General features: G+C 35.1%; 1 protein-coding gene and 1 pseudogene across 1 annotated transcript; both read right to left on the bottom strand.

The window, feature by feature from the left end:
- Positions 1 to 917: 917 nt before the first annotated feature.
- On the bottom strand, positions 918 to 117,339 carry Arhgap12 (Rho GTPase activating protein 12). The gene is made up of 19 exons (XM_026402334.2): positions 117,253 to 117,339; positions 101,302 to 101,340; positions 98,195 to 98,956; positions 50,248 to 50,508; positions 43,870 to 44,010; positions 42,628 to 42,708; positions 33,587 to 33,712; positions 30,071 to 30,145; positions 23,520 to 23,581; positions 19,183 to 19,264; positions 13,580 to 13,681; positions 13,150 to 13,248; positions 10,476 to 10,578; positions 8,591 to 8,707; positions 7,044 to 7,142; positions 4,641 to 4,718; positions 4,402 to 4,536; positions 4,050 to 4,152; positions 918 to 3,112 (listed from the first exon to the last, which is right to left on the bottom strand). The coding sequence occupies exons 3-19, from the start codon at positions 98,870 to 98,872 to the stop codon at positions 2,938 to 2,940; spliced, it is 2,517 nt and encodes an 838-aa protein (XP_026258119.1). The 5' UTR covers positions 98,873 to 98,956; positions 101,302 to 101,340; positions 117,253 to 117,339; the 3' UTR covers positions 918 to 2,937.
- Positions 89,645 to 89,991, bottom strand: LOC113192247 (non-histone chromosomal protein HMG-14 pseudogene; annotated as a pseudogene).
- Positions 117,340 to 144,179: the final 26,840 nt, after the last annotated feature.

Genomic DNA, 144,179 nt, shown 5'->3' on the forward strand with positions numbered 1-144,179 from the left:
AAAGCCTAAGGATTTAATGAGGGCCTCAGCAACTTAGTGAGATCCTGTCTCAAAATAAAAAAATATGAAGGGCTGGAGATGTAGCTTAGTGGTAAAGAGCCGCTGGGTTCAATCCCCAGTATCACCACCAAAAAACAAGAAAGCCTTAGACGTTTGAAGTAATGGTGGTGTCATAAGAAATGACCTATTTACATATTTAATTAGAAGCCTCTCCCAAAATTGGGAAAAATTTCTTGGTACAGTTATGGGATAGCTTTTCCTTCTTACTACTATCTTAATATCCAATATTATGGGCTTGCAAAGAAGAGTGGGCTCAAGCTAATATAGTACAAAGGTCTTCAGGCATCTGTCATTACTGTTGTTGCTGAGCTGTCACTTGTATGTAAACAATGGTATAAATATACACACATTACATACATATGTAAATGTGGGTGTGGGTGTAAATACTTTAAACACACATATAGCCCATATTCCTCTAACCTTGAAGTTTGGCTGAATTATTCCATCTGTCTTTTTCATACAAGAACAGATTGTTTATAGACCTGCCTCTATCTAAAACATAACATTATTTTTCAGAAACACTGCATAATTAATTTATATTCTCCAGAATAAAAAGTAAAATTTTATTGCTATAAAATTTAAATAACTATTTTTCTCCCAACTGGAAATATAAAAGTGCATTTCAATATGCTTTTTATTTCCAAATACTATTTTTATAACATTCTGAAGAAAGTCCTATTAGTAAATGAAATCCCACTGGTAATTTTATTTTTAGCTTTTAATATATTTTCTACTAAAAAAAAATCAAGCTGTCAAGACAAAATATTACTAGATTTGTTATTACAAATACAACTGAGAATTTTTAATTCACAAAGGATGAAAACATAAGACACTGATCTCATTGTACATATAATATCACAATAAAATGATTAGCTATAGACTATTAAAACATTTAAGACTTCACATACACATACATACTCTGAAACAAGAAACAGGACATTTTAACCTTTGATATGTTCATGACCACTGAAGAGAAAGAATATCACAGATCACAGATTTGTATCTAATTGTTTTCCTGATATACAAACAAGATATAAGCCAGTCCTAAAGCACACTGTGTTGTTAATAACATCTGTAAGCAAATATAAACATTCTGACTTGGGAGTTTTTCCTTCCCACCCCAAACGATCTGCCTTGTTACCCATTTAACAAGATCACAAAAACAAATACAATATTTTATCACATGACTCGGGAGAGGTTTTTAGATAGATCATACAAACAATTTTTTTTTTGTTCCTAAGGAAGGCAATCTGTAAATTGTAAATGCAATCCTAGGAAAAAGAATCTTGGTCACAAATCATCCACTTTCAAATAATGGCGACGAAAAATAAAAAGCGTATGTTGGGAAAGGGGATGTGCTGGTATGGTAAGGAATAGAAAGGTATGAAATGAAAAAAATATATTTGCCACAGGAAATATTGGATTCAGTTGATTTTTTAAAAATGAGGTATAGAAGTATGTCAGCAAAAGAAAAAATCCAAAAAATTAAGAACCAAAATGCACACTTCCAATGGAAAAATCTCTAAACCTCTTATAGTTTTCTTTATTAGACATTTCATATACAGCAGTTAATCTAGAAAAATACATTTAAAAAAATTTTCAACAGACCATGCTCCCTGTAACAAAACCTTCCAAACCCTGTTTTATTATACAAATCAATTACATTAGTAATGTAAAAAGAAATTCTCAAATTTAGCAATGTTATTTTCCAACCAAGATACACCTAATTTACACATGAGTTTCCACTATTCAAACTGGAGAGTTAGAATTCTGTAATAAATTTTTATAATGTAGTCTGTACATATTAAATAACCTAAAAGGTTCCTCTTGTAGTGCATTTACCATTTAGCAAGTCTTTTCAGTATTTTTCCAGTACCATTCGCATTACAGTGATCTGCCTGTAAATGTTATTAAAATCTAAAAGTGCACACAGTTATCGTTCCCAAATAATGGTCTACTTATGGAGGAAACCTAATATTCACAGAAAGATTATCTATATCATGATTACAAATGTAGGGTTAGCATGTATTCTGAGACTATACAACACAATTATATACATAAGCTAAAGGACATTAAATCTTTAGCCCATATTTACATCAAATAATGTCTGTTTCCACAGGGTCATACCAAGAATTCAATATGGCACTAGATATAATTAGGATTGTTAGCTACAATTCAGTATGGTGAGGAAGTCCAAAATACCCTGAACTGACTTATGCTAAATGAAACTCCAGTATATCACAGTGTTTTAAGCAATATTAGTGTGCTGCCAAACAAGTAACTAAGATATCCAGTAAGGATGCTGTGCAACACAGGAAAAGACAGCAAGCCTTCATTGAGGGACTATATCTGAGTTAAAATTAATTTTAATATTTAGACTGCCACTGCATGCAGAAACCCTGAAAAAGAAATACACAGGTTTCAAAATGGATATACTTCATTTTGTTTTAAATGCCCAAGAGTGTCTTTAAAATAACTCCCTAGTAAGTATTATTCTACCAAGTGAAGAACTTAAGGTTATGAGAAGAAATTCTACATTATCCAGTTTGAGGGGGAAAAAAAGTAGTTTTTCTTACCAAATTATCCAGTGTATTTGACTGGTTATTTACGTTTTCATTTTTACTAAAATTCAGAGTATTAAATGCAATCAATCAAGATAAAATGAATCCAAAATTACACACAGTTATATCACCTTGCAACAAAGCAGCAAACATGAGGGTCTAACAGGCATCTTCGCTCTGCCACTTCCCTTCTGATCCCTCAAAAAAGTGCAAAATCAAAGAGTCACTGCTTGGTCCAAAAATAAAATACATTGTGTATAAAGATGTGAAATTTGATGGAATCCAGCTTCTATTCCACAGGTTGTCTTCCACAAAATCAACGTCCAAAGATGGAGTTTAATTCTAGAAGAATTAATTCTACAATCTGATTTTGGTAAACAGTATGAACTGCTATATTACCAGTCTCTTTCTCTGGCTTTAACAGAGTGGGACCAAAAACAATTGCTATACTTTGATAGGTCATCCGGTTTTTTTCTCCATTTTCTATAACTCTAAGGGGGAAAAGAAAAGTTGTTAAAATAAAATATGAGGGGAAAATTTCAAACTGTATTACAAACCTAACACTCTGCATTTTAAAAAAGAGAAATAATGCTCACTTTCCTAGGTTGACACACAAACTATTTCACCAAGTAGAATTCAGTGTGAATGTCACATGAAGCTTGTTTTTGGATAACACAGCTGAACTGGATTACATACTGTAACAAACTTCAAGTGTTTGTTCAAATACGATATTTTAATTTTTTTTTTGTTTGCTTTTTGGGTACTAGAGATTTAACCCAGGGGTGCTTTAACCCAGTGAACCATTATCCCAGCCCTTTAAAATTTTTTTTTTTTTTTAAATTTCGAAACAGGGTCTCACTAAGTTGGTCAGTGCCTCACTAAATTGCTGAAGCTGTCCTCAGACTTGCAATCTTCCTGCCTCAGCCTCTCGAGTTGCTAGATTGCAGGTGTGTATGTCACTGTGCCTAGAGCTTTAATTTTGAAATAGGACACAGATGTAAATATGTTATAGTTCAGGCAATAATTTATCTCCTAGGTTGATGGGGAAAAACTTTCACGAGGGCACAGATTAAAACTCAGTTTTATGTTATTTAAAAAAAAATCTGAGATAATTTTAGTATTCTAAAGTTCTTTTTATAAGATGATGATGGCTTTCTTTTAGGGTAATAATAATATACCTCACTTAATAATCAATCTCACCTTCATATTTATTAACTTTAAAATACCTACCATGCACAAAGCATTATATAAATGCTTTAAATGCAGTATCTATTTTAATATAGTCTTCACACCAAATCATTTTACCTATGAGGAGTTACACTAAAAGAATTATCTTTTTCCCAGTTACAAAGAAAGTTATGGCATAGGTATAATCCAATTCTGGGTCGGACCCTGTGTGTGACCCTCCTAACTGTGCAGTTCTCTTACCTTTTGAGGTGTCTAAAAAGAATCTGCATTGTATCTTGATTTGGCTTTGGCAACTGTCTGATCAGGTCCTTAACAGCAGCAACACGATGTCTTGGTTCTTGTTCTGAAAAAGAGATAACATCTAGATATTTTGCAGCAAATTCTTATGAAACTGAAAGCAAGAACCTATTTTGGAAGCTCATATTTGGTAATACACAGTGACATCTGGTGGTCACATTTAAAATTTTTTGAGCAAAACAATAATCCATTAAAAAAAACTCGTTTAAAATATTGTACAAACAGAATGTGGTAGTTTAATCTGTGCAAAAGACTTTCAGAATCTAGAAAGAAACAGTTGAAATTATATACTTACTAATTGCATTAACAAAATCATTAAAATGATTAAATGTAAAAAGAGGTTCTGGTAATTCTCGAAAAAACATTTTGAGTGCTCCAGTGATGACATGAATGTCTTCCCATTTACTATCATTCAAGTCCAATTTCTCATCTAAAAAACAGTAGGAAGAAGACATTTAAAAAAAAATTACTTTAAACCAATTCTAAACATTATGAGTGATGCTTTGGAATATAATATGGAGTATAATCTTTTACCATGATTGACTGCAAATCTCAGCTTCTGGACCACTGCAAGGTTGCCACTCACTCTGTAGATTCCGTCAACATCCAAACCTACGGAATAATACTAATTACTTATGTTTAAAGTACTTACTTGCTGCCAAGAATAAAGATACATGCCTGTAATTCCAACAATTCAGGAGGCTAAGGCAAGAGGATCACAGTTTGAGGACAGCCTCAGCAACTTAGTGAGGCCCGAAGCAACTTAGCAAGACCCTGTCTCAAAAAATAAAAAGGGCTGGGGATGTAGCTCAATGGTAAAGCACCTCTGGGTTCAATCTTCAAATAAATAAAGAATTTGCCTCTTCTAAAGATGCTTGCGTGTCTTTTTTTTTTTTTTTCCCTTTCCCCTCAGATGGGGTCTCACAATGTTGCACAGGCTGCTCTTGAACCTGTGAACTCAAGTGATCCTCCTGTTTCTGCTTCTGGAGTAGGTGGGACTACAGAATACCACCATGGTTGGCTTAAAAATTCTTATTCATTAGCATCAGCTTAAAATCAAATGGACAAATACTCTCTTCCTCTAAATGACTTTTTATAGACTCTGGCAGAGGGAGAAAGATGGTGATTCATTCTGAATTCTGTTTAATAAGCAGCAATAATTCTACTTTGTTTATCATGTAGAATGTGGCTTAGCTCAAAGAAGCATCTCACTAAGCTTCAAATACTAACAAATTAAGATAAAATTTTGCAAACACCTGGGGATAGTTCAAAAAGTAAAGGAAGCCAAATAAAATTAACTCATTCACTTTTTTGCACATGATTATAATGTAAATGCACATACTACAGACCACTCTTCAAAGTGTATGTCATATTAAATGCTTACAATAAACTTAATACAAGCTAATAATGAAACCAATGATTCTACAGAAATAGGTCATTTTGTATAGTTTATTATTTTCTTTAATTTTTTTTGTTTTAATTAGTTATACATTATACATGACAGTAGAATGCATTTATGTACTTTGATATACATGCATATTGCATACTACAGTCCTTCTGTCCTCTCATCCACCATTTGAAATTGTAAATTGTTTTAGCAAATATTCTGTTTGTACTATAGATAGTTACTGAATTTTCATTTTGGTTTAATACGAGAAAGCAGTAGACGCTCTAGTGGGAGCTATTAGGTTTAAGGCTGTATATTGTGTACACTGGGTGCTGATGGTCTCACCAGTAAAGGCAAAGCGCTGGAAACCTTCAGGGTCATCACAGGACTACAAGGTAGAATTTATTCTGCCTTAGATCCACAGTTTTAGATGGGAAAACACACTAACAATATGAAAAAACAAGAGAATAAAGTGTCCCAAACAAACCAAGATGCTGCAACAACAGAAGCCACTGATAACATAGTAGAAGAAATGTCCAAGGAGGAGTTCAGATTGTATATAGTTAAGTTGATATTATTTTTTTATATATGAACAGAATCATTTGAAATTCACAAAATTAACTTGTAGGTATTCATTAAACAATAATGCTATATAACATGTTTAACAAAGCATATTAGCCAATGTGCTACATTCACTTAGTTTAAAATAAAGGCAAGTATGGATTTCACTAAGTAACTTAGGGTCTTGCTAGGTTGCTAAGGATGACCTGTCAAGGCCACTTCTTTACTGGTAAGCTTTCACTACAAAAACTAACTATAATTCAGGGGCTTGTTAAGGATGAGCTGCTTTCAAGTACACCAGTTATTTGATTTATTATAAAGTAATGTGGGGTCTCCCTTGTCATGTTGACAAGAACAGTCAATGAGACAAGGACAAGACAACCAGCAAAAGCTACAAATCAAATTATACAAAGTGTTTTAACTGTACAAAATGTTTCTGATCATATACAGATAAAGTTAATGTGATTATACTATCAACATACTGCAGATTCACATAAAACCAGCATAAATACTATAAATGTTAAAACAAATCAGTTTGTCTTATTTTCAGGAAATGACACAATGTCATTTAGTTACTTCATAGTTGATTTAACAGTTTTTAAATGTCATCTTATTATTATAAAACAGAAGAAACAGTAAATATAATCTCCTCAGATCTTTAACACTGCCACATCATTACTTAGTTTCACAATCACAACCTTCTTCATTTTTAGCAAATGGCAACTCCAAAGAGGCTTCAAAGAATGCCATATACTTAATTAATCTCAACATATTAAACATTCAATAGATGCCTGCAGAGGTCCTAATCTGAAACAGGTGCCAGCATGTAAGTGCTTTGTAAACAAAATGCTTTTCTTAACATCTTAGGACCATAAGGAAAACTTTTGGTTACCTCACTCAAAATCATAAACATCCTAGGGATTTTGATGATGAAACAATGAGTTCATTTGCTTTGTGTGGAAAAAAAAAAAAGAAACTCATTCTCTTACCGTGTTCTTCAACATGTTCAATGCATAACTTCACAAACTTTGGCACTGTGCCATTCTCTCTCTGACACAGATTAGCAAGATTGGATCCAAACACCTGATCTGAAAGAGATTTATTTTTAAGATAAACTCTTGATAAAATTTAGTCCAGGAGATCGCTAAACCATTCAGAGTGCAATGGAACATACCCAGTGTACCCCAAACATCACTTACCAAGACCTGGGCCTTATTTGATATAGACAGGTACCCTGCCTACTTCCTTAATTTCACTTCAAATAATGCTTCTTCACTAAAATTCCATTAACACCACAACCCATTTTTGCCTGAAAGCCTTTATATTTTCTACTCCTTTTGCAGAGAACCAGTCCCCCTACCTCCGCCACCTCCTCCTACTGCAGCTTCCCTATTTATTTGGTTCCTTCTCTTTACTCTTGATCTCAAGCTAAAATATCACCCCTTTATCTAAGATAAATCAATTTCACTCACTTTCTTTTATTATTATGTTAATTTCACAGTATTCATCACCAAATAATTCAAATAATCCTGTCTACCTCACATTTGAGTGTAAGTTCTCTGAGGGTAAGAACTTGTAGTTCTTAAACACCAATAGGTATTCAAAGCACCCAGTCTCATGCCTTTTTAAAATATTCAAATATTTATTAACTATCAAAACATGCATATGCATATCTAACATGTGATTCCAAAAAATACATTTCAAAAGCTGTTTATCTTTTACCCTAATAGCTTAGAAATTCCACATTAGTGCTAAACATTCGGGAAAACAAACAAAATATCTTAAGGGATGAATAACAACCATAAAGTGACAATGGTTTATATTTCTCAATGAAAAGGGCCTGATAAACAAATTAACAGCTCTTTCTATTAACTTACTTGTCAGGCTTTGTTTTTTAAAGGTGTTATGAGAATGGAAGACAAACAACAAAGAAGAGAAGTACTTGTTGTTTTTTTTTTCCCCTCCTACTTTGTTAGTGACTATTTACTCAAAATTTCTAATTTCTGGTCTTCACATTTCAAAACTAAAGCTCTTCAATGTTATGACTTCTAAGTAGGGGCCATGCATTGCAACTGCATTGCTCCTAATAAAAGGTTTCTAAAAATTTAATTTCTCATTTGTGTCTGTTCAATGTTTTAAGGTAAACTTTACATGTATGTTTAAAAAATTAACTTTAATTACTCAAATATTTTTTAATTGTTGCACTTGAAAACTATAAATTAAAGAATGAAAACATTTTTCCTGCTTGGAAATTTTAGTTTTTAATTTGAAATGTCTCATTTTCGAATTTTTTTTTTCCATTTTGGTACTTGGGATTGAACCCAGGGGTGCTTAACCACTGAGTCACACCCCCAGCTCCTTTTTTGTATGTTGTATAGAGACAGGATCCCAATGAGTTGCTGAAACGGCTTTGAACTTGTGACCCTCCTGCCTCGGTCTCCAGAGCTGCTGGGATTACAGGTGTGTGACACCATGCATGGCTCACTTCTGATTTTTACCAACATTCATTATTATAAATATTACTTCCCATACCTACCTTTAATATAACCTTTTTCACGAACAGCTTGCAAAGTGGGGCGTCGTGTAAGAAACTTCTTTAAGTTTTTCTTGGTTTTTTTCTGTTCTGAAGAATCTATGCTAGATACTTTCATGGCTTAAGACAAACAGATATTAAACATTTCATAAGATAACAAATTTCTGAAAATATTTCCACAGAGCATTCAAAACATAACTTCACATGTCAAAAACACAGTACAAATTCAATTATTCTATCTTTTACATAGTTTAAGTAAGTGAAGAATCAAATTAACATAGACCCAATTTTAAGAAAAACTTCTCCTTTTTATCACTAAAAACTGATCTCAAGTGTACTTTCTTTAGTATATGTGCTATAACATCTCTGTTATTCTAATTTATACTTGTTAATTCATAAATAATTCTACTGATCTTTTTTGACTCACTAATAGGTTTGGAAGATGAAATATCTACACACACAAATCCATAAAATATAAGACAAACAAAAATTAGGAATCTGGATAATATACTTTAAGCTAACTCTCATCATGATTATTTGTACTCAAAGAACAAGAGTCCCCAGAAAATGTTCTTCATTACCTTTGGTGCTAATGTATCAGGACAACAAAAATTTGAAAATAATTACATTTGGAGAAAGCTCCCTTTGATTTTCATGAGACACCTCCTTCCCTGCCCCCTCCCCCACCTTTCTTTCCCCTTTTCCTCTCTAGCTTCTATATATACTACCCTTCTTGACCTTTTGGGTTTGGCTTATTTCACCCACTTAACATAATATTCTCAAGTTCCATCTATTTTTCTGCAAATGACATGATTTCATTCTTCTTTATAGCTTCTTTACACAAAACACCATTGTGCATATGCATATGTATGTCACATTTTCTTTACCCCTTCATCTGCTGATGGACACCTAGGCTGATTCCATAGTTTGGCTACTGTGAACCGTGCTGCTATAAGCATGGGTATGCACTGTAGTAGGATGACCTTAATTCTTTAGGATAAATGCTGAGGAGAGGTATAGGTGGGGGTTTTATGGTGACTCCATTCCTAGTCCCTTGAGGAATCTCCATACTGATTTCCATAGTGGTCATGCCAATTTACAATCCCACAAACAGTATAACAGTGTTCTCTTTTCTCCACATCCTCTCCAGTATTTATTATTGTTTATATTCTTGATGACTGTCATTCTGACCTGTGTTGAGATGAAATCTCCATGTAGTTTTGATTTTTAATGACATATTTAATAACATACTTCTCAAGGGTCAGCATTAGAAAGTGCTTTTCTTAAAATTCTGGCTCAAGTTTTGTTCTTTCTGTATGATCTGGAGAAATGAGTGTGTGCACCTGTGTACCAGCACAGACATATCCTAGTCCAGAGATGGCTTCCTGTGTCTAATGGGAATGGAATATGGCATATATCCCATGACTTTGAATTTCCTAAAGTAGAAGATTCTATATGGAATTTTAAAGAGTATACATGTATTTTAAACATGAACGCAGTATCTTTATTTTGTTTACTTTTATGTGGTACTGAGGATCGAACCCAGTGCCTCACACATGGGAGACAAGTACTTTCCTGCTGAGCCACACCCCAGCCACCAAGTAACTACATATTTTTAAGTTAGTAAAGTTCAGCTTCTTAGAAGATTCAACAGAAGCGTACTATAATAAAGTATAACAATATCTTAAATTAATATGATACCATTGAGAGACATACGATGGCAATGAATGAATTAACAAGAAGAAAAAGCATACAGTATCGGAGCTGCCACTACTTAATCTTGAAATGTTTTCTAAATACAAGGTTGCACTCAGCGTTATATAGACATTTATTTAAATAGAATAAGTTCACTCAAACCATTAACAAAATAAGAAAAAGAAAAACTTACAACGAAGTTTTTTAAGATCCTTCTGGTCTTTTTCTTTATCCTGCTTTTCTATTCCTGGTGAATCTGGTACCTCCTCTTCAATTCCTTCATCAGTTTCTACCGCCTATTGGTTAGATGTTTTCCAAACACTTATTACCTCTGATATGACTTAAGTGTAATAACAAATTCTCAGAATGACAAGTAATTGACTTTACTAGTGATTTCAGGAAACCAATTAGTACAGTATGAATAACTTAAGATAGATATTTGATAAATCCTTTAAAGTATCTCCCCCACCCCGAAGTGGCATTAATTTTGATTTCCAAAAGAAAGGGTGGGGGGGACACCAAGAAAATATTGCTGATAACTCACAGGATAAATAGGTATATACTAAAGATGAGGCTATTTGCATATGAATGTCAATAATAGCAGTTAGGAGGAGGACAGGCTAGAATACATGGTGATAAAATATAATGCAGCTATATTCTCTTGACAACAGGTAAGACTTACATTTAGGGATATGATAACCTTATTATCTAAAACACTATGAGACGATAGTATTGTAGCAATGTAAGACTTACACTAATAAACACATAGATATTAGGAAATGAAAGAAAATCTAGAACTGATTTACAGCCTAACCAAGGTAACTTTTACAGGTTAAAAAACTAAATTATCAAAGCTAAAAACTTTCTTTTGCCTCTCATATTGAGGTCTTTATTCCATTGATGTTTACTTTTGTGCACAGGGTAAGAAAGGGTTCCTGCTTCTTCTTAGATATCCATTTGTATCAACACATTTACTAAAAAGCTTATTCTTTCTCACTGTTCTACAGTGCTGGATCTGGCAGGAAGTGTCCATAGGTATGTAGGTCTGTGTCTCGGCTCTTTATTTGTTTTCATAGGTCTGTTTGTTTATCCCTGCCTGGATATGACGGTCTATTAGTTAATATAATTCAATAAAATCTTGATATATGATACAGTGAGTCCTTTTACTTTTTTTCAAGAGTGTCTTGGATGTTTCTTAGCCCTTTGTCTCTTTATGTAAATTTGAGAACAATTTTGTCAAGACCTACCAGAGAAACAACTGGATTTGAATAAGATTCAAACATCTAAAATCTATGAATAAATAAATCATTTGAAAAAATGTTATATGTTGACGTGACTGAATCTTTTAGTCTATGAACTTGATATATTTTTCATTTAATTGGGGTTTTCATCAATGTCTCTCAGTGATAATTCTTCCTGCAGAGTTCTTCCACATCTTTTGCTACATGTAGTTATCAATATCTTTTGACACTTTGGAAACAATATGTATTTTTAAATATTACAGTAAAAAATATTCCTTTCTCTTTACTTGGTGCATTTCTTGATCCCGCAGGCCTCAATGAAGAAATAAACAAAACACCAAGGGCTACAAGGCCTTCAAGGCCGTGCCTACTACACTAGGTTGGCCCCTAATTACATTTTTAAAATATATTGTATACCTTTACTATCACAATATTTATCACATTTTATTATATTAACTTCAGTTACCTGTCTTTAGTATTTTTGTCTTTGACAGTAACCCCCCCCCCAGAAAGGTATGGTATCTGCCTGCATGCTGGTATATTCCCAGTATACAAGGCACTCATACATTTGTTAAATGAATGCATGCACATGCTTTCAAGGGACAGTGAACAGATTACTATGATTACAGCTGAAAATTCACATTGTGTCGTGTAGAAGGCACAACAGAACAGACAAGACTGAGCTTATACTGGTGAATTTTAACGGGATTCACAGGTTTCTGACCAGTAGAGGATTATAAAAATGATACCAGACAGTTTCATTGTTATATGGCACTAAGAATAAAAGATGATATTAAATGTAAAAATTATTTAGAAGGCTATTCTTTTTGTGGTATAAAGATATTAAAACTTGTTTGTCCATGGTTTCAGGAATAAATGGAAAGGAAGGGACAGGATTCAGAAATATCATATAACATTACAAATTGCAAAGGAAGTATTTATATCTAGCTTCATGACTAAAGTGCTAGAAGAGGTAAAAGTTCTATTCTACTTCCCATAAGTATAACTTTTCATTTCTGTCACTAATATATGAACCTTCATGAGGAGCTATGTCTCCATATGATGCAAGGTAAGAATAATTTGAAGATGTACAGCTCCTTTCTTTTCTTACCTAGCATATAGGTTCAAGAGTACAAATTTGAAATTTTTTTGGTTATTATAAAAATAAGAAAACCTGAGAGTACTGAACATCTTCAGAAGGGAAAGGGCTGAAAAACGAAAGAGGTGTTAATAGACAAAAGAGCTAATAAAGAAACGAGTCGTATTCATTTCACAATTTTGTCTTGGATCTCTTTCCATCAAAATTTCCAATTTGTGCAGTCATTGAATAAATACTAATAGTAGGCACTATTTGTTCCTTTTTAAACCCTTTCTTTCTGGATCAATGCCTAAGATAAACATTATTTCAAATACACTGGCAGCAAACATTATATAAATGACAATTTTAAATCACTGACATCACCAGTACCTGGGATTGCTAAAGTGACCATTGTCTTTCCCACCTCTGTCAACATAAACAAAATGTTTTTTCATATATAAACTAGAATCTGGATATGCAATAAGCAATTGTAAAACCAAAAGAAAAACAGTTCTGCAATAAAAATTTTACATAAGTCAATCACATACCTGGTTACTGATAGTACTACTAAGAACTTTAAACCAATCATTAATAACAGCATCATTATCAGACTGAATTAGCAGTTCTGTTCCTTGACGAGTTTTCAGCTTTAGAGAAAAGTGGGGAGAGAAAATTATGGTCAATGCTTTCAACAAATTAAATAAATACATTTAATTCAAAGTTCACAAAACCACCAGTATATCAGTGATAAAAGATAAAAGTACTGGAAAAGACTTGTAATATATAGTCCAAGTCCCAGTAAGTTATATAAGTGAAGCTGAGTTTTGCACCACTTTCCCCCCCTTTAGATTATGGTACAAATTGACTGAACTATGTTTTAACTAGTCATAATGTATGATTATTTCCTCAAATAAGTCAAAAGCAGAATGTCCAATTATTATGGGTGAAATATGACTTATACTAAGAAAAAAATATTACCTCAAATACATTCTTTTTGCTGGATTTATCCTTTGATGCCATCTCAATGGTTGCCCCTCTGAGATCCACCGTGAACTCTGGTTTGGACTGATTACTCCCAAACTTAATTTTAGAAAAAAGGAAAAACCTTTATGTGATACTTATGCATATGTGTGTATTCAAAAAGAATTAAGAGCAACTTTGTTATTAATAAATCAAATAGGAGATTATCATGAATTCTTCTCTTTCTGTATTATAAAATAACAATTCCTGCTTTGAAAAATGTCTAGAAGTATGAACTGGCTCAATTTCCATAATAAAAATGTATATTATAAATAAATAAATAAAATAAAGCCACACTGAAATAGTCATTCATTATAGTGGGAAAATAATATGTTGGTGAGGCTATAAACTAATATACACTTATATGCTAGAGTGATATGAATTGTAACAGCTTCTAAAGAAGAATAATAGATAATACTATTATTTGTGAAATGACAAATAAGTATATACTGGCTCAGCAGTTTAAAATTTATCCTAGACTATATATGGTTATATAAAATAACATGTTGAAAAAGGCAAAAAAATATTCTTATACATGTACAAGAAATACCAGACAGATATCAAGTGCATTTTCCATCTAATAAAAATTTCGATTCTAATTTTTTGCTTTCTAGAGTTATTTCCTTATTGACTATTTATTCTGTCAAAAACTAACAATAATTTATGAAAACTGAAAATCCTAAGCTCCATTTTCTTTTATTCAGTTTTTTGTCAGAAATTATAAACTAAAGCCAGAAGCAATTTAATGAAAACTGTGAAAAGAATGGGAAGATAGCTAATGTGTGTCTGAGAAGAAAAAGAGCTTAGCTATTTATTATATTTGCTAGCTAGATAAGGAAAAGATTAGCAAATAGAAAATGTGTTTTATACTTATTCTGTATCTTGCCATTGTTAACTTACAATTTTGTTTAGTCTGCTAATTAAGAATAAGAATAGAAAATAGCATTCCTGTAATACTGAAAGGTTGGATGTTTTATTCTAATGGCTATTTAATGATAATTTAAAGGTCATGAAGAGTTACTGCAAATATTTCCTATATTTGATATAAGAAATTTCATTTGCTAAAATGTTTCCAAGTCAAATCATAATTGTCGTTGGAATTAGATTTGACCCACCAACCTTGTGATAACTTAATTCACTATGTGAAATACCAATAACTATTTAGTTGCTCCACATTTAAGAAGAGGTAAGGCTTCAACTGTTCCCTTTTGCTTCTTTTCAGCTAGCAGTATGGACTTAAATAATGTATTTGTTTTAATAAAATGTAACAAAATTCAGAATTTAAATGAAATTATTAGTGGAACCATGATAAAAATCAAAATTTTAACTGTTTTCTACAAAGTCATTGCTTTCAAAATCATTTGAAAAACATTTTGCGGATGAGTATATAACTCAGTGGGCAGAGTGCCTGCCTTGCATGTGAGAGGCCCGTGTTTAATCCTCAGTTTTGTAAAAAAACAAAAAAATTTAACCATAAAGTTGTGTAATGAGCACAGAGAACTTCCTGAATAGAAATGACACATCTCAAAAGTTATGAAAATTGAAAATACACTTAAAAATGGCAAATCAATTATTTATTGTCATCATACGCTCTGCAGATGTTCAGCTATAACCTACAATACAAATAACCAACCCACTAAACATAAACACAACGAAAGGACATGGAATGCCAGAAAAATGTGACTGATATGGTTGGCAATATGTTTTGTTTATTATTCTTTTCCAGAATTTAGTCCCATTTTACTATAACCACCTCCCACCTATGTACTCATGGCCAAAAAACAAAAAAAAGAAAGAAAGAAAGGGAGGGGAAAAGAATTATTGTGGCAAGGGGTATGTATGCAACAAGAACACATACAGTGACAGCTGAAACAGGATCTGACTTTACATATGCAACAGCAGGCCGACGCTTGACAGAGTTTTTCCAAGAAGAAAGCAGCGAAAACAAGAACTCAGAAACTGAGCCCTGTTGGCAGAATGACTTGATGGGGAAAGGGAAGAAAATGATGTCATAACAGTGCATAATGGCAAATGGCACACAAGAGAAAAAAGCATAATGGAATCAGAGGGGACAAGAACACAATTCTATAAGCAGACACAGCACAAGCAAAGCTAAAACTTACAAATATTTTTGCAGAAGCACTAGAATTTATCCCAAAGTATTTTCTGACTTTGTTATTGCACAAATTCCTGCTTTATAGGATTTATCTTCAACAGGCATGTCTTAGCCTATATTCACAACAGAATACTTGAGGGGTAACAGAAAAGACTCACATCTGGCCCACCTACCATCTTGCTCAGCAGCCTGCTCAGAAACCCCTGAGCTTCCTCCTCATGACAGGATGAGCAATTTCCCTTGGTCCCCTTCCAAATCATCTCTTGGGAATAAGTAGTCTTACCATCTAGCCTGCCTAATCCTTCCTCTAGGTCAGAGGTGATTTTATCCTTTGTGTGACATGTGGCAAAGTCAAGAGACAGTTTCAGTTCTCACAAGTAAAGGTGAGGTTGTTAGGCATCTATTAAATACCCTATAATACAAAGGACTGCCCCTCAATAACAAAGAATTATCTGGCCCCAAAAGGGAACTATTTTTAGAAATTTGAAAGTGTGTATAAATGAATGTACGAGTGACTACTGATATTTGTGGGATTATTTTTAATTTTTAAGAGATATAATAAGCCATAACTGAAAGGGAGAATATATTCTGTGTTATAACTATTTACTTGCCAGTTTTCCCCACTGCAATATAAGCACTGAAGACAGAGAACATGTTATTTACTTATAAACCCCCAAGTTTAATACAGCACTGAAGACTTTTACGCTTGCTGTCTGAAAAAAAAAAAAAAACCTACATTTCTAAAGTGAAATGACATGAGAAAAAACACATCTATAAACTTATGTTACTGATAAAATGACTAGAGGAGTAACTTCCTATTTTTCAGAAAACTATTCCGAAGGAGAAGGAAAGGTTCTTGGGTAATACAGCATCTGAATAAAATTTATCTTATAAAGTAGAATTGGAGAAAAGAGTTGTGTGTTTCATTTACTCAATTCTAACTATCCATTCTCTGAAAAAAAGCACTGTGTTAAAACATAGAATTTTGAACAATGTGGCTGATTTTACTCAGCATTTCATTATTGAACATGTGTCCCAGAGTGAGCAGAAGATTTGAACCTGCTATTTCTTGAAGTGGATCTCCTAGGCTTGCTTTTTTTTCGGGGTGGGTGGGGGTGGGGAGGGTGGTGGTGTTACCAGGGATTGACTTGACCCCAGGGGCACTTAGCCACTGAGCCACATCCCCAGCTCATTTTATATTTTATTTAGAGACAGGGTCTCACTAAATTGCTTATGGTTTTGCTAAGTTGCTAAGGCTGGCTTTGAACTTGTGATCCTACCCTGAATTGCCGGGATTACAGGAGTGTGCTACCAATGCTTGACTACACTCATATAGTTTTTATTCAAATAATATTACTTGGCTTTTATAGAACATTTGGTTTTCATTCCCTTAATATGTGAGAATGGGTAAAGCAAGGCAGTCTATGAGTTTTAAAAATAATCCAAAAAAAAGAATTGACTATAGAACCTAGTGTTTTACCATATCCTAAGTCTGTTTTGTCTTTATTGAGGCTATAAAAAACAGTGTAGCTGTGTTTTATTTAATTATGTCTACCTGAAATTATATTTTAAATAATATAACAATATTAATAAAATTTCATAAAATATTCTACAATTTCAAAATTGTGTACCTTAGTGAATTTTAAACTTTGTTTCACTATTGCCACATGGTAAAACAGTAACACAACTTTCGAAGATAGATCTTGCAACTTAATCAACATTAATGCTGTTTAGGAGGTCTGAATTATGTAAGGAGTTCTAGAATGAAAACTTAAAATATTTTATTTATGCAAGTGTTCAGAATAAATGATTATGTGCTAGATATTAACTCTGCATCTTTATATTTAAAAAGAAGTTTTCATTATTTAAATCACAACAAACCTGCCTATCTAAAATGATAGGCCTCATTTACCACACTGATCTACACACCATAACTTGCTTTATCTTACACACCATAACTTTCAATCTTTAAATATTAGTAATTATCAAATAAGTGACAATTACACAGTTTTAGGTATTTTGTTTTTACTTATTAATCTCTAATTCTTCATTCCTTTTCTTTCATCCATTTTCTCCACTCAATTTCAAATAAAATTTGAGCCACAGGTAAGAAGAAATAATTACACATTCCTCTAGAAGTGCATTAACAAACAAAAAAGCACCATATGCTTTACTTCAGAAGAAAAAGGAAAAAAGATATAATTATTCATCTACTTTAAGATAAATCAAACCAAAATTTCAATCTTTTAATATGGAAGTATAATGTAGTTCATTTCTACTGTACTGGTCAAATTGAGAGTTAGTAAAGCAAAACAGAAGAAATATTCTAGAATATTCACACTCATGATCAATGTGTATTTTTAGGTTGCCATGTCAGAGTAGCTGAGAACTAGCATGCTCTATGGCATTCATAGTTCAGAACAATGCTATATGGTTGCATTAAAAATGCAAGTGAATTTTACAAATGGATTTCTCTTTTATCACCTTCTGATCTATTGGTCATGTGTCAATTTTAAAGATACTCAGTAATTATATGAAAGTGTTGGTAAGGTAGGATATGAAGCAAACCAAATACATTTAGAATACTTTCATTTTAAATTTTATTTTAACATTTCAAACTCAATTACTAAAAATTTTTAGAAATATTCAGAACATGGACTCTGGAGACAAAATAGCAAAGTTCTAAACCCAAATTGCCCACTAGTTTAAAACCTTAAGCAAGTTACTTATCTTTTGATACCTCATTTTCTCTTCTATGGAGGGACTTAAGAAAAACAAAGCAAAACCAAAACAAAAACAGAGCTGTCCCAGAGTTAAGAGGATAAAATACACAAAATCTTTTCAGGACATGATACACATCAAGCATTCAAAAAATTTTTGCAATTATATGTCACAAATTATTATTTTTAGTATTTGTATTAACAATGAACTAAGTATAACAATAGTAAACACTCAAATATACAAAAAAGTCAAATCCCAAAAGTAAAGGTGACATTTCTTTTTCTTCTAAAAGCTAGCTGACTTTATACACAGACACTAACGCCCAAGTCAATGACTGATGTACAAGGGTCAAGTCACAACAGAAGGTGGGACTTGCCACATTACTGCTTATTTTCTGACTAAACATCTCAAATAGAGACATAAACACAGAAAAGTTTAACATTCTTACAAAGGTTCAAAAAACATCTTTGTTCTATCACCACCATCTTTCTGCTGGATAAATGGATAAAGATAATGGATAAAACTGAATCCATTGATTTAAATAATATAACTAATTAGACTTTTCTAATTAGTCCTCTTCTTTCTCTTACAAGTCAAAATGCAACTTCTAGAAAACTTAATTTAGTTTTATACGCATATTAACTGTAACTAGAAGAACTCTGGAAGTAACTTACTGAAATTCAGGCATAACACTATTCACACAAATTTAGAGAGAAAAACTTACCCAACTTGTGCTACTTCCTTGAGTTTTGGTAAAAAGTAAAGATGAACCCTGCAATACTGCCCAAGAAGACAACCAGTTCTTTCTGCAATTACAAAAATGACCAGTTAAAGCACCAATGTCTGGTTCTTCTAACCAAATTCATTATTGACATTCTAATATTGAGGATATAATGCTAACAGAATTTACAGTCATTTATGGTCTCAACCTGATCACAAAGGCCTCTAAGCAAATGAATTTGATCAGAAATTTAAATCATCAAAATAACTATGACCAAAATATCTAATTAACGGCACAGTGTATTCAAGGACATTATGTTTTTTTTTTAAGTCACAAACTTAGAACATCATACCTAATAAGAACTTTTTAAATATAATTATAAAAATCAGACATGTTTAGTAACTCATTCACCTAATTCTTTACAGATACAGACTATTTTATGTTTCTTGGTTATCTCCCTTTTCCTAAAAGGGGCAGTAGATACTAGTAGATTATAAACACAATAAGTACTAGTACATTATAAACAATAAATTATGCCTTGATTAGTCACTGAAATTTTATTTTTGAGATTTTTAAAAAATATCCTAAACTACAAAGATAACACAGCTATGCAAAAACTCTGAATCCAGACATATATAAAGGAAAAGACCTCTGTTTCTTCAATACACATTCCTAAGGTAACCAACATTAAGAGTTTGGTATATATGAAGCTTTTCTAGAAATAGACCTATATCTAGTACTCAAATAAGACTCATACTGAATAGGCTATTACCATTGTTCTTATCTAGAACTTTAAAGCTGATCAATGTTATACCACTCAACTTCCACCTTCAATATCTTTAATTCTGTATTAGAGATTTTTACTTAAATATCTCACCCACTGGAATTGTAAATAGTGTTTCACTTATTTTATCTATTGTAAGCCTAGCAAACTACTTTTCAAACAGTATGTATGTTTGTAAATGGAAAAATAATTTAAAATTAGCTTATAAAGAAATTCAGTTGCTGGATGGGTAAAAAAAAAAGTGTGAAATTCATCAACATTAAGAATTTATTAGTGCTTCCTTATAGAGAAACATGGTCAGTTTTGTAAAAATTTCATATGCACTCAAAAGGGTTTATTTTCATTTTCAGAATGTAGAATTTAATACTGTCAATTAGACCTACTTCATTATTTTACTACTTTTGTATCTATTTGAACATCATGGGTTAAGAGGAGTGAAATAAAATTAATTACTCCTCTATTTTTCCATTATTTTCCATAGTTTGTGCTGATGATTGTTGATGCTACTTTAGTTGGTAAATGATTATTCCTTATGATTAGATCTTGATTGTCAATTTAGTATGATGCTCTTTCATTTCAAAGTGCTCACCTCTGTGATATTTAATGCTTTTCTTTCTAGATCTTAGAACTTTGTCTGCAATTAAGATCCTTATTCCTCCTTTACTTTCTATACCTTGACATGTCCTTATTTTTTTTTTAACTTTTCTGAATAGTTTCAGGTGTTTCTTTTATATATACTATTTAATTGGGCTTTTCTTTATGTTTCAATCTGAGTATTTTTTCATTTTGACAGATTAGTATTATTCATTTGCACTTATTGATATTGACATACTAGATCTATTTGGTGCTTACTAAGGCACAATTTTGTTACATTCTTATTTTATATTTTACTTTATGTGGAAATCTTGAGATACTTTAAAATGACTTGTTTTTATTTGTAAATTTATTTTACAGTCTTAGGATATCATCTACTGACATGCTACCATGAAAAATGCTTCAATTACTGTATTTCCACTATGAAGTGAGCCTGTAACCTCAAAGAGAACAAATCCTAATATTTGTTGACAATAAAAACTTAAAAACTTTCAACAACATAGATGAATCCCAAGACCATGAGGCTAAGTGAAATAAACAAGTTCCAAAACATACAAATATGATATATATCTACTCATATGATGTATCTAAAATATTCAAAATCATGGAAACAGTAGAAAAGTGCTCACAAAGGAATGAAGAAGAGGGTAAAGGGGTTAGAATTTAGTGGGAAGAGAATCAATGCTATAAAATGAAAAAGTCCTAGAGATCCATTACATAACCACATGCACTACTAAAATATACACTTAAATGGTTAAGGTGGCAAACATAACATTATGTGGGTTTCTTTCTTTCTTTGTTATACACACACACACACACACACACAATTAAACTTTAAATATAATTCTGGAGAACATGGCACATCTGCAATTATGAGTTTGATAATTTCCCAAAACGTAATGGCTTTTGTGATTCTTTGTACAAGATAAAATGTGTATACATTAGAAAATGAGCAACTCAATGAACCAGTATTTCCAAATGCCCAACAAAATACTATAAAATTATGCACAGGTTAAAATCCACTCAAATGCAATAAAGATTAATGGTTTTTAATGTAACTGAATATAAAAGTTTGATAAGTTTTTCAGTCTTCACTGAAAACAACCTTTAAGAAATTAATATTTGTAGAGTTTTGGTGTAACAAAAAACAGTCATAATTATACTGTGTAAGGGAGGATTATTTTCTTAAACTTTAACAAAAATAATACGTCACAAAAGACTTCAAGCAGAGAAGAACTGCAGAGAATTCTACCATCTTCCATTATGTAAAATACTAAAGATTTGCAAAAATAAAAAACAATGCCTCTCTTCTCATGGAGATATTTTTCTTAGAAAATGCAGGATTTTTTTTCTTCATAAAAAGTTGTTTGTATTAATTTTTAATAGATTATTATAAAAAGAATTATTATTCAAGATTTCTCATTTTAATCTCTCATGTAAGTATCTATACACATAACCTATACAAAGGTTCTTAGAAATACTCAAAAGAGTTTAAAGGGCTCTTCTGACCAAAAAGTTTGAAAACCACTAGTATATGGAAGATTAAAATAACTGTTTTACTTAACTCCATGTAAATACATTTGAAGATGATGAAATGGATGCTGGTTTTACAAAACAGTATTTCAAAAAAAGTGGGACATCTAAAAGACTAATTATCATACGAGGAGGAGGATAAAATAAAAAGCAGAGAAAGCGGCCAAAGAGTTATGTATACTACATTCAGTCAAAATAGATAAAAAGGAAAAATTCATTTCATAAATGAATTCGACCAAGGAACAGTCTGAGGAACACATACTGCTTATAAAGCTATTTCAGAGCATTTACAACTTCCAACTGCAATCTGGCAAAAACAGTTCAATTAAACCCCCAAAATTCAACTACTTGGAAATTTAAAACTCTTTAACAGACTGATTTCATTTTGACTATAAAATCACATCATTTTAGATGATTTCAACATGGGGGAGGGGCGTGAGTGTGGTGGCACACGCCTATAAGCCCAGTAGCTCAGGAGACTGAAGCAGGAGGATCTTGAGTTCAAAGCCAGTCTCAGCAACTTAGGGAAGCCTTATGCAACTCAGCAAGACCCTGTTTCTAAATAAAATATAAAAAATAGCTAGGAATGTCGCTCAATGGTTAAGTACCCCTGGGTTCAATCCCCAATACCAAACAAACCAACCAACCCTATATGAAACTGGCAAATTGTGTGGAAAAAATACACTGCTACAGGGGGTAGGAAATGATTCAATATCTCAGAGCACAATTTTATATACACTCTATCAAAATGCCCTTGCATATGCTATTTGTAAAAGGAACTATGCAAAATGCTATGTGTAGTCTTGTTTATAATAGCAAAAATTGTAAGTATCCTAAATGTCAACCAATACACATAGTTATTACGTTCTTGCAAATAAATAAAGGTTAAATTAACACAGTCAGATAACATAACTATGCTGTAGTTAAAAATAATGTGGCAACTGTAAATGCAATGAAATTGTCTTCAAGATAAACTGTAAAAAGATTATGTTTAAGACTTAATCTATATACATATAAACATCTACATACATATCCTATTTCTAGAGAAAAGCACTAAAACTCATGGGACTCAGAACTGGTTGCCTTTGGAGAGAGGAACTGGTGGCTGGATGACTGACTTTTCACAGGATAAAGGACCTTTGTTTTTCACCATGTGAATTTATTGCTTACTGGGGGGAAGACAATATTCAAAGAAAGTGATATTTCCTCATAATTCTCTTCCCTATTATCTCTGAATTTAATTACTTAAGAAATATTTCATGACAAAGGAAATGTTTCATACATTTCACAGCAATCTTAATTACCTTCGAATATACATGCTTAGAAATTCTTCTGAACCTTTTAATTATTTCTACTATAACAGAATTATAATTTTTCATTTATTTCAATCAGATGAATCATGTAAGAACATAAAGATTTGTGTACTTACCGAACCTTTTTCCCATGTTCAGTAATTTTTGTTACATTTAACAATCCATATTTCTCTTGACCCTATGGAACAGAGTAGTATTGTTTATATACCATTCACACAGACAATGATGTCCAAGTTCTAATATGCGACTGAACCAAAATGGTCTGGTAGTCTAAAAATTAGCTTGAAAAAAAAGGTTAGTCAGTTAAGATGCTTAGTTTTAGAATACATTAATAATATGGTTATCCTAATAAGTAAAGTTATTTTCAGTAATCTTATAATTAGACATTTCCTCTTTTTTAAGTCATAGAAGCCAGCAGGTGCTTTGCTATCAAGTTGGATTTTCACATGAATAAGTCAATACTTGGAAAACGATTTACATTTTCTTATTCAAAGAAAGTGAAACAATGCAGTGATGCTAAATACCACACACACACACAAAAAAAAAGAAAATCTGAAAAATATTCAGTTATGCTAACACATTGTCAGAATGTAAAAATAATTAGGTAGAACAAAATGCAGCTACTATTAAATTACCCAAAAGTAAGTGGTACTCTGCATAGAACTGGCTTTAATGTGGCATAAAAATCTCAGTGTTTCATTAAACACACCACATGGTGAACTGAGCTTTAAAAAAACTAGATTAGCTAACTGATGCCAAAAACGGTGACACAAGCTTTATCATCAGATTCTATAAAGGCAAAAGCCATTATACCAATTAAATGTTATCTTAAAATTCTTCCAGATTAAAATAAAAAAGCACCTTCTCACTGCCTTAGCATTTTATATTCAAATGAATTTAATCTAAATGAGTACTGGTGCCTATAGTAATTATCATTAGTAAATACTTATGTGCACATGTGACAATTTTAAACTGAAACACATTCACATAGAAAACACATTCTCAATTCAGAAATTGACTGATTCTTCAGCTATATTTTTTCAATGTTATCTTTTTTTTTAATTTTAAAGAGAGAGAGAGAATTTTAATATTTATTTTTTAGTTTTTTCGGCGGACACAACATCTTTTTTTTTTTTTTTTAAATGTGGTGCTGAGGACCGAACCCCGGGCAGCACGCATGCCAGGCGAGCGTGCTACCGCTTGAGCCACATCCCCAGCCCTATTTTTTTTAATGTATCTTAATCAGAAAATATAAATCTTTTTTTAATACAGGAGACAAATGTAATATTTGAGTATTTTCTCAATATATCTAAAGATAATGTTGAAAGTTTTCAGTCTTATAAAAATTCACTATCAGTAGATAAAGCTGAAAAATGGCTATTTTTTTTTTATACTAGAACTCATAAATAACCTATAGGTAGTTTTCACTAATTTTTTCCATAAAGCATAGTTATATGCTCTCCCTAGATACTTTTCATAAGAACTCTTTGTCTATCAACAAAAACTTCAGTTATACAAATTAAGTATGTAAAAGATATTAAATAAAAGCATTCTCAATTTACTGTTCCTATTCCCTTAGAAGCATGGGGAAATCTTCAATAATATGGGAAGTAAATAACAACATTAACATGAGTGGCTAGGCACTGGTTATGTAAACTGGAACTGGAAAGAGGCATAAAAAGTGTCACTGCTGGAATTGTATAAAATAAACAAAGGCAAGAAGGATATGCAGGCATCAAAACAAGAAGAAAAATGAATGACAATCTAAGGACAAGAGAGATTATCTACTTCCGGGGCTCTCACCTGGGTCAACAGATGAATGGAAAGCAGTGCAAAATTGTTCATGTATATGAACTGTTCAAAAGGGTAAAGAGCTTTCACCAATTCTCAACAAGGATCAAGACCCAAGTACTAATGCTCTCAATTAAACACTCTAACTTAAACATCAATTAAGAATAAAATTTGCCATATCTGAATGTATTTTAAAAAAACACAAAAAAGAATGCACAATGTATTAAGTGCTATGAAAATTACATAGAGAGAGAAGGCAATCAGACACAGTTTCCTAGAAAAGCAGACCCTGGAGCTAAGGAGTAGGAGTTAGCAAGATGGAAATGACAGGAGAGGAAAATAACAAAAGGCATGGAAGCTAGATAGCCTAACATATTTGAGGGCCTTTTTAATTTCCCTCAAAACATGGGGTAAGATGGAAAAATGGCAAGAAATGAGACAGTTTTGAAACAACAGACTAAGAAAAGAGTGGCAGGATTGGGAACCAACTAGAATGATATCTAATAATTACTATAAGAAATGACAAAGACCTGAACTAGTGCGATGACAGTGAGAGAAAAATGGGGCCAAATTTATGAGAAATTTAGAAAGCAAAGATGATAGGAACCGGATGTGAGTGTTTCAAAAAGGGAGGATTCTGGGGAAAAGGGAGGAACTTGGGGAAAACACCAAGCTTGAGCAACTAAGTAGATGAAGGGACCTTTGTTGCAATGTCACTTTTCCAAGAAACTTGACCCTTCTAAAGCACAAGTTCTTTCCCTTCTCTTAACTAGTAAGTAATCTGACGTTATTTACTACTGCCCCAGTTTGATTCCCTCCTTGCACTTTACCATAGACTGTATATTTATGTCCTCCAAATTCTGTACGTTGAAACCCAAGTTCCAGTGTGATGCTACTTGGAGATGGGGCCTTTGGGTGGGGGTTGGGGGGTGGGGGGGCCTCACTGGATCATGAAGGTAGAGTCTCATGATAGGAATCAGTGTCCTTGTAAAAGTAACCCCTGCCCTTTTTGCCATGGGACAGACCAAGACGGTACAAATCTAAGAATCAAGGAGTAGGGTCTTGGCAGATACCAAATCTACCAGTGATTTGGAATTCCTAGTTTTCAGACCTGTGAAAATAAAATTTCTAATTTTAACAAGATATCTTGTTTATAACTGCTTTTGTTACAGCAGCCCAAATGGACTATGACATGCTTAATGTAAAGTTTAGTATTGTGTACTATTGTGCACATATTTTTGTCCACTGTCTATTCTACGAGGTCATAAGTTGGGACCACATCTGTTATGTTCATCAATGTATGACCAGTGCTTGGGACTGCATCTAGCATGTAGTTTGTATTCAGTATATATTCCTTGAAGTAATTTTCCAACAAGTTAATAGTGCTGTAACATGAAACAAACATAAGAGAAGGTCAGTGACACAGTAAACAAAGCCTTAACTTTTAAACACCAAAGTTTTTAAGTTTGACAAAAATGCTTAAATTTGACATATGTGGATAATATATGTTGTATATACAGGTGAGAGATTTAGGGAAAATATTTCCTAAAATTACATCAATTTTTTAAAAAAATTTCATACTACCCTGTATACATTTACTATAAAATATAATTCAAAATCAACCAATGTATTTGTTTCTTACTGAAATAACACCATAAAAACATCTTAGAGCTTGTAAAATATGCCCAAATTTATACTTTAATATGGTAGCTATTTGATACTACAAAGTGAACTTCATATTAATAAGGACTAGCCAACTACAGTTAAATTTTAACAAACAAGTTTGTAATACTGGATCCCATGGGACTGTGCACTTTAAAATGGTTGGTGGTTAATTTTATGTGATTTTCAACACAATTTAAAAAAAAGTCCAAGGGCCAGTATTATAACAAGTTAAATATTCAAATCACATTTTAAAAAAAAGTCCTTAGAATAAGTAATATTCAATGAAAGAAACAGCAAATTTGTCTGTTAATAGTCTTTTTAAAAAAGTGTTGAAATGTGCTTTTCTCCAAAATGGTTAATACATTTTAATAGTGTAACTGGAAGGCAAAATCAAAAGCTCAAGTTTCCAAATTATTCAGTAGAACAAATTATCCAATTTTATCCAGCATTCAGTAATCGGGACCTTTTTAAGTGCACTCTCTCACAGGCACACTGGGACAAATAAAGAACAGCTTCTTAGGTCAGCCCACAGAAGCCTATTTAATCCATACTGTAGAAAAATAAACTATTAATATTTTAAGAAGCTTATACACTGCCTATTTAAAAAAGATTTTAAGAGACTATGAAAATAATAATGCTTATGTAAAAACCAAAAATACAAATTTTGTTTAATTAGAGGAGATTGATGAGGTACATGGACAATTTGCTTAGATTTTTAAGGTGACATCAGGTATTTAACTGGATAACTAGATATGGTACACTTTTCTAAATTTGTAATTTCCTTTTTCTTATCACTAAGCCTTTATCCAAAACCATATTTTAACTTACAAAGAAAGAGGAGGAAAATGTCTCCTTGTAGTAATTGGATAAGAGTAGGAGGGGCAAGACTAGGTCACAAAGCAAGCAGAGAGGAGGGAACTTGAGGGTACAGGGAAGAAAGACAAATCTAAGGGGCAAAAGACTCAATGAGGGAGGCTAAGACAAAATGGGGGAAAAGAAACATCCAGGAAGGAAACAATGCCATTTGTTTATGTGAAAAAGAATGGCCTTTGGCTATATAAGAAGCATTGGTGAGGTAGTTCCCAGTGATGGCCATCAGAGGGTACCATTAATCCAGGAGAAGGTCTTTAGAAAATGGATAAAAGGGTGGGGAAATAATTTGTAAACAGTCCTAGAAATTTCATATACAAGGTTTATAACTGCCTAGAAATTCCTTTTTATCAAAACATATCTATGAAAGAGAAATTGTATATTACCTTTGTTTAAAATAAATTATAAAGTATTTTTTGATTTTTTTCCCATATGAACTGACCAATTAAAAGTATTATAGTAACAGTGTGCCTTAGATTCATAACAGTAATTCTTGGCAAAACTAAAATCATGTTTATGTACCTAACATTGTGTTAGATAACACAAAAAATATAGAGTAAAAAAAAACATACCTTCTATCTATCTCGTAGAGAGACTTGGGGTACATAAAATAACTTGTATTTATTCAATGCAATACATGACTTAGAAGTTCAGAAATAAAGAGGAGACCATTTTTATTACATGAGACTAGTTTGGCATGGCCTCCTAAAAGAGTGAGTTTTTAAAGAGGTACAGGATTTGGCTCCATGTACAGAAAAGCCAATGTCCATCCCACACAGGGAGATTGCTTAAGCCAATCCTAGAAATGTGTGTGTGTGTGTGTGTGTGTGTGTGTGTTTTAAAGTTTGAGATAGATACGCTAATTAACCTGATTTGATCATTACTCAAAGTATACTTTGAACATCACACTGTATCCAATAAATATCTAATTACTAAGTACTAATTAAAAATAAGAAAAAAAGAAAATGTGTACAATGTGGATAGGGACCACAAAAGACTGATGAATTAAAAAAGAATGTGAAAGGTTATCTGGGAAAGCTTTACCTCTAAGAAATCTAAAGTCTGATTAAAAAATAATAGTCTATCATAATTTCATAAAATGGGAAAGTAAAAATAAAAATGTCTTTTAAAAAGCTTTAGTTTCATTTATTCATTCAATGAATGTTTACTGAGAAGTTATTATATAACCCTGTAGTAGGTAACTGCAGACACTGTGTTCCGAAAGATGACACTAACAGAGAGTCAGAGGTTCCTATTGAAAAGAGTTACTCCTTTTTTATGATATTAACTAAAGTATAATTAAATTCTAAAAGATAATCATAGGAAAACCTCATCTAATCTAGAGGATTAGAATAAAATTCTATGAAAAAGCAAAGTTTGAATTGAACCCTAATAAATTGATCAGACAAAGATGTGAGAAAGAAATGGTCAGTGGGCAGAGGAAACAACAAGTTTAATAGCCTGGAGATGAAAAGTAGGCTCCCTTGAGGGACTGAAAAAAGATAGTGAAGCAAGAGGAAAATAAGCAAGAAGGGAAGATGAGGGAGGGTACGAGCTGAGGCTGAAGAAGCAGTCAAAAGCCAGAGCTTGCACAGTCTTCTTGACCTAATTAAAAAATTTACACTTAATTCTAAAAGAACAGGGAAACCAACAAAGGGCAATAGCAAGATCAGCACGACAAGGCAGACTGTGAAGGAATGAAATGAGAGTTTGAGTAAAACTCTGTTCAAGTTAGATGGATGTCAGAAGAGAATTTGAAGGAAAATTTACAATAGAGACACATTATCAACAATATTCATCCAGCACAGACTGAACAATGAAATTTACAGCACAGAAAAAGAAGAGTGTCTATGCTCATTAGAAGTGGAGGAAGATGCATCTTACCTTAGACTGCTGGTCTGAGGTAAAAAGGGAGGGTGTGTGTGTGTGTGTCTGTCTGTCTTTCCTCCTCACCCCCAGTACTGGGGTTGAACACAGGAGTGTTTTACCACTGAGCTACAACTCTTTTTTAAGATGGGTTTTGCTATGTTGCCAAGGTTGGTCTCTAACTCGATCTTCCTGCCTCAGCCTTGAATTACAGGTGTATGCCACTGTATCCAGAAGAAAAGTATAATTCAATAGTATCCTCTAGGAATTTTTATATTTATTTTTAAAAACCAAATATAAATTTGTCACGTAAAAATATATATAAATTAATCATGGTTTATTTTGTACAAAAGGGGGCTTTCCTATCAATAAAATGCCAAGATACATTTAAACATTATATTTAGAGAAAACTGATTTATTGAAACTAATTGAAATAACTGAACTATATTATACTGTATGTTTCTATCATACTAACTGGATCTTGGTGCTTTGGTGAAGAGGGAGAAGATTCATTTTCAGGAAAGCAGGGTTTTGAGGCACTTGGAGATTCCTACAAGAAATAAGTAATGAAAAAAGTTACTCTATCTTATATAAATCTATTTTTCCCTGTACTCATAATGGGAGAGCTTAATAAAGCAGTTGAGAAAATTTTTTCCTTGTCATTTTACCTTCCTAAATTCAGCTCTAAAACTCATAGGATACTGATTTGAAAACTACAGGTATTTATGAAACACAGCAAAATTTATAGCAATTAGTTTAATTAATTAAAATAATGGTCAAGGAATTACTCAAAATAAATGATGTACATTGGCTTAAAATTATGATTTTACATACCAGTTTGAATTTTTTTCCCCCAGTACTGGAGTTGAACCCAGGGACCCACACATGCTAGGCAAATGTTCTAACACTGAGCTACATTTTCAGGCTTTTTAAAGTTTATTGTGAGACAGGGTCTTGCTATGTTGCCCAGGCTATCCTCAAACTTTTGATCCTCCTGCTTTCGCCTTCCAAGTAACTGGAGTCATAAGTATGCACTACCATACCCAACTGAATTAACTATATTTAAAATAACTAAAATCTAAACTCCTATGGATAAATATATATTGGTCACCAACCAACTTGATGTTGATATGGTAGGTGTAAATATCCATAGGAATACTTGGTAACTGCCAAAATAAAATTTTACTTTAGTCACTGATAGCTATATGAGAAATTAAATTAAATTCCTATTAGTAAAGTAATTTATAGCTAGTTTCCCAATGATTAGAAATGAGCAAGATTAAAAATAGGTAAAAACAAAATCTAAGACTGAAAGATTAATAACTCAAAAGGAAAAATATTTTAATGTCCAAGCCTACAAGAATATCTCAAGAGCAAACCAGGAACTGGGCATGGTGGCACACACTGGTAATCCGAGTGATTTGGAAGGGCTGAGGCAGGAAGATTGCAGGTGTCAGTCTAGCCTTAGCAACTTAGTGAGACTCCGTCTTAAAATAAAAGATAAAAAGGACTAGGGAAGTAGTAGCTCAGTGGTAAAGCTCCCTTGAGTTTAACTCCCAGTACAAACAAACAAACCTGTAAGGACATGTTTAATAAGAAAACTTGGTCAAAATTAAAAATAGTATGCATTTCTCCTACAGATGTTTACAGGATGATTCATGGATGATAAAACTGAAAACTTTTTTGGCAGTATTTAAATTTTCTCCTTTCTCATTTAGATGCTTTGAATAATTTTAGGAAAAAAGAGAATCAGAAAAACCATTTACTAATTTGTTATCAATTTTTATATCAAGCCAAACAATGCCTTCAAATATTCATCTCCAAATTTCTATCATTCCAGTTTTCTTATGAAACTGGAAAAGGCATGGATAACATATCAGAATTTGCTTTAATTAACAATGCAAAAACCATTAATTCCACACAGCAATGAAAGTTCACAGGGAAACCTTTGAAGGGACAATTTACTAACCAAGCCCAAGGCCCACACTATCAGTGGAGAAAATATTAAGATCTACAAAAATGTCATTACAAGAAGGAATTAAACTTATTGTCCAAATCTCCTTTATACTCATTTTTTTCTGACATTCTCAGATCAATTTCTTGCCTTCTACAAGAGTGTTTATTATTAAATAAGTCTGAGAAAAAGGAAAGATTCACTAACTAGAAAATAAGTAACTGAATAAAATGAAAGCTTATTTCTAATTTGTTTTTTTAAAGCATTGTCAGTCCTATAGAAATAAAACCCACAAATGAAGTAATGATGTATGCATAACAATTATAGCTATTATAAACATAAAACAATTCTACACTTATACATTTATGTGTGTGTATAAATGTCTTAGTTATTTACAAATAACAGTTTTAGTAATAACCATACATAAGCAGAAACAAAAAAGATCCACTCACACATACACAGTCATACACACACATACCTCCTCCTCCAAGGTTATCTCCCAGATGAATATACAATATTAAGCTTCTTTGATTATATTTCAAATTACATATACTCTCATCCCTTATTACATATCAGCTAGTTTGCTCTAGTTTAGTCCCTTTTCTCATAACTTCAAAGTCTGCCCTATTTTTAAATAGAAGAATTTACTTATTGAAGCATTTAGCTACAAATTTGTTTACAAAGTTTAAGATGGGGGGCAAAGACAATTTTATTAAAAATAAGTAATCTCTGGTCTCAAGACAATCACATTCTTGAAAAAGGAAATAGAATTTCATACAAGTTGCTTTAGTAAATAGATGGAAAAGAAATCCCAAGGGAGATTTAAATAAAGAAACTTATCACCAAATAACCATCTATCTTATTTCTTCTAGTCTGAAGAGGCAGTGGAGGTAGTTTAACCATGGCTTTTGCCCTCAAGTATTATATGTGATGTTTAAGAATTTCTATATACTCTGAATAGTAATCTGATTAGTTGACTGAATTTATCTATTACAAGTCTCCAGAAATTTTACCTGCCTACGCTAATCTCAATCCTAAAAATATTTTCAAGCCTGTGTTCAATAATATAGACTCAAGAAGGACATTCTTTAAAATGCCTTCTACATTCAATTGCATAACACAGAATGTGAATAGATTATTTCTGTAGCTCCACAAGTCTACTTTGTAACATGTAAAGAATAATTTTATATAGTCACTTGTATTACCAAAATACTACACTTGTTTTGACTGAGCAATTGAAATCAATTTTTTTTTATACAAGCAATTTAAAACTAGAAGTATCCAAATAAAAAGAAATACGCCTTAAGGTTTCTTTCTTTTTTTTTTTCACCTTAAAAATGCAGGGAAAAATACAGAAAACATGCCTACTCCATCCCAAAAATGAAACCATATTGTAAAGATTTAAGTCCTTTGCGTTGTTTGCACCAAAATTCATCCCCTATGTGAAACAGAAAACACCACTTCTCAGCAACAGAGGACATCATTTCTCAGAATGATAAAAGAAGCAAGCACTTTGTGCACACAGCATTTAGGGAAACAAAATGGAGTAGGATTCCAGTCGAAAATTAATATGAAACCACCTAGAGACTGAAGACATACAAGGGTAACAGAAGTTTGACCTGAAAATGATAGGATCAAAAAAATTTGTCACCTACTGGGTTCAAATGTGTAAAACGTGTGTATATATACATATATACAACTATTAATCCACAGAGAAGTCAATTCATTGCACAAAAATGTAAAAACTCAAGTCCAAAACCTATTCCATAACAAACTGATACTAAATATATGAAAATATTCACTAAGGCAGCCAATTTAGTTAAGAAGACGATAATACATTATCGTAACATTTTATCACATGTGCAGATCAAAAACTTAAGTTAGTTCAACAGAAATCAAATGTTCTAGCAAAAATCATATTTAACAGAAATATTACATAAAATGAAATATTAGTAAAAATGGTTAAACTCACTGCACAATATAATGCACAAAGATCTTGCCAAAATTCTCAATCAGATCTCCCCCTGAAAATCCTACCTTGTCATTGGTGTCCAATACAATGGTGCTATGTCTCCACTTTGTTAATACTATTGGTTCTTGCAGCCGCCTGTCCAAGCTCCTACTTTTAATTATTTCTCTTTGCTGCTGGGCTGAAGGATTGTACTAAAAAAAAGAAAATTTACTTCATAAATAGAAACAAAAGCAAAATCTAATATGCTGGTTCCAAATAACACATGACTACTAGGTGAACTTCAACATATGACACAACCATAAATTTTTCAGCTTCAGTTTTCTTATCTTTGACTAGCACTATAACACAACTGACAAGATTATAGATTTTGGTAGTGAAGAGACTCGGTTTATTGTTATCTTTTATAAAATATCTAATCTAAATTTTTTTCAATTGCAAAAACAGATTCAACAGAAACATCATCTCATTCATAGAGTTGTTCTAAAGAGTAAACAAAGTATAAAAATGTATAAATGTTTCCCTGGCAGTATATTCTCAATAAATATTATCTGTCATAATTTATAAAAGAATGTCACTAGACAAACTTATTTTTTAAGGTTACTTATTACTTGAATTTAACTTTTGGTTTAAGTTTTAAAAATCATGCTTCAATATACACAATAGTATTCGTATATTTAAGAGTTTGCATTAAAGCACATAATTTTATAAGACAAACACACAATTTTATAAAATATAGATATGAAGGGAAAGATAGGCCCCAAGATAGAAATAATGAATAATTTCAATACCCCACTTTAACCAACAAATAGATCAACAAAACAAAAGGTCAACAGAGAAACATAACAGCTAATTTGTACTGTAAAAAATGGGCTTATTAGATATCTACAAAATATTTCATCCAACAGCTGCAAAATACACATTCTTTTCATTAGCACATGGAACTGTTTCCAAAAGAGACCACATATTAGGCCACAAAGCAAGTCTTTAAATTTTTTAAAAAAACTGAAATAATTTCTTGCTATTTACTTATTTGATCACAGCGGAATGAACAATAGCAAAAGAAACTGCAGAAATTATACAAACACATAGAAACTGAACAACACAATATTAAAAATAGCAGGTCACTATAGGTTATTAAAGAAATCAGATAGGAAATTTAAAAATTCCTTGAATCAAATGAAAATGGAAACATAACATACCAGAACCTGATGGATACAGTGAAAGCAGTACTAAAATGAGAGTTTTATAACAATGAGTGCCTACAAAAAAAAAAAAAAAAAAAGAAGAGATAGATCTCAAATATATAATGTAATAATATATCTCACGGTCTTAGGAAAATAAGAACAAACCATTCACAAATTAATAAAGAAATAATAAAGATCAAAGCAGAAATCAATGAAATAGAGATAAAATTTAAAGCATCAATGAAACAGAGCTACTTCTTTGAAGAGATAAACAAAATTGGCAAACTTTTGGCTAAACTAACCAAAAAGAGAAAAAAAATTAAATCTGAAAATAACATACTACAACAGATACCACTAAAATTCAAAGGATCATTTGGGAATATATTGAAAAACTATAACAGATCAATAGCACGGAATGTGATTAAAGAAGTAATAAAGCTGCTCAATGAAGAAGAGACCAGGACCAAATGAACTCACTACTGAATTTTACCAGACTAACACCACTGATCAAAAGATATTTAGAATTGATAAAACAAATCGAATAAAGTAGAGGGATACAAAATTTTTCAGCTTCAGTTTTCTCATCTTTGACCTAAAACCTTGAAACCACTATGAAAATACTTCAAGATATTGGCACAGACAATAATTTCTTGAACAGGACTCTAATAGCTCAGGGAACAAAAGCAAAGGGTTAATGAATAGGATTATATCAAATTAAAAAGCTTTTGTATGGCTATGGAAACAATAGAGTAAAAAGACAATGTACAGAATTGGAGGAAACCTTTGTCAGTGTTCATCTGATAGAGGTTTAATAACCAGAATATATATAGAACTCAAACAACAACAACAAAAAAGGCCAAGTAATCAACCAAAAAGTGGGCAAATAATATGAACAGACACTCAAGAGAAGTACAAATGGCCAATAAAAACATGGAAAATGCTCAACATCTGTTGTCATAACAGAGATACAAATCAAACCCATAGTGAAATTCCATCTCACCCATTAGAATGGCTATTATTATTATTATTATTTTTAAAAAGAGTGAAAGAGAGAGAGAGAGGAGAGAAGAGAGAGAGAATTTTAATATTTATTTTTTAGTTTTTGGAGGACACAACATCTTTGTTTGTATGTGGTGCTGAGGATCAAACCCGGGCCACACGCATGCCAGGCGAGCGCGCTACCGCTTGAGCCACATCCCCAGCCTAAATGGCTATTATTTAAAAAACAAAAACAATGCTGGAAAGAATGTGGAGAAAAAGCAAATCTTATACAATATTGGTGTGAGGTTCCGCAGAAAACTAAAAAGAGAACTACCCTATGATCCAGTTATTCTCCTCCTGGGTATTTATATAAAGAAAATAATGTCAGCATACAAGTGACACCTACATACACATGTTGAGTATAGTATTCTTTACTATAAGCCAAGAAATGTAATCAGCTTAGGTGTCCATCAACAAATGAATGTATATAAGAAATATGGCATATATACACAATGTGGAATGGAATGTTCAACCAAAAAGAAAAATGAAATCTTGTCATTTGCAGGCCAATGGATGGCACTAGAGGTCACCCTGCTAAGCAAACTAAATCAGGCACAGAAAGATAAGTACCACATATTTTCTCATATGTGGAAACAAACAGACAAACAAAATAACCTGAAGGTAGAAAAGGAACAATTAGGGACTTTAGAACTGGAGGGACAACAGAGTGCAGAAGAGCAGGAGGGACATCATCAATGCATGCATGCCAAATTCCATTAATTTGTAGAATTAATGCCTGCTAATAAAAAATGACATATGCAATAAAGCGCTTAGACTGTACTTTGAAAAAAATGACAAAAAAGGGGGAATTGGGGTTTTAGGTTTTGTTTTTGTTTTCATTAAGGTCAGAATACATTTGTTTTTCTAAAGTGATGATACTACTTCTAAAAGTCAATTCTGAACACACTGTTTGCCTACAAAGATAGGTAATCATTACCACATATAAAACTAAAAACATTGCTACACATAAAATTAAAAACACATGACCAGTAAGATATTAAATCATGTAAGAATTGATATTACATGTAGATCACCAAGAAAAAAAAAAACATCTGAGAGACATAAGGCCTTAAGAGTCATGCTGTCTTATGTAGGAAATTTCAATAAATTATAATAAAAATGATAAAATATGGTGGAGCACACCTGTCATCCCAAAAGCTGGGAGGCCAAGGCAGGAGGACCGCAAGTTCAAAGCCAGCCTTAGCAAGAGCAAGGGCCTAAGCATCTCAGTGAGACCCTGTCTATAAATAAAATACAAAACAGGGCTGGGGATATGGCTCAGTGGCCCCTGAGTTCAATCCCTGGTACCCTCTACCCTCCCTCACAAAAGACAAAATAATCTACTTTTAACAGATAAATTCTTCTCCTCAAACCAAAGGATACCTGATATCCACTCCTCTCACCCCTAAAACCGTCCAGCAAATCTTAACTTGTAATGACCCTCATTATAATTTTAAAATTATATGTTAGGGATGTTTTACCACTAAAAAATCTTCCAAGATCCTCCTCTCCGCAATATGTCACTTATTAACACTCCAAACTAGTCCATCCAGGCCTTCCCAAATGTCTCCCAAAGCTCTTATTTCCTTCTCGACATTAAAATTTGCCATAGCCAGTCAATCACATACAGTTTTAATTAACTGACAATCAATAGTCTTAAGACTATCAAGTTCACAAAGGATAATTCTAGACTAAACAATGATGATGTTTAAAGCACCCCCTCTCCCCCACAAAATTCTGTGTCAGATGTCTCTAGGTATAAAAAGACACAATTACTATAGAGTGCTATATCTTCCCTGCAGTAGAATCATCACTAATGATAATTAAAATGTGTAGTTGTATGTAAGCCTGTGTATAAACTTTACTGGAAGCTAACCTAGCTTTTAAGCCTATAATTACTACAATTTAGAAATCCTTTCTATATGACAACAAAAATAATGTAAAATTAAACTGAGTAATTATTACAATTTTAAATGTGTTCATAAATTTATAAGCAACAACATATTTATAAAAGCAAATAAGGCATAAAGGAAGTAAATGTTAGATGTAAAATAACAGAAGCTAGTAGTAAGGAGCACATAATTTGAGAAGAAAATCCCCATAGTTAAAACAGACACAAAGACACACCTACTTTTTTTTTTTTTACATATTTATTTTTTGGTTGTAGATGGACACAATAGCTTTATTTATTTTTATGTGGTGTTGAGGATCAAACCCAGGGTCTTGGACGTGGTAGGCAAGCACTCTACCCCTGAGCCACAACTCCAGCCCCAAGGCACACCTATTTTTTAAAAATTGTTTCCCTTAGGAACTTCTATTTTTTTCTTAAAGAATTTTAACTGAGATTTTGTTTTAAATTATTTTAAACATATCTGCAAAAATAGAGAGTACAACAGGAACCCACCATTGACCTTTGTCATATTAAGAAATGCTTCAGGTATTTTTTTCCCTAAAGAAATAAAATGTTGCCAGGCATGGTGGTGCACTCCTGTAATCCCAGCAGCTCCGGAGACTGAGGCAAGAGAATCTCGAGGTCAAAGCCAGACCCAGCAACTTAGAAAGACACTGACTGCAAATAAAATATTAAAAGGGTCTGGGGAGGCCTGGGGCTGTGGCTCAGTGGCAGAGTGCTTGTCTAGCATTTGTGAGGCACTAGGTTTGATCCTTAGCACCACGTAAAAATAAAATAAAATAAAATAAAGATTTATCAATAACTGAAAAAAAAAATGGTCTGGGGATGTGGCTCAGTGGTTTGGTGCCCCTGAGTTCAATTTTCTTACCAGTAGCAAAAAAGAAAAATAAAAGAAATAAAATATTACAGACACACTAAAGGCCCTCTGTCCACAACATCCATGTTCCATTTTCCCCCTGCCTCCCCAGCTATAAATTTGTGTGTTCACACACACAAATACAGACACATATATTCTTTTCTTAAAGATATTTTTATTAGCTGTTGATGGACCTTTATTTTATTTATTTATATGTGGTGCTGAGAATAGAACCCAGTACCTTACACATGCTCTACCACTGAGCCACAACCCCAGCCCGATGTATACACATATATTCTTTAAAATTTATCCGAAGGGTGAAATACTGTCTCATGGTAATTAACATTTTTCTGATTACTTGTAAATTTGAACAACTTTTCAGATATTTATTGAATATTTCCTCTTCTGTATCATGCTTACTCATATATTTTCCCTATTTTCAACTGTGTTTTTCACTTACTGGTGTATATAGAGAGAACTAGAAAGGTCTTTATATATTCTGGTTTCTATATCTTTCTGTGGTATATAATCTTTTTTCTGGTCTGTAGCTCATTTTCTCCATTTGTTTATGGTATTTTTTTATGTGTGGAATTTTAGCCACTGTGTTTAGTTTTATCATGGTAATATTTGGCAATCTTTCCTTTTATAAGAGAGCTTCTAGGTTCTGTTTAAGCAATCCTTCCTTCTGTGAAGTCAAAGATATTCCTTGGTATATACTTCTATTATTCAACTCAGATTGAACTTCACATGAAGTAAGATCAAGACCTACTTTTAGTTTACATTTTTCAAATGAATAACCAATAATTTTAGTGACATTTACTGGATGGTCTTTGCCTTGCCCATTGCTTTGTACTGGCACATCTGAGTTTTCTATTCTATTCCACAGGTCTGTATCTCTATCTACACATGTGCCCTTACTATCCTAAGTTAAATCACTAGCAGGAACTCAATGCCCCCTGCCCAACTTCCAATTCTTCTAATCAGGAATATTTTAGCTCTTCACAGACCTTTGTTTACAAGTATAAATTTCAAAATCAGTCCCAAAAAGTAGTGAGAGAGGAGGTATCAAATAGGACTGCAGTGAACATGAAGACTTATTTGAATATTTTTAGAAAACAAAGCTCCTAATTCAAGGGTTTTAATGTTCTATAGAACTTTAATAGGAATATTCTTAGTTATATAACACTTATTGCTGTAGCTAAAAATGTTAAGTAGGATTTTTATTCCTATCACATTTCAAGATGACTTTTTACTGGAGAAATGGGTAATTTTTATGTTGGTTTTATATTTAGCATCTTTGCAGAACCCTCATCAGTTTTAAGTTTAGATTCTCTTGGACTTTGTAATAATCAAAAGTACAATTTTATCTCGTCCTTTTAAATTCTATTATTTCCTCACTTAATTGTTGAATAGAAGCAGTGGTCAAAAAATTCTTGCTTCTAATTCCTAGCTCTATGGGGAAAGCTTCTGTAATCTCACCATAAAGCATGAGTCTTATTGTAGATTTGAGAGATTATTTTTTGTTAGAATTTAAGTGTGCCATTTTATTATCTGTTAACCATTTACCTGTTTACCATTCTTGTTTCTTTTTCTTCCTATGAGCTACTTGAGCAATTTTTACTGCTATATTTTAATAAATCTAGCTTCTTAAATCTTTCTTGTTATAGTACTTGCTCTAGGTATTATAATACACACTTTATCACAGTCTAATAGTATCAACGTTTTACTGTTTCAAGTAGAATACAGAAATCTTACCAATAATGACATTTCTTTGCTCTTCCCCCTTTATGATATAGTTGTCTTACATATCATCTCTACATGAGTTTTACACTTTAGAAATGTTATATTTTTTGTTTCAAATTTCAAACATAATTTTAAAAACTCAGGATAACAATCTCCTCAGATATTCACCCTTTCTTTTATTCCGGACTTTCCAAGTTTTCTTCAGTTATCATTGCCCTCCCATTTCAGGACCTTCCTATATCAATACTTCCTCCTTGTCTTGTAGTTCTGTGCTTACCTTCATTCTGCTGCTCTATTCTGGGTGACCAGCACAAAAGAAAGCATATTCTTCTGCATCATGAGTTAATGCAGGATGGAGGATGGAGCCCTATCAGCCATCCCTAACCAGCACTAATGAAACAGCACCCTTCTAACCCGATGTGGGTGCTATGGAGACTGTGAGGAAAGAGCCCTGCTGACTAACCAACCCCACACTGAATGCAAGCAGCATGTGAATTATCCTCACCATGCACTAAATGAACAACAGCACAGGCAGCACCTCACCCATCCCAGAGTGGGTACAGGATTACAAAAAGGAGATTTATTATATATCCTAATCAGTATTCATGGTAGATTTTTTAGTTAAAAACGCATGCCTTCTTTCAACTTTAGAAATGCCCAGGAATATTCAAATATCGTTTCTCCACCATTTCCTCTACTCTCTTCTTTTAGAATTCCTAGTACACAAATACAGGAAAATTTCAACCCATAGCTCAATTCTTTTAACTATCTTTTCATATTTGTTATTTTCCTGTCCCTCTGTCTAGAGCTTATGCTATCTACTACATTTTTATTTCAATGACCATCTTTTTCATCTTGAAGATTGCTAATTTATTTATTACCATATTCATATTTCTTTATCATAATTTCTCCATCTTTAAAAATGAAAGCCTTTAACTCTGGTCATCATGTATACTTAAGTCTTTAAGTTATTAAGAAAATTACTTTCATCTGGAGTAAAATGTTCTCATTCTTAATTTCTTGTGACGGTAGCATTATATTTCTTCACACATTTTATTTGCAATTTTAAACCACAGACTTAATTTTTAGTGGGAGATAATTTTGGTTTTCTCTCCCCTCTCTTCATTCACCCTTTTATTTCTCTTTACAAATTCTTCCTCCTTGTCTAGTAGTTTTTGTGGTTCCCTATTCCTGATACTGAACTACATTATGTATGTACACACACGCACACACACATTTTACTTAGTAGTTATATGAACACCGTTCTTTCCAAGTTCGTAACAAACTTCTTTAAAGACAATAGCACTGAACACCGAGGATGAATTCCAGAAAATAGTAGTTAAATTAAATTTCTAGTATTTGCATTGGGCATTTTAAGCATTGCTGACAGAAATTACCTCAGGCTTTATTAAGTATAAATTTCTTAAGATACAGAATTTAATCTGCAGTTGTCTTTATTATACAGCCCAAACTGCACTAAGTAAAGTTTCTATAATATTTTCCCTGTTTCCTCATATCTCCTCTCTGTAAATGATTTAATTATGAGTTCATGAAATTGCCAAGACATTCTAATACTCTATCCTAAGTGCAAATGATGGCAGAAGATGAAATAATATCATAAAACTGAGGACTACACATTGATCACAAGACACCCAGCACTTGTTGCTACAGAACCATCCTTTGAGATTCTGATGTAACTCAGCTCCTTCCTCTCTCAAAAACTGAGAATCTACTCAAAGCCCTATAAGATCATACTACATGCTGCCTCTCTCAATTATAACACTGACTCAATTATAACACGCATTTACATTAAGAGGATAATCTTAAATATTTAGTCACTTTGGTTTCTCTTAAAAATTAATAAGACTACTTTCTTTTTTTAATATTTATTTTTTAGTTGTAGTTGGACACAATACCTTTATTTTATTTATTTTTTTATGTGGTGCTGAGGATTGAACCTAGGGCCTCGCACATGCAGCGAGCACTCTACCGCTGAGCCACAATCCCAGCCCAAGACTACTTTCTTGTAGAAAACTCAGGCCAACTAGATACAAGATGGCACTACTGGTACTGAAGAAAATTCTTCAGAAATAATGAAAGACCATTTCAAGCTAAACAAAAAGAATTTCTGAATACGAACAGTCAGTATTGAAGCATTAGTAATAATATTGCAGTAATAGAATTTTGAAGATGACTGAACATCTTAGAAAAATTAAATGAGATACAAGATTCTCAAAGAAATTTCAAAAACTTAAGTCTTCCTACTTTTTAGAAAGTTAAATAATAATTTAAAAACAAGTCTGCTGAAACTGTCTTAAGATATCATTTCATCTACTACTTGAAACAGAAGTTCACTATTGAAGTTATTACCTTTGGTAATTCCCATTCTGACCGAGATCCATCCGCACTGTAGTAATACTGTCTACCTTGATCGTCAACATGCTTGAGCCACTATAAAAACATAATAGGTTTTAAAATATTTACATAAAAGTGAGTTTAAGCTGCTACTACTAAAGATACTAGACGTTATTTTTTTAATGAATTTTATTTTACTTACTCAAGAAAACTGCAAAAAAATTAACAAAGTTATACCAATAGACTTGCATTTTAAGTTTGGTAAGAATGAATATAATACTCAATATTAATGTGAATTTTCTCTTTCCTCAAACTTTAGGCTAGTGATTCAAGCACTTCTTAACAACATAACAAGAAACATATGACATAAAAACATATGATGTACATATATACAGGAACACAGATATACTCCCATCCTAAAAACAGGTTTGAGACATTAACAAAATAAATTGTTTTTCAATGTTTAAGTATGAAAGCTAACAATGTAAATCTCACTTCACACAAACTCTTAGGCCCTGCTTCCCTTAGCCAATGCATTTTACTCAATACACTTTAGATATCAGGAACAGGAGAACTTCATGCAGTGTAATACAGGGAATATGAGGGAGGAAAGACACTAATGGTTACTGATACAATCAAATACAATCATATGATCTAGATTGTGATATAAATGAAAACTGCCACTTCCAACTGTTCTGGTGTCAAATAATTGAGGTGAGGAAGAAAGATAAAGCCCTACTCTGTTTATTTCCAAGAGTCTACTCTCTCTATAAACTAGCACCACCAACCAGTTACTTTCTTAAATGGTACCAGATGTAATATACACACAAAGCTCCAATATTCACTGCCAAATCAATTAATCATAAAATACTAGATTCATGGGTTTTATACAAATCTGGTTGTAATGAGAAAAAATATATAAGCAGTGACACTGTATAAAAATGGTAGGTTGAGAAAGCAATTTCCAAAAAATTACTCCTAAAGAAATATGCTTATTGAGAAAATCTAAACAAATAACAATTGGTCTATTCTTTAAAAGCTGGTCTGTATTGAATTATCAACACCACAAAAATCCTATCATCGTAGTAGTTTAAAACCATGAATCAGTATACTGTTTTCATGTTGTCAAGTGCATGATTATAGAATTACAATGGCAAACATTTTCCTGAATTTTTAAAAAACTATTAAAATTTCAGTATACAACTCTTTATGACATACTTCTGCCAAGAAATACCAGATGAGAAAAAAAGAAAGTACCTTTTCATTAGTATAGTCACTGGTATATAAGGTATGCCCACGTTCATCCAACTCTTCTGACCAACCCCTTGGAGGAGAACCACACTGACTATCTGACTGGCTGTAACAAATGCTGTGGTAGTTTTCTTCTGATGAAAGAAGCTATAAATAGTCAGAAAAATAAGGAGTTTTCTTTTTTGAATATAAATATTCAGCAACTGAAAACTGAGAAGATTGAATTTATTTGGCTATAAGTAATACTTGGCAAATATCTTAAATGTATTTGAATATTTAATTTTCAAAACAAATTATAAAGTCTTTAAATAATACATTGTAAATGGTGAGGTAAAATTGAAAATTCTTAGTTATTTTATCACATTAACGCAATCCTCGCAGAATTTACCAATAAAACTGAAAACATTGTTTTCAGACTGACGAGTGATAAAATGCTACTTTCTATTTAATGCTGCTTTCAAATTGAAATCTCATATTAAAAACTGACAGGGGTGTGAATGGGTATAAATGTCTACATGAAAATGAAGATAGAGATGAGGGGATTTCATTAGATTGTGTTTCTTAAAAATTCTTGCTCATCTCTATATCATGAGTACTGAAACAAATGCCTGGCAAATAAATATACCTTTAACTATTTTTTTTAAAAGTATATGGGAGAAGGAGATGGAAAAAGGCATTTTGTGAAAAAGCCTTTGTGACACTGTATTTTATGTTCTCATTTAATGGCAAATTATCCTAATTCACTCAACCAAATGCTTATAAAAGAATACTGTAAACTAAACTTCAAAATAAGAAGTAATAATATTCAGAAAATTCAGATACAACGCAGAAAGATTAGAAATTCGATATGAAGTAATATAAGCATGCATGGACATGGCAGAGAAGTTAGAGGACTGAGAAAACAACAATTTTTGAAGTTTATTAACAAACAAGAGGTACCACTTTATTAAACTTAATTCCTTCAACAATTATTTATTAGTGTGATGACTCTTCCTATTAACCTTAGCTAAAATATTTTCTGCAATTAAACCTTACTCAGGCTATCTTCTACCACTATAACGTGGCCTAAAAAACCATGCTGGACAGTTTCTCAATGTTGTAAAGATATACCAGCCCTTATGTCAGTATGTTCACAAAAACTGACATAGAGAATTGTGCACAAATACTACATAAAGTAAGCTGTGTTTTGCAATGATAACACTTTTAAAAAATGGAAAACAGGGCAGGGGTTGTAGTTCAATGCTCGAGTATTTGCCAAGCATGTGTGAGGCACTGGGTTCGATTCTTAGCACCACATACAACTAAGTAAAATAAAGGTCCATTGACAACTAAAAAATGCATTAAAAAAAAAAGATTCTTCATTCCCTACCCCCTCCAGTAATTTTTTTTTTTGGGGGGAGGGACTTTTAGATGGGGCTGAGGCTATAGCTCAGTGATAAAGTGCTTGCCTGGCATGCAGGAGGCCCTGGGTTCAAATCCCAGAAACACACACACACACACACACACACAAAGTTTTAGAAACTGAAAAAAGAAAAGTGTCATTTAATTAGTAAAATTAAGAGATAATTAAAATCACAAAATCAGTTTTTTAATGAACATAACTTTTTAGTTGACAAAATGCACATCATAATTTTCCAATTTTTATAAAGTAAAATATTATCTTCAGCCATAAAAAGTAACCTCTAATATTTTGGTATGTTTTATTACACTGTAGAATCAGGAGAAGCTTTAAGATCTTGATATCTACAGCTAGAAAACAGCTGTTTGATGACAGTTTATCATTTAGGTGGGTGACTGGCACAATAACTTTGGGGTATATTCTGCAGCAAATGTGCCCTTAAGAAAGATGAGGGGGCTATCATATGCATTTCATATAAAAAAAAATGGCAGGGATGTATCTCATCTGGTAACCTGGATGAAAACAGCTGATTTTCTTAAATTTTTTAAAAAATTATTAATGAGCTGGATAGGCACGGTGATGCATGCCTGTGATCCCCAAATTAGGAAGGCTGAGGCTGAAGGATTACAAGCTTGCGGTCAGCCCCAGCAACCTACTGAGGTCCTAAGCAACCTAGTAAGACCCTGTCTCCAAAAAAATAAAAAGGGCTGGGGATATAGCACAGTGGTAAAGCATCCCTGAGCAATCCCCAATATCTATCAATCAACCAATCCATTCAATCCAATTATCAAAGAGCACGAGGTTAAGAGTTAGCCATGGGGGTACACACCAGTGATTTGGAATGCTGAGGTAGAAGGATCTCAAGTTCAAGACCAGCCTCAGCAACTTAATGAGACCCTGTCTCAAAAAATAAAGAGTTTGGCATGTGGTTCAGTGGTTAAACATCCCCCAGGTTCAATCCCTGAGAGGGAGGGAGGAAAAATGACAGACTCAGAGGTCAAAAAAGCAAGAATCCAGAGTGTTAAATAGAATAAAAAGCCTGGCTGTCTCCTTGAAGGCATTTTCTAGGCCCCACATAAGAACATTAGTTATTGGTTTTTAAGGCGATGAAGAAGTGTTGGGGAACCAAAGTCAGGACTACCAAAGTTGGGAAACTAAAAGGATACCTCATAATTCAGAGCTGGGACCACTCCCTCTGCAAAGAATTCTACCCACAGTTTATGAGTGAGCTGGAAACAAATCCTTTCCCTTTATTCTACACTAGAGAAATCACAGAATCTTCCCCAATAACTGGGAGAGAAGGCAGAGTGCTTAAACACAAGGCAGTCTTATTACAATCCAAAATTACTACCACCCAGATGGTGTGTGAAAACTATAGTTCAAGATTTAGTTTTAAATATTCATGGGATACTAGGTTCTCTGGGCATCTGGCAGAAGCAAAAGCAAATCCTCTCTGAAGAAACTAACTTTCAATTCATTAAAGACTTCCTACTTATGAATTTCCAAGAACTATAATCTCAACTAAAAGACACACACATATTAAAAAACTCTCACAATGAAAGAGTAGGCAAAAAAAAAACCAGATGTAATAATTAGGCTTTCAAAAATTTTATGTACTAGGATTAACAAAATATATATATATAAGACTAAAGAGAGAGATGACAAATAAATGCAATATATGATCCATCACTGCAAAGAAACAACTTTATAGGCTAATACTTGACAAATGAAAAACACTTGACTATAATCTTTGCATTATAATATGCCAATATTAAATTCTGAGGTTTGATAAACGTAGTTTTTGCTGGAAAATATGCTTGCCCTCAGGGAATAAAAAACATTGTCAGCTTCAAATTGTTCAGAAGAAAATTATGCACGTTTGTGTGCATGCTGGGGAAATGGAGGAAAGGAGAGAGAAAGCAAATGTGACAAAATGTTAACAACTGGTAAATCTAGATGAACGTATGGTATATTGATGCTCACTCTATTATTCTTGCAACTTTTTGTAGGTTTAAGCTTTTTAATGTAAAAAAGATGGGGAAACTCTTCCAAAGAAATAAGATAATAGTTAAAAATTTTTTAAGTATTAGTTTAACATCAAAAAAGGAACAGATAAAAAGAAAATAAGTGAACAGGAGTGAGATCTGGGAACACTGAGAATGAAGCTCAGGCAAACAGAACAAGCACAATTAAACATTCATCTAACAAAAGTTCTAGAAGAAGAAGAAGGAGGAAAAAATGTGGCTGAGGTGATATTCCTCAGCACTTGCAAGAACTGGTGAAATATGGGACTCATTCAATTCAAGAGTTCCAAACAAAGTCCTATCATGAAATAAAAAAGATACCTTCACCTAAGTCATATCATAGTGAAACTGCAGAAACAAGATCATATATATAAACTATATCTATCTATCTATCTATATATATATATGTTTAGTTGTTAATAGACTTTTTTTTGTTGTTTATTTATATGCAGTGCTGAGAATCAAACCCAGTGTCTCACACATTGCCAGGTAAGTGTGCTACTGCTGAGCCTGAGCCTGAGCCTGAGCCTGAGCCTGAGCCTGAGCCCGAGCCCGAGCCCGAGCCCGAGCCCCAGCCCCAGCCCCCAGAAACAAGATCTTAAAAGCTACCAGTAAAAGAGAAAAACTACTCTGAAAGAATAAAATGACAGTTCCATTTTCAGCTCAATAATGGAAGCCAGAAAACATGAGAATAAAATCTTCAATGAACTAGGAAAAAACAAGACTTCAATGTGGAATTATATATCCATAGAAAATAGTCTTCAAAAATAAAAGCAAAACAAATTTCCAGAAAAAAGACAAAGATGCTCATGGGAGATTTTATGAGCATGTACAACAGACAGGAAAAAGTAAGTAAAGAAAATAAAGTAATAAAATTGAGGATTAACATCAAGAATCATCATGTATGACAATAAGAGGGCTAAGAATAGAAACAAAATATATAACAGCAGCAATATAGTTTTTGCAAGGCTTTAAAGAGTCAAGAGGAAATTGAAAAATGTTTAGGCTTTGATACAGACACTTATTAAAATATCTAGGGCAGAATTTCTCTGCACATTGCTGACACTCAGGACCACATAACCCTGTGTTATGGAAAGCTGTTATTTACTGTTGGATATTTAGTTAAATCTCTGGCCTCTCTCTACACACTACACAAAATCCCCTCACCAAGAGAATCAAACAGTCCCCGACCAATGCCAAATGTCCCTGGCAGGTAAAAATCACCGCAGGTAAGAACCATTGTTTTAGGATAACCACTACAATAAAAAGCTTCTGAGTTAAGATAAAAGTGAACGCTTGCTCCCTCCCAAACATCCCTAAAACACAAAGCCACACGGACAGGTAGGACACAAAAAGAGCCAAGAGTCAGCAAATGACCAAAAAGCTTAACTCTTCATGCAGGAGAAAGCAAAATCTAAACTGGCAGGCAGAGGAAATGGGAGCAAAGGCAACTCAATAAGTTTACAGAGCAGAATCTACAAACAGCTTAGGAACTGACAGTATTAGGCATCTAGGGAACAGATGGGTGAAGGCAGTGGCACTACAAAAAGTAGGTTCAAACTGCCAGAATCCCCTTCATCATGCCCAGCAACTAGGTGTGTACTCTTCCCTACCCCAGCAGAGGGTATGGAAGTTTATCCCATCTATGAAGGAGGGGAGGGGGCAACGTTCTCAGTTGAGAGACAATAGACACAAGTGGGACATGTGTGCCACAGAGACAGAAGACCAAGAGACCACCTGAAAACTGAATGCAGACCCCAAGACTTTGGCAGTGCTTATCTTCTAGGCAGAAGAGCTAAAGACTTCTATGGAGAATGATTAATCCAAATGGAAAGACCCAAAGATTTTAACCTGGGAGGAAACTTCCAGGAAATCAACTTACTCAGAGTACCAATCAAGTGAAGTTTAAAATGCTTTATAATGGTAAAAGAGTTTCAAATATTTCTAGTCTACAATTTGAATAAAATTTTTCCTAATTTTCTTATTACAATTAAGCATGAACAATTTCTCTCATGACTTTTGCTTTCATTCTTGAACACTGAAAGTTCGCAGCAAATCAAGGCTATAAATAACCAACTAAAAAATAGGACAAGAAGGGAGTTAATAACTACAAAGAGCTTTAGATTCTGCTAAATGCAGGACGTGTTACCTCACTGCTACAGCCCCTGCCTTCCTGGAGCTACGTGTTTTTGTTCACTGTTTCCTGGAACTGCAAGTGTCCCTTGCAAGGGCAGGGCTCTGATCCATGAAAGAACAAGATTTCACTCCATTCTATCAATCTTACCAACCTTTCTCCTGCACATCTAAACAGTCCCAAGGCACCTTATCAGACCACTAAAACGAGGATTCCTCAAAATATATAACTAGCCATTCTCTACACCACCCTACAAGATATGTGGGGGAATGAGAAACAAGAGGGTGAAAACTCTATTTATTAGAGAAAATAAAGGTTTTAAAGTAAATTATACTTACAGAATGGTCTAATTGTAGCAAAGGAATTATCATTACTTCCCCACATAGAAATAAAAGATTTATTTATGACAAGAGAGTGAGCTTGATACCATACTAAACCAATAAAGGAAAGTATCAGTTTTGAATAGTTGAATAATTTGTTTCTATTTATCTGGCTAGGTACATCATTTATTTTCTTCTTTTTCTGAAAAATGTGACTGGTTTGTGCAGTAAGTTAGTATCTTCTAATGTAAAAGAAAGCATTGGCAGCAGACAACTTTGATTCAGTTCTAGAATCAGAAAGTACACTATAGTGTTATTTACTAGTTAGCGATTAGGACATTACTAGCATTAACACAATGAAGCTTGGAAAGAATTTTTAGTGTTGTTAGAGATTTAAGTTTTCTACCCTACTGATACCAAGAAACTAAACTATTCAATTATTTTGTTTCTGAATAATGAAAAGAGAAAATGTGGTGACTCACTGGTTGACTCCTTAATTACTCATACCTCTTGATCTCCTGGACTTTGGAAATCTTTGCTTATGTTTGCATCCCGAGTCCAGCGGGGTGGCTTCCAAGTTCTTTCCTGTGTTCCTCGGTTATAGTAGTAACAACGCCCTGAACTATCTTTATGAGTTTCCCATTCTCCATTAATCTGAATTGCTGGGCTCCCAGGAAGTGGGGGAACAGCAGACTGGGATATTTTCAGTTCTTGTAGATTAGCATACACAGGAGAGTCTGGCCTTCCTTGATTTGGAGGTGTAGTTGCCTGTAAAATAAAAATTTTAAATCTCATGTTTAAAATGGTATAACATTTACAAGGAGATTTATAAACAGATATATTAATTCACTTTAAAACACAGAAAGGATAAAAGTGGTAAATTAAAAAGGAAAAAGAAACAGACAAAAAAAGAAAAAACAGTTATGTGGGTATGTATATGTGTATATATCTATGTGTATAAACACATAAATTAAAAAATCTCCTAAGAAATAATGACTTCAGTTTTAATAATTATAGACTGACTGAAAATGAATAAATAAAAACTATAAGCAGAATCCAAAGTGTATTTAATATTTTCCTTTAGCCTGAAAGAACACTCGAGTAAGAACTTTGGATTCTAGTTCAATATCTGTCACTAAAAAATTATGATGTTGGGTAGATCACTTTGCCTCTCTGATAGTGATTTTTTAAATCTCTATATGTGAAAGAATTGAACTAAAACAGCAAAGTCTTCTTTGGCTCTAAAATAATTTTAGAACCAAACATTTTTGGCAAATTTTTAAAACATAAAAAAATCTAAAAAAAAAAATAAATAAAATGTCTTACACATGGGTAGCTCAGCTTTTATTTAGAAAACTCCTAAAAGAAAGATTGTATATTCTAAGTTCTAATGTTAAATTAGTAATAAAAGCAAAACATAAAAGAATAAAACCTAAGAATTTCTCAATTATAATTTCTCAGTGGCCATAAACAAATCATTTAATTTCTACTTAGTTTCCTTGTGAGTTTTATAACTGTAGAAGAAGAATTAGCAGCAATACTGATTAAGACATTTACTCTTAATGGGTTTTAATTTTTGTTTTTAAATATTTCACTAGATGTCAGTAAAGAGCAAAACACTTCTCCATACACTTTGCTTAAAGATACTGTACACAAACATCCAGTTGCTGAAAGGAAAAAAAGCTCAGATCTGAAAACCATTTATATTACACACTGGTATTTACGTATGTATCTCCCATTTACAACCTCACCACCATGGACATCTGGAGACAGATCTTTCTGTGCTGTGAGGACTATGCTGTACACTGTGATATGTTCACAGCACACCTGGCCTCTGCCCACTAGATGAGAGCGGCACATATACACTAACCTCCATGTGAAAACCAAAGTCTTTACTCACGGCCAGATGTTCTCTAGGGACAAAACTGGGGCTTGGTGAGAACTACTGCTTTACCATATAAATCCTAAAATTATATTCAAATGTTCCATTACCTTGGTCATGTATCTATAGTTTTTGAATGCTTAAAAATGCTGAATTTAAGGGTGGGATAGTTTTGTGGTAGAGTGCTTGCCCACCAGGCACAAGGCATTGGGTGAACCCCCAGTAGTGCCCCCAGCCTCCACCCCCCAAAAAAAAACACCCTGAAATTTAAAATGGAAATATGAAATTTAAATTTCACTGAAATTTAAAGTATTTCAACTTCTAAAATAGTCTTTGTGTATAAAACAGTTTTAATGAGTCTAAGTCATAGAACAAACTTTAGAAAGAAAAATAACTCAAAATACAAACACATGTAAAATGGATACTTTTGGTTTTTTTGCACATGATAGTTACGCAAGTATTACATTTGATGATGCAAATTAGACTATTTTCCTAAAAATGGTAGTTTTGAATTTACCACCAACTAGTATCTTTCTACAAAGAAAATATATTCATGAAGACACATATCCATTTATTTCTCTTACAGATTAACTTCATATTCTGGTGAAGTAGTCATAACAATGCTTTCTGACAAAAATATATTCTGCTAAAATAATAAATAACCCTATGTATAGTAATTCACCTCTCAGAACTTTTTTTTAGAGATTTTAATTCAGTAAGTGTTAAAGGAGTTCTTACTTTGCTCCTGATTCTTGATTAAAACTTGGAGGAACAACAGGCATTTTAAAAATTATGTTTATGGACAAATTCTACTAAATCTTTAGGAACAACTAATTCCTATGTGTTTTTTTTCCCTGTGTTTTAACCAGCTCAAACTGTTTTTCCAACTAAAATATTTCAGCATAGTCTATAAGACCAGCATAATTTTGAAACAAAAGAGCAGAAGAATTTAAGAACCCTATAAATGCATCTCCCTTGCAAATAAAGATGGAAATATCCTAAATAAAATACTAATAATAAACCCAACATTATATTAAATAAATTGGGGAAAAAAACGGAGATGTTAAGAAGATTGTTTTTAGGAAAGGAATCTCATACAGTAATTCTTTAGAATTACAGATTAACATGATAATCTCCACAGATGCCAAGAAAGCATGATTTAGGATAAAATTCTTAGCAAGTTAAAAATAGTGATGCTTCTTTAATTTTCCATTAAAAAAAATTAGTATTTAAAATAAGCATCATAGTTAAAAGAGAGAGGAAGCACTTTTAAGTACCGTGGAGTACACCTGTAGTCCCAGAAATTCAGGAGACTGAGTCAGAAGGCTCCCAAGTTCAAAGTCAGCCTAGAAAATGTGTGGGACACTGTCTCAAAATAAAATAAAGTAAAATAAAATAAAACAGGCTGGCGGTGTAGCCCATGGGTTAAATCTCCAGTACCAAAAATGATCATCATCATAATCAATATCTAAATTACCGAGTCCACGAAAACTACTAGAAAAGTTTAATAAATGGGCCTGATGCATACAATCCAATCAGCTTCTCATACATAACGAAAAATAAGAATACGTAACTGGGGGGAAAAAAAACCTCATTTGCAATAGGAAAAAAAAACCCAAAAAACAAACATGCTTTAAAAGAAATGTATAAAATAGAACAAGAATACTTATAAAAATTTCATCTGAGGTCTGGGGTTGTAGCTCAGAGGTACTGTGAGTGCTTAACATACACAAGGTTGAAGTGCCACCAAAACATTCCTCTGGAAACTAAAAATTAGACTTCAAGAGATAAGTTTTTCTCATTTAGAAACAGTTTAAATTTATAAACATTCTAATTCTCCAAAATTTAAACTACAGATTCTATAAATTCAATGCAAAATTCAGCTTTTGGTAGTGTTTGTATGTATTAACACAACAGTAGCAGTTTATAAAATTTGTTAATGAAAAAAGAAACAAATGTGACCAAAAGTATGCAAACACAAATGCTTCAATAAAAGCACTTGGAAGTGGTTAGCTATGATAAAAAGAAAAGAAACTAAGAAAATATCCACATTTCTAGTTTGGGAAAACCAGTAAAGGAAAGTGAAACAAACATCATTTGAATGCATAATAAACACAATGCTAGAGCTTCAATAATAAATAGGAGAAAAATGGAAGAGACCTGAAAACAAATGACTAAGCATTTGTAACAGCAAAGCTGGGGAGATAGGAGGCAGCATAAAAATTAAGGAAACAGCATGATACAGTCAGGGAGTAATGCATGTGAAAGGAGCAGCAAGAGACAGTTCTAAGTGACAAGAAAGAGTGTATATGCCATATTAAAAAGCATAGATGTTATTCTGCAGCATTTAGGGAACTACTAAGACTTTAAGCCAGAAAGTACATTATGATCGGAATTTCAGAAATTCTCTAGGTTTTAGAGGGAGACCCAACTAGAAGTAGAGATTAGTTGAGGGTTGGTACAATAAATAATACACACAGAAAATGGAAGACAGCTGCAATAGGACAAGATAATAGGAATGAAGAAGCAGGCCAGAGTAAAAAAATAATCAGAAGTTAAATTAACATGCAGGCTGGATGTTTATTTAAGTAAGTTTGTTAGGGTGGTACTTTTAACAACAGATTGATGTCAAGATAAAGAATAAACTGGCCATGTGTGTATAATGTGTCAAAATACATTCTACTGTCATATATAACTAAAAAGAATAAAGTGAATATGGTAGCACATACTTGGGAGGCTGAGGCAGGAGGATTAGAGCTAGAGGTCAGCCTCTGCAATTTAGTGAGATAAAGGACTAGAGATGTACCTCAGTGGCAAAGTGTCCCTGGGTTCAAAGTTCAAACCCCAATCCCAAAATAAATAAATAAAGATAGCTAAGTAAATATTCTCTCACTCTTTTCCCTGCATATACATGTGGAGTTTATAAAGAGAGGGATGAAGAGGGTTTTATTTAGATTCTATTAGGTTGATAAACCTTTTCAAAATCCAAGCAGAAATGCTCATAGATTGTTAGACATATAGATTTAGAACTCAGTATAGAAATAAAAAGTTAAATTACACGCAGGCTGAATAACATGAATGTAAAAGTCATGGGCTTATAGATAGAGGTCAATAACTTAAAGAATGAGAGCATACAGAATAAAAGGAAGATAAGATAACCTGGAAAATACTAAGCAATTGTTTTGTGAATTAAATAAGAAGTTTAAAGGTAGCACATGTTCTAGCATGATGATTTATATTGCTATTATAAGTATTAATGCAACCAATATAATTGAGGGTCCAGAAAAAGAAAAAGAATCCAGTGAAGGAGACAGAGAGTCAGAAGTAGAAGGTAGAAGTAGAAGTAGAAGGCAATATTTGAAAGTCAGTGAGAAGAAAAATTTCCAAAAAAGGGAGAACTGGACAATATTAAACTAAAAGACTTCAAAACAATCATTTGATTTAGCAATTAAAAAAGTCATTAAAGAATTCAGCAATCAGCCATGAGGACTGAAAAATGCCTTCCTATAATAAAAAACTAAAAAGTAAATAAAGAGTGGGAAACAAGTATTTTGAGGCACTGTATAATAAGCAGCACAGGACTGTGGTTCCTCAGAAGGGAAACAGGTGAATCCTACCTCTCCCAGGCTTTGTACCTGGAGGCAGTTTCCAGAAATTGGATCAGGAAGAGAAAATTCAGAGCCTAGCAACCTTCGCCAATGGACGGGACAGAGTACTTTATTATTTTAAAAGATATACTGGGAATAATATAACATGAAAAAAATTATGTAATCAGTGACTCCTCAAAATTGGAGGGTAATTCTTTAAAACTGATCCAGAGAGGTGATGTCTGTCTGAACTCTACACATTCATCAACAAGTCTGACAGCAATACATACAGAAGAGGTTTACTGAAAATGAAAAAAAAAGTTAGCTTTTTCATTTCTGTCCCTGTTAATAATTTTTTATAAAAAACTTTATTATTGCTAATAGTTTTTGAAATACTGTTTGTTCATTTGCTATTAGAAACAGTTTCTAGCAGAAGACTCTGTTAACTTATTAATTAAATAACTCTACACTTATAATCAGTTTACATCTAATTTTAAATGGGTACAGAAACAACAGAAGATTATTCAGTATCTGTACAATGCTATACTTTAAATTCTAACAAAAAGAAACTATACATGTTTATTATCAACTGCCCAAATCACTGGGAAGATTCAAGGCAACTGGCATTGATCACTCAACAATTTTCCTTGAGACACTTGAAAATATAAATTCTTGATATTAAAAAAAAAAACAGTGTTCACTACTTTTTAAATGTACACAAACTTAATGTAAATTACAATAGGAACAGTTATAAAATAAAGCAATATTTTCTCTAGAGAACAAAACACAACTTATTTAATGAAGATACTCAATGCTGGTAAAAAGTGGGATATAACAACTAGTTTTACTGCTGGTAACTTTAATTAGCACACTCTTTTTGAAAAAGTTGGCAGTGTATTTTAAGAACTCCTAAAAATATTTTTAGAACACTGAGAAAAAGGAAAAAAGTTATAGTTGCAAAAAATGTTTTCCTAACAAAGATGTTTATTCCAGTGTTATTTTTCAGAATCCAACTGAACATCCAACAATAGAAGAATAGTTAATACTTCCTTTTATGTAAGAATCAAAAAAAGGTATGAATGGTTTCTTAGTAACATGTTAGATAAAAACTTTTATGATGTTAAGAAATATAAAATATACAGTACAAGTCCAATTAAAATTTTAAAGTAAATGAAGAAAATCTAAAACATTATCAGTTTTGTCTAATATTAGGATTAGGTGTGATTTTTTTCCCTACATTTTTCTTCTCTTTCCAATTTTATTATAATAAGAATCAATATGTTTAGAGTTTGGTTAGGGATCAGAATCTGGGGCAAAAAAGGCACATGCCTAGCCCACTGGACTCATAAAAGTGACAATAATATTTTTTAACACCAACTAGTATTTTTAAAAGATGGTCGTTACATTATCTCTATTAGAGTCACCTGGGGTTCATATTAAAATTCTTGAGCCATATCCTAGAGTTACTTGGGGTAAGAAAGTAGTAGCATGAGGTGTCAATCTACATTTCTGAGTTTCCTATGTGATTTTTATGTATATTATTATTGAAAAGACACTGGTAAATGTAAAGTTTCTAGTGGACTGAAGGCAAACCTGTCCTAGGGACCAATAAATTTATATTATGAGAAATATAAAAGACAACTTTAAGTATTAAGTTCTCACCACAAGTTGCTCCTTACTTTGCAAATGAGTCAAAGGAAGGAGTTAAAACAAAAGAATAAGCAACAAGGAGTATTTCCAATAAATGAATAAAAAAATTTGCTTTCTAACATTTATGAAAAGAACTCTGTTCATGAATTGTCACCAACAAAAATAAATAAATTTTGCACACCAGGAAAAAAAAATGAACCTTTGAGAACAAACAAAAAAAGTTAATTTTATTCCAGTGTTATTTTTCAGAATCCAACTGAACATCCAACAACAGAAGAATGGCTAATACTTTCTTGAACTATATCTGTCATTAATTAAAATTAAATTGGGACTAGCACCTCTGCACATGTCCCAATTTTATATTTAAAAAAAGACTTGGCCTGTTCCACTTTAACTATATATAGATAGATCCAATAATCCTTCCACTATTTGCAGAAGGAAAAACTGGGGAAACTATATACATAAGAAGGTAACTGTAAATTCAGATTGCACCTGGATCCCTTCTTTTAATAATACCCCAAATATGGAAATTTGTAAACATTAAGAAACGTAAAAGCTTTGGCACTGGTTCAAGAATTGCTTCTGTAACAAACTTTAGAGAATGGCAGAATTCACATTAAAGAACTACACCTGTTGTTAATTAAACAAAATATACTACTCAATATTAATCCTTCAGATAGTCACCTTACTATAAATGCATTTGTTTATTTTTATATTATGCAATAGTATAAATCTCTACAGCCAATAAGCAGACTTTTAATTTAGATTGACGAGGAAAAAAAATCCTAAAGTGTTAGGCTTCAGTTTCTTTTGTGTGTGGGGGGAGAGGGTTGTGGTGGTGGGGGTGTGCTAAGGATTGAACCACAACCTTGTGCATGCTAGGCAAGTGCTCTGCCTCTGAGCTATGACCTTAGTCCCAAAATTAGATTCTATTTCAATTTGTGTTCTTGTAATTTAACTGCTTAGACAAGGTCTACTTCACAATCATTGTTTTTTATTATTGTAACTGGGCAAGTTAATAGCAATAATAAAGGGCAGAATGAAAAAAGCATCTCAACAAGCCAACATTGAATTAACATAGGACTAAAATTGTTTTACCTTCAAAGATACAAATTGCATAGCAAATTCAATTGGACACTTGAACTTTCCAAAGGACAGTTTTCACTTAAACCAAGTTTTTTTTTTTTTTTTTTTTTGGTGTGTGTGTGTGTGTGTGTGTGTGTGTGGAGGGGGGACATTATCCTTCCTCTGTTTAATAATTTTGAAATATTTATAAAAATTTACAAATTCTTATTATGTTCATATCTTAAAGCACTTACCCTGCTGAGGTTTCAAACCCTATAAAGTACAGTGCTATTTTCTTTGGTTTAACTAACATTGAAAATACAACAGTCCCTTTCTTTAAAGAGCCAATATCCTAGTAAAGAGGAAAGAGACAAATTAAAAAATCAGCGCCCTCTCACTTGCAAAAGAACCCTACTGCAGAGTAGTGTGGCTAAGGGCTACAGAGAGAACTGTGTATACAATGCTCTAAAAACAGAACCAAAAGCAGCACTGAAGTGAGCAGGGCATTCAGGAAAAGGTTCAGAGCTCCAGAGGCTTCAATAAATCTGTAAAGGAAAAAAGGAATATGCCAAGGGAAGTGATGAAGAGCATTCCAAGTACATGCTTACCTGACATATAAAACAAACACACAGACACAGACACAGACACACACACACACACACACCTAACAGTCTTTCAATCAGGAACCATAACTGTAACTAAATTCCACACTGTGATATCCTTAATGATGGTTTTCATGATAAGCACATGAATACTCAAGGCTGCCCAATATACTACAGGATTTGATACCTTAAATACATATATTCACATGCTGAGCCTTTGTTAGCCTTTATCTTTCAACTTGCTGTCCTCTCCCTCTCCTTGTATCACCTTAACCAACAACATGAACAATCTCTTTGCACCATTTCACCCTCTTCCCTTGACACAGATGATAATAAAGCAGGTCCCAAACGGAAAAGCTGTATGGCCTGACAAGTTATTTCTAGAAAGCCATACACAAACATACTCCTGAAGTCATTTCTCTGCTATCAACCCTCAATAACAGCTGCAAACTGACAAAAGTGCAATCATACCATGCTATAAACATAACCACCGCTGGTAGTTACAGACTTTCAGTACCTACAGGGTGTATAAGAGTTGGCTAACACCACAGCGAAAAGTCCTGGGTAACATGGACCAAAACACGCACCAGTCATGGAAGTGCATGGTTAGGAATTTCATCATAGGTAAAAGTTTTGCCAAAAAAGAACAAATAAAGAATTTCCCCTTCAAGATCAAGGCTACATCTTGGCAACCACATTTTCTGTTATGCTCTCACATGCTTCCTTTCTTCTACCCTTACTGCTCTGCCACTTATTATTAGAATACTTATAACACTATACAAGTAAAACCTAGGTTTATTTTTTCTACTTTTCCCTCTAGAATTTGATTATCTTTAAAGCAAAAATGTTTGTCTTATTTATCCCTTAATCTTCAGAGCCTGGTTTCACACCTGCACAAATAAGCCCTCCAATATGTTCCTGGATGAAAACTACTTTATTATAACTAAAAAAGCTATTGTGAATCCACACGCTAAAATTAATTCTCTCCTCTGGATTTTACAGTCTCCTTGGGAAATCTACTTGATTCCATTGTTTAATAAGGCCTAGATCTCCCCAAACTCCTCACCTTAATCCACAGTCAGGTATTCTAAAAAACCTACCAACATTGCTATTCCACATAAAACTCAACTCATTACATCCTCTGCCTCAACCTTTTTCCTTAACATACCACCCCATAATATTAACTACCTAATCAAAAATACTAGTGTCATTAACTACCTAATCAAAATCTGAAAGTCATTTTGGGTCTCTTTACTTTATCTAATAAAGTTGTGCTAATTCTCCACTATAATGTTATCTTGAGTTCCTTCTTCTTCTATCCCAAGATAACACTTTTCTTTTGCTAAGTGACTCCAATCATCTATTGAGGTCTAGAGCCCCCATTACTCTGTCGAATCGATCTTCTTGGTATGCTATTTTCTAAAAACACAAGCCTGGCCTTATTACTCACCTGCTTAAAAAACACCAATGAATATTTCACAAACTACAGAATCAGTACAAATATCACAGGGAATCTGAGACTATTTTTAAACACTCCAGTTCTAAAACAAAATTTTTTCTACCTCACTTATGGTCATTCTCTTAACATTCTTCACTCCCAAGCCCTAGGCTGTTCACAATTCTTTTATTCATTCACACTATTTTTCTTCCATACCTTGAAATTTTTACCTCTATCTGAGATGTCCCATCCCTAGCCACAAACCAGCAAACCACACTCATTTTGAAATCAACAAGATGGCTAGGCTTGTGTCTCAGTGGGTAGAACAAGTGCTTAACACACTAGAGGCTATAGGTTCCATCCCCAAAACAAACAAAATACCATGAACAGGAATAAAACAAAACAACCCCTGAAACCAGAAACAAAACAAAAAACAAAAGGAGCTGTCTCCAATTCTTTGAGATGCTCCCCAGAATTTACAGATTTCTTGTGCACCTAGAACAGTGTTAACAGAAATACAAATGAGCCAAATAATATAAATTTTTCCAATAGTTACATTTAAAGAGGTAAAATGAGGTTAAATGAATTCTACTAATAAATTTATTTAACACAATATATCCAAAATATCATATCACCACATAATCAACATGAAAGTTAATTTTTAAAAAACAGACTTTTGAAATCCAGTACGTACTTTGTAACACATCTCAATTCAGATACTAAATTTTCATCACAAATAATTTAGTTAGATTTCATAAAATTTATAGCTAAATTTATAGCTTAGTTGAGTGAGTTGGCACATGCCTGTAATAGGGGAGGCTGAGGCAGGAGGATCAAAAGTTAGAGGCCATTTAGCAAGAACCTATCTCAAAATAAAAAATAAAAAGGGCTGGGTACAAAGAGGCTCAGTGATAGACTGAGTGCACCTGGGTTTAATCCCTAGCACCTAAATAAATAAATAAATAAATAAAAATATAGATTCACATATCCAAACTATTCAACATTCTTTAAAGTCTACCAAGAAATGAACCACGTATTAAATGAACCACATTTTAAATTTTCAACTTATATAAAATTTAAACTTCAGTTCTTTAGTCCCACTAAACACATTCAGATGCTTAATAACCATACATGGCTAGCAGCTACTATATTGAACAGTACCAGTTTAAAGCATTTTGTATGCACATATACAAATGTCCCTGTAACACTATAATTATTTTATTCTCTCCCACCAAATTGAAAACCCCAAGAGTCAAGAAGACGACTATGTCTTAATCACTATGTATTCTCAAAGTCAAGAAACAAAGAATAAACTGAAGACCTTCTTCCAAAGCCCCGATTCAATTTCTAAAAAATTTTCTCAGTGAACTGCTTTCCTAGTACACAGAATAGTTTAAGAAATGGAAAGGCAACAGACATAGCTGCTAAAAACTAATATTTACTGATGAAACCTTTTTATTACCGTGTTAAAAGTATCCATCCAGATATGTTTGTCCTTGATCAGTAAAGCAAACAAAATTCTTCAATAGGACATTTTGCTGAGACAGCAAGACTGTTACTAGTTTATGCTGAAGAAGCAACATGCAATGACTTAGTGCACTGCCATTCATTTTTACAAATCTCCCTTCCTAGGGACTTGAATGGTAACTCTATCATCAGCATTCAGAGAATGACTAAAGAATACTCTACTGCTGAAACAGAGATTAAAAAGTTAACAGTAGAATTACAAATGAAAAAAATGCATCTGTGATTACTTGTTGAAAGCATGGAATACACACAGAAGTCTAAGTTTAGAAATTGAGATTTCTGGCAGCATAAAAAAAAAAAAAAACCTGTGGGCAGGCATAGGAGTAGATGCTTATAATCCCAGTGATATGAAGATGAGGTAGGAGGATCACAATTTTTAGGCCAGCCTCAGCAACTCAGCAAAAACCTGTTTCAAAATAGACAACAAGAAGAACTGGGAGATGTAGCTCAGGATAGAACACTGACTTCAATCCCATCTCCCTGCCAAAAAATTAATTCCTAAAACATCCAAAATTAATCCACAGTTTCATGGTACACATTTAAATGGATGACATGCCATCTTCCCTCTCTCTCTTCTCATTTTCTGATAATTAAACTGTTTTTTTTCAGCAGATTTTGAAACAAAAAGTTTTCATAAATACTAAGACTATACCCCATCGTCACTTTAAATAAACCCAACTAAAATAAATGGTTTCTAATGTATCCATGTACCAATTTGCTAAAAAGTTTGCATGAGAACATTACAACACAGCTGCTTGGATAATCTATTACTGTATTAAGTCTAAACTAAGTTTGGAGTTACAAGTTTTAAAGTATTTCCTTAGCTGTCTTGAAAATATATGGTTCTCATAAAGAAAACAGATGACTTACCAACATTTAATGTCATTTTTACACCAAAGCAAGACATACTTCAGCCCTGAATTATTTAAAAGATATTCAAAATAGGTATTAGATAATATAGTATGAATGTGTAAATTAATAAATTATATGTTCAAATACATTTTCACACATGCATACATATAAAAGAAGACCATTTAGCTTATTTCTGAGAATTATTGCCAGCGTTTGTATTTATAGGTACTACTGAAAATTCATTCTCAAGGAACGTATTTATTGTAAAATAAGATTTTGAAGAAAAAGGAAATCATTATGGAAGAGCAAAGGCCACTACTTTTAAATCCATGTAACAACCTGGAGTGATGTTTAGGAAGTTCTATGGCTATGTTATAAAGGCACAGAATACTTCAGACAGAACCCAGAGAGGTCAATATTCAAAACTTAGAAGTTTACCCAGATTACACGTAGTAGACAGGAGAAAGGGGTTATTGCAGGTCATGGATTTTTCTGGCTTCATTTTAGCTCAGGAATATATCCAGAGTTAAGATTTATAATCTTTATAACAAGCCAGACTGAAAATACAGTTTCAATTATTAAATTCTCCAAATTGCCAATGGGTAAGACTGAGTAGGAAAGGATAGGAGGGGTGAGACAGAAAAACTGTTCCATAATGACAGTAGTCAAAAGTCTAGCATCTCTCTGACAAGGCAGTTCTTCCTGAAGTTCATTAAAATGAGGCCTGTTTAGACACTAATCATTCTCTCCCTTGGGATTTTTTTGTTTTGTTTTGTTTTTTAGCTTTGGTTATATATATATATATATATATATATATATATATATATATATATATATATGTAATAATAAAATTTACCATTTTAACCACTTTTAAGTGTACAGATCAGTGAAGTGACATTAAGTACATTCATAGTTGCATCACCATTACTAACTTCTATACCTAGCACTTTTTTTATCTTGTGAAACTGAAACCACATACCCACTAAACATCAATAGCCCCTGCTCTCTTCCCCAGGCTCTAGCAACCACCATTCTACTTTCTGTCTCTATAAATTTGACTATTCTTGCTGCCTTATTTAAAAGGAATCATAATATTTGTCCTTCTGCAACTGGCTTATTTCACTTACCATCCTCAAGACTCATCCATGTTGTAGGATAATATTTCATTATATGTATATTCTACTTTTTTTGTTTATCTATTCATCTATCTTCGGATACTTGGTTAGCTTCTACCTTTTGGCTATTGTGAATGATGTCACCATGAACAGCAATGTACAAATATCTATTGAAGCCTCCACTTTCAATTCTTTGGGGAATATACCTAGAGTACTCCTCTTAAGAAGAAACTCTTCAAATCCTATCTTGCCAGGCAAGGCAGTGCAATCCCAGCAATTCCAAATGCTGAGAGAGAGGATCCCAAGTCCAAAGCAAGCCCCAACAACTTAAAAGGCTCTAAGCAACTTAGCAAGACCCTGCCTCAAAAGAAAAAATAACAAGGTGGTGTAGCTCAGTAGTTAAACACTCCTGGATTCAATTCCTGGTACCCCCCATATTAAAAATAAATAAATAAAGCTTATCTTTAACTCTAAAGGTCATTATTTTAAAATTATACTAATATTTCACATATTTTTCATTTCCCAACATGCATCAAAGATCCTTAAACCAAAGATGGGACAGTCAGCAACTAACTTTAAAAGCAATTAACTTTAAAAGCAATTTAATTTAACTCATCTCTACCTCTTTTCATATCTCCATTCCCAGTGAGTGAAATATAAATCATTCTACTTATTTTAAAGTGAGGAAATAATGATATTTAATAAAGGTACTCCAGCCCTGCAAAGAATTAGCACTGGTCAATACTGCTGTTTAAGCCAGGCACTGTCGCACATGCCTGTAATCTCAGCAACGAAGGAGACCCAGGCATGAGGATCAAAAGTTTGCGGCCATCCTGAAAGAATTAGCAAGACCCTGGTGTCTCAAAATTTAAAAAATTTTAAAAAGCACTGAAGGTATAACTCAGTTGTAGAGCACCATAGGTTCAATCCCCAGTACTATTTTAAAAGAGAAAGAAACAAAAGAAAAGAAATCTGTAATTTGTTTCTGAAGGATCTTTAATCTCTTTTTAGGGCTATTCTAACCTCTCTTCCTCAAACTAGCTCTCAGTTCACAATTTTAAGGACGGTTCTAAAATACCTAAAGGATGCTGTCCATTAATAAAACTAACTCCTATTCTTCATCTAAAAACTCACTATCCTCTTAATAGGCCCACTTAAAATATGTATCAACCCTCTTTTTGGTTCTAAATCAGTTATTTATACACTTGTTCCTTTGCATCAGGTATCGGAACACTCTCAAGAAAAATCAGATAGACGAATGAGAAAATCTATTAACAGAGATCTAAATTTGGTGGCACTTCTTGCCCAGCATTTCCTTATGGGATACTGTTGCTCTTTAGAATAAAACATACTGAAAGTGGCATAAAGATACATGGTTCCTTTTAATAGAAGAAAAGTGCTGCCCAGAGGAAGGAACAAGTCTGGCTATCACAGTTTCTGGTCAACATAGTCTATTTTAATGAATACATTAACATAAAAACTAGACATATAACATAATAATGACATTTATCAATTTCCATTTTAAAACTTTAAATCTAGAACTAAAAGTTGAAAAAAATGATACTTCTTTCCACTTGGCTAACAAATTATAACTGACAAATTACTTTCTCATTTAAACAACATCAACAAAACTGTCAATGAAGAAAAATTAACTGAAAAATGAAACAAAGGTTTTTCTACAAAAACAAGTTTTAATTGCTATGTATATGTTATATTACTTGAGTGTTTAGCAGTACCATTCACATGACATGGGACCCTGATAGTGTTTTTCAACAGCAGCATTCAAAAATAAATGAAGGAAACTTTGATACTTAAGGAAGATATTATCAGATAATTAATAAAATTTTAAAATGTCACATTTCCTACCTAGAAAAAAGAGAAGACATCAAGCTATGTAAAAGCTATGTAATATGCTCTTTTTAAAACTATGAAATGTAGACACAAAAAATAAAAGTAATCTTTTTCTTGAGAGAGAGAGAGAGAGAGAGAGAGAGAGAGAGAGAGAGAGAGAGAGATAGAGATAGATAGATATGGAAAAAAGAAAAGAATCAAAATGAAGAAAAAAAAATAGATAGATAGATAGATATGGAAAAAAGAAAAGAATCAAAATGAAGAAAAAAAAATCCAGAAATCCTCCACTCAAGTATAACTCATAATGTTGTTTTAAATGAAGTGATAATCATAGCAGGTATATGTTGTGATCATTTACAAAGAATTTTCAGCTTTCAAACATTTTGCACTTTCACAATTTCCTACTAAAACTCCTGTAATAGATAAACTCTAAACTGTCCAACCACTTATCTACTTCTTAATAACACAATGGCAGCATTTCTATTCTAGAAGCTTCAGGGACTATCAAACAGTGCTTCTGCAATTTTGCATTTAAATTATTTTACTATATTTAAAATATAGCATTTTAAATATATTAAATATACTATATTAAAATATAGTATATAAAATATATTTGCTTATTAAAATAAGGCAAAGTTTGAAAACTGGGAAGAGGGATAGAACAGTTATTTCCCTCTATATTATTCCCTTACATTACAATAATAACCTGCTGCTGGTCTTGGTAAAGTTTTATTGAAATGCAGCCATATATAGGTTCATACATTGATGTAACTGTTATGTTACTATGGCAGAGCTGAATACTTTAACATACATTAATATTAATAATAATAATAACATACATCAACATTAATATTCTTTTACTTTTATTTTTTGGTTCTGGAGGTTAAATCCAGAGGTGCTTTACTACTGAGCTAGAGCCCAAGCCCTTTATATTTTGAGACAAGGTCTTGCTAAGGTCCACTTAGGGCCTCACTAAGTTGCTGGCCTTGAACTTGGGATCCTCCTCCTTCAGCTTCCCAAGTCACAGGTATGCACCACCACACTTGGCTAACATTCTCTTTTTATAATCTCTAACCTCAGAAAAGATAAACAAAAAACATAGGGCAAAACTATTTCTCTTGTTTAACTATGGAAAAAATTATCACAAAAAATCTGAGTGATTTTTCTTTAAAAATGAAAAATTTTACTTTAGAAACATAACTATTTTTTTAAAGAGAGAGAGAGAGAGAGAGAGAGAGAGAGAGAGAGAGAGAATTTTAATATTTATTTTTTAGTGGTTTTTTTTCGGCGGACACAACATCTTTGTTTGTATGTGGTGCTGAGGATGGAACCCGGGCCACACGCATGCCAGGCAAGCGCGCTACTGCTTGAGCCACATTCCCAACCCGAAACATAACTTTATTTATGTTTGTTCCTAAAAACAACTTTGATAATTATTTTACTCAATATATTCTTTCCTACACAATCTTCCTTTCACTTCAAATCCCATACTATTCTATTCGTTGTCTCCTCCTAATTATCTGTATCCTGACAAATTACCTAACATGCTCACACTTATGCTTGAATTATAGTATATTTTTTAAAAAGGTCAATCTAGGCATTACGCAACCATTCCCCACCCCTGGGCATTATAGTTGTACATGTAATAGGATTTGATACATATCTGCACATGTGCACAATATAACAATATAATTCGACCAATATCACTCTCCAGCACTTCTCCCTCCCTTCCTTCCTTCCTCCCACCTTTTGGTCTCTTTCCTCTGTTGAGCGCCTTTTTATTTGAATGAGGTCCACCCCAACTTTCTTTGCCCTTTTCCTCTCTAGCTTCTGCACAGGAGAGAAAACACATGTGCCTTGACCTTCTAATTTTGACTTATTTCACTTAATATAGTGGTCTCTAATTGCATTCATTTTCCTGCAAATGACATAATAATAAATGCTGGAGAGGATATGGAGAAAAGCAAACACTTTTACATTCCTGGTGGGATTGTAAATTAATAACCACTTTGGAACTCAGGATGGAGGTTCCTCAAAAGACTGGTAATTTTTACTTATGGCTGAGTAAAACTCCATTGTGTATATCATATTTTCTTTATCCATTTATTTGTTGATGAATACCTAGGCTGGTTCCACAGTTTGGCTATTGTGAATTGTGCTCCTGTAGACAAGGGTATGATGTATCACTGTAGTATGGTGACTTTAATTCTTTAGGAGAAATACCAAGATGTGGTATAGCTGGATCATTATGGTGGATCTATGCCTAGTCTTTTGCGAAACCTCCACACTGATTTGCATAGTGGTTATACTAATTTAAAGTCCTACCAACACTGTAAAAGTGTTCCTTTTTCTTGTTATTCTTGTTGACTGCCATTATGACTTGTGTGAGATGAAATCTCAGTGTAGTTTTGATTTGTGTTTCCCTAATTGCTAATGATGTTCAATTTTGTTTTTCATATACTTGTTAGCATTTGTATTTCCTCTTTTGAGAAGTGTTTGTTTAATTCATTTTCCCATTTATCAATTGGGTTATTTAATTTTTTTGGTGTAAAGTTTAAGTTCTTTATATATTCTAGATATTTATACTTGATCAGAAAAGTAGCTAACCAAAATTTTCTCCCATTTTTGTGGGTTGTCTCTTCATATTTCCAATTGTTTCCTTTAAGTAGCTAGTTTTTAAATCAAGTAAGTCCCCAGTAAAATTGTCAATGCCTACATTACCTAATTCCTACTGGAATAATACTACATAGTTCCATAATGCCACATAAATACTTCTCTAAAGTAGGTCATTCTCTGCTGGTACCTTAGTAACCCAGAAGTCAGGAATGTCAGCTTCAATAAAAACTTTCTTATGGCAGGTAAGGGAAAGCAATAGAAATAATACACTATTTTCTTTTAAGTATCTAATATTGATCCCTAATTATGCTTCTGTCAAAAGATATGCTCCTTGCTCAGAACCTTGCACAATACAGGGTATATAGCTAATGCCCAATAAGTATTTATTTAATGAATATATATGAATGAATTATTCAAATAAACCTGAAATCATGGTTTTTACTTTATTTTCTTCTTTTCCTTTAGTGTTTCCTCTTCCATTCCAAATAAAAAATGATTAAAATATTTAGTTAATATGTATTTAAAGAAAAGGACTATTTGTTCACATTGGGTATTCAAAACTTTTCTTTCATTTGATGGGTGTTAACTTTTCTAAAACACAGGGAAGATACTGCAGCTTCTATTTGCAAACACCCTACCTTGTTATGGCCTCAGGAAAAAAGCTTATATAGATAGACAACATAGCTTCATATCATTTCATGCAATTAAATTTCACATTTACTATTTCAGACACATAATTCTATTTCTATAAATTTTACATTTCTATACTGAATTGCTAAGTAAATTATACTTCCTAAATAAATATTAAAACAAGTTTTAACCAATTTTCTTCTATTTTTAATAAAAAAGTAAAAAAATAAACAGATCTATATGTTGAGAACAAAGCAACAAGAGTACATCTATATATAATAGAAAGCATTTATATAGTACATTTTATGAACCAGGCACGGTTTTAAGAAGTTAGATTAATTCATTTAATCTTCATTAAAACTGCATGAAATACGTACTACTATTTTTCCCATTTTACAGATGGGAAAATAATTTCAGAAAAGTTCAGTTATTTGTCCAAGATCAGATACTAGAAAGTTATCAATCTGGACTTTGAACCCCGGCAACTTGGCTCCAGAATGTGTGCTTTCTGCCTCTCTTGTACTACTCCACCTCTATAAGCTACTAAAACGTTGAAAAATTTATTGAAACTCTAAATATACTATAAAGTTAAATATTTAATGTTTAGAAATGGTTAGCAGTTGTAAGTTATAAAAATTAAACCATACCAAAACTCAAACCTTTGGAAGTTCATTAAAGACTAGATTAGAAAAACAAGAAAAGAACTTGAGTTAGTAAATAAAATATTATTCCCATTTGAGCATGTTTATAATAATCAGAATGGAGTACTAAGAAGTCATACTCTCTAATGCCCAGATAGAAAAAAGTAACAGAAGGAATGGTCGAGAATGGCCATAGTCCCAGCTACCTGCAGGAAGATCACAAGTTTGAGGGCCGGCCTTAGCAACCCAGTGAGAACCTGTGCTATGGTTTGGATGTGAGGTATTCCCCAAAAGCTCATGTATGAGACAATGCAAGAACATTCTGAGGTGGAATGGATGTGAGAGCCTTAACCAACCCTGATAGGATTAACTGAGTGATGACTGAAAGCTGGTAGGGTGTGGCCAAATGAAGTGGGTCACTGGGGATATAACTTTTGGGTATATATTTTGTATCTGGCGAGTGGAGTCTCTCTAATTCCTGATTATAATGTGAGCTACTTCCCTCATCATACTTTTCTGCCTTACCACCAACCCCAAGGAATGGAGCCCACTCTCTAAGGACCTCTGAAACTGAGTTCCCAAATAAACTTTTCATCCTCTTCAATTGTTCTTGTCAGGCCTTTTGGCCACAAAAGCAAAAAAAGTAAACAACCTGTCTCAAAATAGAAAATAAAAAGGGGTAAGGGTATAAAGCACCCACAAGCTCATCCTTACTACTGAAAGGGGGGGGGGAAGTAACAGATGCAATCCCTTTCCTTGAGAAACTTTACAACTCAAATATGGAAGCAAGACACAAAAATGTGTATCAAGCTGGGCGCTGTGGTATATAGTTGCAATCCCAGTGGCTCAGGAGAGTGAGGGAGGAGGACCCTGAGTTCAAAGCCAGCCTCAGCAAAAGTGAGGCACAAAGCAACTCAGTGAGGGTGTGTCTCTAAATAGAATACAAAAATAGGGCTGGGGATGTGACTCAGTGGTGCAGCGCCCCTGAGTTCAATCCCTGGTACCTCCCTAAAAAACAGTGCATCAAATCAATTTCCATAAGAATATTAAAACTGATAAAGGACTAATCATAAAATAAATGTGACAGACACACCATATCATGTTAAAAAAACATGTAAAATAGTAATAAAATGTAATATTCTTTAACTGAAAAACAGGAATAACTGTCCTGGGCCCATGGGTACATTAGAAGTCCAAAATAGCATACAAATCACCAAACAAAAACAAAAATCAAACTAATCAGTTCTATAAGGAAACCGTACATTTAAGACTTTTTAATTTTTTTTTTTTTTTGACAATACTGGGGATTGAACCCAAGGGCTTTCTACCACTGAGACACCTCCTTATCCCTTTTGTTTTGAGACAGGAACTCACCAAATTGCCAAGGCTGATCTCAAACCTGTGATCTTCCTGCCTCAGCCTCCTGAGCAGCTGGAATTATGGGAGTGTGCCACACAGGCTTATTTTAAGACTTTTTGCTTACTTCCTTAGAATTTACAGGCTCTTCTAAAATAACTCAAATAGAAATCCACAAAGTATTTCTTTCAATGTAATTCCTTTAGCAACAACAAAAATAACAAATGACAATATTATTAAACATTTGCTGAAGCATCTGATTATTAATCTTGTTAACTATTTCAAAACTCTAGAATTTAATCATGCCTCTTCACATGAGGAAGTTGCTAAACCAAGATTAAAGCCAGATCTATTTGATTCCAAAGTCCAGTCTATTACTCATTACTGCCAAATGCCAATGTCTCGGCTTGGCACAGAATCACAAGCCACCACACAGCTTTGTAGGTTCAAACAGCAATTCTTTATTCCGGATCTCACACCAGCCTCCACACACGTTCAGGGGCAATCCCAATCTCCCGCACAATTCACGTCCTAAATACTTTCTCTCCAGGAGAACTCAGCGGGAACTCAGGCAGCAGGCACGCCCTACTCTCAGCAGGAATAATCTTCAACCTCCAACTTCCCTAAAACTCCTATTGTCACGCCCTAAACCCAAGGACGGGGATACTTCCTGCAGGATACACCCTAATCCTGGATCCACCCTGGTCATTGAGCAGGGTCACCTTTCTCAAACACACAAGCAAGGTTGCAGCAAATCTCCAAGGCAAGTCCATTTAACATGGGGTACACTGGCAAGGATTACGATGCGTCATTCCTACTTGGCAATGGCTCTCAGCACATTAACCATATTGTTCCATAAATATCATAAGTATTAGTAATAATTTCTTAAGGCTGTTTAAAAACTGCTTTAGACCTGGGTGTGGTGGCACACACCTATAATCCCAACAACTCAGGAAGCTGAGGCAGGAAGATCACAAATCAAAGCCCAGCCTCAGCAACTTAGAAAGCCCCTGTCTCAAAATAAAAATGGTTGGGGAACAGGGGGTGAAAGGGAGATGGTTAGCTTATTGCTAAAATGTCTGTGGGGTTGGTCCCCAACACTGCAATAACAAGAACAACAGCTCTTGTTACCACAGAGTTTTAGATTAGAAAGTTAGAAATCATAAAATTTATAAACCCATTACATAATCTCCTCTTTAAATATTACTGACATAAATGACATTATTTGTATTTTTACAGATCTCTTTATTGCCTGGATTCTCTGCTTCTACATTCAGTCTGTTGCAATAGGTGGTTTGAGCTGAAGTACATGAAGAAACAATAGCCTTATAATGATATGTAGATAGACAAAAAAAGGTATTTTAATTGCCTTTTCATATAATTATGTTCATCTTCTCTGACATGCCACCATACTTGACAGAAATTACCAAAATTGGTAGAAACTACCAAATTCTTCCAAAATTGGTAGTTTCTTCAAGATTAGTTGCAATGTGGAATCTAAAATCATAATTACTTTGTCACATTAAAATCCATGCTCTGGTCATTTCAGAAATATTCATTCACTGAATTATGTTTATCTTCCAAATGTTGAAACATTTCATTACACAATATACCTTATCAAAAACAAAACTGAGGGCTGGGGATGTGGCTCAAGAGGTAGCGTGCTTGCCTGGCATGGGTGCGGCCCAGGTTCGATCCTCAGCACCACATACAAACAAAGATGTTGTATCTGCCAATAACTAAAAATAAATAAATATTTTTAAAAAACTGAAACAAAAAGACCCTTTATATTACCATTGCTTTCATCAGAAGTTTACAAAATTGTATCTTTCACTCAAAAGTTTAAATTTTACTACTTATAACAAAACCTGGTTGTTTTCTTTAAAGTGCTGGACTTATTTTGTTCTTTTTTTGGGAAAATGTTTATGTTCTAGTATGATTAACCAGTTTGTTGTGCTTTCAAGTAAAATTGGTATTCTATGTAAAAACTGACTGGTTCAGCTCAAAGAAGAATGTCAAAATTATAATTGTTTTTAAGGACATTTTAAAAGGTGTAACTACTTCCCTTCTTAAACTAGGAACATAAAAGAGTTTTCTTTCAATTATTAAAAAAAAAAAAAAAAAAGGAAGTAGTAGTAGTAGTATCCCTCCCTAACTTACAAAGCAGTTGCGAAGGAATCACATGTATAAATACCCATTCTGGCTCTTTTCCTTGCAGGGGTAGGGGCAACTGGGGGTTTAACACAGGGGCAAGTTACCACTGCACTACACCCCCAGCCCTTTTGTAGAAAGGTTCGTAACATAAATTTCTCTGATTTATAAGCCTATTCTTATACTTCTTTAATGTACATCAGTTATTTTTTTTCCCAAAAATTCGATCTTATGTGTCATATACACTAAGGCTTCAAAATAATTGTGATCAAATAATTTGTGTAGGGTTTAAACCATCTGTTTGGCATTTACTGAAGCAACTGCTAAAGATATTCTATGCATACAGATGAGATTTTTCTCAAAAAAAATGCAAAACGCTTTCCACATCTGTTGTTTTTGTTGATATGACACCTAGATTAGCAAATTCTTCCATAAGATGAAAACAGAGAATGTACACATTTTTAAATGACTCTTTTGAAGATTATACCATCTTTTCAACCACATTTTCTATTGCTAGGACTTATGTGTCTGTATATGAGTATACATACACATATATGTATATCTATATATCTATATAGATATATAGATATAGATATATACAGTGAGAAATTGCTGATACTCTGAGTCAACTGACACTGTGACTTTAGTCCTTAAACATTACCTCGGGTATTTTTTTAAATCACAGGTTTTAGTGCATGAATATTCCAGTCTATCAAAATGCAAAGGAAATTTATATGCAACTGGCTTTATATAGTACCAATAATTCTGAGATATAAACAGTATAATTCATCCATACTCCAAAAGATAACTATATCCCAATGTATAGCAAATAACTGTGCTATATGAACACATATTGTTTTTCTTTTCTTTTTTTGGTGGGGTGGTGGATACCAGGGATTGAACCCAAATTTGCTTAACTACTGAGCCACATCCCCAGCCCTTTTCATTTTTTATTTTGAGACAGGTCTTACTAAGTTGCTTAGGACCTCACTAAATTGCTGAGGCTGGCTTTGAACTTGCAATACCCTCTTGCTTCAACCTCCCAAGGTGCAGAGATTATAGGCACGTGCCACGATACCTAGCAAACAGGTACTGTTTTTGCCTGCCTAGTATTCCCCCTTTTCAGCACCACCAACACATCCTCCTGCTATCCCCCCCAACTGATATGATTCCTAGTCACACTACACTGCACCTTCTTTGTTAAGAAGACTGTCACAAAATACCATTCTGACAAATCTAATCAATCTATCTAAATGAACCAAAAATGATGAACACAACATTTGAACCAAGACGAGAAGTCTCTGCAAAGAATTTTACATATAAATTTCAGGGCTTTCTTGAGGTATTTTACTGTGATTATAAAAACCTAGAGAATTCAGTGGCTATCTATTAGAGTTCTCAAGACAGATCCAACAAAAGAAGAAAGGAAGGGAAGAAGGGAGAAATGGAAGAAGCAAGGGATAGAGAAGGGATGAGAAAGAGAAAGGGAGGGGAAGTAAGGCAAATTGATTTAATTTACATTTATTTTAAGGAATTGGCTCACATGATTGTGAAAGCTTGGCAAATTCAAAATCTGCAGAGTAGTCTGGAGGATGAGATTAAGGGACAATGTGCCATTTGAATCCAAAGGTGGTTAGCCAGCAGAAATCCTCCATACTCAGAGGTCAGTTTTTGTTCTATCAAGGCTTTCAACTAAATGGATGAGATCCACTCACATTAGGGAGGTTACTGTGTTTTACTCAAAACCCATTGATTTACATGCTAAATGTCATCCCAGAAACATCCAAAATAATGCTACACCAACTTGTTTGGCTCAGCCAAATTGACATAAAATTAACCATCACCAAGCTCACCACTTGTCAACTGTAGGTATTATATTAAGACTGCTTTTTTTTTAAATACGTATTGCTTTCACTATATAGTAGATGATCTACATTATTTGTTGTCAAAAGATTGCTGGCATAGGTAGGATAGAATTCTTGGCATTAAGGACTTCATAATCTAAAGAAAAACACACACAAACTCATTCAAAGAGAATATTATTTTGGTCTTCCTATTTTATTGAGCACATAGGACTCCTGAATAGCCTTGGGAAATCTATTCTTTGCCAGCTCCCTCCCTGGCCTTCACAGCAGTTGGTGTCGGTGCCTGGACTGCTACAGAATAGGTATAATGTAAGAAGATGTAGAGACTTGAAAACTCGGAGTATGTGGCAAAAAACCACTGTTTTGTCTGGCACTTCTCTCTTATTTGGGGAATACCACCTTTTAAAAAACTGTTTCTCTTCAAATTCCAACTATGAAGTTTGGATGAGATTCAATTATGCCCCTGGTCATAAGTGTAGGCACATCCAAACGCAAACTAAGCCAGATTGCTCCTTCAAGATTTCCTCAATTAGAGCTACGAAAAGAAAATGAGATTCTCTAATAGAAAAGCTAAGTGTATAATCCTAGCAGTTGTCAGCAACTTATCTACAGATACGTGGAAGACATATTTGGAAGAATGAAAAAACGATGGAGAGATGAAATGAGAGACTGAAAAGAATCATGGATAGGACCTATTTCTAATTACTCCATATGCCCAGATGAATAAACTTGTCCTTTAGTTTGGTTTCAAAAGCCAACAAATTCCCTATTGTCTAAGCCAATACGATTGTGTTTCTAGAACTAACAAACAAACAGGGATTAGAGCAGCAAAAAAGTAAAAAAAAAGATAAAATAAAGCCAAATGCATCTAGGAAACATGAGGTAAGAGGGCAGAGATTAAGAGAAAGGTAAAAAAGAAACCAACTTCTCTTAGAAAAGGAGGTGAGAGTCAAAGCAAGGATTTTGGAAAAGAGGTGAAAGAGAGGGTGACCATAAAAGAACTTCTATGTGTACTGTGACCCAATGAAACTGTATGCATGAGTATACACAGAGGCATTCTCATGGAACAATAGTCTATGGCTTCCACTAGATGCTCATAAAGATCACAACTGAATAATGTGAAGGTAGAAACCTGATAGCCCAATCTATGCTAAAATAAAGATGTCTCCTTGTTCCAGAAGCTATTTAAAATAGTTTCTTTCTAATATCAGCAGTTTCTGAGAAAAAACCCTTAGCCATTTTAACCCTAGGTTCTTTCCTTGGAGAGCAAGAAGTATGCTAAAGGAAATAAGACCACTCAATCCAAAGTGTTTCAATTTTACCTTTTAAGATTGATGCAAACATAATTTCAAACTGATCCAGCTCCTCCTTCAAATTTTCTTCTACCTGATCATTTATGCCTAAATTTTCTTGAAGTTTTATAATTTTTTAACCCATAATTACTTTGCCTAGAACACTCTCTTTAAGACAATCTGGGTTTCTGAACTTCTTGAAATTATACTAAAATATAGTGTAAATGTGCACTTTGTAAAAAAATATTTTTATCAAATTCAAAGAGTCATGTGACCTTCTGAATACACAATTAAATAAAATCCAATAATTATTTTCTTTTTTGTTTTAGTTAAGTAGAAAATTTTGACAAGAAGATGACCTTAGGAAGCAACAACAGAAAATGAAATCTCCCACATTATTATTCAGGGAAGAAAAATACAATAACAAGTAAGTTTAAAAACTTCACAATTTTGCCTAAATGTGGCTAGTCTTGCTAGTTACTTTAGGCATATGCTTAGATTATGCCTACATATATGTTAGGCTGACTTAAAAACCAAAAACAGTCAAATTAAAAATAACAACAAAAAAAGTGTTAGTTTTTTTACTCCCAGGGATTTTCCTCACTAAATTATTATTGAAATAAGATTAAATTTTAATATAACCAACTTTTTACTATGCAGAGATGATGATCAATTTTGTGGATCATTTGAACCATTTTTCTTTCCTTCTTACTTCCCTTCAGTACTTCCTGTGCTCAAATCAAAGGATAATAAAAAGAATGGAATGGAACTAAAATAACATTCTATCCATATTCATACTAAGGTAACATCAAAGAATAATAAAATGACTGATGATCAAAGTGTCAAGAACTAACAGCTATTTTATTATTCTATCTTCAGGTTTCATTCACATTAAAACATTACCTGTACACAGGCAGGTATATATTAAGTATTCACTAGAATTCCATACAATCTATTCTTATATTTTTCCCCTCCTCTTTAGTTACTTAAAGTAAATGATTATCAGCTTTTCATTTATATTCTAAAAACTAAGTCCACAGATACACACACAGTGGTTGTCATAAAATAGTCAATTGTTTTTTGTTAGTTTTGAACCCAGGGTACTTTACCAATGAGATACATTCCCTTCCCTTTTATTTTATTGAGACAGGGTCTTGCTGAGTTGCTAAGACTGACCTCTGCCTCAACCTCCTGAATGGCTGGGATTACAGGCTAGAGCCACCATGCCCAGCAAATAATTTTCTTTTTTTACAGAACCAAGTACTAGATAATACTAGGTAATACACTCTGGGCATAGGGATTTAAAAACTCAGCATCTGGCAGTAATTTAGCTACACAGCTTTCTTAAACAAAGCCAGTGAATATTACCTCTATCATTGCCTTAACTAATATTCTGCCAGCCACATGATTCAGCTTTCTGAGTGATTTTACTAGTTTCTGTGTTATGAAGCATTTATTCGTACACTACAACTTCTATTAAAAATTGTTAGAAAGCTCACCTTTGCACTTAAACAAGTAAAGGTGTTGCTTTCTTTTTGTAAAAAAAAAAAAGATTAATAACTTTGAAAGTGTTTACAAATCTACTTAATTTTATCTTCTTGAATTAATGGGTCAAAAAAGCAGTTTAGTATTTTTAAAAATATACGTAAAATAAAACCGTGAATTAAAAAACAAGCTGTGGGACCTAAAGAGCAGTGAGATCTTCAGACAGTTGTGCTCGGTCACTCTAAGACTACCAGTATCTATTATCACTAAGCAGCAAACAGTACTAACATCATGCCAATGTCACCTTTTATACCAGATTCACAGGTAGCTTCACACAGGATTTCATCTAAACCTAGCAACAATATGGAGTTCATTTTCTAAAAGTAAGAAAACAGGCTCAGAGAGTGTCTTGCTCAAGGTCATACAGCAAAACAACATTAAATCCAAATCTAAAAAGTCACATCTCTCTTAATCCAAGTTCAAATACCACATTGACTGAAATAAAAATACATACATATATAAATGGAAAATAAACAACAGTACTATAAGGGCTCAAGACACAATTCCAACCTATGAAGACACTGTGTTAGAATTCTAGATAAGACAACTGAAACTTTAATCACATTCTAATAAAAATTATGTTGAGTTTTCAGACAAATTCACCAAAACTTATTCAAACCATTATATAGCAGAAATACTACAGAAATGCTATAGAGCAATACTAAAAGATTTAGAGCCCAGATTTAGATTCCTAACTTTAGAACTGTGTTAAATAATAAAGGAGGAATAAAGAAGGATGTTTATCATGAGGCTGGGCAGGTGGCAAACAGCACTTCAGAAAGTTTTACAAAATCTAAGTAATGACTCCACTGGTTCCAAGAGCATGAAAGGAGGGGACCTCGTAAAAAGATTTATCAGCAATGAGTGAGGGTTTGGATAGAGAGGACATAACTAAGCTTTAGATACACAAAGCCCATTTATACTTGGTTCTAGATTCAGCACAATCTAGGAGAAAAGAGATGTGGGAAAAGCTCAAACAAACTCTAAAACAAAAGGGACTTTATACTTTATCCTGAATTAACCAGAAAAGCCGGCTAATCTGAAAAAAATCGCATCCCTCAAGCATTCTTTGGGCTGAAATTTGATTTGTACAATAGATTTTTTTTCAGCATTTCTTATAAAGAAACTGCACACACAGGATGATTGTACTTTGTATATATATGAATGTTTATATTAGTACCTAACACTTATATGTGTAAATACAATAAACATCTATATTAACAATACATACAATTTAAAAGATTAAAAGGAAATATTGAAATGACTTTGATTAGAATCAAAGCGTAAATCTGTAACAAATTAGAGAACTGGTTTTGTGAACCCATTATACTATGACAATATCACTTTAAAATGTTAGGTGGTGAACTGTTCCATAAATAAAATTTTCCAGCCAAGCACATTGGTGCATGCCTGTAATCTCAGTAACTTTAGAGGCTCAGGCAGGGGGACTGTAAGTTCAAGAGCAGCCTCAGCAACTTAGTGAGGCCCTAGGCAACTTAGTGAGATCTTATCTCAAAATAAAAAATCAAAAGGGCTGGGGATGTGGCTCAGTGTGTACAGTACTCCTGGATTCAATTATCAATATCCCACTTCCAAAATACTTTGACTAAACATTTCTTGATTTATGGTCATCATCATAAGCACTCATTACACTTTAAAAATAATATGATTCTAAACTTTATAGTGTTTGACTGCCTCCTCCTCCTTCCTTTTTTTTTTTTTTTTTTGGTACCAGGGATTGAACCCAGGGTGCTTAGCCACTGAACCACATCTCCAGCCCTTTTTATATTTTAAGACAGGATCTTGCTAAGTTGTTTAGGGGCTCACTAGTTTCTTGGGCTGGCTTTGAACTTGCAGGTCTCCTGCCTCAGCCTCCCAAGTTGCTGGGATAATAAAGGAAAACTAAAGAGCACAATGGAAGTTTTTGATAGGATACCTCATATAATCCAAGAGCCAATAAGCCTATTAATAAATAAATAAGAAGAACTGCTGTTAAATACTTACTAAACACTTGCGATTCCAGAAAGGAGGAGTAAGTTTACTTTTATCTATTTCTCCCACCAACTTCAAGTAAAAACACTGGACTTAATATATGAAACAAACAAAAGAATTCTCTGAAAGGTAGAGAGAAGGCAGATGGACTAGTGATCTCAGGACTCGATGGATAACATGAAGCTGAGTTCTGTGAGTTTACTTTTTGAAAATATTTTTTAGTTGTCAATAGACTTTTATCTTTTTATTTATTTATATGTAATGCCAAGAATTGAACCCAGGGCCTCATATATGCTAGGCAAGCGCTCTACCACTGAGCCACAACCTCAGCCCAAGTTTACTTTTTGACTTCATATATCTCAGATTTATAGAAGATATCAGCAATACAAAAACACCAATAGAAATAGACGCCAAAAGCCTCCTAAAATCACTGTTCTACCTAGCAAAAGAATCAGAAGAGAGGCAGCCTAAACAGAAAGAAAGCTTTTACCTATAACCACTCCATTTCAGGCAAATGTAATAGAAAAAACAAAGGCCTCAGTCACACCTCACCAACAACGGCTAAGTGGGCATCTATATTTTTACACTCATCATCCTGTAACAAGATACCCCCATACTCCTACCAGTATGATGTCAGAAGGAACCAGGAGAGTCATTATCAGTGAGTTACAGAATATCTCCCCATACCCTAACCCAATCCTAATGCACAGAGGGAGCCTAGACTTCCCCAATTTGGCAGCAAAGCACAGCCCCTCTTCTCACTGGGATAGTGTTAAAGAAGCACTAATGATGAGTCAGATCTTTTGCCACCAACACTCCCATGTCAATGAAAGCCACATCATCATTTAATGAGGCACTCAGCTCCTACCAGCCAGGAAGGGTTGAAAGAGACTCAGTAGAAGTTAAGACCACATCCCTCATCCAACAGTAAAGAGAAAACTTGCCTCTCTGGTGTCAACCAACCTAGCAGCAACAAAGTTGTGTCTCCTTGCCCCTTCTCCAGGTTCCATCTAGAACAACTGCTAAACTATAAGGTTTAAACAGGATCTAGAGTTTTATAACATCATAAAAATGCCTATGTTTCAATCAAAACAATATTATTATAAACCGAAAACAATCTTGAATGAAAAAATAATCAATACATGCCAACTTCAAGATGATAGAGATGCTAAAATTAACACTTATGATTTTGAAACAAATAAATATAAAATCTCCATAAAAAATAAGAAGTTGAAGAAAAATAATATAAAAAGAAGAAACAAATGAAAACTATAGAACTGAAAAAGATATATTTAAAAATTCAAAAGGGCTGGGAATGTGTCTCAGTGGTAGAGCACTTACCTAGCATATGTAAGGCCCTGGGTTCAAACCCCAGCACCACCAAAACAAAAACAAAAACAAAAACAAAAAAACAAACACAAAACAAACAAACAAACAAAAAACTCAATAGGTATGTTCAGGAGCAATGGCACATGCCTGTAATCCCAGCAGCTCAGGAGGCTGAGGCAGAAGGATTGCAAGTTTGAGGCCAGCCTCAGCAACTTGCGGAGGCCCTAAACAATTAGTGAGACCCTGTCTTAAATTAAGGGAGGGGGGCTGGAGATGTTGCTCAGTAGTAAAGTACCTGTGAATTCATTCCCCAGTACCTCGACTCTCCTCAACCCCAAACAAAAACACCTCAATAGATTGACTGGACATCAGAACAGAGTGAAGAGACAGATGAATTATTAACAGAAATCATCCAGTCTCATCAATGGAGAGAAAACAAACTGAGAATAAAAACGAGTTCCAGGTACCTGTGGGACTATAATCAATGATCTAACTCATACCATCATTGTCCCAGAAGGAACAAAAAGGAAAAAGCTGAACAATTTTTGAAGAAATGTCAGAAACCTACCAAATTTGGTAAAATAAACAAACAAAAACAAACAAATAAATAAATAAATAAAATGGCTAGCTTACAGATTTGAGAGACTGAGCCAATCCTAAACAGGATAAATCCAGTGAAATCCACAATAAAACACATAATCAACCTTCTGAAACCCAAAGCCACATATCTTGAAAGCAGTTAAAAGAGAAGTAAGACTTATTTGTAAGGGAATAACAGTTCAAACAACAGCTGATTTCTCCTCAGAAGCCAAAAGGAACTAGAATAGTACTTTAATATGCTGATAGGGGAAAAACAAACAAACAAACACAGCCACTCAGAATTCAATGTTCAGCAGAAAATATTCTTTATGAATAAAGGAGAAACTGAAATATTCTCACATGAAAGATAAATAAAGACAGTGTGTATACACTTAAAAAAAATGATCAGAGGATCCTAGTTTTTAAAGTAGAAGAAACAGAAGGAGGAAACCTGGAATACCGAGGAGGAGGAAAGAACACAGAAAACAAAAATATGTGTATACAATAGACTTTCCATCTCCTCTTGAGTTTTCTAAATCATGTATGATAGTGGAAAAGCAAAACTTAGGACACTTTATGATGAGTTCTCTAATGTATGAAGGATTAAGACAAGTATAAATGCTGAAGAGTAAAAAGAAGTAGAGAGAGGTAACATTATTCTATAGTTCACTCCAATTGGTAAAATGACAGCAGCAGAGTAAGTTATGCATATATCACTATACCTAGAGCAAACACTATAAAGCTTACACAAACATCAAAAACAAGATCAATGATTCCAAATAGAAATTCTGAAAAATGTCCCAAAAGAAAACAGAATAAACAAACAAAACAAGAAGTAAAACAGTAGACACATAGGTTATTAAAGTTCAACAGCCTGAAAATGCTACTTAAAAACAAAGATGGCAGAATAGATTAAAAAGAAAAACGCAAACAGTATTCTACAAAACATTTGTTTGAAATATGATAATATAGATAGGATACAAGTAAAAATATTGAAAAATATATTATAAAAACATTACTGAAATAAAAAGGTAGCCATTTTATTCAGAGGTCAATCCTCCAATAAAATATAATCTTAAATGTTTGTGCACCAAAATTACAGTTGAAAATATGTAAAGCAACAGTGGATAGAACTGATGACAGAAATATACTCAACAATAATTATACTTGGAGACTTCAACATGACTCTTTCAACAAAGTGATACAAAAAGCAGATGTAAAAAATTGGTAAGGGTATATAAAACACCAAAACAATATCATCAACCAAAAGGGTCTCATCCAATATAGTTCACTATACCCAACAAAAATATAATAAAGGTGGGTGCTGCGGTGGTACACACCTGTAATTAGAGGCTTGGGAGGATGAGACAGGAGGATTGGGAGTTCAAAGCCAGCCTCAGCAACATGGAGACACTAAGCAACTCAGTGACGCCCTCTCTCTAAATTAAAAAATACAAAATAGGGCTAGTGATGTGGCTCAGTGGTTGAGTGTCCCTGAGTTCAACTCCTGGTACACGACCCCTTCAACAAATATAATAAAATTTTTTGTTGTTTAATAGTACTGGGAATTGAATCCAGAGGCATTTTACCACTGAGCTACTTCCCCAGTCCTTCTAACCTTTTTTATTTTGAAACAAGGTCTCACTAAGTTGCCCAGACTGGCCTTGAATTTTCGATCTTCCTGCCTGAGCCTCCAGAGTCTCTGGGACTACAGATGAACACCTTTGTGCTCAGCATACATATTATTTTTAAGTGTCTACAGAACATATACTAAGATAAAGCATGTCCTAAACAATTCTCAAAAATTTAAAATTTTAAAATCATGATTGTTCTCCAACATGGAATCAAACTATAAACCAATAACACAAAGATAAAATATCTAAATTCATTTCAAATGATAATGTAAGCAGGATAAAGTAAAAATGCAGAGAAAGATATCATGAAAACATTATTTAAATACAAAGGTAGGAATATCTATAACTAAAAAAGACATTTCAAAAAATTCCATGAGTCAAAAAAGGAAGTCCTGAGTGGAATTTAAAAATACACTGAATTTAAGGGAAGGAAGGGGAAGGGAAGGGGAATGGGGGTAGGAAAGATGGTGGAATGAGATGGACATCATTACCTTAAGTACATATATGAAGACACAAATGGTGTGACTCTACTTTGTGTACAGAGACATGAAAAATTGTGCTCTATACATGTACTATGAATTGAAATGCATTCTGCTGTCATGTATAACAAATTAGAATAAATAAATAAAATTTTAAAAATCCACTGAATTTGAGTTGGGGACAGTAGCACATGCCTGTAATCCCAGGTGCTTGGGAGACTAAGGCAGGAGGACTGCTCATTTGAGGCCATACTGGGCAACTTATCAAGACCCTGTCTTAATAAAAAAATTGTTTTAAAAAGGGCTGGATATGTAGCCTAGCTGGCAGGATGCCCCTGGGTTCAATCCCCAGTACCACAAACTACATAAACAAACAAATACCCCAAATTCAATAAAAACAAAATTAGAGCCTATTGTACTTTTGCCAAGAGTGAAATTTATAGCAAGAGTGAAACTTAAAACTGTAGAGTTTCAAAAAAAAAGTGGGGTGGGGTTTCCAATCATCTAAGCTATGACAAGAACCCAGTGGGATTAAAACAACAACAACAACAACAATACTACAACTAAAGAGAAGGGAACATAACAATGAATAGAAATCAATGAAACCAACACAGAAAATTTAATAAAATCAATGAAAACACACTTGGCTATTTGAAAATATTTATAAAATTGACAAACTTCTAGCAACACAAAGAAAAGTGAGAGAAAAAATATAAATTACTAATATTGGGAAGGAAATAGAGAATATCAACATAAACACTGTACTCACAGAAAGAAAAAAAAATACCAGTAATTCTACCTACATAAATTTGATGACTTCAAAATGTAATAATTCCCATAATATGAACTAGATTATTTGAACAGCCCAATAACTATCAAATAAAGCAAACTGGTGATATAAAAATTTCTCAAAAGGAACTGAGGGCTGGCATACCTGTAAACCCAGCAATTTAGGAGGCTGAGGCAGGAGGATTCCAAGTTCCAGGTGAGACTCAAGAGCTTTAGTGAGGTCCTATGCAATCTAGCAAGACCTTATCTCAAAATAAAAAGTAAAAAGGGCTAGAGAGGTAGCTACATGGTAAAATGTCTCTGGTTTCAATCCCAGTTCCAAAAAAAGGGAAAGGGTTGAAGTATAGCTCAGTGAAGAGTGCTTATAGCATAAGTACCTTATGGTTAAATCCCTAATACAGAAAAAAATAAATAAAAACTTTCAAATAAAAATCTCCATGCCCAGAAGGTTTCATGGGAAAACACTATCAAAAGTTTAAAGATTAATTACCACCAATTCTACACATTTTCTCACACAAAACAGAAGATAAAGAACACCCCATCTTGGTATCAGGGATTGAACCCAGGGTGCTTTACCACTTAGTCACATCCCCAGCTCTTTTTGAGACAGAATCTTGCTAAGTTGTTTAGGGTCTTAATTTGCTGAGGTTGACATGGAACTTGTGATCCTCCTGCCTCAGCCTCCCGAGTCCCTGGGATTACTGGCATGTACCATCATGTCTGGTTTCCCCATTCATTTTGTGAAGCTAGTATCCTGTTGATATTCTCACTGATCAACAACAAATGAAGTACAAAAAACAAAGCAAGCCAACATTTCTTCTAAATACAAACGCAAAAAAAAAAAAGAAAAAAATGGAATTCATTAATACATTAAAAAAATGACCAAATTAGGTTATTAATTTGACCATGAACAAATGAGGTATATTTCAGGAAAGCTATCAGTATTCAAAATCAATCAATATAACCCACATTTAGGCTAAAGATTTTTTAAAAATCATAATCATATCAATGCATGCGAAAATATCATTTGACAAAATTAATATCCATTCATGATTCAAGGAAAAAAAAACTCAAAAAACAGGAATAGAGGAAAACTTCCTCAACCTCAGGAAGAGGATTTCCAAAACACCTATACATAAAAGGATATTTAACAGTGAAATACAATGTTTTCCCATTAAAACCAGTAACAAAGCAAGGATATCTATGTTAACACTTTCCTATTACATTGTATTGAATGTTCTAGCAAATGCAATAAAGAAAAAAAGGAAGAAAAAAAGAAATACAAGGCATACATAACAAAAAGAAAGAAACAATGCTATCCCTATTTGCAGATAACATCATGGTCTACATGGAAAATAACCAAGAATTAAAATTAAAACAAAAATCAACTCTCCTGAAATCAATAAGTTGAGTTAGGCAAGGTATCAGGATACAAAACAAGAACAAATGTAGAACTTCCAATTTTAGTTCTGACATGAAGAAAATTTGGAAATCATCAACTAACATTCTAACATGAACACAAAGGCTGAACAAATGATTTCTGTGGACCCATTAGAGAGCCAAGGTCTCATGGCAAACCATTACCACAAAATATTGAAATGGGGCAAATTCAGTCACGGAGGAGATTTACCTACCTAAAGCAGAAACTACTGGAGCTAACAAACCAGTAGAAACACTTAAATAGTAATTTTAATGAACTCTGGAGGCTGAATAGAGACCAGGGTAAGAATAACTAACTTATGGGAACCATCTTAAGAGGGACCCTACATTTTCCGAAACACACTTGATTTAAAGAGCCAAGAAAGCTACTCCCACAGCTCTGATGAGAGAGAGAAAAAGTAACCAAGTGTGAAAACCTCAAATAGTTCTCACAACGAAGACCTACTTTCCACAATATAAGATCTTACCAAAAGCCTTATCCAACCTGGAGAAAGGGCATTTCCCAGACTGTAGTCCTCTCTAGCGTTCCCGTCTCACAAAATGGAAAGAAGGAGGGAAGAAACACTTGTGAAGTTCATAGTCCAAAGACACACTAAAAGACCTGAAATATAATCACAGATACAGAATAGTTTCCCTTCCCCAACACTTTCTTACCATCACACCAACAGGGCTTTAGGGTAACAATACTCAATTACAGGGGAAAGATCTCCAAGAAACAGATATATAAGAAGGAAGGAGCTCTTTGAGAAGCCTCCAAGACAAACACAGTTACTTTAGGAATTTAAAGCCTCTGGTACCTGCAACTACAGCAAACTAAATACAATCTAATCTTTAGCCAGATTAACCTGATGTCTACCTGAGAGGTATATTTAATTCAATTCCTGTTTACTTGATACAACACATCTGGCTTTCAACCACAATTATTAGGCATGTCAAAATGTAGGAAAATACACCAAGAAACAAAGCAAGCATCAGAATCAAACTGGATACAGAATAGATATTAGAATTATCAGATAGGGAATTTCAAATAATTATTATTAACAGATTAAGGTATAAAAGGAAAAGGGGACAATATACAAAAATAAACGAGGAATTTAAGCAGAGAAAATTTTTTTAAAGTTTCATGAATCAAAACGACATGCCAGGAATTAAAACACTGTAACAGAAACAGAAAATTTATTTGATGATATAAGCAGTAGACTGGACACGGTGGAGAAAGAATCAGTGAGTCTGATTATATGCCAATACAAACGTTCCAAACTGAAAGCAGGATAAAAGTCCCCTAAAACTATACATATGCATCAGTATATAATACTTGAATTACTTCAGAAAAACCAAAGATCAAAGAAAATTCTGAAAGAAGTAAAGTGGGGTGCATCTTTACAGAGAAATGAGGATGAGAATTTCAATGAACTTCTCATCAGAAACCATGCAAACAAAATGGAGTGAAATAATGTAAAGTGTTGAAAGAAAAGAATCGCCAACTAGAATTTTATATTTTAAAAATGATGCATCCAAAGTAGAAATATTTTCTTGGGTCAAACAAAACTGAGAGAATTCAGTGCTACCAGATCAGACCTTCCCTGCAAAAAATGTTAATATTGTTGAGATTGAGGTTATGGCTTAGGGGTAGAATGCTTGCCTAAATTGCAAAAAACCCTTGGTTCAGTCACTGCAAAGGTAAAAATTTAAAAACTGCTAAGGTGGCATTACTCCCCAAATTGATCTATATACTTCAAACAATACCTAACACAATTCCAACTGGTTTCTTTGTAGAAATTGACAAGCTAATTCTAAAATTTATATGGAATTCAAAAGACCTAGAATAAATAAAAATACTCTTGAAAAAGAATAAAATTGAGCCAGGCACAGTGGCACATGCTAGTAATCCCAGAGGTTCAGGAGGCCGAGTTGGGAGAATTTCGAGTTCCAAGCCAGCCTCAGCAACTTAGCAGGGCACTAAGCAATTCAGTGAGACCCTGTTTCTAAATAAAGTACAAAAAAGAGCTGGGCATATGCCTCAGTGGTAAAGCACCCTTGGGTATTGAACCTGACTCCTGTGTGTGTGTGTGTGTGTGTGTGTGTGTGTGTGTGTGTGTGAGAGACACACACACACACACACAAATTGATAGTATTTTAAAAAAAAATTAAAAACCAGTCCATTAAAAACTGAGCAAGCCAGGCACTGTGGTGCACACCTGTAATCCTACCGGCTTAGGAAGCTAAGGCAGGAGGATTGCAAGTTCAAAGCCAGCCTCAGCAAAGCAAGGGGTTAAACAACTCAATGAGGGTGTGTCTCTTTTTGTATAGAATACAAAATAGGGCTGGGGATATGGCTTGGTGGTTGAGTGCCCCTGAGTTCAATCCCCGGTACCAAAAAAACCTGAGCAAAAAGGAAGAAACACTTCACCAAAGAAAATCGATAGCAAAATAGCATATAAAAAGATGCTTTAACAACGTTTCTCATTAGGGAATTTGAATTAAAACATAAAAACACTACACATCTATTCAAATGTCTAAATTAAAAAAATGCCAATATTAAAAGCTGGTAAAGATATGGAGTAATAAATATTCTCTATCACTGCTAATGGAAATACAAAATAATAAAATCACTTTGCAAGACAGGTTTGCAGTTTCTTAGAAAGTTAAATATAGTTGTACCATAATGTCTAGGAATCACGCTTATAGGTTATTTAGCCAACTGATCTAAATTTACATCCACGCAAAAGCCTACATATACAGGGTGCAATGACATACACCTGTAATTCCAGTTACTCAGAAGGCTAAGGCAGCAGAATTGCAAGTTTGAAGCCTAAGTGATCAAAATAAAAAAATAAAAGGGTTAAGGTTGCAGCTCAGTGGGTTCAATCCTCAGTATGCGTGCGTGTGCGCGCGCTCGCACACACACACACACACACACACACACACACAGAGAAAAAACACAAATCAATTTTTATGCCACTCCTATTCATAAATGACAAAAGAAGGGTGATCCTGAAAATTAAAAACTAAAAGAACTACACATAAGCATTATGTTCAACTGAATAAAGTTTTATCTCATTGGAGTACAATTAACAGTTCTGATATGTATAGTGGTAGAGTGCTCTGAGAGAGTACTCCTTTTTTGCCTCTTCTAGCTTCAGCTGGCTGCTAGCATTCCTTGGCTTGTGGCCACATTACTTTTGTCTTCACAGAGAATATCTTCAAATAACTTCAAATACCTCTCTGCTGCATCTTTGTGTGTGTGTGTGTGTGTGTGTGTGTGTGTTTGAGATTTTATTGGCTGTATTGAGAATCAGTACACAGACATTTCACTTTGTACACAATTCTTAACACATGTACCAGAAATCTAAAAAGCCTTATACTGTGATTCTTTTTCAGTTATTCCAGTGACTTTCCAGCTTTTAATTTGGAGGCAATTTTTTCTTAATAGAATATCAAGTACCAGTATCTTTGAATGCTGTTGTTACTTAGATCCCACTAATTCAAAACTTTGTCACACACAACAAACTCAAATTTTTCATCTTTCACAGCACATTAAAAATATTAGGAAAACTAGACTTCCACAACCAAAGATGTTACAGAGTACATACGATTCTGACAGCAATGATCCAGTAGTGGTCTTCTTTAGGAAACAATTCTACTAAAAAAGACAGGAATAGAAGTAATTTAAAATATTCAAGACATTAAATGCAATACTGTGACTCCAAACTGTCATTTAATATGCTTTGTATTGTAGGATATAAAACTAACCCCCCACCTATGGAATGTTAAGCTGACACCAAAGACAGTCCAAGCCTCTCATAATTCAATATCCCACTATTTTCTGATTGTACCCAAAAATAAACAACCAGCAAATGATTTCACTTCTAAAAAAAAATCATTCACACTTAAAAAAATGGGATGATTGGGATTCCCTCCTTTTTTAAAAAAAAATTTCTAGAGCTACTAAAAAACTTGCATTTACAAAATAGTTGATGAAAATATTCCTCTAGATTGTACAAGAAGGGAAACGGGACCACTGAAAAGACATGGTGTATGATTAATCAGACTTGGCTTCTTTCTCTTCTGCTTCATCAGAGGCTGGACTCTCCTCGTTTTTCGTTTCTCCATTTTCTGCAGGTAAATTTTCTTTAGTTTCTTGGTTAGCCACTTCAGCCTGTTTTCCCTTTGCTCCTCTTTTCCCTTTTTGAACTTTTTTGTCTGATGATTTATCCTTGCCCGCCACCTTCGGGGCTTGGCGTCCGCCTTGGCAGGAGCAGGCTTAGCTGACAGGCGGGCTGACCGCCGCTTGGGCTCCTCCTTCGTTGTGCCTTCGGCTGAGCTGACCTTCTTCTTGGGCATCCTGGGGGCGCATGGGGCACGTGCCAGTGCTGCAAGCCATGGCATGCGGAAGCCTTCTGAAGCTGCGCTGCCTAGCTGCTGTTGCGACCCCTCTGCTGCATCTTCATATCACACTTTTTCTGTGTGTGTGATGCCTCTGCCTCTTATAAAGACATTAGTGACTACATCCAAGTACCCAGAATAATCTCTTCATCTTAAGATCCTTCACTTAAAGACATTTGCAAAGACCTCTTTTCCATATGAGATAATATTGATAGGTTCCAAGGAATAGGATCTGATATTTGAGGTTGATATATTCAGCCTACTACAATTGCTAAAATAATCATGAAAAGAAATAGTGGTAGAAATCAGCATTCCCAATTTCAAGACTTATTACATAACTATAGTAATTAAGGCTACACAATATTAACTCACCTCATAGCCTCCTTCATCAGTGTTTTTATTTTTAAATCAGCCTATTTGTCTTAGTCCTCTTTCCAATAATTGTTCTTATTATTTAAAAGAACAGGGAAGAATGAAGCCGAACCATATGAACCAAAAAACAGATCCACACAAATATGACCACTTGATTTTTTTTTCAGGGGGGAAGTGATGGGTGTTTATGGGGTATTTTATTGAACCCACAGGAGCTTAACCATTAAGCTACACCCCCAGTTCTCAGGATTTTTGTGACAGCATCTCACTAAGTTGCCCAGGCTGGCCATCAGACCTGAAATCCTACTGCCTCAGTTTCCAGAGTCATTTACAAGCATGTACCACCAGGCCTGACAAAAACATAAAAAAACAATTTGTTGAAGGAAACACTGTTTTTTCAACAACTGCTACTGTAATAACTAGATATCTATAAGTCAAAATAAAAGAACTAGGATCTGAGTCTCAAATCTTATCAAAAAATAAAATCTGAATAGATCACATATTCAAATGTAAAACATTGACTTTTAAGGGAACAAAAACATAGAAGGAAACAAGATTTAGAATTCAGGGCTACTGTGATAGTTACTTTTGTGTCAATTTGGAGGGGCCACAGGGACCATATATTTGGTCAAATGTTATTCTGGATGTTTCTCTGTTGGTATTTTAGAAAAGATTAACATTTTCAAAGCAGTTTTTTAGTAAAGCAGGTTGACCACCATAATGTGGGCAGACTTCATCCAATGATAAAGGAACAAATAGAACAAAACATCTCCTCAAAGCAAAGGGAAGCAATGCCAATAAATGGCCTTTTGAATTTCAATGCAACATCAGTTCTTCACTGGGTCCCAGACTGCAGATCCACTTCATAGATTCTGAACTTGTAAGCCACCATATTTACAAGAACCAAATGCTTAAATTTATCATTCTCTCCCACCATATATAAATACATATATGAATATGTATACAACACATCCCATTGGTTCTGCTTCTCTAGAGAAGCCTGAACGAGATATGCAAGGAGTTCTTAGACTTGAACTGAAAGCATGACTCATAAAAGGAAAAATTAATAAATTGGAATTCATCAAAATAAAAAACTTCTGCTCTGCAAAAGACCCCACTAAAAGGATGAAAAGACAAACTATACGCTGGGAGAAAATATTTGCAAATAATTTTTCTGACAAATGACTAGTATTCAGGCCACATAAAGAGCTAAAAACTCCAGAGCAAAAAAACAAACAATCCAATTAGAAATTTGACAAAAGACATGTAAAACCTTTCAATAAAGAGGATACATTATTTATGGAAAATACACACACATAAAGATTTCTGAGGCTGAGGGGCTCAATAGTAGAGCACATGCTTGGCAAGCATAAAACTTTAAACTCAATGTCCAGCACCAATTTAAAAAAAAAAAAAAAAAACAAAGTCACGTATGAACAGCCATTCAGGAAATGTAAATTAAAATCACAATGAGATATTACTACACGCCCATCAGAATGCGTTACCAAAGAAAAGATGACATTGCCAAATATTGGTGAGCACAGAGACAAACTAATTCACCGCTGCTGAGATATAACATGGTACAGCCACTCTGTAAAACAGTTTGGCTGGTTCCTAAAAAACTAAACATATAAACTGGACATGGCAGTGCACACCTTTAGCAACCTGGGAGGCTGAGGCATGAAGATCACAAGTTTGAGGCCAGCCTCAGCAACTTAGCAAGACCCTGCCTCAAAATAAAAAATAAAAGGGGCTGGGAATGTACTTAAATGGTTAAGTGCCCTGGGTTCAACCCCCAATATCAAAAAATAAACAAATACATAAAAGTAAAAATTACTAAACATGAAACAACTATACAACTATATTCACCAGCATTTATCCCAGAGAAAATCTACACACCAACCTGTACAAACATGTTTTGAATAGTTTTGTTTTTTTTTTAATGAAGCCAAAAACTAGAAGGGAAAAAAAAAAAAACCCTAAACATTCTTAAATGGATAAATGGTTAAATAAACTATGGCATATCCATATCACAGAAGACTGCTCGACAATAAAAAGAATGAATATTGATAGACACACAAACCTGGATCAATCTCCAGAGAATTACAGTGAATAACAAAGCCAACTAAAAGTTGGTTCTTTGAAAAAATAAATAAGATTGATAGACCACTAGCCACGCTAACAAAGAGAAGAAGAGAGAGAACCCAAATTACTAGCTTACGGGATGAAAGAGGCAACATCACAACAGACAATTCAGAAATACAGAAGATAATTAGAAATTATTTTGAAACCCTATACTCTAATAAAATAGAAGACAGTGAAGGCATCGATAAATTCCTTAAGACATATGAACTACCCGGATTGAATCAGGAAGATATAAACAACCTAAACAGACCAATATCAAGTGAGGAAATAGAAGAAGCCATCAAAAGACTACCAACTTGGGGCTGGGGATGTGGCTCAAGCGGTAGCTCGCTCGCCTGGCGCGCGTGCGGCCCGGGTTCGATCCTCAGCACCACATACAAAGGAAGATGAAGATGTTGTGTCCGCCGAGAACTATGAAAAATTAAATAAATGTTAAAATTCTCTCTCTCTCTCTGTCCCCCTCTCTCTCTCACTCTCTCTTTAAAAAAAAAAAAAGACTACCAACCAAGAAAAGCGCAGGACCAGATGGATATACAGCAGAGTTTTACAAGAACTTTAAAGAAGAACTAATACCAATACTCCACAATCTATTTCAGGAGATAGAAAAAGAGGGAGAACTTCCAAATTCATTCTATGAGGCCAATATCACCCTGATTCCCAAACCAGATAAAGACACCTCAAAGAAAGAAAACTACAGACCAATATCCCTAATGAATTTAGATGCAAAAATCTTCAATAAAATTCTGGCAAATCGTATACAAAAACATATCAAAAAGATCGTGCACCATGATCAAGTAGGATTCATCCCTGGGATGCAAGGCTGGTTCAATATACGGAAATCAATAAACGTTATTCACCACATCAATAGACTTAAAGATAAGAACCATATGATCATCTCGATAGATGCAGAAAAAGCATTCGACAAAGTACAGCATCCATTATGTTCAAAACATTAGAAAAACTAGGGATAACAGGAACTTACCTCAACATTGTAAAAGCTATATATGCTAAGCCTCAGGCTAGCATCATTCTAAATGGAAAAAAACTGAAGGCATTCCCTCTAAAATCTGGAACAAGACAGGGATGCCCTCTCTCACCACTTCTATTTAATATAGTTCTCGAAATACTGGCCAGAGCAATTAGGCAGACAAAAGAAATTAAAGGCATTAAGATAGGAAAAGAAGAACTTAAATTATCACTATTTGCGGATGATATGATTTTATACCTAGAAGACCCAAAAGGGTCTACAAAGAAACTACTAGAGCTAATAAATGAATTCAGCAAAGTGGCAGGATATAAAATCAATACACACAAATCAAAGGCATTCCTGTACATCAGCAACAAATCCTCTGAAATGGAAATGAGGACAACCACTCCATTCACAATATCCTCAAAAAAAAAAAATAAAATACTTGGGAATCAACCTAACAAAAGAGGTGAAAGACTTATACAATGAAAACTACAGAACCCTAAAGAGAGAAATAGAAGAAGATCTTAGAAGATGGAAAAATATACCCTGTTCATGGATAGGCAGAACTAACATCATCAAAATGGCGATATTACCAAAAGTTCTCTATAGGTTCAATGCAATGCCAATCAAAATCCCAACGGCATTTCTTGTAGAAATAGAGAAAGCAATCATGAAATTCATATGGAAAAATAAAAGACCCAGAATAGCAAAAGCAATTCTAAGCAGGAAGTGTGAATCAGGAGGTGTACCCATACCAGATTTCAAACTGTACTACAGAGCAATAGTAACAAAAACAGCATGGTACTGGTACCAAAACAGGCGGGTGGACCAATGGTACAGAATAGAGGACTCAGAGACCAATCCACAAAATTACAACTATCTTATATTCAATAAAGGGGCTAAAAGCATGCAATGGAGGAAGGATAGCATCTTCAACAAATGATGTTGGGAAAACTGGAAATCCATATGCAACAAAATGAAACTGAATCCCCTTCTCTCGCCATGCACAAAAGTTAACTCAAAATGGATCAAGGACCTTGATATCAAATCAGAGACTATGTGTCTGATAGAAGAAAATGTTGGCTCCGATCTACATATTGTGGGGTCGGGCTCCAAATTCCTTAATAGGACACCCATAGCACAAGAGTTAATAACTAGAATCAACAAATGGGACTTACTTAAACTAAAAAGTTTTTTCTCAGCAAGAGAAAAAATAAGAGAGGTAAACAGGGAGCCTACATCATGGGAACAAATGTTTACTCCTCACACTTTTGAGCCCTAATATCCAGAGTATACAAAGAACTCAAAAAATTAAACAATAAGAAAACAAATAACCCAATCAACAAATGGGCCAAAGACCTGAACAGACACTTCTCAGAGGAGGACATACAATCAATCAACAAGTACATGAAAAAATGCTCACCATCTCTAGCAGTCAGAGAAATGCAAATCAAAACCACCCTAAGATACCATCTCACTCCAGTAAGATTGGCAGCCATTATGAAGTCAAACAACAACAAGTCCTGGTGAGGATGTGGGGAAAAGGGTACTCTGGTACATTGCTGGTGGGACTGCCAATTGGTGCGGCCAATATGGAAAGCAGTATGGAGATTCCTGGGAAAGTTGGGAATGGAACCACGATTTGACCCAGCTATTGCCCTTCTCGGACTATTCCCTGAAGACCTTACAAGAGTGTACTACAGGGATACTGCCACATCGATGTTCATAGCAGCACAATTCACAATAGCTAGACTGTGGAACCAACCCCGATACCCCTCAATAGATGAATGGATAAAAAAATGTGGCATTTATATACAATAGAGTACTACGCAGCACTAAAAAAATGACAAAATCATGGAATTTGCAGGGAAATGGATGGCATTAGAGCAGATTATGCTAAGTGAAGCTAGCCAATCCCTAAAAAACAAATGCCAAATGTCTTCTTTGATATAATGAGAGCAACCAAGAACAGAGCAGGGAGGAAGAGGAGGAGGATAAGATTAACATTAAATAGAGTCATGAGGTGGGAGGGAAAGGGAGAGAAAAGGGAAATTGCATGGAAATGGAAGGAGACCCTCATTGTTATACAAAATTACATATAAGAGGTTGTGAGGGGAATGGGAAAAAAATAAGGAGAGAAATAAATTCAGTAGATGGGGTAGACAGAAGATGTGAGGGGAGGGGAGGGGGGATAGTAGAGGACAGGAAAGGTAGCAGAATACAACAGTTACTACATGGCATTATGTAAAAATGTGGATGTGTAACCGATGTGATTCTGCAATCTTTGTAATGTTTTGAATAACCAATTAAAAAAACCAACAACAACAACACTCAAGCAGCTGTAAAGAGGCATAACTAGAACCACTGGACTAAATCATCTTCAGAAGCAGCTCCCCCAGGCCAGTCAGCCCTGTATAATACTGGAGCAACCCCAGGAGAGACCCCAAGCGTTCGCATCTATTCAGCTAAGTTGCTGATTTACTGGTCCACAGAAATCGAGAGATAATAAAATTTATTAATCATCAGTAGATACCTAATGTATTTACTATGTACTCAACAACTCTATGATCCTCATTTTAAGATGAAGTTAATTGCCACATGGAGGTTAAGTAAGTTTTCCTTGGGTTGAAACTCAGTGGTAGAATACTGGCCTCACATGTGTGAGACCCTGAATTCTACACCTACCACCACAAAGAAAAATAAAAGTAATTTTTTCTGATTATCACATGGCTGGCAAGTGATATGGAACCAGATTCAAATTTAAGGCCAAAACTATTAACTACTATGCAAAATGTGCTCACCAAAGTTGAAGTAATTCTGATAACATGGCTTTTATTTTTTGCTATGAAGTAGAAGGCAACAAAGTTATCTAGTAAGAGCACAGGAAAAAGCAAATGAATCAGTGAAATTAAGAAAATGGAAAAGGTTTAAAACAGCTGTCTCAGAGTTAGGAAGACAGCTGGTCAAAGAAATCTGGTAGTACTTCCAAACAGTACTGCGACCAAGTAGAAGTTGGGAACCATGAACTTCCAGTGCAGTGAACTTAAGATGACCACAATGAAAAGAACACATAATTGTTCATGCACGTAAATACAATGGGTGAAATATGCAGATAGCTGGTTGGAAAAGAAAACATGTATCTCCCAAAGCCCATTAGCTTGATAAGGAGCTAGCACAGAAAAACGTCAGGAAACACTATATATTCTATGTCAGAGTGTCATATGAAGATTAAAGGAAAGTCTACTGAGACCCACAATGATAAACTGATCTCAAACACCTGAAGTTTTTCTAGAGAATCTTCCCTTTTCCTATTTCATTCAAAACTATTACAAGAAAAGTTACAACCTACAAAAAGAATATACTTCCATAACAATGAGACCACAACTAAGTAACCTTCTAGTCATACACTGACTTAGCTTGATGAATACCCTACAACTGAGCTTCACCCCCAAACTTAATAATTTTTAAATTTACTTAAAATTAGACTTTCCTAAATGCACCCAAATTTTAATTTCATCCATATTTGGGGGGCAGTGGAGTAGTACTGCAGACTGAACCCAGAGGCAACTTTACCACTGAAGAACATCCCAGACCTTTTTATTTTCTTAAATTTTGAGATAAGGCCTTGCTAAGTTGCTGAGACTGGCCTCCAACCTGTGATCTTCTTGCTTCAACCTCCCAAGTAGCTGGGATTACAGGTGTGTGCCACTACTCCCAGGGCTTTGCACAGCTGAACAAGCATTCTGCCACTAAGCCACATCGCCAATCATATGAATATGCTTTTAAAATGGCTTTACTTCACATGAAAAATAAACTGGCATACACCTGGCAGCAAAAATAGGAGGCAAAACAAAATTAGGTTAAGAGAAGAGGGGTGGGGAGAATCAACCCTGAAATCAACAACCTAAAATTTTTTGTAGGCTAAAGTTCCATGTAGTCAAGAGTGGATATTTAGATATTTAAGTCACAAAAGTATATTAGTGGAAGTAAAGGTTCCTTTGCTCTACATTTTTTGGTATTTAAGGTTAGTAAACTAGTTTCAATGAGCAATAGCTAGTGGTTAATACTCCAGTGACATCTCATGTATCTATTATTGTCTGAGATTTATTAGAAATAAGTCAAAAATGAGCAGAGAAAGGAAACAGTAAAAGTTTTTCTATTAGAAGAAACATTAAGCAAGGTGTGGTGGCACACACCTGAAAGCCCAGCTATGTGGAAGCTAAGACAGGAGGATCACAAGTTCAAGGCTAGTCTGCATAATTGAATAAGACCTTGTCTCAAAATAGAAAAACAAAAAGCAAGGTCTTAGCTCAGTGGCAGAGCACTTTCACAGAATGTGAGAAGTCCTGGGTTTGATCTCCAGATACAAGAAAATGGTAAAAAGAAATATCATCACTGCCTAAAATAAGTAAATCCCTTCTGCCTTAGGCAATACAGAGAAAAAAATAACTTTCTCAAATTTAAAGTAGTCCTAGTCCTGAAAGGCAAAGAATTATGAAAACCATAAAGTGACATATTTTCTAACTCTTTATATCAAGACAGAATCCACATATTCTGAAAATATAAAGCAAAACAAATAAGTCCTAAATCTTATATAAAGACTTTAAATAAAATACAAAATTAATTTTTAATTAAAGTAGGACATGTGTTTCACCATTCTATTCTAAATCTTACCCTTATCTGTTCAGTGGAGCTGCTGCTAAGTTCATCTCCAGATTCAGAATCTTGATGGATTCTTTCCGAGCCTTCTCCTACTGAATCACAAGACTGTTCCTGGGAGAAGCTAGTTTTCTCAATGTCCAAGAACTCTGGACCAGGAAAGTGACCAAATAAGCGCGTCCTGTTCTGGCTACAAACTTTAGGAGAATGTGAGTCACTGTTAAACTTTCCATTATTATGGGTCAGGTCCAGGCTTAGATTGAGAGTGGGACCTGGATTATAATTGGGTCCAAAATTCTGATTGGCATCACGAATAAGACCTGTTCCTTGAACAGACGACGATGGCTTCCCAAAACTTGAAAGCTCAGGCAATTTGTTCACATTTTCTGTCGATCTCTGAAGGTGTAGACTCTGCATCATTTTCATAGAATTATTTGGCAGTCCAACTGCCTGCTTAATAGGCGGCATTAGAGCTTTGCGGGTGACCTCCTTAACATATTGGGCTGGCACATAAAAGGCTTTGGAATTCTCATCTGGTTTAACTTGCCACCAGTCATCATTGGTCTTTTTCACCAAGATGTAGCGCTCCCCTTGTTTTATCACAATCTTTCTGTCCTTGGCTTCATATTCATAATCATATTCCACTTCAATATACACTTGTCCTGGAACCATCTTCCCACTTCTGTCAGCCATTTTTATTCAATATTATTCACCTCTCAAAAAGGATGGCATGCCACATTATGGCTTTAGGACTTGCTGCATTAATATAGTATGTTACTTAAATGGAAGAAGAGAACAAAGAAAAAATTTAATGTAATCTGGATTTGCTATTTGTTCACAAACATCAATAATACAGGTAATACAGAACATTACCTTCAAATCTCAAACCCCAGAAAAGAAACAATACATAATATGTATTATCCTACATTTAAAAAAAATACTTTCATTTTAATTATAATCTAAATTTTTCAGTAATTCATGACCCAAACTAAAACTAATGACTGGAACAGTGAACATACTAACCAGTCCAACCCAACACTATCAAAAGTAAGAATTGGAAAGCACTTTCCTAATTTTCATGGCTACTTCAAACCTCCTTCATTTTCCTAGGAAGGCTCAATAATAATAATAACTAATATGTCTCGGGCACCTGTCAATGGCCAGATACTGAGCGAGGTTCACTATATGCAACACCTAAGAAAGCTTTTGAAAGTGGACTTCAATGACCCCACCTTAATATTTTACTTCTTATGTTTCGGGAAGATTTAAAACATTATTAGCAAGCTTTAAAAAGGTTTAAGATACACAACTAAAAAGAGTATGTTTCTAATATAATTTTTTTTTTAAATAATGCTATTACTAGGCAAAACTTACACATAGATAACCAAAAGAAACTACCTGTTTACTTGGTTTCCCTCTTACCACTACTCAATAGGGCCACAATCCTTTTTAGGCCAAATTCACAAATATTAACAGGTAACCAGTCTTTTTATTTATAAACGTTAAAAATATATACTTGTTCCTCTAATTCAAAATCTGTTAGAAATGGCCCAGCTACTTGAGCAGCTGAAGCAGGAGGATGAAAAATTTGAGGCCACCCTGGTCTTGGTGAGATCCTATCACAAAATAAAATAAAGGGCTGTGGTGTAGCTAAGTGGTAGAGTGCTTCCTAGCATGCATGTGACCCTGGGTTTAATTCCCAGTGCCACAAAAAAAAAAGAAAGAAAGAAAAAAGAAATGAAATAGCCCTAATCTGCCTTGAGAAATCTAGCATTTACTTTTATTTCCATTCCAATTCCAAAATATTTTGGTACCTCTAGAACCATAGGGCTCAAGATTCAAAATAAGCACAGTAGCTCAATTTTGCTACAACCTGAGTATGTCAACTCCAACTGTTATGGGATGAACTGTATACTCCAAAAAGATACATCAAAGTTCTAACCCCAGGACCTGAAAATGTAATCTTATTTGGAAATAAGGTATCTGCAGACATAAAAGTTAAGATGGGGTCATAGTTGATTAACGTGGGCTCCCAAACCCAATTACTGGTATCTTTATAAGGAGTAGATTTGGAGACAGAGAAAAGAAGACCAAGTGAAGACTGAGCAGAAACAAGTGAAAACCAAGAACCACCATAAGCTGGGAAGGGGAAAGGAAGGAGGTCTCCCCTAGAGTCTGTGGAGGGCATATACTCTGCCAACACTGATTTTTGGACTTCTGGCCTCCAGATCTTCAAGAGAATAATTTCTGCTGTGTTAAGTGACCCTGTTTGCAGTACAGATGGAGCATACCTCATCCAAAACTCCCAAATACTCCAAAATCTGAAACTTTCTGAGCACTAACATGAAGACAAAAATGGAAAAATATTGGGAGGCTTGAGACAAGAGGATCTCAAGTTCAAAGCCAGCCTCAGCAATGGCGAGGTGCTAAGCAACACAGTGAGACCTGTCTTCAAATAAAATACAAAATAGGGCTGAGGATGTCACTCAGTGGTCGAGTGCTCCTGAGTTCAATCCCTGGTACAAAAAAAGAAAAAAAAAAAGAAAAAATATCCAAAATATCTACACTTGTCTGTCCTCATTTGATAGGTCACAGTCAACCTGCAGCTATATTAAAAATACCATATATTCATTCTATACCTGAAACATAAATGATTTTCACATTCAGACTTGGGTCCCATTTCCAAGATACTATATAAATGCAAATATTCCAAAATTTTAAAATATCCAAAATCTGAAATATTTTTGATTGCAAGCATTTCAAATAAGGGATATTCAATCTCTATTTTTATTACAACAGCCTTAAGGAATTAACATACACAATCCCAAACTCAAGTATGTCAATGTTAAAGCAAACAGAGTTACCAAAAATGTATAAACCCCAGATTCTAAGACAACCTACCAATTTTCCTCAGCATTCAAATATTAGGTATATTAAATACTATATGTACAGAAAAGACCATTCTCCTGAGGATAACATTCTTCTCTATGATAAAATCTATAAGCTCAGGTGGTAAATATTTACTAATAGAATTTCAGCAAGTAAAATTCTAGACAAGCTACTTGAGTACTGAGTTTAAAAGAATACTGTAGTTTCAAACAAAATTAAAATAAGAAACTTACCTTAAAAGGAGATATAAATATCCAGCATTACATTTAAACCTACAAAATAAAAAAGTATATTAACTCTAACCAAGATTCCTTAAAGAAGGCAAAGCATTAGCTCAAAATTTTAAAATAGCTTCTTTATAATAGCTATAAGGAACAAAGGACAATTTTATATTTCATGATTGTGTTTAGCACACCTTCCAAGTATGCAAATACAATCACTAAGAGCCATTGAGGTCTGCTTTACCACTGGCCTCTCCTGCTTTACTTCCATTGTTATAACTTCATTTCTGTCCCTTAGGTTTTATTCTGGCAGATGAGAAAATCTTTTAAACTTCTGATTATATAAGAAACAGTTCTGGTAAATTGTTAAGAGGACAGAACAGATTTTAAAGTTTATGGTACTGAGTGGGCAAATAGAATAAAAACATATGTTAAAAGCTATTGGAAGGGCTGGGGGAGTGGCTCAGTGCTAGAGCACTTGCCTGGAGTGCACCAAGTCCTGGGTTCAATACTTAGAATGCCAATTAAATTTTCAATGAAAGTATTGGGAATCCTAACACCCTCCCATTACTTACAAGTTATAAAATATGGAAACTGACTTTTACAATAAAGATTTCTGAACTTAACCAAATGATCAAACTTAGCAATATCAATAGTGGGACAGTCTAATAATATATTCTTCCTAACATGAGAGGATAAAACATACACAATGTTACCTATGTTGTATTCTTGACAAAAGTATTTTCACATGAGCAAATTTTAGGAAATAAATCCAGAAAATGAGACATAAATTTTTCGTTACAACTTTTCAAAACTGTACACTGAACTATAGTTATGCATGGCATAACGCCATTTCTTTTTTTTTTAAAGTGTGTGTGTGGGGGGGAGAGAATCTTTTTTGTAGATGGACACAACACAATGCCTTTATTATTATTACTTTTTTAATGTGGTGCTGAGAATCTAACCCGGGTCCCCCTCGTGCTAGGCGAGTGCTCTACCGCTGAGCCCCAATCGCAGCCCTGCATAATGCCATTTCAGTCAAAAAAAAAAAAAGACCAATATACACAATGATGATCCCATTAAATTATCCTAGTAGGCTGGGATGGTGGCAAATACCTGAAATCCCGAAGACTCGGGAGGCTAAGACATGAGGATCCCAAGTTTGAGGCCAGCTTCTCAGAGAAGCCCTAGCAACTCAGTCAGATCTTATCTCAAAATAAAAAAATAAAAAAGGCTGGGGATGCAGTTCAGTTTAAAATGCCCCTGGATTCAACCTCAGTTCAAAAAAAGATCATACTAGTAGAATAGTTCAGTGGTAGAGCTCTTGCCTAGTATGTATAAGGCCCTGGGTTTGATATCCCCCACCAAAAATAAAATAAAATATTATAATGGAGCTGAGACATTCCTATCATTGCATACAAACATTACAGCACAAAGCATGTGGTAATGCCAATATACACAAACTAACCATGCTGCCAATAGTATAAAAAGTATAGCATATTTAATTATATACATTATATAATTGGTGAGAACAATGTTACTTGTTTATGTTTAATATGCTATATTTTTATTGTTTTTTAAAAAGCCTATTGGAAAGCAGCCTACTGTAAATGCTGTATTATGCTCGCAGCAGTCTCATAAATATTGCATTTATTTCTCTTTTGTGGGGGAGGGGGGGAGTAGTGGGGATTGAATCTAGGACCTCACACACGCTAGACAAAGTGCTGTACCACTGAGCTATATCCCCAGTCCTTTTTATTTTATTTTGAGACACAGTTTCACTAAGTTGTGAGGTTGGTTCTGAATTTGTGATCCTCCTGCCTCAGCCTTCCATGTAACTGGGACTGATGTGTGTCATAAAGCCTGACTACCACATCTCTGTACCCCATCAAGAGGCCACATGAATTGACTGACCATCTAGGTTTGTGTAAGTATAATGTGATGGTCCAACAGTGAGGAAATATCCAGTGACCAATAACTCACAATGTATTTTCCTGTTAAGCAAAACATGACTGTGCATATTTGGGGATGACTTGTGTTTTTTCTTTTTTCTCTTTTTCAGGGAAATAACAAGAAATATCTGAAGATATAAAAATGAGTAAGAGAATATGAAGGTAATATTCAGGTTACTGTAGTTCTGACATATCAATCGATCCACTATCCATAAGAATGAAGAAAAGGAAAGTACAAAGAATAATATAAGCTATATGAGTTCATGCTGGTGTGAGAGGGACTTTGGGGCTGGCAAACAACTATATAGGTTAAAGGCCAGTCCAAGTTTAAGCTCATTCATTGTCAGGCTTTATATCTTTCATAATGCCTACAAAGATAAGTATGAAAGAGGAGTTAGAGAGAACAATAAGCAAGTCAGTTCCACTATGTTCAACATGGGATATTCAATCCACAGTTTTAGTTAAAGCAAAGAGAAATGGAGGGCAAGGGAGACATCTATAGATGTTAAAAGACATCTATAGCCAGCGCCATGGTAGCCCACTCCTGTAATCTCACAAGCTTGGGATTCGGAGGCAGAAGGATCACTGTTCAAAGCCAGCCTCAGCAAGTTAGTGAGGCCCTAAACAATTTGGTGAGACCCTGTCTCAAAATAAAATGGGCCTGGGGATGTGGCTCAGTGGTTAAGTGCCTCGGGGTTCAATCCCCAGTACCCCAAACAACAATAATAAAAGATATCTGTATAGAAAAGTAGTTAAATACCAAGGCAGATCAAATGGGCCAGACTGGATACAATGAGAAGAAGAATAAGAGCTAAGACAGGTTATGAGATAAAGCCCGGATGAGAGTGGAGAATGAAGGCGAAAAACCCTAAGAGAAACCACTAAAATTATTAACGTCTAGGCCTAGGGCTATAGCTCAGAGGCAGAGTAGCTGCCCTGTAGCAGGCATGAGGCTCCAGGTTCAATTCCCAGTTCTGAGAGGGGGGAAAAAAAGAAAAAGAAAGGAATTTATAAATATCTTATATTTATATAAAGCCACATAGCAGGAATTAGGTATTGCAATCTTATGTCTAGAATAAGTTGAATAAATGAAAAGGTTTATTATAAATTATGGATTAAAAGAAAATTAAAATTATGAAATAGCTTTAAAAAATTATATGCAAATGTGTGAATACTCTATTTTTATTTTTGAAAATAAGCTCTATTAAAACAAAGCTTATAATTTTAATATTAGATTGTTTCTTCCTCTATTTCTGGAACATGTGAATTCTCCTCTCTAAATGAGGTTGAATATTGTTTATTCTAGTATCTTATTCTCTCAAGTATTTTGGTAGGATCTTGCTTATTCAACTGTAAGGCTCTCTGATCAGGACACTCCTCTAATTGAAATCTATGCTGTAATTATATCATTATACTCTTCCATCCATATTCATCCCACAGGCTTTCAACTAAGTAGGCAATCACCAATATACATAGTTTTTGCATATCTATTGCCCAGTACACCCCACCTACTTTTCTTAGCAGTTTCAAAAATATCCACACATATTTTTCATGACTCTTTCAAGTCATCCTCTACCCTTACTCTAATCACTTCATCCCCATGTTTCAACAAGAACAGAAAGACACTTACTCTGGACCCCAAGTCAGACTCAGAACTTTATGTCATACTATTTCACAAACTAGTAGCCTTTTATTTCCATTCGCTCATTTTAAAAATCATCTTTCCCATATAAACTAAAAGGAGGCTGCCATAAATTATCCAGCTCAGAAAATGCTATCTTCCTGCTATCTTCCTCCCCAAGGGCATCTGTTCTAGCCAACTACTCTAGGTATTTCCAATAAAAAAGCAAACAAATAAACAAAAATCTTAAGATACAGACAAGTATCCAAAATTAACAAGTTTACAACTTAAGACCAATCCAGTTTCTACAACCTACTCAGCATTTTTAATATCGTGAACAATAAAATATCAGTATACCTCAAATATGTAGATATTAAACTTAAAAGTACCAAAGCTTAGTTGGGTGAGGTGGTGGCTTGGGAGGCTGAGACAAAAGAATCACTAGTTCAAAGGCAGCCTGAGCAACACAGCAAAGCCCAAAGAAACTTAGTGAGACCCTATCTCAAAATAAAAATGGATGGGGATGTGTATCAGTGGTTAAGCACCCCTGGGTTCAAAATCCCTAATACAAAAAAAAAAAAAAAAAAAAAAAAAACCTTAAGCACTGATTATTAAGTTCTCCAAAATTAAAGTTCTTATTAAAAATTAATAATTCAGGATTGGGGGTATATAGTAGAGTACTTGCCTAGCATACATACTGTCCTGGGTTCAATCTTCAGCACTCCAAGAACAAACAAAAATAAGTAAAATAATAATCCCAGAACAGGTACCTTCTAAAGAATCAGTTAACCAGGCATGATGGCAAATGCCTATAATCCCAGCAATTTAGAAAGGGGAAGGCAGGAGTATTGCAAATTCCAGGCCAGACTGGTCAATTTAGTGAGAACCTGTCTCAAAATAAAATTTAAAAAGGACTGAAAGTGTAGCTAAAAGTAGTGGAACTGGCATGTGAGAGGCCTAGAGTTCAATTCCCAGTACAGAAAAAGAGAATAGAAAAACTTAAATTTAATCAGTATTTTTTTTAAAAAAAGTAACAATTTTATATTAATTCCAGAAGAAGAAATTACTTCACCAAATAATTTTCTCCTCTTTTAAGAGTGAAAGGAGTAGAATTTATTCAAGTGTGAAGAATAGGAACAGAACTCTACAAGGGCAAGAGGGGATCCTAACAGAGGTTGCCCACCACCAAACAATTTTTTAAATTGTACACTTAACAAGAAATCAAGTACTAAAGCTGAGCACAGTGGCACATGCCTGAATGCCAGCGGAGGCTGAGGCAGAATTGTGAGTTCTAGACAAGCCTCAGCAACTTAGTGAGGCCCTAAGCAACTTAATAATACCCTTTATCAAAATACAAAATAAAGGGACTGGGCATGGTGGTGCATACCTATGATCCCAGCAGCTGCAGAGGCTGAGGCAGGAGGATTCCAAGTTCTAAATCAGCCTGAGCAACTTAGCAAGGCCTTAAATTCAGCGAGACATTGTCTCTAAATAAAATATTTTAAAAAGGGCTGGGGATGTGGCTCAGTGGTAAAGCACCCCTGGGTTCAATCCATAGTAACAAAACAAAAAAAAAAAAAAAGAAAGAAAGAAAAGAAACGAAAGCAAGGTACTGGATAATGAAACATCAAATTACATTATGTGCATGTATGCTACAACAAATCCCACTGTTGTGTAATTATAATATACCAATTTCTTTAAAAAGGAAGTCATAGTGGTTGTAACCATTATGGAAAGTGATACGAAGATTCCTCAGAAAACTTGGAATGGAACCATCATTTGACCCAGTTATCTTACTCCTCGGTTTATACCCAAAGGACTTAAAATCAGCATATTACAGTGATGCAGCCACATCAATGTTTATAGCAGCTCAATTCATAACAACTAAACCATGGAACCATTCTAGGTGTCATTCAATAGATGAATGGATAAAGAAAATATGGTATACATTCACAATGGAATACTACTCAGCCTTAAAGAAGAATTAAATTATAGCATTTGCGGGAAAAAGAATGGAGCTAGAGAATATCTTGCTAAGCGAAATATACCAATCCTCAAAAACCAAATGCTAAATGTTTTCTGGGATATGCGGATGTTAATTAACAGCAGGGGAGGCTAGTAGAAAACAGAGTTACTTTGGATTAGGGGAGAGAGAAGGGAGGGGTAGGAGGATACAAAGGATAGTAGAATAAATCTGACATTATTACCATATGTACATACAGGACTACATGACCAGTGGATTCTACATCATGTACAACCAGAAGAATGAGAAATTATACTCCATTTACATATGATGTGTCAAAAATGCATTCTACTGTCAGGTATAACTAATTAGAACAAATTTTAAAAAGAAAAAAAAGGAAGCCATAGGCCACTATTAAGTATTTAAAATTTTTTTCTTAATACATGTCTGCTAAAAATAAAGATACACAAATTTTAAAAATTCTCATCTAAATTTAAATAAACTATCTAAAGAAGGGAAGGAAAACATAGCAAGGAAAATTAAAATATTATAATCCAGTCTGAACATAATGAAACAGCAAAATAAGAATATAGAAAAAAATGGACAGCTAGAAGGCAGTAAAGAATGCAATCAAGTGGAAACTGCTAAAGGAAATTTAAGGCAAGATTTAAGTCTAAAACAAAAAGGACAAAATAGTAAAGACAGCATTTAGAGGAGTGAGCAGGCTTTAACAAAAAATGAAATTTGCATATAGTATTTAAAAAAAAAAAAACTTGGGGCTAGGCATGTGGCTCAAGCGGTCCTCGCCTGGCATGCGCAGGGCGATGGGTTCGATCCTCAGCACCACATAAAAATAAAGATGTTGTGTCCACCGAAAACTGAAAAATAAATATTAAAAAAAATTCTCTCTCTCTCTAAAAAAAACAAAAATTTGTGTCATTAAGCATCATGAACAGGGTGGTCTCAATGACTTTTTCTTGCATTCTTTTAAGAACACAGACAATATTCCAATTCAAATTGGAAAGAAATATGACCTGGGGTTTCACAAGGAACTTTTTCAAATACCAAATTCACAATCCACAAAAGAAAAATTAAGTTGAAATTTATTAAAATTGAAAATTTCTTTGAATCCCTATGTCAGAGAAACAGCTGCAATCCCATCTTTCTTGCAGGACTATTTACAATATAGCCAAGAAATGTAATCAACCCAAAAATCCATCAACTAATGAGTGAATAAAAGGAAATGTGGTTATATGCCCACTGGAAGACTATTCAACCATAAACAAGGATACAATCCTGTTATTGGTGACAACATGGAGGACATTATTTTAAGGGACATAAGTCAAGCACAGAAAAACAAATATGCCATTATCTCAATTATGTGGAATCTAAAAACACTGATCTTGTAGAAGTTGAGAGTAGAAGAGCAGTTACCAGATGCTGGGTAGGATACAGGAGAAGAAGAGCTAGGGAAACATGGTCAATGGATAGTCAATTACAGTTAGATGAGAAGAAAAGTGAGTTCTGGTATGCTATTGTACAACAGGGTGGCTACAGATAATAGTAATGTGCATAATTAAAAAAAAACATGAGAAAGGATTTTATATGTTTTCCCCACAAAAAAATGATAAACATTTGATTAGGTAACTATGTTTACACTGATTTAAACATTATGCAAAGTATACTTATATCAAAACCAAGTGATACCCCATAAATGTTTAATTGTTGTACGCCAAATAAAAAATAATACTTAAATAATTAGATAAATAAACTGTAATGGGAGTTATAAGAAAATAGTGTTTTAAGCCAGGCACAGTGGCACACACCTGAAATCCCAGCAACTTGGGATGCTGGGGAAGCAGGATCTCAAGTTTGAAGCCTTCTCAGCAACTCAGCAGGACCCTGATCTTAAAAAGAACTGGGGATTTGCTCAGTAGGAGAGTGGCCATGGGTTCAATTCCCAGTTGGAGGTGGGTGGGTGGCAGGCTTTAAAGATCTAAAAGGAAATGTCACCAAATAAAATATGCAGACAGCAACTAAGCACATGAAACATGTTCAATATCATTATGAAACTGCATAGACAGCAATGAGGTATTACCTCACACCTGTTAGAATGGCTAAAACTCAACAAACTGACAATATCAAACACTAGCATGAATGCAGAAAACAAAGAACTCTCATTCACTTATGGAAGGAATGCAGAATTACTCAAATGAGTTAAAAATTTATGTCCACAAAAAAAAAAAACCCTGCATGCCAATATTCATACAGCTTAATTCGTAATTACCAAAAATGGAAAGCAATCGAGATATCCTTCAACAGGATCAAAAATAAACTGAGAGATCCATACAATGGAATATCATTCAGTTATAAAAGGCAATGAGCTAAACAACCACCAAAGACACACACATAGAGCCAGGTGTGGTGGCACACACCTGCAGATGCTGGGTAGGATACAGGAGAGGAATCACAATGGCTTGGGAAGTTGAGGCAGAAAAGTGAGTTCAAAGCCAGCCTCAGCAATTTAGTGAAGATCTAAGCAACTTAATGAGATCCTGTCTCAAAATAAAATTTTAAAAGGGCTGGGGATGTGACAGAGTGGTTAAGTGCCCCTGGATTCTATCCCCAGTACCCCCCAAAACAAACAAACAAACAAAAAAAAAAAACCAAAAAGCTACACAATGGATCACCTCTCCCACTCTCTTTACACATGTATGCAAATACACACACACACACACACACACACACACACACAAAAGAACATGTGAGCATGCAAGAGCACTAGTAAAAAAGCAAGCCAGTCTAAAAATGTCACAAAGCGATTTCAATTTATGGCATGCCAGAGACAGTGATTGCAAGGGGTGGGAAGAAAGAATGGATTCCATAGGTAAAAATATTTCAGATCAATAAACCTGTTTTGTATATGCTATAATGGCAGATTTATAACATTATGTCCTTATCAAATCCATTGCTCTTTACAACACAAATATGAACTTTATCATATCCAAATATTAAATCATTGTGGGAAGGAGGAGTCCTGGATGGACAAAATTTACAAGAGTTTAACTGTATTACAAACACAAGAAATAACCTCAAAGGAGTGGGTGTAAAATAGTGACCAAAGTGTTCCTTGCAAATAAGTAGTAAGAAAAGAACAAAAGGAACTATATAAAAGTTATGCTTGTTTTCCTGAGCGTACAAGTCAAAAATGCTGAACCTGGGGACTGGTAATGTGGCTCAGAGGTAGAATGCTTGACTAGAAAGCATGAGGACCTCGGTTCAATCTCCAGCACCACCCCCTCAAAAAAAAAAAAAAAAAAGCTGAACCTGGGCATGGTGGTACTTGCCTATAAGTGACTCAAGAGACTGAAGCAGAAGAATCACAAATTTGAGGCCAGACTCAGGAATTTAGGGAGATTCTGTCTCAAAAATAAAAAGAAAAAACTTTTAAAAAGGACTGGGAACATAACTCAGCGGTACAGCTGTTGTACATGTATAGTACTGTACTGTCATTCATGAATTAAACAATCCAATGGACCAGGGCAAGAACCAGGTTTCTCAATGAATGAAAGTTTAACAATAAGGGAAGGAGGCTAGAAAAATCCATGTGATAATTCAGACTTGACACAAAAATCAGAAATTGAAATTTAAAAATATCAAACAACACCAGCATGGAATAAAAAGATAAAAGATGCCAAAGAACTATATAGTAAAAACTGTAAACACTGAAATTTTAAAAGATCTATAAATGAAAAGATTTATTGTGATCATGGATCAAAAGTCCCAATGTTGCTTTCAATTCTCCCACAATCCACTTATAAATTCATTGCAATTCAATTCAATATCTCAGAATTTTTTTAATTGACAAAGTGATCCAAAAATTTACAGAGAAAAGCAAATAACTAGGATAACCAAAACAACTTTTAAAAACAGTAACAAAGTTAGAAGGCTACCTAATACCAAGAATTATTATAAGGCTACAGTAATCAAGATAATATGAAATTAGCATAAAAACATACACATAAGTAAAACAGAATAGAAAATCCAGAAATAGGTCGGTGCACATGTTCAATTAATCTTCAACAAAGGGAAAAAGCAATTCAACTGGTCAAGATCCACCTTTTCAACAAACCACGGTTAGAAAAGTGAACAACCGTCATGTGGCAAAAAGAGGAGAATTCATTAGTCCACACCAAATACAATTACACAAATTATATAACTTCTTTTCCATTTATTTTTTTTTAAACCCAGGGATAGAACACAAGAGGTCTTTATCACTAAGTTTTATCCCCAACCCTTTTATTTTTTAAAATATATTTTTAGTTGTCAATGGATCTTTTATTTTATTTATTTATATGTGGTACTGAGGATCAAACCCACATACGCCAGGTAAGTGATCTACCACTGAGCCACAACTCTAGCCCCCTCAACACTTTTCCCAGTTTGAGACAGGGTCTCACTAAATTTAGAGCCTTGCTAAAATGCTGAGGCTACCTTGAACTTGCAATCCTCCAGCTTCAACCTCCCAGTCCCTAGGATTATACTCATGAACACCATACCTGGCTAAAATTATATAACTTCTACAAGCAAAATATTAGTAGCTATTGGAAAAGATTTCCTTAAAATAATTCCAAAAACATGAATATATCAACTTGGATTTCATCAAAATGAAAAACTTGTGCTCTTAAAAGCTACCACTAGGGCTGGGTTATGGCTCAGTGGTAAAGTGTTTACCTAGCATATGTGAGGCACTGGGTTTGATTCTCGGCACTGCATATAAACAAGCAAAATAAAGTCCATTGAAAACTAAAAAAATATTTTTTTAAAAAAAGCCACCATTAAGGGCTGGGGTTGTAGCTCATTGGTAGAGCATTTGCCTAGCACATGTGAGGCCCCAGGTTTGATCCTCAGCACCACATAAAAATAAATAAATAAAGATATTGTGTCCATCTACAGCAAAAAAATTTTTAAAAAAATTAAAAAAAAAAAACTACCACTAAGCCAGGGACATCTATAATCGCAGCACCTAGGGAAGCTGGGGCAAGGAGGACCACAACTGGGTAATGCTGTCTTAAAGTTAAAAGAGCTGAGGATGTAATTCAGAGGCTGGGCACTTGCCTAGCATGTGGAAGGACCTGGTACTTGGATCCTTGTACTACCACCACCACCACCAAAAAAAAAAAAAAAAAAAAGTGGTCAAGGAAATAAATGAGAGGGTTAGATAATAGATTAATTATGTTGATGATGGTAATAGTTTCTGTACTAGCCAGTTTTCCATTACTATAACAAAATAACTGAGGCTATATAACAAAATAACTTTCTTATGTAGTCACTCATTTAGCTCATAGTCTGAAGGTTCAAGGCTTTGGTGAGGACCTCAGAGAGGATGGCAGCACAACGACACAAGCGCATGTGAGAAGGAAAGATCTCACACAATACAGGAAACCAAAGCAGGACCCAGAAAAGGACAGACTTTCTCTTTTATAACAAACCTCTCTCAAGAATCAGGTTCTACAAGAATTACATCAATTTCTTCTGAAGGCATCACCCTCAATATGAATTATTTCCCTCTAGGACCTACTCTTAAACGTCCCACATCACCTTCCAACACTGCCACACTGAGGATCAAGCTCCCAACACATTTAACTCTTGAAGGCTACACTCAAACTATATCTAAAGCACAGCAGTTCCACAAGTACATAAATAACCAAATTCATCAAACTGTACACTTAACTATGTTCAGTTTATTATGCAGCAATTAAACCTCAACAAAACTCTAATAATGGAGGCACAGGCCTATAATCCCAGGGACTCAGGAGGCTGTGACAAGAGGATGGCAAGTTCAGGGCCAGACTGAGCAACTTAAAGAGATCCTGTCTTAAGGGTAGCCCCTGGGTTCAATCCCTAATGGGGAGGGGGCAAATAATGCAGATTTAAACAACCAAATATCAGTACTCAATTACCAAAATGGCTTTAAAATGTACTAGATAGAAAAAATTGTAAGAATACCAGTAAATGGAATTCACATTCCTCGCTGTTAGAAATGCAAAATGGTACTTTCATTCTGGAAAACAATTTGGCAGTTTCTAATAAAGTTAAACATACTTACCATATGACCCAGCAGTCCTTCTTCAGGGTATTTACCCAAGAGATGGAAATTTAAGTCCACACAAAGACCTTACATGAATATTCATAGTAGTCACAAAATGAAAACAACTCAAAGGCCTACCAACCAGTGAATGAACAAACTGATACATCCCTCTGTAAAATAGCAATACAAACTTCAAAGGATTCTTGTGAGGACACAGGGAAATGTTAAAAAAGTACAAAGTAAATTATAAAGCATGATAAAGAGTATCACTTTAATCACTGCTTACTCAAGGAAGCAAAAGTTGTACTAGTAGAAAATACAAATTATACAGTATGTAGCCTTCTCTGTCAGGAATGTTTCACCCGGAATAATGCTTTAGAGATTTATCTACCTTTGTCATATGTATCTGTTCATTGCCTCTTTTTGTTTGGTGTTAGTATATTTTAAGATATGAAAATTATACCTCAATAAAACTAGAATTCTTAAATTCAATAATATATAGCAAAATACAGATAATTTTCAGCCAACTTTCATAGGCACCAATATAATCTCATATCCTAAATTGTTGTGGTATGAGAAAAAGAACACAGAACTCAAAATCAGAGTCCTGAAATTTAAATCTACCCTTTGCCATTTAACAGTTCTCAGATCCTGGACACTTTATTTATTGGTAAAACAAAGGAAATAATATAAACTTCACAAGATCCTTCTGAGAATGGAAAGAGAAAAGTTGTACTAGTAGAAAATACAAATTATAATGTAAATTATAAAGCATGACACAGTATATTTATATTAATCACTGCATGCTCAAGGAAGCAAAAGTTGTGAGTGGAAAAATATTCACAAATAATGCTGATCACTTAAGAAATTGTGAACATCCCCTATCTCTTATTAGCCGTGTGACCCAACACAAGTTATTTAATCTCTGAATCTCAGTTTTGCCATCTGCAAAAATGGAGCATATTAGCAGCACATGCTACATATAGAAAGAATTAAAATAGCGAATACGTGTAAAACACTTAATGTAGTATTTTATAAGTTTTCAATATTAGTGTGGTAAATTGGTCTCATTTAATGAATTGAAACTAACACATAATGATGTCCATATAGTTATTTAGATTTCCTTAGTTTTACCCTTCTGTCCTTTTTCTTTTCCAAGATCCCATCTATGATACATTCTATAGTAATTTCCTGGAGAGATTTTATTAAACTTGGGAGTACTGGATCCCAACCTTAGATATTCTAAATTCAGCAGGTATGAGGCAAAGCCCTGAAATTTACATATTTAACAAGTTCCCAAGGGTTGCTAATGGGGCCAATCTGAAAATACAACTAGAATTGCATTGATCTAGATTTTAGACTCCAAAACTGTTACTCAGTACAGTTGCTACTAGCCAAAGTGGCTATTGAAAACTTGAAATCTGAATAGTGTAAACTGAGTTGTACTGTAAGTGTAAAATACATGAGATCTCAAATACTTCATCCAAAAACCATGTAATTTCCATACTGATTACATGTTAAACTATTTCAGATATACTAATTAAGTTAAATTAAATCATTAATTGATTTTACTTGGGCTTTTTTTAACTTGTTTACTTTTTAGAATATGAGTACTAGAAACTTTAAAATTACATTGTGGCTGGCATTGTGTTTCTATGAGATACAGCGTTATGTGTGGTCAGGGCAGAAGAATAGCATCCATATGACTTCAAGACATTAGAAGTTAAGGAGATTCCCATGTAAATTAAAGCTTAATAAAACCCATTATCAACAGGGGATAAAGGCTTCAAGCATTTGGCAGTTCTGTTCAAACATAAGTCAACTACAAAATTAAACTTCAGGATATTAAGTCAATAAAAGCCATATGAAAATGACTGAATCATGGTAAAGCCATCCCCAAATGGCACAATTACACCAGTTAATTCAAAAAAGGGCACAGAATAATGGCTGGTGCACCCATAATCCCAGCAGCTCAGAAGGCTGAGACAGGAGGATCACAAGTTCAAAGCCAGCTTCAAAAACTTAGCAAGACCCCATCTCAAAAATAAAAAGGGTTGGGGATGTGGCTCAGTGGTTAAGCTCCCCTGGGTTCAATCCTTTGTCCCAAAAAAAGACACAGATGGTGGCCCAATGAGTCCTCAAGTAAGAATTATTTGAAGTATAATGATGCTATGTGATATCATGAAAAGGTATCATGATACCTTTTCAAAACTGTTTCATTCTACAGAACAGTGAATAGTCACAATTATGACTAAAATTGTTAAACAGAGTATGATAAAACCTTAATTTTGTCTCCAACTATTTATTATAAAATGGTAATGTCCATTTTCTCACATAAATGCTACTGTTTAACGACTACAGATTACCACTATTCACTTTTAGTCACTTTGAAATCATGACCCTTATTATGCTCAGCATTGTCACTTGCATAACTTGAAGTACTTAAATCTATAAAGCTTCAGCCTACTTCTAAAAAGCACTGAGTAAATATTTTCAAATTAATGAAACAGAAGCCAAATGATTAACTACAAATAAAATACTGTTTTTCTACAGCACTTACATACATTCACCTTTGCATCACAAGTAGTATAGCAAATTTTAAAACCTAAAAATACATACAGTATTGATTATATAAGCACAACTAACCTACACAGGTGGCATAACATTAAGAATCAATGAGCAATCTTCAGCTTCTATTGATAGAACAAAAGTGTATCAATAGATACTGAGGCTTATACATAAACATACACATATAATCTGTCATATTATGCTTTATTTCCTTATTTACCCCCAACAAAGAAACACCTCTAGAGCAGCGGAACATAGAGCTAGCTTGGCTTGCTCTTCAGGTGGCACAGATCAGGGTTATGCCTTCTCTGCCTACTCTTAGGCACTGCTTTGAGCTTTCAAATCCTTGCTCCAAAACGTTTCCAAGGGAATTTTAAAAACAAAGAGACAAATATTGCACCAGCAGCCAGACTGGGTGCTCAGACGAGGAGAGGAGGAGCAAGGATGACCCTTTCTGTAATATACCCTTTTAGGGAGCAAGTTTAAAAAAAAAAAAAAAAAACTGGATATGGACAAATAAATACATCTCTGGGTCACCATTTCTCCACTTTTTAAGTAGGAAAGAGGCGGTATACTAGGGACTAAATACTTTTTAACAATATTTTTATTGCAACATTCTGAGTCTTCTAAGGTCTCACCTCAACAACTTGGATAGCAGATCTAAATAAGAACTTGAGTAACTCTTAGTTCAATATTCCTTTCCTCCACATTACCTGCCTTTTAGGAATGTGTGCCTAGTCAATAAAAGCTACTTCCGCATGTCATCATTAACCATAAAGTAAGACAAAACCAGTCGTGTATCCGTGTTGAAAGCCTTTTTACCCATAATAAACCTCACTTGAAATGACATTAGAACTTTCAATGAAGGTATACTTTAAACACTCCGCTTTCGTCTTTGCAAACGCATTTTAAACTGCTGCTGCAAGCAAAAGGAAAACATCACACGCTTCTAAAACCGAAGGCCTGTGCCTTTTTCTCTAAGGACGACAGTGTGGCCTTTTCTTGTCAGAGGGTCTGCAGTAAGACAAGACACAACACGTAAAGACACCCATTCTAGGAAGACCAGCAACTACCCCGGGATGGCAAGAGGGCAGCAGCCTTGTAAAGAGGGTTTTGTTGTTGTTGTTGTTTAAATTCAAGGACTTTGAGGAGATTCCTCCAAGCAGAGCAGGAGGGTAGCAAAAGCCTATCGAATAGGGGTGGGGCACCTCTTAAGACTGCAGAGAAGTGCGGCCCCGTTTAAGGTCAACGCTCCCAGGGGAGGACCCAGGTGGAAGGACCCAGGTGGGAGAACCCAGGTGGGCGCTCCAGGTGGGCAGAGAATTACCTACCCTACAGCAGTTAGGAAGCCGGCAAACAGAACCGCCCTCCAGGGAGGGCAGCTCCAGGCTGGCCATTTACACTTACACACACACACACGCACACGGAGACACCCTCCCTCCCGGGGGCGGGGCGGCGGGCGCTGCCCGCACACAGGAAGTCAGAAAACCCAGGGAGCAAAAGAGCCATAACTTAGGGCCATTTAAACCCTCCCGACCCTCTCGGCCAATCGGCTGGCAACCGCCTCCCCTCCCCGGACGCCCACCCCAAGCCCCGACTCCTCTCGCCGCGCTCGGCCTCACCTCCCGCCTTCGGCGCCGCCGCGCCTCCTGCACACGCCTCCCCCAGTCCTGCCGCCCGCCGCGGGCACTGCCCGAGCCCAGAAGCCTTTGTGCAGCGCCTCACCGACCTGCCCTCCGTCTGGGGCACCCGCACCCGGCTTCCTTACCGAGGGCCCGGCGGCCTTGCGGCGAGAGACTCCCTCCTCAGCCAGCACGGTGGGCGCGGAACACCTAGGCGAGCCTGGAGAGCGTTCCCTCGGCAGCCTTGGCCGGCGCGTCCCTGCAGCCTGGTCTCTCAGGGAGGGTAAGTTCCAGGGCACGTCGAAGCGCGCCGGCGCGGGGGCGGGGCGGGGAGTGGGGGCGGGGCGGGCGCGCTCACGTGACGGCGGGGGCGGGGCGGACTCACGTGATGGGCCGCGCGGTCGGGCGCGAGACTCCTGAACGGGCTCGGGTGGGCACCGGGTGGCGGCGCCTCGGGATCTGGGAGAGGAGGGGCCGAGTCGCGGGAGGGGCGAGGGACTGGAGCCGGCGAGAAAGCTGGCGGCCAAGTGGGCGTAAGCACTTTGTAAACATGAAGTGGGAAGTGTTGAGAAAACGCTCGCGGAGACAAGAATGGAAGGGCGCACGGGAAGTAGATGAAGTAGTAGGGTGGCAAGAATGGAGCCCAGGGAAAGAGTGGGGCCTGGACCCTGTCCGCTCCCTTGGCGCCCTGGCACCTACTGCCAGGCTTAGGTCAGTTGTTCAAAGGCCAGGAAATCCCACTGGTAAATTCAAAAATTGCTACACTCTGCCTTAGGGGAACCAAGTGGAACTCTGGGGACTTTGAGTCCATTACCAGGTCTGTGCTCAGCTATCCTTGGCCTAGACAACCAGAGCAGAGTGCTGGACCAGCTGTGTTCACTCAAGGCTGAGGAGACCCCTGGGACCCATGGATGGAGGCTCCAAGCTCAGCACCAGAGCAGTGTGACTGCTCATTAAGGGGTCCATGACCCCAGCCTTTAAGGTCCAGTATCATTGGCCAAACTCATTCCAGTTTGCAACATTTGCATAGTAGCATAGAGCCCGGAAATCATAGGCATTGAAGGTTTTTGATGGTGATTCTGTTGGAATGATGAAAGAGCTTTGCTGGAATGGGAATCGGAAGAGAGACCTGGCTTCCATTAATTGCTGCTTCACACAGTGGACCTCAACTACCAGATGAGAATGTTGACTTAAATTTTCTTTTGTCTAGCTGTAGAATTTAAAAACTGGGAAGAGAAACTGAGAATTATTGGGGCTTCAGAAATCACTCGTTCTTTATCCACTTGTTTATTGTGACTATTGTGACACCAGGATGAAATTTTAATAATACAGAAAGAAAAAAATAAAAACCAGGATATGGTTCAAGAGCCAATCTCTGGAGTTGCCTTTTTGCTGTGCTTCATTTTATAAAATACCGATTTATATATATACCCCCCCTTCCCAGGACTGGGGATTGAAACCAGGGGCACCCTACCACAGACTTATATCCTCAGTCCTCTTGTTTTGCTAACTTGCCCAGGCTAGCTTCAAACTTTTTGTTCCTCCTATTTTAGCCTCTGGAGTAGCTGGGATGATAAGCATATGCCACTGCACCGGGCCCCACTGTCATTTAAATGATGCAAAAAGTCCACTAAGATGAGACTGGAGATGTAGTTCAGTGGTAGTGTTTGCCTAGTTCATGCCAGACCCTGGGTGCAATTCCTTGTATTCCCCAGGGAACACAACTGGGATGTTGACAAGACTTTGACAGCTATAGCCAACAGCCTTCTACTAAATTAAATCTAATGGGTGCTAACTTTTCAAGAGATTCTCCTCTTAGAAAGATGCTTAAATTAAGAATTTAAAAAAATAACTCTGAGACTATACTGTATCTTTGCACTTGCTATTCCCTTCACATTTTTCGTCTTTTCTTAGTTTCTAACATGTTCCCTTTTCCATGCCCTTGTTCAGCATAATAGATCATCACTGCTGTCTGCTTCTAAAACTATTTTCCATGGAATCTTCTTGTGATCTCTTTCTATAACCTAAACAAGGACGGACTGCAAAAAGGAAACTGTGCCCTGATAGGAATGTGCTGATAACCTTGTCTTGCCTACTCCCCAAACCTGAATTGGGCGCCCTTAGTTTCAGCAAGATATAGAAACGAACAGTTTGCATACACTTGCAAATCTGCTTGTAACTCCATTTCCTATTTCACAACCTAATCTCAGATGATACCACAATGCCCACAGTATGCTGATCACTACCAACAGCAGATGGAGTCAGATAAAAAGAGCTCTCTCACCAGTGTGTTGTTTAAAAGGACCTGATGGAGAGTTATGAAATCATATGCAACAGTGCCTCTAGTTTTTAAATAACACTTGTAGCATATGTCTGGAACCGGTACTCAGGATCTCAATAGATCATTTTCAGGATTTTGACATTTAACTGGCTTCTCAGGAAGAAGCAGAGAGTTCCAAAATGTAGAACTCAAATGTAAGTTCCACACCCAGGCAGGAATGTGAGTCTGATTTGTTTGTGAATGTATCCCAAGTGCCTAAAAGCTCTTGGCACAGGGTAGATCCTCAAGAAATTCTGTTGAATGTATTTTTGAGTGAAAATGAGCTCTGCAAGTTGCTGGATAAATTTGTCCCACTTTCTTTCTAATTCTTTAATAGGCAACCTACTTTTTATTGTGTATTTCTAAATGGAAAACCATTAATTTATATCTGGCATCACGACTTTGGCTAGGCTTTAGGGAAAAGGGAATTTGGCAGTATCTATCAAAATTAAAAATGCATACATACTCAGAATCTCCAATTGCACTTCTAGGGATTTGTCCCAAAGAGACATTTCCACATATAAGAAATGATAAGGTATTCCTAAAGTGCTACAGTTTGGATAAGTAACCCCAAAGATCCAAGCTTGGTTCCCAGGACAGCTCTATATGGAGATAGTAGAATCTTTGAAAGTTAGGGCTAAAGTGAGGCCTTAAAGTCATGTGGGGGAGGAGGGATCACTGAAGGAGATTGTGAAACTCTGTTTATCTTTCTCTTTTTTGCTTCCCAGCCATAAGATAAGCAGTTTTGCTTTAGCCATGTGTTCCTACCATTATGTGCTGCAGCCTCACCAAAGACTCAAGTCAACAGGACCTACCAATCAGGAACTAGGACCTCGAAAACTGTGAGACAAGAATAAACTTTTTTTCTCTCTCTCTCTCTCTTTCCATCCCCCACTTAGTGTTTGGGGTTGAACCCAGGGACACTGAGGTACATCCCCATTTCTTTCTGGTTTTTATCTTGAGACAGTGTACCACTGAGTTGCTGAGGGACTTGGAAAATTGCTGAGGCTGGCCTTACACTTGAGATCTCCCTATTTCAGCCTCCCAAGTTACTGGGATTACATTGTACACCACTACACCCTGCTCTTTATGTTTTGATATTAAGATTTACAAGATATTTTTAAATGAAAAACAGCATAAAATGATATAGAATAATTTATTAGCTTATATGTATGTAAAACTAGGATAAACTTATATTAAATATGCATACTCAATGAATAGGAGGCATAGGAGGTGGACATTTCACTCCACTTATATTTAAATGTTTTGATATTTGAACCATGAGAATAACCTATTTAAAATGTTTAATTTAAAATTTTTCTAGCCCAGCTCTGTGACGGACTTGGGTACAATCCCCATTACCACAAATATTAATAATAAAACAAACTAAAAATTTTCTGGTACCTTTATTTTATTATTAAAACTATAGGTTTCCATTATTTTATTAAATTTACCTGTAGCATACACATATCAGGCAAACTATCACACATATCCAGCAAACTTTTTAAAGTTTAGAGTTCTTTACCTTTAGTTCAGATTGACACAATCTGTTCCTGACAGTAATAATTTAAGCTCCAAGTGTTGCAGTTAGGGATTTACCATACATTTTACCAAATGTATGTGAATATTCAAAGGTGCTTTATTTTTCTTGAAGTAGAACTTTGCCTGAAAAGGTTTTAATGAGTTGTACCCTCTGTTTTAAACAATAAAATTAGAATTTTATGGACCATTTATTGCCTGCTAATTAAAGTCAAGAAAAAATACATTTTGGCCAGGTGCTGTGGCACACACCTATAATCCCAGCAGCTCAGGAGGCTGAGGAAGGAGGATGGTGAATTCAAAGCCAGCCTCAGCAAAAACAAGGTGCTAAGCAACTAAATGAGAACCTGTCTCTAAATAAAATACAAAATAGGGCTGGGGCTAGGGCTCAGTGATTGAGTGCCACTGAGTTCAATCCCCAGTACCAAAAAAGAAAGAAAAAAATACATTTTGGAAAAAACACTAAAAGCATGTGTTTCTATGTGTAATGCACTTGCCCACTTTGTTATGTCAACTGCCTCCTGTTTCCAACAGTTACACAAATGCCCTGTGAATTATTTTGACTGTTATATTTCAGTATTTGGTTACATTTATTTGTGTGTTTAGTTTTCAGAAACCTCAGAAAGAATTTTGACTATAATACTACTCAAATTTTAAAAACATCATTTCTTTAAGGATTATTAATATTTTATTATGAAATCTCACTATTTTTACTATATTTATTCACATGATCAGTTTTATAAATTGCCACCCAACCTGATTTGCCCAAGAAAAGAAAATTAGTAATTGACCTTTAAATAAGTTATTACCAGTCAATAATTTTGATATATTTTAATTGTTAATTGTCTCTACTATTATCCTTTAAATTTAAAATGCACTGATATGGTTTGCAATAGAGCTCAGATACAGGCACTATGCAGTAATTGATAACTCATTATTTAAGACTATTTATCTTTCATAAAATCTATTTACTACTTGTCATAATTAGTAGAGCGATATTTCTAGGTAAAGAATATCTAAGATAAGAAATCATATTTTTTTATTTTTTAATAATGAAACAAGGCAAGGAAATAGTACTGGAGGTTCTAGAAACATCTATTAATTTCTATAAATGTATGTAATTTGTTATAGTAGATAAACATCCAAACAAATATCATTACTAAAAGCCATATGATTTGTCTATCAGGATGGGTGGAGGATTAAATTAAATAACATATCTCAGCACATTCTTATCAGGGTACAGTTTCCTTTTTGCAGTCTGTCCTTGGTTTAGTTTTAGAAAGAGAAAACAAAGAAATATACGGGAAAGAGCCTCAGAAGCACACAGCTAAAATAATGTCAGAAGAAAATCCGGGCAAATGGTAGGTAGTCAGTAAGTGATCAAGTTGAAATTCTATGGCGATTTCCAACTCTTAGTAAAAAATAATTTGTTAGAAAGTAGTGGAAGATAGACTTTTATAGATCTGTGCAAGTAGTAATTGAAACCGCCTTTCTTAATTTAGATTCCTCCACAAGTCGACCTTGAGACAAGAATTAGAATGCAAGAAATTTATTTGGGAGGAGAAGAAAGCACCAGTTATGGAAGTGAGGAACTGAAATAGGGAAGTATGCAGTCAATAAAGGGAGCAGAATCAAGTCACTCAAGCCAACTGAGCTTAAGCCCAATACGAAAATTCTGACAGCAGAGAGGAAATAACCTTTCTTCTGTTTTGAAACACAAACTTGATTTTGTGGGTTTTTTTGCAGGATGGAGTCAGGTATCCTAATTTTATTTTCCTGGAAATGCTGAATGATTTCTTCAACTCCACAATAGCAGAGGCCTATGCCACTTTTAGTTGAGCATGGGAAATTTATATTGCACACAATATATGTACTGCCAATTTGCCTTTATAATGGTGTACAAAATTGTATTGAGTAAGCAATCTTGGAGAATTTTCTCTATTCCATATTTAGGAAGAAACATTTGATTTTGTGCTGTCAGATTGATGTTAACAATATTAGAATATTAAAATGTATGCTGTCATCTTTATGGCTATATAAAGCATAACCTTGTCATTTCCCAATCAGTCCAAACGAGATGACTACAAAGCTCTAAGTCAGATATATGGCAATAGACTATCCAAATAGCTAAGAAAAATATAAATATATATGTGTGTGTTTGTGTGTGTGTGTGTGTGTGAGAGAGAGAGAGAGAGAGAGAGAGAGAGAGAGAGAGCGAACAAAGCATTAGTACTCAGAGAGAACAGAGTTCATGCATAAAACTTTTACTTACTCCAAAATTCTGATGGGTTCCATAGGCTTCAGTCATTCCCAGATCTATTTTCCACACTTCTCTGTGCTGCTCTGTGCCCTGGAGGCTAATTCCTAGGAACTGTATCAACCAGGCCATCTTAAGCTGTAACTTTTGATTGGGAGGCCTGATGGGAGATAGAGGTAGGAGGACAGAAAGCTTAGGGAATTTATTCCTCACCACTCCCTGCCTTGCCAAGCCTCTGAAAGTGGCTGTTTAACCTCTATAGATGCTGTTCCCACTGGGCAGCCCTTCTTTTATGATGTCTGTTCCTCCTGACTCTGTAACATTGGTCCTTCCTCTTACAACTGGAGGCCCAGGAGTAGAAATGGCTCCTGACTATCATAGCCTCTGTGTGCTTCACCATCCCGTTACTGATTCCTGTAACCATGCCCATACCTCTTAGTCCCATCCTTTAGTTCTCTTCCATTAAATTCATTTTGGTGGGCTTTTTTCTTGACAAGATCCCAATGGATGCATTTAGTTAAGTGTTTTTCAAACAAGGAGCAGTTCAGAAACATAACAGGTCTTTGATAAATGTTTACACAACTGAAATGAGTGGGATTCCAAGGAACACCTTAGCCAAAAAGTAGTAGCCAATGTCCACAAAAATTCACTAGGAAAGAATTCAAGAAATAAAAGGTGTAGGAGGAGACTCTATTTCAAAAAAGGAAACCAATTTGCAAACCAGGGAGATGTAGTCTTTGGTACAAAAGAAAAGGGTACTCAAAGAAACAGAGAGAGGGGGCTTATATAAAGCTCCCACCTAGGTTCTCATTGTGGTCCACTTACATCAATGTGGATGCAAATGTTTGAGAAGGGCTCAGTCCTGATTGGTTAAATGCAAATCACAGCTCACTGGTTAGGTGTCCAGTTGACAAAATAGGACTCCAAAGACTGTTTATCTTGCCAATTGAAACAAGAATATGTACAAGCAAGTGCTAAAAAGTTTACTTTGTGGTTCTTTCTGGAACAGAGTACTTGTGTGACTTCACAATCAACAAATGGCTACCAGAGTCCATTATGAATTCAGGCCCAGGAAGCCATGTAGGTTCCTTCTTGGAGATTCTGCTCTTTCTTTCTGTACTAGGTATTGAACCCAGGGGTGCTTAACCACTAAGCCACATCCCAGATTTTTTATTGTTTTATTTTGAGACATTGTCTTGCTAAGTTGCTAATGCTGGCTTTAAACCTGTGATTCTCCTGCCTCAGACTCCCAAGTTGCTGGGATTACAGACATGCACCACGGTGCCCAACTAGAATGGTCTTTAAAAGGAGGCAGATGCTTAGTCCTAGTTTAGGTGGGGAGAAACTGCCAGGCAGATTGCAGGAGAGAACCAATGCCGGGGTAGCCAGCTGAAAATATCTGAGAAATGGGAGTGTGTTCAGCTAAAAATGATGGTATTCTTTTTTCGAGGAGTTAGCCAATTTTAAGATTTTGGAAGTTTCCAATTCAACCTGGCTAGCAGTATTTATCTAAGTTCAACATGAGGTATTTGGGACAGCACAGACTCCATGCTGCACAAGAAAGAGGTAGCCTAATGCAACGTAGTTATCCAGGACTGTGTGAACAAAAGAATCTAAAGATCTTTGCTGGGTCGGGTGGCACATACCTATAATCCCAAAGACTTGGGAAGCTGAGCCAGAAGCATCACAAGTTCAAAGCCAGCCTCGACAACTTAGGTCCTAATCAACTTTCAAGACCCTGCCTCAAAATAAAAAACTAAAAAGGGCCTGGAATGGTTAGGTGCCCCTGGGTTTAATCCCCTGGTAGGAGGGAGAGAGAGAGGGTGGGGGGAGGGAGAGAGAGAGAGAGAAAGAAGAAAGAAAACAAAACAAAAAAGAAATCTAAAGACCTTTGCTGGGCTCTCATGGCCTCTGTGGTGTCATGGATGATTCTGTTCACAGCATAGGAAAAGTTTCTGATCATGTATTCATCCCAGGCTGTGCCAATTCCTAGCCAGGATCCCGACATTCTTCTAAATCTAAGCCAGCTCTAGAACTAACCTCTCCTGGTAAATCTCATCCTTGGGAATGCCAACAGCTGTCATTCTCATAATCTGAGAAGTTGTCTGGATAACAATTTATGATAGAATGGTCCCTCCTTTGACAAGAATGGGGATTCTTATAGGGTGGCACTGAGCCATTAATGGAAGAATGAAAAAGGGGGAAGTCAAGCACCCCAATAAATGTTATCCTTTTAATCTTCCAGGAGTTTAAGCAGTCACATGCCCAAGGGTATTTATTGTAGCCATATACAAAGATGTAACCAGAAGGACTGTATCTTTGTCTAGACACTTTCCAGAAGTTAAGAGCTCATTTTTAGATAAAATTATGGTGAGATTGTAAAACCAATGATCAGAATTAGAGATATCCCAGAGGTGAGGCAAAATTAGACAGAAAAATCTGAAAAGAATGTGAAGGTATTCCAGAGACAAGAACCTGAATGAGTTGTACACAAGGGGATTTGGTGTAATGGCTCTCTCCTATTAAGACAAGTCTCTGATAAGAATTTAGTGGAAATGAGTGCTGACAGGTAGAAAAATGTTGAGCAGGCAGATGAGAGTCCTCTGACTGTCACTCAGTCTTGCAATTTTTTGATTGTAGGCCATGGGATTGCTGCATATAAGGCATTCAGGAAGGGTAAGGAAAAAAAACACAGGGGATATGAGGGCATACAGATGAATTCATTAGGTGACCTCTTGAGATACATAAAAGGGGAAAACTGAGGAAAATTAGTTATAGGTGTAACATTTGGGTCATTATCCCTTGGGAAAGAATCAAAAGGCAACACATGACAAATCCAGCAATTGGTAAGATTGCTATGGAAGCCAGTGTTGAGATATTTGAATGATGATGTTGTCCTTCTATGAGTACAGACTGGTGAGGGAAGAACCAAAGAATCCTAATAGGAGCTGGGTTGTGGCTCAGTGGTAGAGCACTTGCCTACCTTGTGTGAGGCACTGGGTTCAATCCTCAGCACCGCATAAAAATAAATAAAGTAAAGTAAGGGCATTGTGTTCTTCTACAACTAAAAATATATGTTTTTAAAAAAGAATCCTAATTAAAAAGGATCAGGATAAGCAAAATCATTTCGGGGCCCTTAGGCTCACTGTCCCCCTCAACTATCATCTGCTTCTTATCCTCAGCATCTGGTTCTGTTCAACTTGAGTTTTTGTATCAGTGATGGGGTGAGGAGTTGACTTGGTGGGGAAATCAAGAGCTTTTTAAAATGAGAAGTGTTAGTCCCCAAGTCTGTACCCTTTAAATAAACTATATATAGGATAGTTAAGAGTTCCTACTAAGGTCCCTTCCACTGGAAATGAAGGGAATCTTTAAGCTAGAGTCTTTTCCAATAAATGTAATCTCAAGGCCTTGTAAAAGTCATCTTCACCTCTTAGGAGCTCAGTGTTGGGGGATGTTTAACAGAGTTAGCATTATGTTGTAGAATGTTAATGAATCCCTTGCAGTAATGAAGGAAGGTTTCTGTGTTAGTCAGCTTTCAGTCACTGTAACAAATAAATCAGATGAAAAATAAACTTAAAAATAGGAAGGTTTATTTTGACTCCTGATTTCAGAGGTTTAAATCCATGGTCACTTGTTTCTATTGCTTTTGGGCCTAGGACAAGGCAGAACATCATGGCAGAAACACATGGTGGAACAAAAGTAGCTTACCAGCAAGGGAAAGCTTCAACCCAATGTGAAACATGGAAACAATGACTGACATGTTTTGTGTTGTGAAGTAGGGAGTTGAATAAAATCTAATTGCCAGATTTTAAAGAACCATTTACCAAGGGAGAATAACCCATAGAAACATGAAGTCGCTTCCTGAGGTTATATTACAGACATTTTTTTTTTAAGTTGATATGTCTGTTTAGCAACAATGTGTGAAGGTCTCCAATAATATTGCTTTCCCCATTGGATTATCTTGCTAGTATTCCATTAAGTCAAGTCAAGAGTAAAGGATAATATCCGCACCACCACCAAAAAAGGGGGGGTGTCAAAATTCCCTTTTACAGGGTGGTTGAGAGGACAGGACAATTTGGGCCCACCCAAGGATATTAACTTTTATCAAATGAACATCCCTGTTTTTCCTATTTCCCCTTTTGGCCATCAGAGAAGTGGCTTGAGCCCTTTATAGACTATGGTATAAATCTGGAGTCTGGGAGGTGATAGAAATGGGAAACATTTTAGAGACCGTCACACATGGGCCTCTTGTAAGTTCTTTGGCAAGAACTTTACTTTCTTCCGTCTGCACAGAGGATTGACCCTGGACTTTAATCATAACCAGAGCCCTTGGAGCTTCTGCTTCCTTTGCTTTCTTCCATCTGTAGAAAAGTGACCCTGGACTTTAATGACAGTTATAGGCTTTGAAGCCTGGATGCTCTCCAAGAGGACAAGGACATGGTTTTATTTTATATTTGTTTTCTGAGAAAGTGAAAAACACTCTTTGCTTCCAGAATGTGCCAAAGCTCACGTGCTGCCCCAAAGGCAACCTATAGTCTGTATGAAGGTTGATGGTCTGTCTCGTCCTCAGCTAGGAGGCGTGCTCTGGTGAAGGTATGGAGATGAGCTGCTAGTGCAGATCTGGCTTCAGTAAGGGGCCTAGGCTCTATAACCTTGTCACAGGAGACTATAGTATATCTAACTTGATAGTGACCACTGTGTCCTCTTAGATAAGATCCATTTACAAACCAATTATAGACTGTTAGACCAGGGTGTTCTTGTAGATCAAGTACAGTCATGGAGAAGGTCATTTTCCAGGAGAGGAAGCAGGGTAGCAGGGCTGAACAATGTCATGGGTGTGTGTGTATGTGTGTGTATTCAAAACTGTAATTACCAAACAAAGTAAATAAACAACTCTTAAGTGAGAATGCAAAATGAAAGCACCTTCTTATTTTTGTTTTTGGTACTGAAGATTGAAACCAGAGTTACTTTACCGCTGAGCTACACCACCAGCCCTTTTAATTTTTCTTTTATGACAGGGTATCCCAAAGTTGTTTACCACTGAGTTGCTAAGGCTGGCTTTAAACTTGCAATCCTCCTGCCTCAGCCTCCCAAGTCTGGAGGCTGGAATTACAAGAGTGTGCCACTGGGCCTTGCAAGTACCTTATTGTTTTAAAGGTACCAAAGCAAGAAAATATAAACATATTCACCTTTTAAATTGTTAGTTTTGTGATGGAAAACTAATTCATAAATTTACAAAAGATTTTTAAAAATCAATATTTAATATCAACTTCAAATAACTAAAAGGGGAAAAAACATCGTCTAATCTTCTGTTTTCTTTAACATCCATGTCTTCTGTTCCTTGCCTTTTGGAGAGAACATTGCATTGTAAGGCTGCTATCTTTTTGGAGGAGGGCAAAGATCAAGATATTTCTTAATGTAATCTCTTTCCATACAAGTCTGTGTGAAAAAAAAACAATTTCCCAGAAATTCTCTGGTGTATTGGGTGGTATATAGTGAAATCGTTGTCTTGAGCAGGAAGCTAGCTTTTCTTTTTCTCCTGCCAGTATTTCTGAATAATAAATCTCATATTCCTTACATATGTGCCCAGGCAATTTTCTTCTCTCTTCTTCTTTCTGAATCACCTTGATATAAGGAAAGTTTCATAAGCTAGTCTGTCTTTCATCATCTTTAAAATATGACTCAATAAATGCTTTCTGCTTGACTTTATCTTGTTTATCACTATGGTTTGAATATTAAATGTCTCTCAAAGGCTCATGTGTTAAAGGTTACCAGTCTGTAGCATTATTGGGAGGTGGCAGAACTTTAGGAGTTAGGGCCTCCTGGGAAGGCGTGTCCATTAGCAGTGTGTCCTTGAAGGAGACCCTGGCTCTTTGCTATTTCTGCTTTCCGGTCACCATGAGCTCAACAGGCCTCTTCCACTATTCACCCCTGCCATGATCTATTATTCTGCCATATACTCAAAATAATAAGGTCAGCTGACCATGGAATAATACTTCTGAAACCATGAGTCAAAACAAACCCTTCTTCCTTTGAAGTTGATTTTCTCAGGAATTTTGTCACAGTGATGGATATCTGACTAATACAATCTGCAAACCAGTTTTATTTGGTATTAGACAAAAGAGTTTCAGGTAGATCTACTCAGGAAGCAAGGAGTTGATTGATAGAGGCAATCTACTCATAAGGAAGATCATCATCTGAGATACAAAGTAGGTTAGCCTGGTTAAGAAACTTTCAATGATTATTGTGAGTTGAAGTGAGGAGAGGAAGAGGATCTCATAATTAGTCATGCAGCTAGCAGGGAGGTATTGGGAAGTGAGTGTTAAGGAGGGCTTCCACAGAGTGAGGAACATACATGGTAAGAAAAGATCCCATGACAATCTTTGTTATGGCTTCAGTGAAAATAACAGTGGTAACACCTCCCTTAAGGGAGGGAATTTATCCTTGGACTTCTGTGTCTAGTTGCTAACTCTAGTACCATTTTGGCCTGTTCTGTTCTCTGGTTAGTTGAATTAGGAACCTAGAGCATTTCCTTCCCATTCATTAACAGATGGAGAGGGAGCTTATAATTGGAGTGTCCTACATGGGGGCTAAGGTCAATTGTTTTTTTTTTCTATATACTCAAAGGATTACCAGAGGTCCATTGGATAGGTTCAGGAGAAGAATTTTTTTGTAAGTTTTAAAGATGCTAAAACATCAAAGAAAAATTTGGTAGATAGTTCCAGTAGTAACCTGTCTTTTTAGCATGAGGACGAAGGAAAGCTCAAGTTCTTTGAAGTCAGGAAGGGTCAAGAGCCAGACCCTCCAGTGTTAACAGGTGACCCCAAAATTTGATATAAATCTGACAGAAATGAAATTTTCCTTTGAGACCTAATGCCCAATGGAGGACAGACTTTGGAAAAAGTGGATTTTGTTGACTGTTAGGATACTCTTGGGATGGGGAACATAAAACAGATCATCCACATATTGAAGAAGGTTGAATCATATTGAAGGAGAAAATAGCTAATTTAGTCCAGAGAATTTGAGAAAAATAGGTGGGGCTTTTTGAATACCCCTGGAGAAGGACTGTTCAAGTATATTGTTGACCTTTCCAGGTGAAAGTGAAGAGGCTTTGACTGTCAGAGTGAACTGGTATACTGAAAAAAAGTGCAACAGAAGTCAACAGCTGAAAAGTATTGGCTCTCAGGGAACATCAGAATGTCAGAAACACTGAATGTCAGGGAATTACTATGATGTTAATGGCTCTGAGATTCTGTGCAAATCTCCATCATCTTTCATTAAGTTTGCACACAGGTTGGATGGAAATATTGCAAGGGCTGGTTCAAAGAGCAAGTTTCTTTTTGGGGGAGCGGGGGAGTACCAGGGATTGAACCCTAGGGCCTTCAGATACTGAGCCACATCCCCAGTCCTATTTTGTATTTTATTTAGACACAGGGTCTCACTGAGTTGCTTAGCACCTCACTGTTGTGAGGCTGGCTTTGAACTCAAGATCCTCCTGTCTCTGCCTCCCAAGCCACTGGGATTACAGGCATGCACCACCATGCCCGGCCTAGGAACAAGTTTCTTACGTATAAAGTACTTCACCCTGGGTTATATGGCAGCCAACACCTTGGGACTTGAGGGTTCGTTGCTTGATTTGAGGAAGAGACTTGTTATGATCCACCTGGATTTTAACTGAAGGTGTTAATGTATATGGCTGAGGTCAGTGTTGGAATATACCACAGAGGTTCTTGGGCAATTCCTATAGGGTCAATGAGGCTGACAAATAGATGGGTGCTTGGAAAGGGAGTACTTTTATAAGTCCAGAGCCTTCTGGTGAGGTTAATTCTAGTGTGATTTCCCCCTTTGGGGAGAAAAAGATTTAGGTTTCATATACTTCCAGAAAATCCTTACCCAAAAGTATGGTACCCGACCAGATGAATAAGACAGTGACTTCCTGAGACAGGGCCTAATTGGAAAGAAGTGGGTAGAGATTTGGGAACTGTCATAAGTTGGTTAGAAGCCTAAACCATCTGGATGAATTCAGAGCTCTGAGGAGGGGATGTTGAAAGTGTGTCAAAGTTAAGGACAGAGTAGTCTTATGTCAATTCAACCAGAGCTCTGACTTGTTTATTCCCAATTTTAATATCTAATTCTCTTAGTTGGCTTGTTTTAAGTAGGTAAAATATCTTTTGATCACCCCTCATTTTGTATGAAAGGGAAGGATAAAGTAACCCTATCAGGTTTAGTTGTAGCCAGCATTTGTATTTAAGACAGTTCTTTCTTTTCTTCTTTTAAGGACATTCCTTTTTTTAAAAAAATATTTATTTTTTAGTTTTTTAGGTAGACACAATATCTTTATTTTTATGTGGTGCTGATGATCGAACCCAGTGCCTCATGCGGTAGTAGGCAAGCATTCTACCACTGAGCCACAACCTCAGCCCCAAGAGAGTCCTTTTTGATGCTGGGTGTGGTAGTGCACACCTGTAATCCCAGCAACTCCGGAGTCTGAGACAGTAGGATCTCAAGTTGAAGGCCAGTCTCAGCAACTTAGTGAGGCCCTAAGCAACTTCGTGAGACTGTGTCTCAAAATAAAATATAAAATGGGCTGGGGATGTGACTCAGTGGTTAAGCATCTCTGGGTTTAATCCCCAGTACAAAATCAAAGCAAACAAATGAATAAAAAGCAACTAGTCCTTTTTAAAATTGCCTGTATGTTTAACACACAGAGAGAGAGAGAGAGAGAGAGAGAGAGAGAGAGAGAGAGAGAGAGAAGGAAAAAAAAAAACACAACAGGCCCTTTGATTCTGAGATGAAGAATCAGTTGAGGTGTGTCCCTCTTAAATTGTTATAATCGGAGGACCGTTAGTTTGGCAGTTTTCTCCTGACAATCTAAGACTCAGGTGACTCTAGAATCTTCATCTTTTTCCAGGATCTTTAACAGTTAGTTACTTAGGAAGGCTGCTTCATTGGCACCTTTTGCTGCCCAATAGAGATTTGACCAATGTGCCAAGAACCTCAGAAAGTCCAGCCACAAAGATTGAGTTAAGTAAGTTAAGGGTTTCATCTTTCAATTCCTTAATGCCTTTTTGCTGAAAGGTTTACTCAAATCTATCAAAGTAATCAAGGACTGACTTGTCTTTGGTTTTGTTTTGTTTTTGGTACTAGGGATTGAATCCATGAGCACTTTACCACTGAACTACATCTGAGCCTTTTTGTTTTTGTTTTTAGACATGATCTAGCTAAGTTTTGAAGCTGGCCTTGAACTTGCGATTCTCCTGCCTTGACCCTTGCCTTCCCCAGTAGCTGGGATTACAGGTGTATATTGCTGCACTTGGCCCTGACTTATCCTTTTTTAGGTGCAACATTGTATGACTTTCCAGCTCATATAGCTTTCAAGGTTGCCTTTGGGGGGGAAATCAAAGGCCTTTGGTAAACTGACTGCTAGTCCTTGTGCCTTATCGTGTATCCTAGGCCTCCAGCTCGTTTAAAGTCTTTAATGGGGCTTTCCTGGTGACAGCTACCCAAACCAGTGCATTTCCTACAAACATACAAATGAGTTAGTAAAGATCTGAAAATCCAGGTTGGTAGGTGCTAAAGATGAGGCTGAATTGTCATTTGAACTCAAGGTAGTTAGTTTAGGGGTTCAAGAAATCCTGGAAAATAGCTTAGATGTCTGATTCAATGCAAGGAGTTTGGGATCTTAAAAGATATATTAGACAAGTACCTGAGGGATTGAAGTAAGGAGTGAGTGTGTTGGGGAAGCTAAAGAAGAGGAGCTTGGGGAGAGTGGAAGGGGATTAAGAGCGAAGTGGAGGTAGCAAAGAAGCCGCAGGGAAGGGGCAGATGACAAACAGGGAAAGCAGTGGCTGTGTACCTGTGGTTTTAGTTTTGTTATTACTAGCACAAGTTTCTTTTTTAATTTATTGGGTCACAATTTGGAATTATTCCCTTTGAAAAAGACAACACTTCCTGGAGGGTTTCCTTGGGCTCCTTTGGAAATTTCAAAATACCAATAAAGGAATGCCTCTCACTGCCTCTGAGAGTTATATTCTTTGTTGTAATTGTGAAAATAGACAAGTTTTTGGAATTTCAAAAAAAGCCCTTTGTTGGTCGCCTTGAGCTGGGTCTAGGCACTTCCAATTACAGTTTTTCCTACCATGATTTTTATTCATAAAGTCAGTTAGACTCTCAGGAGGTGACTGAGCCACAGAAGTCTTAGACCATGGGTTACCTATTTTGCACTCATCTAATGGAGAAGTCCCTTCCTGTGCAATGTAAGACAACTCTGAGAGTCCCCACCATAATCTTTATGGACTGAGCCTTATACCTTGAATAAGTGAGTCTGCTCCTAACTTGAAATAAAGTCTCTAAAACCTCTACCTGAGGGGAGGCTGGAGCCAAGAAGACTTTCCAATGTGCCCCAGCACTGATGGGGAGGAAATGGAGCTCAAGGGGCTCTGGCAGGCTTTGAAACCTTGTATAGGACAATACCAGGAAGAAACTAGAAGTTTCTTCAGATTCCACTTCTAACACTAGGGAATGTCCACTTTCAGATTCCACCTCCAACACCAAAGAATGTCCACAAAAATTCACCAGAAAATAACTCAAGGGAAAAGGGGTAAAGGGAAGGGGAGGCTTTATTTCAAAATAAGAAAATAATTCAAAAACAGGGAGAAGCAGCCTTCCCCACAAATCCAATGTATACTCCAAAAGAACTGCCTTATATAGAGAAAAACCCCACCCAGTTCCCACTCAGTCCCTTATATAAAAATGAAGAATGTAAGAGAAGCATTCAGTCCTAACTGATTACAGATCACAGCTCACTGGTCAGGTCCCAGTGGCAAAATTAGACTTTCCAAGGGCTGTTTACCTTGGCAGTTCAAACAGGAACATGCCCAGGCAAGGACCACAAAGTTTAGTTTGTGGTTCCTTCCAGAAACATAGTGTACATGAGGGACTCCTCAATGGGCAAATGGCTACCAGGCTCCATTGTGAATTAAAGCCTAGTTAGCCACTTGGGAACCTTCTTGGAGACTCAGCTTTTCTTAAAGTTCATACCAACATCATGAGGCCAAATGAAACCAAAAGGAGAAAATCACTATTTAAAAATCATCAAGTGTCAAGACTTGCCCAGTTTAAATAATCCCTGAGGTCATTGAATTTTTTGTGATGTTCATTTTGATGACTCAGCCTACTCTTCAGTAGTTGAGATATAAAGCAAATCTGCCTAAAAAGTACTGTAAACCTCCCTAATGTGGGATTTTCAAAATAAAAATAGTGGTTTTCTAGGAACATCTTCTTCTGCCCTGCCTCTGCTCTCACTGATGTCTGTAGGCATTGGAATGTAGGGAAGACCGGGACAGCACACCTTATCATAGGCAGATTCCCACAGGTAGTACTTGGCATAAACACTGGCACATACAAAAACAGACCTCTTACCACAAGATACTGACTAATGGCTAGTGCTTAAGGTGTTCATATTTTCCCCCCAAACTTTCACATTAAAAAAATAAAACTGTTAACATTTGCTGGACATGGTGGCACACGCCTGTAATTCCAGCAACTCAGGAGGTCTAGGTAGGAAGATCACAAGTTCAAAGCCAGCCTCAGGAATTTAGCAAGGGGGTAAGCAACTTAGACCTGTCTCAAAATAAAAAATAAAAAAGGGTTGGAATGTAGCTCAGTAGTTACGCACCCCTGGGTTCAATCCCCAGTACCAAATAAATAAATAAATATAAATAAAAACCAAAAACCAATTGTTAACTCTTTATTTTTCAGTTCACTTTTTTTCTTTTGGTACTGGGGATTGAACCCAGGGGAACTTTACTGCTGAGCCGTATCCCTACTCCTTTCTGTTTTTTGGGGTTTTGTTTTTGTTTTTTGGGGGGTTTTTTGTTTTTTTTTTTTTGAGACAGTGTCTCACTAAATTGCCCAGATTGGCTTCTAGTTTGTCTTCCTCCCTGCTGAGTCGCTGTGATTACAGGCATGCACCATAGTGCCTGACCATTTCAACTTTGATATTATTCATTTTAATTTCTAAAAATACAAAGCAATATCATGTGTCAATTTCCATTGACTCGAAGGAATACACTTTATGTAAAGAAATAAATTGTAGGCCATATCTTAATGTGGCAGCCTACCTACTTAAGAAAAAAGCACTTTACCATTCTTTAAATCAACTGTGCTTGGTTATTGAGGAAATTTAATTATTAAAATTATTGAAGTTTTGGAAAAGAAAATGTTCAACTTCCAGGGAACTCTGTACTACATCTGTTGATGTTATCATGACAGCATTTAGGTAGCTGTCATGGCAACCTTAATTTAATCCTCCCTTAGAGTCTTGGAACACCCAGGCACCCCAGGAAGCAAGGAGGGTGAGTCAGCAGGCGGCACACTCTTGTCCCTGTGAGTCAGGAAAATACCAATACGCTCACTCAGCGTTGCTAGAGGCACCATTATATGAGATGTTAAGACACAGCCACTAAGTGATCTGTGACAATTTCTACCACAGCATAGTGTGGGCTTCTTTAAATATTCCTGTGTTGTCTATTTGCATTGATTTTGAGATAAATTTTTGCTGTGTGCCTAATGTAATGACTCTTCCTTCTTTTGTCTTTTAGACAAATCACAATATAATCTTCACTTTCATCTTTTGGGGTAAAAGGTCAATGAGAATGTAAAACTTGTTCTTTTTACTACTTAACTGGTTTTGTTTGAAGGTTAGTGAGAGAAGAAATCAAAATGAACAGCTAAAATGAGATATATTTATTGTTCACTTTCTGGGGTAATGTCACAGAATGGAGAATTGTCAGGACTACCAAATTAAAATCTAGAGTTGTGAAACTCCTATACTGTACCTATTCTGTAAGGTCTGTGCAATCCAAGTGAGTTTTTTCTTGACTCTGAAGCATCTGTTGAGCATCCACAGTGTGCTAAATTAAAGATTTATTTTAACAAAAGTAATAAAAATAAGCAAATAATTTGGCTACTTTGAAAAAGCACTAGAAAAATTCTTGCCATGTAGAACTTTCTTAACATGTTTCTATTTAACTTTTTTGTACTATTTCATGTGCATGTTTACAGTGAAATAGAGAGGGCTTTGTGTATCTACATACATATTAAATTCTCCTTAGGTTGCAGGAAAATATATGAACGAAAGCAAAAGTTGGATAACAGCGAAAGACACTGAAGGAGTAAAGCCCTCATCCTTAATTAGGATGATTGTGTCAACTTTCCATGTGAACTTTTACACTTTTGAATTCTTAGCCATTAAAAGAACACAATAATTTGAGGAATACTGATGCAGTTTCCTATAGCTTTATGCAAACCAACTTGCTGCCTGTTTTCCTAGTCTCTTATGAATAAGATATTGTAATGTATTGATTACAAGTTTCCTTATTGCAATCCATATTATTTATATAGACAGTTCCATTCACTTTCACTTAAATGGTTAGCTGGAAAGAAGGGTAGATTTTTGTCTGTGATGAACTTCTTTTAAATTGCTAAGATTCCAGACCTGTCTCCTTAGTAGCTAAGAATTTCATTTTTGCCCATATTAATCAATCTGGTGAAATGAGATTGCACACTCTCTGTCAAACTGGTTCCACTTCATTTTAGTGACCTTCGTTCTGTGTGTTTGCAGTACACTGGCTGATAGAGTGATATTACATTGCAAATATGACTCTAAAACGAGGCTTCAGTTTGGTTAAAATCTGCTCTTGATTCTTCTCAAGCTTTTAAACATGTAATGTTTTAAGTTTTCATAAATTCACATTCTTGTCAGAAAACTTTCTGTATATGTATTGTTAAGCTTTTTTTTTTTTTTTTTTTTTTTTTTTTTGTGGTGGGGAAGGCAACCAGGGATTGAACCCAGAGGTGCTTAACCACTATGCCACATCCCCAGCCCTTTTTATTTTTTGAGACAGAGTCTCACTAAGTTGTTCAGAGACACACTAAATTGCTGAGACTGGCCTTGAACTTGGAATCCTCCTGTTTCAGACTCCTGGGTTGCTAGGTTTATAGGTGTGTGCCACCATGCCTGGCTCTCATACACATGCATTTTTAGCCTATTTAAAGAAGAAGTTAGCAGAGTATGGTGACACACACCTGAAATCCAAGCTATTTAGGAGGCTGAGGCAGGCAGATCACAAATTCAAAGCCAGCCTAATAACTTAGCAAAACCCTGACTCAAAAATTAAAAGGGTTGGGGATATAGGTCAGTGGTAGAATGTCTCTGGGTTAAATCTCCAGTATTGCAAAAATAAAGAAACAAAGAAGGTATTTTACTATAATCATGGAATAAAGGAGGAAGGTTTGCCCAAAGCAGTTTTTATTAAACATTAAAAAGAAATAACGTGGAGTTCTTTACTTGATGGTCCTTTCTAACTTTCCATTCACTATAGTCTTGGAGGGAGGCAGTAAAAAGTTTTTCTGAGGAGGGTTCAGGACTCCCAGATGAACATTCTAGCTCAGCCATTGCTCATCAGGGCCATCTTGGACAAGTATCAGCTTGGATGTCCTCAGTTTACTCCTTTGTCAAATGAGAAGATCGACTTGAGTGATTCTAAATCTCATTCAGTCCCAGTATTGCCTGATTCTCTTTATGACCTTAAGATGTTTGACAAAGGAGGTCATTTAGGTATTTAGCTTATATTTTAAAATAACATTAATAACAATATAATAATACTTAATACTCTTCGTCCTCAAACTATTTTTCTCTTAGAATACCTTTTTTTTTTTTTTTAAGGTGCTGAGGATCAAAGCCAGGCTTTACCACTGAGCTACATCCTAGCACTATAACATAATCTTACAAATATCCTTTGCATAGGAAGAAGTATTATTATTCCATTTACTTATTTATTTGTTTGGTACCAAGGATTGAAACCAGTTATACTTAGCCACTTTATTTTTTGTTTTAAGACAAAGTCTTGCTAAGTTGCTCTGGGCCTTGCTAAGTTGCTGAGGCTGGCCTTGAACTTGTGATCCTCTTTCCTCAGCCTTCTGAATCACTGAAATTACAGGCATGCACCACTGTGCATGTATCATTATTACTTATTTATTTACTTGTGTTGGGGGGTGAGGGGATAAAGGGTATTGAACTCAGGGGCACTCTACTACTGAGCTATATCCCCAGCAATTCTAGGTTTTTATTTTGAAACAGGATTTCGCTAAGTTTTCCTGGATGGATTCAAACTTGTGACCTTTCTGCCTCAGCCTCCCAGTAGCTAGGTATATAGGAGTGAACCCACTGCTCCTAGCTGACCCCATTTTGGGGGGTTTATTTTATTTTATTTTTTTTAATAGAGAAGCTTAGGAAAGTTCCTTAATTGATGAAATGGAACAAAAGCTGTCACAGAATCAGGGTCAGCACATGAGTCCTATTGACTGGTCTTATACCCTGCCACTGCCAGTGGAGCTTGTTATTTGAGCTTGAGTCTAGATGTTCACCAGTGCAGAGTGAGGGCACATCAGCCCATCCATCTCTACATCAAAGCCAGGGAGTCTGTATTTATGTATCCTTCTTGTGCTTGCTCTAATTGTATCCAGAAGAAAAATTACCTATGGAAGTACTACCCTTTTAGGAAGTGGTTACAGAAAAAAGGACGATGCTCCATCTTAATTAAATTGAAATCTCATTTAACCTAATTATTTTAAAAGATGAGCCTCGAATGGCAACATTCTATGGAATCGCCATGGCTTCCATGTGCCAACTTAGGCTCAGATGTACTCCTGGTATTACATGATATACGATGAGTAGTTTGAAAATAGTCCAAACTTAACAATGTGCAGTACTAAAATGAGTTTTGAGTTAGGAAAGAAATAGCTATTTTATCACAGTAACATTAGCTTTTTATTTCATTTGTACAGCTGAGAAAAATATGTCAATTATCTTTCTTGCTCTTCCTGGTTTCCCCTTCATACTGCTGCTTGAATGCTGAGTCTGGAATAACTTAAAAGGGGAAGAATTCCATGGTCTTGCATACAGAATGCCTTTCTCTGGGCAGTGCTTGTTAGCTCTTTATGTAAATAGGGATAACAAAGACCCCAAGAGATGAACAGACAAAGGACATACTGGACAATTTACAAAAGAGGAAATTCGGTTGTTTGACAAATAGTGGGAAAAGGTTCCATCTCACTAGCAAAGATGTGCAAATTAAAACACTAATGAGAGACCAGTTCCCAAAGTGTTTGGTGGTTTGTTTTTATGATAATGTTCTGTAATAGCTCCAGTGTGAAAGCTGTTTTCTTATACATTGCTAGTAGCCCTATAGAGTCAGTTCTATTAAAAGAAAATTTAAAGTGATATAAAGCAAAATTAAAGCACAAAGTTTAAGCTTTTTAAACTAGTATTTTCACATTTGGGAATTCATTCTAAGAAACTCTAAATATGGAAAATATTTTGTATACACTGAAGAGTTCATACAGTGCTATTTGTGATAGCAAGAGAAGAAACTAATATCTGATAATAAAATAATGTTCCTCCTCCTAACACATTGTGAAGCAATTAAAATTATTTTATCAAGTGTTTCTAATCACATAGGAAAATGCATGTTATTATGCAATGTGAGAAATCAGCTAATAAAAACCATGAAACAAACTTGAAAATAAAGTTGTTGTTTTTTTTTTTTAAGGTGAAGAAAAAACCCCACTTATGTTTAGAAATAATACTATGGGGGTGGGGGGGAATTGCACTAATATGTGAATAGCCTGTAATCCCAGGGACTTGAGTGGCTGATGCAGGAGGATGGCAAGTTCAAGGATAGCCTCAGCATCTTGGCAAGACCCCAAGCAACTTAGTGAGACCCTGTCTCAACATAAAATATAAAAAAGGTCTGGGAATGTGGCTCAGTGGTAAAATGCCCCTGGTTCAATCCCCAGTACCTAAATAATTAAAATAAAATAAAATTCTAATCTTTATCTGATGAGCTAGAACTTCTTTTTAAAATTCAATTGATGGGGCTGAGGCTGTAGCTCAGTGATAAAGTGCTTGCCTCAAAATCCTCAGCACCACATAAAAATAAATAAGGATGCTGTGTGTTCATCTACAACTAAATAAGTATTTTTAAAAATTTTAATTGAGTGACATATTGTTATTTTTCAAAATTAAAGAAAGGAAAATGGTAAAAAAAAAAAAATGGGGGGGGGTGGTTTTTAAGTGCAGATGGCCTTTATCAGAGGGATTCGTACTTCCTAGAAATAAAACCCAGAGCCTGAGAAAATGGCCAACAATTCATGGGAGAAAGTCCTTGTGCATAAAACCTTATCATAGAAAATATTCAATAATGTTGAGTTATAGTACACTAAATTATTTGAATGAGGTAGTGTAGCATTGGGTTGGATTTGTTTTATATTCCTATAAGCAAAACCAACAGGGTATACTCCAATTTTGAGAGAGAAGTGTGAAGTGTTTGTAGTCATGGTAGAGGGAAGAAAAATGACCTGCATGTTTCATCAGTAATTCCTCAGCTTTCTTTCCCCCTCTTTTGTCTTAAAATACTCTCTCTGAATTTATTACTTCTGTTAGGAACATGCAATGTCTTTTTGGTACTGAATCTGATTAATTCTATTTGAATATCAAAAACTTTCCATTCTAATCAGCTGTTCTGTAATATGTAATTCTAAAAACAAAACCAAGAAATGTAACAAATGGTGCAATCCTTTTTGCTCTTAACTTTTACATCAATAAATCAAAGATGAACGACATGACTCCTTTATGATGGATGTTATTAGTTCCTAGTGTGCCAGATTTAGCAATCCATTATTTATCCTCTTCTCCTGGGACTCATCATTTCCCCCACATTACCACATTGCGAGCTCATAGCCCTTTTAATGCTCACGCCCTGCACTTTTGTGCACATTCCATTCACCCTGCTCACCCTTTATGGGTTATTGCCATCTGGTGGAAAAACCGGGTTGACTTCCAGATGGTAGTTATGAAAATTTTCCGGAAGTGAAGTTAGTTTTTTCCTCCATGAAAAATAAAATAATTTATTTCTCTCCTGCATATCCCAGGGTTCTATAACAAGAAACATTCTTCCATTCCATTTCACTTAGGGAAGTACATAGCAAGTTCAGCTACTGAATAGATGACAGAATTGATTTTACATAAAGACCACACAAGAATAGCGCCTGTGAAAAAGTTGAGCCACATTTTTAAGCAACCCTGTTATCCTAAAACAAAAATGTCACCAAAAAAAAAAAAAAAAAAAACTAAAATGTCTCAATTGCTTCTCACCTTGCTGGGAAAAAGAATTCAGTATTAGGGGATGGGGTTGTGGCTCAGCGGTAGAGCGCTTGCCTAGCAGGTTCAAGGTCCTGAGTTCAATCCTCAGCACCATGTAAAAATAAATAAAATAAAGGTATTGTGTCCAACTACAACCAAAAAATAAATATTTTTTAAAAAATAATTCAGTATTAGCTATCTTCTACTTCTAAGCTTGATAATAGCACTCTTGGATCATTGAGCAATTTTAGATCTTAAATGAGTTTTATTCATATTCAAAATTTAGAATAGTCTTCAAAGTGATAGGATGAGTATAAATCCAAAATAATGAGTTTCTCTTTCCAAAGTTGTCATAAATTTACTAACAGAATCATAATGCTTTAAAATAAAAAATAAATAAATAAATAAACAAACAAGATAGCAGGCCAAGCTTCTGAAAACTGCCAACATCATAAAAAAGTGTGTGGGGGGGAGGCCAGTTCTTCTTAGCCTGTTCATACTATGACAACAAAATAACAAAAGCTGAGTAACTGATAAAAATAAGAAATTAATTTCTCAAAGTTCTAGAATCTCAGAAGTCCAAGGTCAAGGTGCTAGCAAAGTCAGTATCTGATGAGGATTCTTTCTGATTCATAGATGATGTTGTATGTACACATGATGGGAGGGACTCAAATGAGCTCTTTAGGGCTTATTTTATAAGGACACTAATTTGATTCATGAGAGCTTACCTTCAGGTTTAGAATTTCAACATATGAATTTTGGGGACTGACAAACATTTAGACCATAACAGGGATGGTTCCAGATAAAAATAAATTAATGAGACATAATTACCAAATAAAGTAAGTGATTCTTGATAGGACTGTGATCTAGAAAAAGAAAATATGGAGAAATTTTCATATAAATGGTATATTAGCTAATGTTATGATATCAATATTAGATATCTTGGGAAGAATAATGTTATTTTGTTATTGTATAAGAGAATTTCATCTTCATGGAAGATGCAGGATGAATATTTCAGTGTTGAACTTTTAATTGGTGGGAAAATGTAAAAAAGAGATAAGCCCTATGTGGCATAATAGTAATAATCGGTGAATCTAAGTGAAGGGCTTACGCATATTCCATTGTTCAATTTCTTCAAATCTTACATAAGCTTCCTCCTTTTGGAAAAAAAAATGTTGGGAGGAAAATACAAAAAGATAATGGTCTTTAAAAAATATTCAAGAGGGGTGAAATTCTTTGAACATAATATAAAATATTACTGGACTGGGATTGTAACTCAGAAAGTGTGCTTAGTATACATGAGTCCTGTTTTCAATCCCCAGCACCAAAAATAACAACATCAGAAATGTCACTGATATAAAATAGATAATTGACTCAGTGCATTACTCTAATTATAGACCTGTTTACCTTATTACTAGATGTCAGATCATGAATAAGGTCATTGAATAGGATCAAAAGGCATTAAGTGGTTTTTGCTTCCAGCCATGGCAGAACAACAGGAATTGGATTTACCCTCCCACCTTAACCAAGAAACTGATTAGCATATATGAAACACTGGTTTGCACACATGGGACAACAGGAAGCTCAGGATAGTTTTCCCTAGAAACAGGAATACAAATGAGTTGGGCCCTACCTCTGTCCCTGTTTACTAGTTAGAGAGTGTATGAGTTGCAGCTCATGGAGAGGAAAACCCAAATAGAGCCCAGTGGATTACAAGTTGAGAAAATGGAGTTGAAAATGATCTAGTAGAATTGCAGTACAGGAGAGGAAATAACTATACAGAAAGAGTTTTATAGAACTGCAGAGAGTTTTCCTTAGGTCCTCATCTGAGTACTGATCAGCACATACTTGAAAGAAACTACCTGAAACTAGAGAAAATACCATGAGAAGGAAGGAAGTGGAATAATCCTTGGCAGTCACATTAGGCTGGGAATAATTTGTGTGCTCACCAACAAGAATTAAAAAACATAACTATGAGACATTGAAGGGTATTGTCATTTGGAGGGGCCACATGAGTGCTAACCAAAGACTACTTGGGTTCAAACTAACATAGTTTCAAAGTAAACCTTGAAAAATCAAATGAAGCTGGATGTGATGGTGCATGCCTGGAATCCCAGCTACTCAATCCAGAAGCTGAGGCAGGAGGATCCTACAGCCTGGGCAACATAAGGAAAACTTGTTTCAAAATAAAATGAAAAGAACTGGGAATGTAGCTCAGTGGTAGAGCATTTACTTTTCCTAGCATGTTTAAGGCCCTGGATACAATCTCCTGTACCACACACAAAAACTTTGACATTACTTATTTGCATCCTAGTAGAAAGTTCAAAAGATATTTTAAAGAATACCAAACAAACAAAAATGTCCTCTACCAATCAAACAATATAAAATTTACAATGTTTGGAATCTAACCAAATTATAGCATGCAAAGAAGAAGGAAAACACAGCCAATACTGAGAAGAAAAGTCAAGTCAAAAGAAATAGACCTAGAAATGGCACATATGGTGATAGACAAAGATATTAAAATAGTTATAAATCCACTTCACATGTTAAAGAATCATGACCAAAAAAAAAAAGAAACAGAAGGTATAACCAACAATGAACTTCTAAATCTTTCAAATACATAAAAAAAAAATACATTATATAGGTATAACAGCAGACTGGACACCAGAAAAAAAGTAATTAGTGAATTAGCAATAAAAAACCATCGGAAGTAAGGCACAAAGTAAAGAAAGACTAGAGATAGAAATGAATA

The sequence above is a fragment of the Urocitellus parryii genome, chromosome 9 (assembly GCF_045843805.1).
Source record: "Urocitellus parryii isolate mUroPar1 chromosome 9, mUroPar1.hap1, whole genome shotgun sequence".
Taxonomy (NCBI): Eukaryota; Metazoa; Chordata; class Mammalia; order Rodentia; family Sciuridae; genus Urocitellus; species Urocitellus parryii.

Excerpts from the sequence above, each read along its gene's own strand:
- Arhgap12 (XM_026402334.2), bottom strand. The coding sequence starts at position 98,872 with ATGGCTGACAGAAGTGGGAAGATGGTTCCAGGACAAGTGTATATTGAA. Across the intron at positions 42,709-43,869 it reads GTGACTATACTAATGAAAAG|TGGCTCAAGCATGTTGACGA; the intron begins GTACTTTCTTTT and ends ATGTTTTTATAG. Across the intron at positions 4,719-7,043 it reads TGAACATGTTGAAGAACACG|GTTTGGATGTTGACGGAATC; the intron begins GTAAGAGAATGA and ends ATTATTCCGTAG.